This window comes from Tauraco erythrolophus, chromosome 4 (genome assembly GCF_009769465.1).
Source record: "Tauraco erythrolophus isolate bTauEry1 chromosome 4, bTauEry1.pri, whole genome shotgun sequence".
NCBI classification, from domain to species: Eukaryota; Metazoa; Chordata; class Aves; order Musophagiformes; family Musophagidae; genus Tauraco; species Tauraco erythrolophus.
The window spans coordinates 702,543-824,353 of record NC_141468.1 but is presented as its reverse complement, the minus strand read 5'-3'; the positions used below and the strand labels follow the sequence as shown (position 1 = coordinate 824,353).

At 49.4% G+C, this 121,811-nt stretch overlaps 1 protein-coding gene across 4 annotated transcripts; it reads left to right on the top strand.

The window, feature by feature from the left end:
* Window positions 1-3,916: 3,916 nt before the first annotated feature.
* PPP6R2 (protein phosphatase 6 regulatory subunit 2) lies at window positions 3,917-110,080 on the top strand. Of its 4 annotated transcripts, XM_086611159.1 has the most exons (25): window positions 3,917-3,985; window positions 36,300-36,432; window positions 51,053-51,298; window positions 56,998-57,184; window positions 58,239-58,376; window positions 66,938-67,003; window positions 69,257-69,369; window positions 74,276-74,389; window positions 76,486-76,612; window positions 77,673-77,825; window positions 78,567-78,773; window positions 79,404-79,468; window positions 82,758-82,873; window positions 83,714-83,799; window positions 84,113-84,193; window positions 86,250-86,347; window positions 90,255-90,312; window positions 91,773-91,900; window positions 92,976-93,151; window positions 94,594-94,756; window positions 95,142-95,230; window positions 96,723-96,930; window positions 100,181-100,204; window positions 108,266-108,421; window positions 109,517-110,080. In XM_086611159.1, the coding sequence occupies exons 3-25, from the start codon at window positions 51,072-51,074 to the stop codon at window positions 109,566-109,568; spliced, it is 2,832 nt and encodes a 943-aa protein (XP_086467285.1). In that variant the 5' UTR covers window positions 3,917-3,985; window positions 36,300-36,432; window positions 51,053-51,071; the 3' UTR covers window positions 109,569-110,080. The 4 variants fall into 4 exon arrangements, with proteins under 4 accessions (XP_086467285.1, XP_086467282.1, XP_086467284.1 ...); XM_086611156.1 differs by lacking the exon at window positions 100,181-100,204; XM_086611158.1 differs by lacking the exons at window positions 3,917-3,985; window positions 100,181-100,204 and adding an exon at window positions 4,280-4,299.
* Window positions 110,081-121,811: the final 11,731 nt, after the last annotated feature.

Sequence of the window (121,811 nt, the reverse complement as noted above, 5' to 3'; positions counted from 1 at the left end):
GCTCCTGGGCCATATTTGGGCAACGAAGGTTCTGCAGAAGGCGAGGACGCTGCAGATCCCATCCTCTCCAAAGCGCCGGCCTCGCCGGAGACGCTGCGCCGCGCGGGGCCGGCATGTGGGTTTTGCACGGCTCCTAAGCAACCCGAGTAAACAGAACATTTCGCAACCCGAACCGCAGCGGTTGCTACACTTTCATCTATAATTATCTTTTGCATCAGAGCTCTCAGGAGCGACCGGCCTACCAGATTTTGCAGGATATTTTGCATTCAGCTCCAGTTTGCCTGCCTTTTCTCCTGCGTTGCCGGTCAGGATAATATTCCCCAGACAAGAGGAGGAACATAAATACCCTGCGGACTAGAGGAACGTGCGGGATGCTGCAAGCCAAGAAATGTCAGCTCACCAGCCTCGCTCCTGGTTGCTGTTTATGTTCTGTGCACTTCAGAGCTTTGCTATTCGAACGAGGTCTTATAACTTGCCCCAAAAGGCAGCCAAAGATAACTCCTGGTGTTTGGAAAACGTAACAAACAACTTATATTTAGGAAAAGGGCCGATGACTGCAGCAGAACGAAGGAAGGCTTTTCCCTCCTCCCTTCGGTCTTTCTCAGAATTAGTGTCGAAACCGCAGCGTGGCGATGCTGGTCTGACCCGGTGTCTGCTCGAGGCACTAGATCACGCTCCATCTCTCGGCCGAGAACAGAGCCCAGCGTTCCTGAGCGTCGGCATCCTGTTTCTGGTCGTGCAGCCTCCAAGCAAAACGTGTGCCGAATCCTGCTCTAGGTGCGAATCTTCAGGAAGGCTCAGGCTCGTTCCTCCACTTCCAGAACTGGGGAGCTGTGCTCGGGGTCTGGAACCCAAAATGCTCATTGCACTGGGGGTCCGAAGACATAAATATCCATATTCCGCCCAGGTTTCTGACAAAAATGCTGGGTTTTATGCTTTTTCATAGAATCACAGAATCATGGAATGGTTTGGGTTGGAAGGGACCTCAAAGATCATCCAGTTCCAACCCCCCTGCCATGAGCAGGGACACCCTCCACTACACCAGGTTGCTCCAAGCCCCATCCAACCTGGCCTTGAACACTTCCAGGGATGGGGCAGCCACAGCTTCTCTGGGCAACCTGTGCCAGTGCCTCACCACCCTCAGAGGGAAGAATTTCTTTCTTAGATCCAATCTAAATCTCCCCTCTTCCAGTTTACAGCCATTGCTCCTTGTCCTGTCACTACATGCCCTTGTCCAAAGGCCCTCTCCAGCTTTCTTGTAGCCCCTTTAGGTACTGGAAGGTGCTGGAAGGTCTCCCCGGAGCCTTCTCTTCTCCAGGCTGAACAGCCCCAACTCTCTCAGCCTGTCTCCAGAGCAGAGGTGCTCCAGCCCTCGGATCATCTCTGTGGCCTCCTCTGGACCTGCTCCAACAGCTCCATGTCCTTCTTGTGTTGGGGCCCCCAGAGCTGGACGCAGTATTCCAGGTGGGGTCTCAGGAGAGCAGAGCAGAGGGGCACCAAGCTTCAAATTCAAAACTACCTTAGAGCAGGGTTCAGCCCTTCAAAGAAACTCACCAGCCCTCACTAGCCAGTAGCCCAGCAAGTCACACAACAAAACCCCATTTACTATGTCCCGGCTGCTTGATGTGTAAATCCAGTTATTTCAGTTGAAGAGTGGCAGCTTTTCCAGTCGAGGTGTGTTAATGACGCCGTTTTGGTTGATTTTGTACCGATGGGGAACACACTCTCAATGCCGAGAGGAAAAACGAGACCGTGTTCCCCAGCCTGGCAGTCCGAAGACTGAAGGTTTGCATCCAGGCTGGGGGTGCAATTACACACGGTAATTCCTGGGGTAATTCCCGAGAAAAGCGGGGCTCACCGCCCTGGGACCGGCCGCCATGGTGCTCCGAACCCGTGGCTTGAGGTCGAGGGAATGGAATGGCAGCGCCGGGCTGTCCTCGCCGGGAGCCGGGGCGGAATTCTCCCCGTGCCCCCCGAGCGCCTGTTGGGCCGCCGGAGATACTGTGAATTGAAGCAGAGCCGGGACGGTTGTACCTTGCTCCTTCTGTTTGTTCCGGGTGACTTTTGCAACGAGCAGTGGGGCAATGGCTTTTAACTGGAAGAGGGGAGATTTCGATGGGATCTAAGGAGGAAATTCTTCCCTCTGAGGGTGGTGAGGCACTGGCACAGGTTGCCCAGAGAAGCTGTGGCTGCCCCATCCCTGGCAGTGTTCCAGGCCAGGTTGGATGGGGCTTTGGGCAACCTGGTGTAGTGGAGGGTGTCCCTGCCCATGGCAGGGGGGTTGGAACTGGATGATCTTTGAGGTCCCTTCCAACCCAAACCGTTCCATGATTCCATGATTCTACGACATTGGACTGAATACGGACAGCATGAATTTCAATAAACAATTACCCTGGCAATGCTCAAATCATCGCTGTGTTTTAGTGCATTTCATGGAGCTGCAGGAGAAAAGAAGGAAGCTGTTCCAAGACTGGTACTCTGGAAATCAGCTGGGGGAGGCAGGGTCTATGGTCCCGGCCCTCCTGCGCGACGTGGGCAGATGGATACGCACCGGGCATGGCTGGAAGACTTGGGAATTAGCTTGGATAGCCATCGTCATGTCCCCAGAAGCCACAGGATGCCACAGAAAATTCTTTTCCAGCTCATTACCCTCTGAAAGACAAAACAGAGAAATGAATCTTCTGAGGCTGTACTGTTTTTTTTCCTCGTTAATGGCCAGCACAGTGTTAATTACCATACTGGGAACCGTACAAACTCTTGGAACCTTTTCCTTCAAGCCCTTACGGTGAAAAAGCAGGTCTAAGGTAGAAATGTTGCTCGTTTAGTCACGGGGGAAATTTCTGGTGGCATTCCTGTGGCAAAACCCCGACTCCTGTAGCGTAAACGGGACAGTATAAAACTTTTTTTTTTTCCCCATGCTGGCAAACCCCACATTTTTCCCTTTTTATCCTCTCCATCCATTGGACGTCTGTTCCAGCAGACGCTTCCGCGGCGGATCTGTCCACAGGTCCTGAAGCAGACAGAAACACGTTAAATTTTAACCGTGTGTGTACTGGTACGTGCAGGGTCAGAGCCTGAAGATGACGAGCGAAGAAGATAAGACGTGGCGGTAAATCTAATGGCAGGAATTCACTTTGGAATTGAGAGAAGAATTGGATCCGTTCCCGTTTAGATCAGGACTGTCGGCACTTAGGAAGCAGTTTATTCACGGAGGGAGACAAATCCGGGCAAGGCAACGACGAAATCCAGTTAACCCAGCAAGTAAGCATGACTAAGGCATCTCTTTCTCCCCGCTGCCGCTTTCTTCTATCCCATTTTCCGTCCCTTTTTCCATCTTTTTTTCACGCTCCCTCCCTTCTCCCCCACCCCCACCTCCCTGGACCCCTCCCCAGTCGCCCCAACATCCATCCCTCCGCCCCAGCCCCGTGACAGCGCCCATCTCCCACGTCTCCCCCTTCCTCCCGGGGCGTTATTCCCAGTGACTCCAGGGCCACCCACGCGGTGCTGGGTGGGAGGAAGGCTCCCCCCCCCCCCCCGCCCCCCCCGGCTAAGAGCCACCCGGGGGTCGCAGCTCGCCCACGGCGGCGCCTTGGGCCGGGGGCGAGGGGCGGGGCGAGGGGGAGTGGGCGGGGCAGCGCCTCGGCGCTGCCCCGCCCACTCCCCCTCGCCCCGCCCCTCGCCCCCGGCCCAAGGCGCCGCCCCCTGCGCGCGGTACCGCTCGCCCCGCCCCTTTCTTCCTCGCCCCGCCCCTCCCTCCCCGCCTCCCCCCCCCCCCTCCCCGCGCAGCGCTGGGCAGCAGCGGGGCCGCCGCCATTTTGGAGGCCGCCGGAGCGCTCGCAGCTCGCCGCCTCGCCGCCCGCTGTCAGCGCAGCCCCGGCCGCGGCGCCCCGCCTCGGACGCGGCCCATGCCCGCCGGCCTTCGTAGCCAGGCAGCTCGCCAGCGGCCTCGCCGGGGGGCTAGAGGGCAGGCCCGGACCCCCAGCAGGTGAGACCCGCGGGCGGGCCCGCCGCCCGCGCTGCCGAGCTGTCACCGCTTCCCCGCGCTCCCGTTGCCACCTGCCGCCGCGCCGGGACTCGGGACCCGCCGGGTCGCGGGCTGCGCCCCACCGCCGGCCGCTTCCGCCTTCCTGCGCCGGGGCCGGGGCGCTGGGCCCGGCGGGCCGCGGGGGCGGTGCGCGGCCTGCCGCCCCGCCGCCTTCGCCCGCCGCCGCCGCCTCCGCCTCGGCCTCCGCGACACCCCCTCCCCACCCCCGGGCCGCCGGGAGGAGTTTGTTACCGGGCCGCGTCCGGCTGCTCCCGGTTTGTTTTTCGCTGTCGTTGGGGTTTTAGTGATCCCGGAGCCGCGCGGGTCCGCTCGGAGCGCCGGGGTCCGCTTTTCGGGCCGTGCTGGGGTCCCGCCGGGTCGTTTCAAGCGAGATCTGCGTTAAATCGGACTTTGTGTGCGCGTCAGGGTTTGCTTTTTCAGATTTTTGGTGTTTTTTTGGGGGGGGGGAGGGGGGCTCAGCCCGGTGGGGATGGGGAAGGGGGACGCGGGGATCCCGGTGTTGGTGACTCGTGCCTGGCCGGTGGTTAATCGCTGAGGGTTTCAGGAGGGAGGTGGCGGCAAGGTCAGAGGCGGGGGTCGGGCTGCGGGGCCCCGCCGGCGTCGGGTGCGCGGTGTGTGAATGCAAACATCCCGGTGCCGGTGGTCTTGACGGGCAGGAACCGGGGTGGGAGTGGGAGCCACCGGCGGAGTCGTTACGACATGTCATCTCGCAGAAAGACGGCCTCTGGGCGAGCCGAGCGAGGGCTCCCTGCCTAATTCGAGGGCCTTGTTTTGCACTGGCTAAAAAAAGCCAAAACAACGAACTAGGAAGTGAAAAAGAGAAACTGAGGGAACTTGAAGGGACCTGAGGTGTTTTTCAGATCTCGGTCTCTCACTTAAAAAAATGACGTTTTACAAACTGAAGCTTGTTTTCGTAATGTACTTTATTTTCTCTCTCAGGAAATAAATCCAGGTTCTGATTCCAGTCCTGTGCAGAGCTACACACGTTTGAATCCGAGCATGTAATCCCTGGCCAGCAGGTTTTTGTTATAAAGCACCGTTTTAAGAACGATGAGAGAATAAACATTTATGATTTCTCTTATTGCTCTGACACTTAAAGGCAAACGGTCTGCCAGAATACTTTAGTGGTAAAAAAAAAAATCTGGTGGATGGTAGTATAGCAACTTCCATAGCAACCAGTGGTGATCTCATGGTAAGCAAAGTTAAATTTTGGAATGTGCAGTAGGAACATGCAGTGATCTGTACTGGTTGGAGCGATAGCACTAAACGTTTGCTCCGGAGAAGGTGACCGAGGACTGGATGTAGAACAAAACAGTGCTACAACAATAGAAATTGAAGGTTTGCTTTGTTTTTTGTGTCTTTGATATTTCGGGTGACTCCTGTACTTTGTATTACGTTGTGAATTTGGGGACCCAGGGCAACGTCCTGTCTAGAAATTGTGGAAAATCTGTGGCGCTGGAGCAGCTTTCTGGGAAGAGCTTGGCCTGTAGCAGAACGGTGTATCAGACAGGTGGTGCAGAAAACGGCGTTGAGGTTTTGGCAGGTTCCTGCAAACCTCAGACTGTTAGAGAGCGACTGATGGCGAGCGTTTGTGCTGGGGAGGGCAGGGAGCACCAGAGCATCCTCCTCCTCCTGACCCTGGTGTCCGATGAAGGCTTGGTTGTGTCATAGGAGGGACAGGTTGGATTTCTGAGTTCCTAGTTCAGAAATTTGAGACTGTCAAAAGTGAGTAACAGGGAGAAAACTATCTTTAAGAGTTTATGTTTTGGGATTTTTTTTCCTAGTAAGCCTGTATCCCCAGTCTGTGGGCTCAGGTTATTTTTAGAGAACTCTGGCTGCAGTTATTATGCGCATGGCCTGTTTTGGGGTGCTTCCCTGGGGGAAAGGCTGAAGCCCCTGCAGCCCCCCTGCTGCAGAGGGGTGCGCTGGAGCTGTTTGGGGCCAACAGCACCTCCCAACCGCAACTCACGATTTGCTGGTCGGACTGGGAGTCAACTGGAGTGAATTAAATTCCCACTTTTTAGGAATCATTAGTTCGACGTGTCCCCCTCTTTGGTAGGGATATATCCTGGGTGTAGCTGATGGAGTTTTTTCCGAGCTCTGGGGAAGGAGCGCTGCGTTTGTGTTCTCCCCTGGGGTTTACCAGCTATCAAAGGTGTCAAAGGGAAACCAAAACTGTTTTCTTCGCCGAGATGCAGCCGGGAACTAGTGGTACGGAAGGATTCCAGCACAGGCAGGTGTTATGTTTGAGGAGAGCTCAGGGCAGGGGGAGAGGATGAGCTTTCTTGCTCTGTGTGTCTGATGATAAGGTGTGCAGAGGTGCAGGTGGAAAAGCTGGAGGTGATACGTTGGGAAAATGACTTCACTACATCATCAAGGAGCGCGTTTTGGTAACGCGGTGGCTCGGAGTCTGGAGTGTTAGTGCCCGAAGGGCAATAGCTGGAGCCGTGTAATAGGCTCAGCCGTAAAAATGGGCAAACTGGAATGCCAAGAAATAGAAGAGTAGCTTGTTATAGTGAATGTTTCTGAAACAATAGTAGAATGACAGGAATAACTGGGAAACTCGGGTGTAAGCAGCCCCGGGAAAACAGATGAGGTCAGTGAGCGGGGAGCGAAGCGGGAGGTGAGTGGTTGACGGAACTTTTACAAACTTCATAGGGAGGAGTGTTTGTGGGAGGTCGTCGTGTTTTGCTGGGTGTAAAATTTTTGGAAACCTAATTGAGGAGAGCCGAGTTAACAGGCTGTGTTAATGACTGGTGTCAGCACTCCGTCGGAGCAGCCGTACGGAGCCACGGCTCGGAGCAGCAGCCTTTTGCTCGCAGCCCTGTTTGTAGGGTAACACGGTTCTGGTCTGAATTACGTTTGATGGGCTGGGGAGTCGGTTTGGCTGTTGGTTGCCCCCTTTTCACGGAAAATCTACAGATGTCAGTGGGTTTGTGTAAGGATCAGGGAAAGAATGTGGCCTCTGCGTGACCAATAGTAGCAACAAAGGAACCTGAGTGTCTTCTTTGATTCAATATTATTAGAAGCAAAAGTATGTTTTTTCTGCCCGCTGCTGTGTTTCCAGGGCTCTCGTTTCTTTAATTGCGCTTTTCTCTCTCCCTCTCCGTGTCTGTGTTCTTCCCACCGTCTTTCCCTCCCCGTGATGGGCTTCTCTGCTCCTTGTTTTGGCCTGCTAAAGCAGTCAGCAGCGCAATAACCAATATTGACATTATTATTACGTGCCTTGGCTATTTTTACCTGCGTGTTAGCTCTGCTGTGGGGTGAAACTCGGGCAAATAAATATTAGTTATCTCAGGAAATGAAGCTTTCGTGGCCAAGGTTAAAAATCTTGCACTAAAAAAGCTCGGATTCGTGTGGAATTTGAACGCCACACACGTGGCATACGTGGTGTTCGGATCAGGCCTGCGAACGGGGAGTTTGGCAGCGCCGGCTGAATTAACAGGGATGTTCTCTCCCGTTTTGCTTATTGGTGCCATGGAGTCCTCGACAGCTGGGGCAGTGCAAGTGGCTGCAGTGGGAGGGACCTCAAAGACCATCCAGTTCCACCCCCCCTGCCATGGGCAGGGACACCCTCCACCACTCCAGGTTGCCCAAAGCCCCATCCAACCTGGCCTTGAACACTGCCAGGGATGGGGCAGCCACAGCTTCTCTGGGCAACCTGTGCCAGTGCCTCACCACTCTCAGAGGGAAGAATTTCGTCCTTAGATCCAATCTAAATCTCCCCTCTTCCATTTTAAATCCATTGCCCCTTGTCAGTGGGGGGCCGAGGTTGCTTCGGACTGGGCACCGCATGGCCCTGAGCTTGGAAAGGAGGTTGTTGGCCAAACCAGGCTGAGCGAGCGGAGGAGAGCGTAACATCGGAAGGAAGGAGTTAAAATGTTCGCCTGAGCATGGAAGCTCTGCAGCTGTTGAGCTGGGACTGCTCTTCATTTTCCCCCCTTGGTTTCTACTTGTGTCTACCTGTTCTCTTGCTCTGTGCAGGGCCAGCGAGCTGCTGGGGCTGTGCCTGCAGCGTGGCACAGGGGCGCAGCCTGGCACAGGGGCAGCGGTGCCTCTGGGTGCCTCTGCGTTGCAAATTCCGAGTTTCTTACCGTTGTGTCGGTGTCGTGTGCTTGAGGACACAATCTTCTCTGGGCAGTGGGGGAACTGGAAGGCGTGAGGAATAACGTTGTGGTTGACTGGCAAAGTGTGAGGAGTTGCTCGAGCCAAACAGCAGAGCTCGGAACTATTTCCTTACCTGGGCAAAATAAGGAACTTTCACCAGCTTTTGTTTCGGCAGGTGGCATGGTAGGCAACCTGCATGGTTTGCAAAGAGAACTTCCCAAATATATTGGTGACTGGAATGCAAGGTTTGTGTTCGGTTGGCAAATGTCTCTGCTGGTCTTTCCAGAACGCCTGAGCTAGTTGTCTTTTTTTTTTTATATATATAATTTTATTTCAGTTCCGCAGTTTGCTGCTCTTCAGAGCATTGTGGCCTGCAGTGACGCTGATAACTGTCAAGTCACTTTGATTCTGACCTTGTTTGGCAGAATTAGGAGCAATAGCAGCAAAACAGAGACTGGCCCTGTTACTGGGAGAAAGACAAAAAAGCGCGAAGGCTGCAGTCGTGGAGATGGTCTGTCTTGCTGCCACCGACAAGAAGGAAGAAGGAAATAGAACAGGAGATATTTCAGTTTCGGTTTTGCCTTTGGTTCTTCTACAGTAGCCTTGATCGTGTTAGCTGGGAAAACGCAGGATGGGTATGCCTTGACATTTTGTGATGAGAGACTTTCTGCGTAGCAGTTCCTTCTCATTTCTCATAAACTTGCAAAACCTATGGATTGTTTCAGCTCCTTACTTTCATGTGCAGCGGGGTGGGATGAGAACAGTTGTGTTTCTTTAGCTGTTTACTTTCCTTTTTCTTCCTCTGGTATGCCATTTAGCATCATTCTTTTCTAATAACGTGGATTTTTTAATTTTTTTTTTTTTTAGAAGACTAATTGAGACTGTAAGCTAACAGGTTGAAAACTGTATCCCGTCTCCCCGAGCCAGAGGACGGAGGGCGCAGTTCCACAGCGACATCAGCGGGCCCGAGGCCAGGCTGCCATGTGTTGGCATTAATGTTTGTGCAAGCGCGTGGCGTGCCACCGCGGAGCGCCCAGCCGGCCCGGCGCTCGCCCTGCTCCGAGGAAGCAGTTTTCGGCTGGATCAGCTCCCTCAACCAGCTCGGTGTGCGGTTGCGTAAACAGTGCTGACATGAGGGAGGATGCAGGAACGTGTGACCCAGGAAGGAGAGGAGTAAAAAGAGCAAGTCTCTGGCCGGGGGGATTTAAATGGGGTGTGGTGCCATTTAACTCATACAGGTTGGCAGTGCAACGTGTTCCCAGTTTGTCCCGCCGCGTTGGTGCGGTCCCGTGCTTACAGGGAGCCAGGCTGACAAAAGACTGCTCCCCCCTTCCCCTGTTCATTTTCTGCTGGTTTATTTTACTCAATAACCACGGTAGGAACAGATGAGCACCGCTGCTGGGGTGTTTGCTGGGCAGTTTAAACGGGAAGGGGTTGGGAATGGTGGGGCTGCAGCAGCGTTAACCAACGCCGTGATTCCGTGCTAGCTTAAACCAAAGCCCAGGGAGTAGAACATCCAGGTCATCCTCAGAGCCCCAGAACCTCAGCTCCTGAGCCACAGCACCTAATTAATGGTCAGCAGATGCTCAGTCAGCAAAATTTAACAAATTAGTCTATTTAACAAATCAGAAAATACTAAACGATGGATTTCAACCTAGTTCTATTGCAAGTTATCCTTTTTTTTTTTAATATGGACGATTGGTTTTCTTAGTGCTCAGTTTTTTACTACTTCTGTGTTCTCCCAGTCCTTTACTATATTACTTTTTAACATTACGTTGTCCATGGTAATCCTAAATTTTCTTTTATCTTTTTTGCTTTCTTCCATGACTTTCTAAGCCTTTTTTTTCCCCCCCCTAAGATTGTGTTTCAGACTCTGCCTTCCCTTTCAAAGGGCTGGAGACCTCTCACCAAAGTTCACACCTACCTCTAGGATGTAAATGCCTACTTCTGAGGTAACCATTTAGGGTTCCTGTTTTAGTCAATGGAGAGAAACATGCTAATTTTCTTTTGATGCAGCAGTCTAAAATAGAGCTGAGTTTTGCTGTAGAAGCGCTCGCTCGTTTCTGTCCTGCTGCAAAGGGAGTCTGGGTGACTAATCCAGATTAGTCATCTGTAGTCTAAACATCTACACGTGAGGTGAGACAGATGCTGTTGCAGAAGACTGGACTCTGTAGGCAGAGGTTCTGGTGGGGACCTCCTCGTCTCGCCCATGGTGGACTGTGAGGCGAAGGAGGCACTGGATGTGTTTCGCAGCGTGCTATGCCCTTAGCTCTGCTTGATGAGTCTTCCTCTTCCAGAGCTGACTGGTAGTTCGAGGTTGAAAGCAGTGCCTATAGATGATTCCGAATCATATCGTTATCTATTGAAGACCAATGCAATAAAACAAACTTAATTTTTTTGTCGTATACATGACCAGCACCGTTGGTTTTCCAGATTGAGATGTACAGAGACTAGCCTGAGGAGTGGCCACGCGTTGGGATCGTCTGCCCAGCTTGGGTCATAACTAAGCAACAAGCTCCATGGTGCAGAAGACAGAATTTGTTCATGTTTCTTCAGTGCGTAGCGTGAAGGCGACCCTAGGTGGACAAGTTCATCATTGTTTTAGTACATGTCAATACTGAGTTTTTCCTTTGTGCTTTCTCTAAAGACTGTTTAATTATGACCGGTCCCAAGGACTGCTACGTGTGTCTGAGTTTTGTGAAGACTCGAGGGTGAAGTAGGAGAGTAGTTTACAAAAATACGAAGAGGCTTGAGGATGCCAAATTTTGCAGAAAGGCGCGTAATGTTTTAGGGATGCAGTGCCAGGAATAAATCCATACTGGATTTCATTGATGTTACACTGTACCCACTGTTTCCTCTTACGAAATAGGCAGCTGGTTTCATTACTTCTGTTTTTCCTGCTACTTCTGTCATCGTTGCTCCTAGCTAACTGTGCTCCTTATAAAATAACTGCTACAAGTAGTTAGTGTTAATATCCATAGTGCTTTCAGAGTGGCAGCTTTCATCCTTGGATGAATCTTCCTTTCCTTGCTGTGAAACAGCAACACTGGTAAAGAATGCTGTGTCTTGCAGAGAGAGACCTCACCACTTGGCTTCATTTTTCATGAGCAAAATCTTTTACTCAATCGGAGTGAACTTGTAAGTGCTGATTTTTGAAATGCCTGGAAGAAAATGCGGGAATGAAGTGGTGCAGTTCCCAAGAACAAAACTAATTTTTAATCTCAGAAGAGAACAGCAAGTAAAAATATTTGGTATATACTTGGGGTTTAGATATATGCTTGAGTTTTTCCAGGGAGCTGTGAAGGGAAGCTGAATCCCCTGGTAGTCACAGTCGATGTTTGCCGTGTCAGGGAAATATTGTTGCGTAATCGGAGTTTGTTGTTGGAGCTGGTGGACTGTGCCCCGGTCATGAGTATATTATTTTGGGAAAAGCAGGAACTTTACCAAGTCACTAACAACCAAACAGCAGAGTGTTTGGAGAAACAGGAGCATCTCAAAGGCCCTTGATGAAAAGAAAGTCTTCCGTTGCCCAACATGTTTAAGTTTTGATGGACGAGAGGCAATTCTCGCTGGAAGGAAACCGCTGCAGTTTGTGTGTGTTGGCCAGTTTGAACCCCGGCTGCCTGATGGGGAAGAGGTGTGGGAAGACCAGGCAGCGCTGATGGAAGGTCTGTGAAGTAATATGCCAAAATGACATGGAAAGGATAATTATTGGAATGGATGCTGTTCCTGAAAATGGCAAAATGTTGTGCTTGTTAGCGTTAGAGATGATTCTGAGGTATGTGATCACAGAAAATAGTAGGGCAGAAAAGATAAAAACGGCGTTGGGTAATCTGCTATATTATACAAACGCAAGGGGAAGTCCGATGGTATGTGTGGAATGCTAAATGTGCTTCTTGTTCACAGTTTTTGGCGTGTATGTAACTTGCCAAGCTTGATACCAGCACTATCGATGAGGGCAAGAGTTTGTGTGAGTGTTGTACCGGTCTGAAGAAGAGGGGAGAACTCTGGTTTGTGCGTAGTGCTGAACACCACCTTACTGCACTGGGAGCTGTACTGGTGGAACTCAGACGAGCCCCTCTTGCTGCATTTTTTCTCTGGTTCTTCAGCACATCATCATCCTGTAGCCCCATACTGGTTTTTCTGTACCTGGTTCCGAGAAAGCGGGTGGTACTTGCTTTCAGGGATGGAATGCCACAAGCTTCTTCTCTCTGATGTTTCTTAACTGAAACTGGGAGTGCTTCCCTTTCCCTTCCCACTTCTTTGCTCTGACTCGGGCTGTTACAGGCAACAGCAAAGCGAGATGTAGCTGAGGCTCCTGAGGTTGTGTTTGTGCTGAGTGGCTGAACGCGGCACAGGGAGATCTGTGGAGCTGGAAGGGGTCCCGTTACCTCCAGCACCTCCAGCTCGGTGCCTTCTCTTTTTTCGAAACGTGAGCTGGTGTCTCTGTACAGCATTGTGCTGCACACGTAGATGGACCAGCTTGCTAGACTGGGAGCGGCATCTCTTACTACGGTGCTTTATCGTGCTGTTCAGATAGAGAAGCAGCAAGAGCGTTGTTTAAAACGTTACTATGGCTTTTTCCAGCTGAGGAGAAAACCCACACCTTACCTCCAGAATTTCACAGAATCCCAGAATGTCAGGGATTGGAAGGGACCTCAAAGGATCATCTGGTCCAGTCCCCCTGCCTGAGCAGGACCACCTAGATCAGATCCCACCAGAACGCGTCCCCGCGGGTTTGGAACATCTCCAGAGAAGGAGACTCCACAACCTCCCTGGGCAGCCTGTTCCAGTGCTCTGTTCCCCTTACTGGGAAGAAGTTCTTCCTCATGTTTAAGCAGAACCTCCTATGTTCCAGCTTAGTAGAATTTGTAGAAACCAAAAGGAACTCTGATCTTTACAGAAGACTATCAATCCTTTCTGTTCTTCCTAGTGAAGTCAGGTTTTAAATTAACTGGAAGATGTTCCACTCAAGCCGAGTTGCTTGTGGGGCCCATTTTGGTGCTGGGTGCTCGCGGTGCTGGAGAGAACGTGCGTCCTTTGAACAACGGGGCAAACATTCCTGTTGCTTACAGTGTGCTTTGCTTGGAACTGGATTTCTGACTTGGGAATTGCTCTTCAAGTAGACTTTGAGAGTTATATAGAATCACAGAATGGTTTGGGCTGGAAGGGACCTCAAAGATCATCTAGTTCCAACCCCCCTGCCATGGGCAGGGACACCCTCCACTACACCAGGTTGCCCAAAGCCCCATCCAGCCTGGCCCCGTTAACGTCTTACGATGACTCTGTGTAACTGAGTGTTTAGTTGCAACACTGAGCAAGTGTGAATGCAGAGTTTTACGATAGTCAGAGAGGATCACCGAGGTGATACTCTATTCCTGTAGCTATCAAAATCTGCATTTTCTGAGGTATTTATAGAGATCAAGAATATTTACTGATGATCTTTTGTGCGAGGTTGATGCCACTTTATTTTTCCCAAAGTTTACACGATCCTTAGAATTCTTTATTAAACTTAGGAAAATAAATGCCATCCTTTTCAGTAATTTGAAGTCTTCACCTTTTCTGTTACAGATCCTGTGCTTTTGGTTATGCTTAAGGCCATTTAGTTACGATGGGAATGACGACTTGGAATTTGTGCTTAAAGCCGTAGTTTGACGTGCCCGGAAGCTGGCACTGCTGCTGCAAAGCTGTCCCCTTCTTGCTGCTCGTGCCCGTTCTTCGGCCCTTCTCTCCTCTCCCTCCGTGCACGAGTGTTTGTGCAGCTGTCCTGTGAACCAGTTTGGGGGAGTGATCCGGGTGAAACTTTTTTCTGCTAATACTGCGTGGAAAAGGAAAATAATTTTTATTTTTCAGCAGTACAGGTTTAAATACTTGGCAGACTGTAGCCTGGAATCATGAGCGTGTAGTTGTGGTTTGTGATTTGAAGGGCGACCTGAGCTTTCGAGTTTATTTATCAAGGTAAAGCCCATTGAACTCCAAAGGGTGGGCCCGAGATTTCCAAATTGTTTTCTTTCCAAGATGTTTCATGAGGAGTGAAGCTTAGCCTGTAAATGTAGTTTAAGTGGTGCCATGCAGGGAAAACAGGCTCGTGGTCCTTTGTCAGGTACAGGATTCTTCTTCTGAAGTGTCATAATATTTATTTTAGCTCCAGAACTGGGTAAACTTTTTGTGGCCTGTGTCTGTGTGATGCTCTGAAAGATGAAGGAGATGAAAACGCGTGTGTTTTTTCATGTCCTGGTTTAAGGCACCGGTGTGGTGGTTGTGACGGAGCGACGTCGTGCCTCGCTTCATCCAGCTTGGCTGGAAGAGCAGCGACGTCAGAATGTTCTGGTGAAAACTGCAGCGTGCAAAAAACGTAGATAGAGACACAGATGAAGCTTTGAACTTGTCTACAGGACCATTAAATGAGTGCAAGCAGGTATTTTTCTTGCTCGTTTCTTTATCGTACTGATAAAATAGGTGTATCTGAAACATACCACTCTTGATCTTCTCGTAAAGCGCCACAGGAGATGTTGGTCTGCAAATGTTGCTGCTTCTTTCTCTAACAGTCTGAGTGACGCGATGTTTCTCGTGTAACTTTGGCTTATTCTGTGCGTGCAGCAAAAAAAGAAAGTACGTGGGGTCTGGACATCAGTGTGGTCAATGTCTTTGACAAACTGGATTTCACGAAAAATGCTGTTTGTGTGCCCCAGTAAATATCAGCGTCTCACTTTTGAGATAATAATCTAATTAATAGTAATTATTCCTGAAGGGTTCAACTGTGATGATCCAGGAAAAATTGAATTTGTTGCTTAAACAACACGTAGTAAACAGTCTCAGTGGCATCCAAGTCTCGTTACCAATGTGAGCAGTGCAGACGCAGGGCTGGTGGAGCTTGAGTCCTGCAAGAGATGTAAATCCACACAGAAAAACCCCCCTGGTTTTGTTTTGCTTGTTTAACAGTGATAGTGTGGTAGCTTTTTAATATTCAAATCACGTTGCAAATCTTACACTTCCAGGTTGATCTTTAAAGCAAAGCACAGAAATCCCCCGGGGTTCCTCGTAGGTGCTGCCGCGGGGGGAGACGGGCTCTGGAGCTACGTAAGCAGAGAATATTTGACTATTAATCTTCTTAAATGACTAGTGATGGAGTGAAATACGGGTTAAAAACCGAGCTAACTGTGCCCTTACAGGTGATGGGAAGCTGGTAGGCTCTAGAGTTCTTTGGAGTGTGTTTAGCTCCATATGCTTTTGACTGACCTAGAAAAAAAGACCTTTTCTTTTTTTTTTTTTGGTGCAATTCTGTTCACAGTGCGGTTGGTATATTTTTCTGGCTGGCTTTTGCCTGCGTTTTTTGAAGCAGTGCAGCTTCTTCAGCGTCTGGGTGTGTTGAATTTAATTAAAAATGTAACATTTAAATAAAGAAGCTGTGCAAATTTTGTCCTTCGCACGGGGTAGGGCGTCAGAAGGCTGTTTAACGAGATACTAGATGAGGATAAGGTTGATCATAAAAACGAAGTACTTCTTGATATCATCTCTTTATTAGGGAACTTCAGAAGCCTAGAATAATTAGAAGTAGCTCTTAATTTTGTGTGCATATTTGTACAACAGACAGGCCCTCATCATTTTTTTTGCCTGCAGCAGTTTTTTATTAAAAGAAAAAAAAACAAAACCAACCCAACTCCTTACTGTGCTGGTACACCAGACCCTGTCCTGCAGCGCTTGGGATTCACCATTTGTGTCCAAGGAATGTAAACGTACATTTCTTTTCCATTTGTCAGTTAAATGGTAAGAAAAACTGAAGAAATTCTTATTGCTGGCTCAGAAGAGGAAAACAAACGTAGGCTCTTGGCTAACTGATGAAATACTATTTTGGGTAAGAATAAATTCTGTCTGAGAATTATGAGTGTATCAAAGTGTTTTCAGATCAACAGCTCAGGGTGAGGAATCTCTCGGGAAGCTGGAACACGTCTTCAGTGCTATGGTAACATTTGAGGATTAACAGAGTCCTCTGCTCAGGGTTTTTGTCTTTTTGCGGCGTGTTTGCTGTGGCCACGGGGTGCCCCGGGTGCCTCTTGCAGCAGAGGTGCCCTCAGAGGTCCTGCACCGTTCCTGAAGGGCGGGTTTGGGATGGAGGTTCTCCCCTCCTGTTCTCCCAGGCTGTTGGGGCGTAGAGTCACAAGGCAGGCCCTGAGCAACGTGGCAGAAGAACGCCGTGCCGGAACGCTGCAAAGGAAAGGTTGGGAGAAGGAGCTGCAGAGCTGGTACCGCGGCAAGAGGAGCAGTGCGAGGTGAGAGCTGGCTGGTGCTGCGGGTGGGTTTTGGCACCGCCGCGTACGGCACAGGTCTCCCCACGCTGGGAAGGGGAACTGTGGCTGAGCCAGTGCTGGGCTTGGTAGTACTGAAATATTAGAATTCAGATACTGAATCTTTCCTGAAAATGCCATTGATGAAGTCTCTCATGAGACCCCCCCGCCTCGCAGTGCTGTGTTCAGCTCTGGAGTCCCCAACACAAGAAGGACACGGGGCTGCTGGAGTGGGTCCAGAGGAGGCCATGGAGATGATCCAAGGGCTGGAGCACCTCTGCCATGGAGACAGACTGAGAGAGTTGGGGCTGTTCAGCCTGGAGAAGAGAAGGCTCCGGGGAGACCTTCCAGCACCTTCCAGTGCCTAATGGGGCTACAGGAAAGCTGGAGAGGGGCTTTGGACACGGGTGTGTAGTGACAGGACACGGGGCAATGGCTTTAAACTGGAAGAGGGGAGATTTCGATGGGATCTAAGGAAGAAATTCTTCCCTCTGAGGGTGGTGAGGCACTGGCACAGGTTGCCCAGAGAAGCTGTGGCTGCCCCATCCCTGGCAGTGTTCAAGGCCAGGCTGGATGGGGCTTTGGGCAACCTGGTGCAGTGGAGGGTGTCCCTGCCCATGGCAGAGGGGTTGGAACTGGATGATCTTTGAGGTCCCTCCCAACCCAAACCGTTCTATGATTAATAAAATTATGATAAACTAGGTCCGTTTGCTTTACTAAGACTGAAACATGGTGTAAGGTATGAGTTTTCACAGGTTTTAAGTGTTTAGGTTATCCGAGTACTGTGGCAATAGAGCCTACAGAGCTAGCTGAGTGCAATAGAGACGATTCATAATTTTGTTTGCGCGGCTGTAGGACAGAATAAAGACTGTAATTCATTTCTGTGTTTTGTGCTCTTGAGCCTTTGATGTGTACATGTGCAGTCAGAGTTTGGGAGAAATTGCTGAGATGGTGAGAGTGTAATGTCCAGTGGGATGCACGTGTAATGGGGCGTGTGCGGACAGTTGCTGGAACCATCCCTGCCTCTGAGGACTCCAGCCTGTCCTGCTTTGCCTTTTACCCAGAGTTTGTCAAAAGGAATCGGGCCAATGAGTGAGGGCTGGGAACAAAGAGAACAGTGGTGAATGAGAATGTATTTATGTAAAATTCTGATGTTCAATTAGTTGTTTTATTCACGTCCTGCAACTTCTAAAGGTGTCCTGAAACTGCAGTAATGACTCTATTTTTGTAGGTTTTGTAGAGAACCTTTCGTAGATAAAACCACAGAATGATTTGGGTTGGAAGGGACCTCAAAGACCATCCAGTTGCAGCCCCCCTGCCGTGGGCAGGGACACCCTCCACTACACCAGGTTGCCCAAAGCCCCATCCAGCCTGGCCTGGGACACTGCCAGGGATGGGGCAGCCACAGCTTCTCTGGGCAACCTGTGCCAGTGCCTCACCACCCTCAGAGGGAAGAATTTCTTCCTTAGATCCAATCTAAATCTCCCCTCTTCCAGTTTAAAGCCATTGCCCCTTAATTGATCATGCCTCTTGACTTTATTTGCACTGAACCTGTAGCTCGCTGTTTGGAGTGCGGATGGGCTCGGTTTGGGAGCAGAGGAGACTGGTCTGGTCTCCTTCAGGCTGCTGCATTTCGGACAGCTGCTCCGTTCACCTTAGTTTCTCAACTTACCGCAGCTGTCACTTGCAAAATTGCCTTCTCACACGTGAGGCCTGCTTCCGTTTGCTCTGTGAACTGTCATTTATCTCACGGACCCAAACCTTACTTTCTGTTTTTCTCATGGCTTTGTGCTTAGTCTTTCCTGGTAGTATTAAGCTACAGCTCCAGCACGGCACTAAGGTTGGAACAGATTTGCCTGAATGTTTGATCTTGGGAGATTAAGGCCCTGTATACCTGTAGAAGACAGATTTGTATCTTGATTGTGCTTTGGGCTTTATTGCTTGCAGCAGACTGTACTCCAAATAATGCCTGCCTGTGTTCCCTTGCTGGTGACAGCGTGTGGAGCACGGCCGGTAACGCGCCGCAGCGTCTGTTTCTGTAGTTGTCGTTGGGTTGGGGTGACACTCTGATGCCGGGGGAGGGACTGACGGAAAGCCTGCCAAGACTTGGCTTTCAAAGGGTGTCTGCAAGTAGGTTTCTGACGAGAAAAACGTTCTTTCAGGTAGGAGAGGCTCCTCTGTAATGAGGCTGAATTTCTGTTACCGCCAAAGACAGACACGATACCGGTTTGCGTTTGGAGCCGTGCGTATTAATGAAGTCTGAGTCCTACCAAATTACAGATTAGGCAGGCTAGAAAGGAGCTGAAGGTTGGTGAAGAGGCGTTCTGTATTTCCTGCCGTTGACTTTCAATTTGTGATTTGGCCTTCTCGTGCCTCCGTGGACAGCTGTTCGCAGAAGTATAGCTGGTAGGAGGGAGGTACGTGGCTGCCTGAAAGGGATTTATCTGTTCTCTGTATAGTGGTGGGATTCCACAGCTCCAGTGCTTATTAGATGTAGCCAGAAATCCCCAGTTGTGCTTTAATTTGTCTGGAGAACTGCAGACCTCTGAGGTGTAATTTCATAATAATCTGAAAACAGTCTCTGTTCTTGAGCTGCAGTATTTGTTTATTTACCTGCAAGCTTTGCCTTTGCTCCGGTGCAGTTTTTCACTTTTCTTCATGCGTTGTGTGAATGCAAGAGGAATCAGTAGAGATCTTTGATTTCATCTTTGAGTCATCAGATGAATGAGGACATTTTTTATCAGTGTTGTTTTGTCTTGGAAACAAGCACTGAGAGTGTATTCCGTGAGAGTCTAAAGCAAGATCCTAAAGAGGTTGCGAGTGAGCTCTGGAAATAATTGAGTGGCTCATGATTCTCTTCTCCTGCCAGACTGAAATGTAGATTCTGAGCATTTTTTTTTTTGAAGCCAAAGAAGAGTAGTCTGCTCTACGTCATCGATTACCAGTAGTGTGGGTGTGCTTCCCCAAAACAAGAAGGACATGGAGCTGCTGGAATGGATTCAGAAGAGGCCATGGAGATGATCCAAAGACTGGAGCACCTCTGCTCTGGAGACAGGCTGAGAGAGTTGGGGCTGTTCAGCCTGGAGAAGAGAAGGCTCTGGGGAGACCTTCCAGCACCTTCCAGTGCCTGAAGGGGCTACAGGAAAGCTGGAGAGGGGCTTTGGACAAGGGTGTGTAATGACAGGACACGGGGCAATGGCTTTAAGCTGGAAGAGGGGAGATTTCCATGAGATCTAAGGAAGAAATTCTTCCCTCTGAGGGTGGTGAGGCACTGGCACAGGTTGCCCAGAGAAGTTGTAGATGCCCCATCCCTGGCAGTGTTCAAGGCCAGGTTGGATGGGGCTTTGAGCAACCTGGTGTAGTGGAGGGTGTCCCTGCCCATGGCAGGGGCTTGGAACTGGGTGATCTTTGAGGTCCCTTCCAACCCAAACCATTCCCTTATGATTCTACTTCCACAGCCAGGCGTGGAGCCGGACCCAAGCTGTGCCAGAATGCGGCTTTTACTGTTCTGTGCCATCTCGGCTTCTGTCTGTGCTGAGTGGTGGGAGAAGGTCAAGTGACAGTGATGGGGTCATGGAGCGGGAAGATGAGGGCAGGGCAGTGGTGGGAGCGGAGGTATCGGTCATGATCCAGCACAGCAGCATTTGGAGGCAGTGACCTCGTCCGAGGACCCGCGATGGCAGTGGGGTCCGAAGGGATGTCAGCCTGGGGTGCGAGTGTGCGGAGAAGCAGCACAGCATCAGTGCTTCGGTACCGAAAGGCTGGAGGTGGTGTCACACAGACTACTGTGCCACAGGTGGTCCCTGCATTGCAAGCAGCTGTCTCTTGGCAGGTCACAGCACTTAAATCCTGCAGAAACCAAAATGGTGTGTGCAACAGCAGAAGAGAAGTGACTGAGTGCTGTTAGTGCGCAGAGCCGCAGCAGCAGGAGAGGACACGAGGCATTCAAAGGCGTTCAGGAGATGCTGACATCTGACTCATGCTCTGTGGCTCAGAACATCTTCAAGGTTTCCATCAGTCTGACCAGGCTAAAGTCCCTTCAAATGCAACAGCTGGTGATTGACAGGAACTGGAGGAAGAATTATTTCAGAGAGAGAATTCTTTGGAGCGTATTCTTCAGTTGTGTTGAACGGATTCACCAACAACTCTTCCCTTGTTTCTGCTCTGAAATGCATAGTACTGCTCTGGTCGCCTCCACTGCCGTTGTGAAGTGCTTGCATCTTCAAAAGCTTGATTCTCCCCTTTTTGAATGACGTGTGCTTACCTGTCCCTGCACAAATAACAGCAGACCTTCTGGAAGGATGAAATGAAGCACATCTGGGACGTGCTGTGTGACACACAATTGTGAGGAGCGCTTAACAGACCTGTGCTGCCATACAGATGGACCTCAACAGACTGGAGATGTGGGCCAGTAGCAGTCTCATGGAGTTCAGCTGCTGGAATGCAGCTCTGCGGAGAATGGCCTTGGGGTCTTGGTGGGCTCAAGGCTGTCAGGAGCCAGCAACATTCCCCTGCTGCAAAAGTGACCGGCCTTCTGGGCTGCAGCGTGCAGAGTGTTGCCAGCGGGTCAAGGGAGGTGACCCTCCCCATCAGCCCAGCACTGGTGGGGCCACATCTGGAGTTCTGAGTCCAGTGTTGGGCTCTGCAGGATGAGAGAGATGTGGACGTTGTGGAGAGTCCAGCAAAGAGCCAGGAGATTGATGATGAAGATTGGAGCATTTGCCGGAGGGGCTGGGACAGCTGGGGCTGCTCATCCTGAAGAAGAGGTGGCTCAGGGAGATCTCATCAGTGTGTATAAATCCCTCATGAGGGGCATAAAGACGATGGAGCCAGGCTCTCCTCAGCTGTCCCCAGTGACAGGACAGGAGGCAGTGGGCACAAACTGAAATATGGGAAACTGAAAGAAAACAGATTTTTACTGTGGGAGTGGCTGAACACAGGCAGAGGCTGCCCAGAGACGTGGTGGAGTCTCCATCCTTGGAGATGTTCAAAACCTGCCTGGATGTGGTCCTGGGCAGCCAGTTCCAGCTGACCCTGCTTCAAAAAGCAGCAGGTTGGACTGGGTGGTCTCCAGAGATGCCCTTCTGTCTCCCCCATTCTGTGACTGCTGCTGTTACAGGAAGCTGCTGGGTGATGCCCTCGTTGGGGAAAAGCTGCTGAACTGCCAAGGGTGCTGCGCAGAGCTGTCCTTCACCTGCATGGAGCTGCCGTGGCTTCACTTCAGGAGTCTCTCCAACATTCCGTGCAGGATCGTCGCGTGCCCTGCGGCTGCTGGCGGGCTGTAGTCCTCAACAGGAGCAGCCCATCAACTTCGTGTGCGTTGTTACGTTTGGGCACAGGAGTCCGAGAGGCATCTGGAAGCACGGGCGGTGTGTCCGCTGTCGCAGTGTGAGCCCTGGCACCCGCGGAGGACGGTCCGTGGACTGGCCGGCGCGGCTGTCGCCAGCCCAGGGTTACGCAAGCGTTGGGGTGAAAGTGTCCAGTTCCGTGGGACACCCCGCAGCCCGTCACACGGCCCCGTTGCTCTCTACTTGTGTCTCCTTGTACAAAACCAGTCTGAATCGTTCTGTGGTGCGTCCCCGGCGGGTGCGTGCCGGTTCCGGAGATCGCAGCCAGTATGGCGGAGTGTGCTCGATGGTAGTTCTGCTTTTGGTTTCCTGACTTCCACAGAGGTGGCTTTGGCTGTACTGTTGTTTGCCAATTAACTTTGTATCAGTTTCGGATTTGGATGACATTTAATGGGCTGATTCGTGATAGTCCACATGCTTGCTGATTTTCTTTTAAGCTCCCTCAGGTGGGAAGTACTCTTCCCAGAAAAGGAGGAATTGGGGTTTTTATCTGAATGTGCCCTGACCTGGCTGTCAGAGGGAAAGTGAAGAAAATGAGAATGCTGAAAGTCAGAATAAGCAGGATGGACCCTTCACCCAGAAGCATCTTCTAATCAATGTGCTGTTTGTCTGGGTTGGTGGTGGACACTTTTATAATCACAGAATCATGGAATGATTTGGGTTGGAAGGGACCTCAAAGATCATCCAGTTCCAACCCCCCTGCCATGGGCAGGGACACCCTCCACTACACCCGATTGCCCAAAGCCCCATCCAACCTGGCCTTGAACACTTCCAGGGATGGGGCAGCCACAGCTTCTCTGGGCAACCTGTGCCAGTGCCTCACCACCCTCAGAGGGAAGAATTTCTTCCTTAGATCTCATGGAAATCTCCCCTCTTCCAGTTCAAAGCCATTGCCCCGTGTCCTGTCACTCCACACCCTTGTCCAAAGCCCCTCTCCAGCTTTCCTGTAGCCCCTTCAGGCACTGGAAGGTGCTGGAAGGTCTCCCCGGAGCCTTCTCTTCTCCAGGCTGAACAGCCCCAACTCTCCCAGTTGTCTCCATAGCAGAGGTGCTCCAGCCCTCGGATCATCTCCGTGGCCTCCTCTGGACCCGCTCCAACAGCTCCACGTCCTTCTTGTGTTGGGGACCCCAGAGCTGAAGGCAGCACTGCAGGGGGGTCTCCTGAGAGCAGAGCAGAGGGGCAGAATCCCCCCCCTCAACCTGCTGCCCACGCTGCTCTGGGTGCAGCCCAGGACACGGTTGGCTTTTGCACCTAGAAATAGCAGGTGTGGTGTCTGGCCTCTGTGCCAGCCCTGTGGTGTGGGGTGCTGGAGGAGCTTTGTGGTGCTGGGCAAGGTCTGGGTTTGCCACCTCTCTCCGTCTTGCCACGGCCGCGCACAGTGTGGCGCTGGGGCAGCTCTGCCTCTCCGGGCGCTGCTGGTGCGGAAGCGTGCCCGGTGGCATACGTGCTTTGAAAGGATTCTCGGAGATGTTAGAAACGTTCCTAGGTAGAATTTGCTTCCAGCAGGAGAACATGGCATAAAATACTGCTGGAAGCAAGCGGGAAAGAGCCTCAAAGGCAGCTGTGAACGCTCAAGGAAAAGTGGAATGTCTATACAAGCCGGGGGAGCACAGCGAAGCTTCACCTTCCCCCCGTCCTCTCCCCAGTAACCTGCCAAATCCGTTTGGGTGCCACGGAGACTTTCTGGTCAGCGGAGAGTGTTTCCTCTTCAGAGCTGCGACGTGGTGTGCGGGTGATGTTTATGCAGTGATCTTCCTAAATTGAGAAAGACTTTTTTAAATAAATGCCAACAAAGGAACGGGGTGAAGCAAAAACGAGGCCGAGCATCTTTTTTTGGTTGGTAAATTTGCTTGTTGCTGCTTCCTTCTGGCAAGTCAGGCTTCCGTGGAAGGCTGCCCAGGAGGTCTGTTGCCTTTTTGTTGGTGCAAAACATGTTACTGTCGGAGCTCGCCAGGCACATTTCTTCTGGCTAGCTAGCCAGCAACTCTCTTAATAGGTACCAAACAACTTAGTGGTGCTGCTTATTTTTTTTCCTCCCCCCAGTCCTCCCAGCTTCCCATGGGCCCGGGGCCTCGGAGCGTGCTGCTTGTCAGCAGTGGGCTGCCAAAGCTGCCTTGGAGGATTTGGAGCCAGACACTTTTTCCATTTACCCTGCAAAGTCGTTCCTCTGGTAGTACAAAAGGAAATGTTCCCGGAGCTCTTGTTACGTAAGTGGAATTTCAGAGAGAAGGCATGAAAATAGTCACCAGTATCACTGGGAAGCACCTTTTTTTTTTAAAAAAAAAATCCTTAAGTTGGTGTTACGCGGTAGCGCGCATCGGGAGCCTTATTTCAGAAAGAGCATTGCTGTCGCGACGTGCGTGGCTGATGTACCTGGAAAGTAAAACTTCTGCAAAGAGCGTGTTTCAGTTGGGTTGGTTTTCTTTTTTTTTTTTCTGTTTGGAAATAGGTTTCTGTGCATATTCTTGATGGGATTTTTGTGATTTTGGTACCGTGCATGTATCTTACCTGGGATCATCAGTTCAGGTGGCATCCCAAAATGCTTGTACGGAAGTAAAGAAGGCATTCTTGCATCTTTCTGTTCAGTTCTTAGAAATAAAACGAAGCAAGAACAGGGATGATATTCTAGAAGTGTGTAAACAGTGTGAGATTATTTCTTTCTATCTTTCTTTCTTTATTTTTGACTCTAGGGAGTTTTTGGCTTTCTTTCAAAGGAATGCTGTTCACGACAGTTCGTTGGAGTAGTAGCTGGGAGCACCTTTCAAGGCAGTGCTCATCAGTTCACGGGGTGTCCGGTGCCGGTTTGGCCACTAAATCAGTATGTGCTGTGCCCTGTAAACGCACTTCTGGGGGAAACGAAGAGTTTTGAGAATCGACAGCATGTTCTGAGTTCCCATGAGTAGCTGTGGTGCGAGTGCACTGAACCGTTGTAAGGTCTGTAAGACTTGACACTGTCCCACACGACATCCTTGTCTCTGAACTGGAGAGACATGGATCTGACGGATGGACCACTTGGTGGATAAGGAATTGGCTGGATGGTCGCACTCAAAGAGTTGCGGTCAACGACTCAACGTCCAAGTGGAGGCCAGTGACGAGTGGTGTTCCTCAGGGGTCAGTACTGGGGCCAGTGCTATTTAACATCTTTGTTGGTGACATGGACAGTGGGATCGAGTGCACCCTCAGCAAGTTTGCAGATGACACCAAATTGTGTGGTGCTGTGGACATGCTGGAGGGAAGGAATGCCATCCAGAGGGACCTGGACAGGCTGGAGAGGTGGGCCTGTGAGAACCTCATGAAGTTCAACAAGGCCAAGTGCAAGGTCCTGCACGTGGATTGGGGCAATCCCAAGCACAAGCACAGGCTGGGCGGAGAATGGATGGAGAGCAGCCCTGAGGAAAAGGACTTGGGGGTGCTGGTGGATGAGAAGCTCAACATGAGCCGGCACCATGCGCTGGCAGCCCAGAAAGCCAACCGTGTCCTGGGCTGCATCCAGAGCAACGTGGGCAGCAGGTCAGGGAGGGGATTCTGCCCCTCTGCTCTGCTCTTGAGAGACCCCACCTCAAGTTGGAAGGGAAGGTCCCTTCCCACCCAAATGATTCTGTGAACGTAGAGAAACGACGTGACTGTAGTGTGGTGTCCATGTGTTTGGTGAGACTTAGCGTGGTTTCATAGCAGCGTGCGCCCTTCTGGCACGAGGTTTTGTTGGGAACAGTTGGAGAGGGCCTGGGCACTAAACTGGTCCAAACAGCCCCCAGCCCACCCTGCTCACTGCCTCCTGGGGTTTTCCTGCCCGCTGGGCACCCGAGGCTCTCATCCAAGGGAAGGGATGTGGCGGAGCGAGTTGGGAGATTGGCTCGAGCCGCTGTGGAGCGGTGATCCGCAGGCGCTCCTTCCAGTGGGGCCAATAACTGCTGTGGGATTAAATTATTTCCTTTTATTTTTTTTTTTTTTTTCAAATTATGGGAAAGGTGAAAATGGAGGTGAGGAGACCCTGACCGCTAGTACGGAAGCTTCCATACTTCCCAGTTTTATTGGAGTTACTTCTAGACTGCCTGCTGTGCCGAGTTCTTGTAACTGTGTGTCTTCGTTGAAATGGATTCTTTTTTGTTCCTTGAGTCAGCAGCGCGATAAGTTTTAGGTAGTGTTTTTATACGTTTGTGTGTCTTCTACAAGTGGATGTTGTCAGCCTTGAGCTCCGTGTGATTTTTATATTTTTTCTAGCAAGGAGTTTTGTGTGGTGTGCTGCCAGCTTTTGTTCTGCCCTCACGCCCCCTCCCCAAACCTGTGCCAGGAGTGTTTGCCATGGTGTACCTGAGGAGTTGAATCCCAGAATGGTTTGGGTTGGAAGGGACCTCAAAGATCATCCAATCCCAACCCCCTGCCATGTAACCTCCATTACACCAGGTTGCTCAAAGCCCCATCCAGCCTGGCTTTGAACACTTCCAGGGATGGGGCAGCCACAGCTTCTCTGGGCAACCTGTGCCAGTGCCTCACCACCCTCAGAGGGAAGAATTTCTTCCTTAGATCCCATGGAAATCTCCCCTCTTCCAGTTTAAAGCCATTGCCCCGTGTCCTGTCACTCCACGCCCGTGTCCAAAGGCCCTCTCCAGCTTTGCTGTAGCTCCTTCAGGTACTGGAGAACTAGACCAGGCTTTTAGCATTGCAGAATAGGAACAAGTGTTAGGTTTTAATTCATTGTAGATTTTGTATAGTAAAGCTAAAAACTTAAATCTAAATTTTATTTTTTGATAGCATGAGTCTCATCTACTTGTTTTTCCGCAGCAGCTGGAATGCTGTGTGTGTACGTGGCACAGGGCTCGTGACTGTCCTTCACCCTGGATTGAGGTTTGTTGTCGTTTTACCTGGAGTGTCTGTGGTCTCTCTGAGAAGCAGCACCGTGGGGCACGGGGGAAGGAGGCTGGATGCCCTTACAGCCCCTGCCACCGAGGGGTGCCCAGCATGGAGCTTGGCACTGCTTGAACCAACGTTGGTTTCGGTTATGTTGCTGAAATGTGGTTACAGCTCATCTGTTGTTTGATTTCTTGTGAGTTTAAATCGACTTCTGGTCAGAACAGAATAGTGGTCACACTCAGGGTTTTCTAGAACGAGAGCTTGAATGACCACGGGTGATGCTCAAGAGTGTCTTGTGCCTTTTGTGATGTGACCTGGCTCCAGGATGATGGCTTTCTGCCTCCTTTCTCCATCATTCCTGGGAGGAAGGCTTTCAGATGTGTCTGCAGACTTCGTCATGGGTGACTTGAGATGCTATAGTGTGTGCTGGGTTTTGGAGGGTGTATACTTAACTCTGCTGGAAAGTTGGGCCCTTTTTAGGCAACTGAAGTTGTGCAGTCAAAAAATCTTGATAACCCAAATCACCATATTTCTCGGGAAGATCTTGGTGATAAAGATACTGAAAATATAAATTCTTGTGAGGTAACAGCGTGGTGTTATGTATTAAATTGGCAACTTTCCTCAGCTGCTTTAGTTACTGAGTGGCTTGACAGATTCCTAAAATGGATTATGGCTGACTTAAAGCATCAGCTTGGGAGTGTGAAAGAGCAGTACGCTGCCCTGGCAGGAGGAGGAGAACTGGTTGAAATGCCACTGTCCGCTGCGCTGCCACTCCCTGGGCTTCAGTGTGCCACCTCCGTTACTATTGATGCCAGGTGAGAAACAGCAGGATTTGGGTTTGGGGCCTTCCAGACCACTGCAGGTGATTTATGGTAGACTCCAGTGTCTTTCCAGCCAGCACATTTCCCAATAAACCACTGTCCTTGATTTCCTTCCCTGCTGCAGCTCGGGTGCCTTTTGGCAGTTCACTGCCATAAATAACTGCACTGGAGAACTTCCAGCTCGTGTTTGGTTATCTGGTTACGCCAGACCTCGCGGATGGGGCCTGCTATGGTCTGTATCGTCTGACTCAAACACCAGGGTGGCTCCACAGGCATCCTGCTCTGTACTGGGCTGGTTTGGAAGGATTTCGTGCGAGCCCTGTCACCGTGACGTGCTGGTTTGGTGGATGGGTCGGCTCCTGTTGAAAGACGTTCGCAGCGTTTGGCCAAAGGTTTAAAATAGTAACTGGTTTCGGTTACTTCTATAATTACCGGTATCATTTCATGTATCTTATGATTTGCATATCATTTTGCAAATGTCCAGATGGAGAGGAAAATAAATTTGCAGTTGCTCTCAACCCGAATTTACGCAGGATGTGCTTGGAACTGGTGTTTGCTGCCCGGAGTGCGTGTGTGAAGTCTGAGAAGTGCCTTGCAGAGGCTGGGAAGAGGAACCAGCGTTGGGGTGGAGGAGCAGGTTGTCTGCTCGTGCAGTTAGGGTGGAAAACGAGCTCCAGGGAGAGTGGAAAAGGGCAAATATTTTATAACCTCTTGAAATGAGTCTATTCCCACACTGATTAATCACAGGAATTCTTCTGTTCCCAGAAAAGTGCAATAGCATGGCAGTGCTAAGCTAGCAGCGAGCTGGTTGCTGGCTCCTCAAACGGTGTTTCACAGCCTTTGAGTGACGGAATGGCTGTGGTGAAACAGCCAGGATCGGGCTCCAGACAGAACTGTCGCTGCAGGAATACTGAAAATTACCCCAAGGGGTTGGTAAAACCCAAGATGACTGTTCTGCTCTCTGTGGAAGTATTAAAACCCATCTGGATCTTTGCATGAGTCTGCATTATTGTTGGGGGGAAATGGGAAGACACCGGGTGCTCCTCGGCTCTCCGGTGAGTTCGCAGCCCGCGGAATGGCAGGAGGATGCCCCTGGCCTTGTTCCAGCTCTTTCCAAAACTGCCATCGTTTACTTGGGGTTCAGCAAGGACAATATGCAGCCTTCAGTGAGACAGGAACCTTCCTTTCAGAGCACACATCCTTTAAAAAGGATGGTAGAGCAGGTTGGGTTTGTCTGCAAGTAAAATTCTGTTTCTTGGGTGGTGGTTTTTTGTGGTTTTGTTTTTTTTTTTTTTTTTTTAACTTCAGCAATTTCTATAAAGTTTCAAGTGCTCTGAAAATGTTCAGGGAGCCAAATTCTCTTCTGAAAATGACATGAAGTGGCAGTGGAAGTTGGAGGAGGATTCCTGAAAACTTTGTTTACAGCATAATTTCTGGAAAAAATAGCACCATACGTAATGTTCGATTTATACTAATAAATGCCAGAAGTACCCATTGGCCGTACAGCTGTGTAAGCTGTTGGATTTATTTACTGTTACAACCAGTAACTATGGGAATATTTATCTTCCCATATTATGGTTGAGTCTCAGAAGAGTTGAGGGATGGATTTTTTGGGTTTTTTTTGTCTTTTTTATCAGGAAATGAGGAAGCAGAAAAGGCGATGTTTGGTTTAAGTGATCTCGAGACTGCACGTAGGTCAGTAGCAGGGTGCAGGATTTTGTGGAGTAAAATTAGTCTGGAATATCTGGAGTAATAATCTGGGTCATTTGATGCTTGTGTTAACTTTGCAGTTCTAGCTGAGGATTGGTGTGCCACCCCTGCTCAGCAGGATGCTGCCAGGGAGTCTTCTGCTCAGTGCCTATGAAGCGATTTCCAAGTGGGATCTCGGTACCAGGTCTTTGTCAGGCTGCCTGGTGCCCGTGGGGCAGCGCAGATGCCAGAGCTGACAGCAACGTGTTGAAGACCTAAGGACAAACTATTCTCTTTTGTGGAGGGTGGACTCTTGACAGCTCTCTAGAAGACATGAAAAGCATGCTGATTTTTCACCCATCTTTTGCAAATAATAAATAAGGGGTTGTTTTTTGTTACTCTCCTTGACAGTTTTCCAGCTTTTGCACCCTTTTATGCCTTCATTCCTGGGGGCGTTACCTTAACAGAAGTAGGTTTGGGAAAGAGTTGAGGATCTTCCAGTACCTCAAGGGGGCCTACAAGAAAGACGGGGAGAGGCTGTTCAGGAGGGCCAGTTGTGATAGGACAAGGGGTGATGGTTTTAAAATAGAGGGAGGTAGATTCAGGTTGGATATTAGGAAAAAATTTTTTACCATGAGAGTCGTAGAACACTGGAACAGGTTGCCCAGAGAGGTGGTGGATGCTCCATCCCTGGAGACGTTCAAGGCCCGGTTGGATGAGGCCCTGAGCAACCTGATCTAGTTGGAGATATCCCTGTTCCTTGCAGGGGGGTTGGACTAGATGACCTTTGAAGGTCCCTTCCAGCCCTAATGATTCTATGATTCTATGATTCTATGATCTCAAAAGAGCCCAAGTCCCAAGATAAAATCCCGTGAAGGGGCAAGGCTCTGTGTGTTGCCCCGGGAGGAGAGGGTGGCTGCTTCCCACTGGGCTTTTGTTTCCTTTGGCTTGTGGTTGTTTTTTGGTGACCACTGTCAAAACAGGTGGAAAGTGGCTGAATGGATTCCGAGATATGCGTAAGTGGAGATAAAATGGACTAGTGAATTGTTTGTGGCTGTTGCGTTTCTTCTGTGAGCTACCTGTTTAGCTCTTTAATTGCAGTGGAGCTACCCTGTAGAAATGCTTTTTTTTTTTTTTCTTAGTTTGGGAAACTAAAATTCTAACTTGACTAACAAAGTCTTGAGGGACATAATAGCTTAAGTAAAAGGTTGAATTTAGTTAATCTTGCTTGATATTTCTGATCAACCATAAGAAAGTAACTAAGGCAGTGGGGAGACTTTAAATTTCTTTAAAAATAGCTGCTTTTTATATAGTATTATGAAAATGTGCATGTCATAGAATCATGGAATGGTTTGGGTTGGAAGGGACCTTCAAGATCATCCAGTTCCAACCCCCCTGCCATGGGCAGGGACACCCTCCACTACACCAGGTTGCTCAAAGCCCCATCCAGCCTGGCCTTGAACACTTCCAGGGATGTTCAAGTTTGGGCATCCAAAGTGCCCCCTCCATGGAGCTCACATTGCCGGCTCCTGTTGAGCTTCTCATCAATGAACACCTCTAAGTCCTTCTCCTCAGGGCTGTTCTCCATCCGTTCTCTGCCAAGAGTGTGTCCTTTTTTCATCCTCCTGCATCCTGCTCTTGGCTGCTGTGAGGTGCTGGTGGTACACCTGGGGAGGGCAGGAGGCTTGGTTTTCTCTTGCCATGCCCAACCTGTTAGAACAGCTGGCCAGAGGTGCTCCTTTGCTTTCACCTCACCTTTTTAAGAGTTAAATATACCTTTTGATTATTTTTACCTAGGAGTACTCATTCTCCTCAATGTTTCCCTCTTCATTTGCCTTTTCCAGATGAACAATCCTCCTCCACTAGTGGTGAATTGAAATTGTGCGTACGGATTCCCTGCAGGAAGCCGCATGCCAGCCGGCGGTGCCTTGGCACAGTACAATTGCTTCTCCCTGCCTCCCCCACGGGAGCAGGTACCAAAGCAGGAGGAGCCCAAGGAGACGTCTCTGCTTACTGACGACTTCCTTACGTGTGCTCCCTTTTCAATGCCTTGGGTTTTTTAAGGAGAGGAGCACTGGGAGCAGCACCCGAGCTCTCCCGGTGCCCACACTGGGCTGGGTTCGGGCTCACAGGGTGGGCGCGAGTGGCCCTTCTGCAGCAGATGTGGTGGGGGCTGTCTCTGGGTGTGGGCGCAGCCCTCAGGAGCCCAGGGACACTTGCTGGGCTGGAATTGCCCAACTCTGCTGGCCCCAGGTCAGCTCCTGGCAGAGGGGCTGGGCTGCGGGTGCCCAGTGCCAGTCCTTCCTGTGTAGTGCCTACACAGTCACTGGTTTTCCATTGTTATATGTGTCGTCTTGGCATATGCTCCCCAAAATAAGAGGGGTACATACAATAGGTTGTGCAGATCCTTCAGCAAGTCTTTTTTTTTCGGGTGGAAATTTCCTGAAGAGGACTCAGGAGGTAGTTCAGAAGTCGGGATATTTTTAACTTCTTTTTTTTCCTTGACTTGCTAAAGCGTAAATGCTCTTTCAAAGGCGTTGTAGAGGTTTATATAGTGGATTTTAGACTGCTTGTTAATGAGCTTGTCTTAGTTATCTGAGTGGATTCCATAAAAAGGCCGTGGAATATCTCCCAAAACCCTGCTGTCTTAGGGGAGACAGGCTCTGCTTGCAGGGTGTTGGAAGGGAAGCTCGTGGAAAAGCTGTAACACGCGTTAGTTTCGTGGTGACTTAGAAGTAAACTACGTACAAACTGGTCTTTCTCTCTTGATCAACACTTTAATTTCCATCTTTGAGTTAATGTATTTGGAAGCACGCCTCGCTGTGTGAGAGGCACATTTCTATTTTTAGTTATTTCGGACATTGGGAAGCAAATGCTGGGTGATGAAAGGCGCCGTAAATCAGCGGTCTCGCGAATTCCTTCAGATTTTGCTCACTCTAAACGTCGGGCGAGTTACTTGGGCGCGTCGCCAACGTTCTGTCGTAAAGCGAAAGTGGTTCCGTTTTTTTCCACCTCGTTGGTTCTAACGACTCTTTGGAAGGTCTGGCTGGTGTGTGGCTGCTTTGAAGCTGGACATCATCGAACGATGATCAACCGTGTCCTGGGCTGCACCCAAAGCAGCGTGGGCAGCAGGTCGAGGGGGGGATTCTGCCCCTCTCTGGGGAGACCCCACCTGGAATACTGCGTTCAGCTCTGGGGTCCGCAACACAAGAAGGACATGGAGCTGCTGGAGTGGGTCCAGAGGAGGCCACGGAGATGATCCGAGGGCTGGAGCACCTCTGCCATGGAGACAGGCTGAGAGAGTTGGGGCTGTTCAGCCTGGAGAAGAGAAGGCTCTGGGGAGACCTTCCAGCACCTTCCAGTACCTGAAGGGGCTACAAGAAAACTGGAGAGGGGCTTTGGACACAGGTGTGTAGTGACAGGACACGGGGCAATGGCTTTGAACTGGAAGAGGGGAGATTTTGATGAGATCTAAGGAAGAAATTCTTCCCTCTGAGGGTGATGAGGCACTGGCACAGATTGCCCAGAGAAGCTGTGGCTGCCCCATCCCTGGCAGTGTTCAAGGCCAGGCTGGATGGGGCTTTGGGCAACCTGGTGTAGTGGAAGGTGTCCCTGCCTATGGCAGGGGCTTGGAACTGGGTGATCTTGAAGGTCCCTTGAAACCCAAACCATTCCATGATTCTGTGATGCAGACCCGTAGATTTAGCAGCCTCTCGTTCTTTGCCTGCATGAAGGAGTGCTCTGCTTTTCCAGGGATACGTGATTAGAAGACAGGTAACGATGACAAAGTGATGACACCACAAGGTGACACAAAGCCCTCGGAGGCTCTTTGGAGCGGTGCTGTGCACCGGGACCTGAAAGTGGGCTCTGTGCCATGCCGAGGAGCACAAGACAACTTTTCCCAACCCCGGACCCCACCATGAGCCCCTCTCCCGCGACCAACAGGTGCCGAGCAGCTGCCGTGTTCCGTACATTGTGAGGAGTTACTTTGTCCTTTCAGAGTGGTTTTATCTGCGTCTTGGAGCTCTGTTTAAACCACATATCTGTAGAATTTTACCAAACTCTTCACTTTTCTGGCATGGCAGTGAATTCTGTTGGTTGCCATTGAAAATAATCAGTTTTGTACCGATTGTTTTCAGGCGTGTTGCCTTACCGGTGAGTACGTGCACTGCCAACTCAATCTGGGATGCGTATGCCGGAGGTCTGAAGAATAGGAGCAGGACTAGCACAGAAGCATCTGCAAACGTTTGATTTCCAAAGAATCGAGACTATGCTGTTGGAATAAGGAAGGTAGTCAGCTCAAATGTCACCCGATTCAAATTTGTATCTCTCCAAACTGGAAATCCGTATCTTACTGTTGGATTGCAGTGGCACTGACCCTCGTTTAGGAGTTTCTGTGAAGTGCTGGGGTTTTCCTGAAGATGAGAGCTCCTGTGACACCAGCTGAGATTTGGGGTGGTTCTGCTTTTCTGAAGCCACACATGCTTAATTGTTTCCGTGTGGAACCTAGAAATGCTTCTGTCTCCATACAGGTGCTTCTAAGAAGGGTTTGCTGATAGCTGTCCAGCTGGTCTGCACTGCAGGCGATCACAGCGTGCTCAGAAGTGTGTTTTGAAATGTGTAGGGGAAGTTCGATGGTGTTTTCTCTAAAATCTGAGTACGGGGAGTATATTTGATCTGCTGGGCTTACTCTCTCTACTCTATTTCAGGAGATCCCTGGAGGTACTAGATGTTGTTTTGAGGTGGATGATTTCTCCTGTTAGAGACACTTTGGTTTTGACAGCATAGAAACCCATGCGCCGTTTGGCTTCTGTATGGTTGTGCTAAGCCAGATTTTTGAACACGTGTGTATGTGGCTGGTTAACATGCAGGGAGTTTAGCAAAACATTTCAAATCACTAGGAGAGAAGGCAGAAAATATAAACTCCTGTTTAATTTAACTGCTTTATTGTGCTTTGTTTCAAATCGGTTGTCAGATAAAGCACATTTTGTCAGGTAAAGCGTGTTTTGTCAGGTAAAATAAAGTACGTTTCTCAGAAGAGAATATGACTGAAGTCTCAGCAGCGTGTGTTCAGAATGAGGAAAGTAATGAACCACGTCATCTAGAGCTGCGCTTCGACTCTGTTGGAATACAGCAGATCCAGGTGTCCATCCAGTCTCGTTTGGAAGCTCATTCAGTAACTATTTCAGTTAAAAAATAATTGAAGAAATTGAAGAAAAATGGAGGTGACTATGGCATAAAGACTGAAGATGTAACTGAGACTGATGTCAGCCACTTGAGATGTTAGAGATTAAGTTCTGCTCTGCCCTGGTGAGGCCATATCTGGAATATTGTGTCCAGTTCTGGGCCCCTCAGTTCAAGAAGGACAAGGAACTGCTGGAGAGAGTCCAGTGCAGGGCCACGACGATGATGAAGGGAGTGGAGCATCTCCCTGATGAGGAAAGGCCGAGGGAGCTGTACTGGGCTATACTGGTCTCTTTAGCTTGGAGAAGAGGAGACTGAGGGGGGACCTCATTCATGTTTATAAATATGTAAAGGGTGACTGTCATGAGGATGGAGCCAGGCTCTTCTCAGTGGCCTCCAATGATAGGACAAGGGGAAATGGATCTAAGCTGGAACATAGAAGGTTCTGCTTAAACATGAGGAAGAACTTCTTCCCAGTAAGGGGAACAGAGCACTGGAACAGGCTGCCCAGAGAGGTTGTGGAGTCTCCTTCTCTGGAGATGTTCCAAACCCGCCTGGACACGTTCTGGTGTGATCTGATCTAGATGGTCCTGCTCAGGCAGGGGGATTGGACTGGATGATGCTTTGAGGTCCCTTCCAGTCCCTGACATTCTGGGATTCTTAGTTAAGTGTCAGAGTGGTGCAGATGTTTTGAATTTCCGTACTAAGGTACCTCCTAGATTGTAACCAACGCTCTGCCAAACTCAAGGTCATTGTTCAGAGCTTTGCTGCCCGCCCTTTGCTTTTCAGTTAATCCACCACATGTCCACAACTACCGATTCATTTCCAGAGTGGAGTTGGACTTTTAAGAGGATGTGTAGAATCAGAGCACGTAGCTTTTTCCTCAGACTCTCTCCAAGTGTTCTTGCTGTGTTCTGGTTACACCTGAAGTGCGTGGTGATTTCTCTGGGAGACAGTTTGGTCTGGTTTTGGAGCAGCACTGTAATTGTCGGGCCTCAGGTTACAATTTTAAATCTATGCTGCACTGTTTTACCTTCAGTTTATCATTTATAATGTTTAAAAAACTTTGTAGGACAAACGCTGGGAAAAAGGCTTTGAATTTACAGACCTTAAAATAACATTCGCTGCCCGTTCGAATGAATTACTTCAGTTTTGGGTGAATGTTCTACCTCCAGCTAAGTAATTGCTGGTAAGAAGATGAGAAAACACATGGTTCTTCCTGCTGGTGCTGTCTGTTGGGCTGTTGTGCTTTCCCTGGATTCTGATGCTGAGGTTTGCGAGGCCGTTTAGATACGCACATGGAGTGTCTGCCCTAATAACGCGAGCGAACTCTTTTATTGGGATGGGGTGGGAATGTGATTGTTCGGCGTAGGGACTGATGGCTGTTGTTTGCCGTTGGGTCCTAACCCCACGGGACAAAAGCAGTACCTGGATTTGGAGGGGGCTTGGTTAACCCCCAGCTCCGTCAGCCGGGGGGGAGCCCAGCGCTAAGCCCGGCTCAGTCCCCGTGTCCGTGTCCCTTCCGCGGATCTCGTCTGGAGGCGGGTGCCTGATGCCGTCGGACGGTGACGGGGGCCCCAGGCCGGACGTGGAATACGTGTATTGTTGCTGCAATTATTCTTGGAACAAGTGAAAATGACCCTTGGGTTTCCTTGACAACCTATAACTTTCTTTTGAAGTGATGTCGAGAAAACAAACGTGTTCTTGAATGAGATACAAGTCTCGGAGCCGAGTCCGGGGCTGTTAACCCCTCCGTGGTCACGGCGTGGTGGGAAGGTTGGTGGCTGCCCAGCGCTGCGGGAGGGGTGGGTGGCTGAGGGGAGCGTGTCTGACACGGCGGTGGTGATGGTCATCCGCGGTCTTGCTCGAGTTTTTCTTTGGACTGAGAAGTTTTTTTAGAGGGGGAGAGAAATAATCTTTGGCCCTTAGTTACCTTTGGTTAATAATAACTTTTAAAAATGTTTTGCAGGATAGGAAGCTTGAGAAAGAACTCACACTGGATGAAGATAATTTTCTGAAGCTGGGTATATTCCAGGAACTGTAACCCAAATGTTTCTCTGTCCGTGGAGAAGGTTTCACGTTTGAAGTAACTTCTACTGAAGGTATGCACATCTGCCTTTCCTTTTAAGCTCAGTGATGACAACACGCTCTGTAATGCTCTGTTACGTGTTCTGGTGGCTGCCAGTGAGGTTGTTCTTGGTATTTAATACCTGGAATCATTTGAGAGGGGACTGCAGTGTCACCTGGATGGTGCTGCTGGGTTTCAGAGCTGGTTGATACGGCTGAGGAGCTCAGTTCCTCTGCTGCTGCTGAGTCTGCGGTCTCGGCATGGTGTGTTGATCAGGTTACTCCCTAAAACCGGGCTTAACTGGTAAGTGCTTCTCAAAACTTAGAGCTCTAATTTAATGTGCATAATTGATGGGAAGAAGATGGAACTTCCTTTTTTCTTTCTGCTGGCTCTCTATACTTCTGGGAACTGCCCAAGAAGTAACAACATGGAAGTGACACGCAGCACGTTTTGTCCTTGGGGTAGTGAAAGGGAATAGCTGTGATTACTGACTAGTTTTCCTAAGGTGAGAAGCTGGAAGCATCCAACAGAGTTACCAAGCAGGCAGTTCAAAGCAAACGAGGAATTACCCTCTCGTGCAGCAAGTAATTGCATTGGGGATTCACTGCCTTAGGATTATTTGGAGCTGGACTGGCTGCCCCTGGGAGTGCTGCGATCCTTCCCGGCACTGGCAGCGGAGCCGGCTGACTCCGTCGTTTTCCTATCAGTAATTCAGTTGGGAAAAGCTCTCTTAATGCCACAAAGGCAAGAGGTTGTGTGTAAAGCAGTGACTCCGAGAGGGAATAGGTTATGAATTAAAGATGTTCTTGAAGATCCTGAAAGAATGCAGGAGACACGAAGTTTTGTTGCAGAAAAGTGCAGGTTTTTGGTGAGCTGTAAACAGAGATGCTGCTGCTGCTGGAGCTGCTCATAGTTACGGTGCGTGTCAGACCTGATGGCTTGAAACTGGTGAAAACGGTTCTGGCAGCTGTCGAGGAACTGGAGCACGTGGATGGTACCCAGGCTAGGCCAGTGAAATAGATAGAAATAGAAAAATAGTTGTTGGAAAGAACAGCATAGCCCAGTCTGACAGATTCCAGTCCTCGTTGAGGTCCAGCTGGCTCGGGATGCTCCGATACCTGCTCCTGCTGATGATGTCCTCGGGGGCTGTCGAGAACAGTGGAAATGCAGGGTAGGCACTCCCATTTGCTGGCAGTCCCCAAGGTCCGTGACTGTTTGGAAACAGCAGTGTCTGTGAAACGTTTGAGAGCCCTTTATAAACCTGGTTTTCATGAAGTGATAGAGCCAGCTGAGCTTCTGAGCTCCGTTGAGCTTTTGGCCTCCGTAACCATCCATGGCTGTAAGTTCCACAGAGTTTCTTCTGCCCGTGCAGAACATAATTAGTGTTTCATTCTGCCTGTTTTCGGCTGGATAACTGCTGGATAACTTTGTGAGGTGTCCCCATTCTAAACACTTGTCTTTTCACCTCCTCGGTACCATTCGTGCCCGTCTGTGTGTTGTTTTTCTGAGCCGCAGCCATGTATCAAGTCAAGTTTGATGCACCTTCGCCAGGAGCTGCGCTGCGTCTCGTCCTGCTCAGTCTCACCCAGGAGCAGCTCCTCGGAGCAGCTGTGCTCGTTGGAGCTCCGTGTCTCTTCTGAGCGAGGCGAACCAGCCCAGCCCTCGAGATGCAAACCCACGATAGTCAAGCGGTGTCATGCCTTCTGCTTGCTTGCCTGTTCTTTCTTGTAATAACTTTTGCCATTACTTTTGCCTCTTTGGCTGCTGCTCCGTATCGAGGTCCTTGAACAGTGGCTCCAAGATCACATCCAAATGGCTATAACAAACAGGATCTGTTCTGATTTATATGTTGAAATGCCATATTTCTTCAGAAGGATTGCCGTGCATCACGGAGGACGGCTGCTGGGCTGCTTTGTCCTGGCAGTGGCACTCAGGTCGGGTGAAGCCCTACAAAAGGAGGGGAGGTGGCTCCTTCCTGGGATCATCTGAGCACACTTGAGGGAAGAGGTTCCCAGACTGTGCGATGGGATATGTCTCAGATGAGCCAAGGGCAGATGGACAGCCTGGCTTCAGAGCTGACGGAGAATGAGAGACTTCCTGAGGATCCGGAGTTGACTGCGGATGTTGACTGGTCCCAGAAAGCTCCTGGGTTAGACTTGAACCAAAGATTTGCCAGTCAGGACGTAGTGGACAGGTGCAAATTGCTTGTCCCCTGCTTGTCCTCTTGACCAAAGGACAGATTCACCCAAAGTGATGCAGTTGCTGCTCAAACACCTGTCGGTGATGTTTATAAACCCTGCAGGTGTTTCTTTTCCCAGTGCACCCACACCTTCTGTCTGAAGGTGCTGGGTGGCCCCATACCGGATCAGCGATGTTAACTCACTCGCTGTCGTCGTTCAGTGGTGGCTTTTCTCCCATGATTAGTCCTTGGCTTTTGTCAGCACTGAGTTACATCTGCTGTTTCGTCATCTGGCTGCTTATCAACGTGAGATCACTCGGCAGCTATTTCTGACATCTTGGGTAGGTTTAAGCTAAATAACTCTTCTACCACTAGTAAACGTTGCTACCTTGCTGTTCATCTTTCCTCTGAGATCACGAGTAAATACATCGAGCAGCACTGTGTCTTTTGGGACCCTCCTTGCTGTGTTTTTCTGGGGGGTTTTATTTGCTTTTGATTTGTTTCTTGTATTTTAACCAGCTGCTGATTCACAAAAGTGAGCTTTTCTTTGGAGCTATTTGGAGAAGCCCATGCAAAATACTTCTGTGGGAGCTCGGGTGAACTATCGATCGTACTGTCCTTGTCCGTCTGTCCGGTTTTGTTGTGAGTTTGTTGAGTTGTGTAACAGTTTGCTTAAAAAGCTAGTGTTAGACTTCGGGTTCACCAGGTTAAATGAAGTCGTACTTCGTTCCCTGCAATTAGGTGTTGGCAGCAGTGCTTTAAAGCTGTAGGGCTCTTGGGTGAATCCCACCACGTCCTGGTGATCCGTCACCATCGGACTTGGGTGAATCCCACCACATCCTGGTGATCCGTCACCATCTGACTTGGGTGAATCCCACCACGTCCTGGTGATCCGTCACCATCTGACTTGGGTGAATCCCACCATGTCCTGGTGATCCGTCACCATCTGACTTGGGTGAATCCCACCACGTCCTGGTGATCCGTCACCATCGGACTTGGGTGAATCCCACCACGTCCTGGTGATCCGTCACCATCTGACTTGCAAGTGTGTTCTAAAACTTTCTCAGATACCGCAATGCGAGAGAGTTACCTAGATTTTTCTTTTACTCTGTTTGGCAAAGCTTAAAATTATTTCTGCTTATAGAGGAAATGAAAGAAATTTTGTATAAAAACTTAGCAAAAAAAAATAATATTCATAAAATAACCTTAAAATGCATATCAGGAATCCCTGCCTGTCAAAACTAGAGAGAGAGACTGATTTAAATGGGACTGAGGAAGATTCTTCAGCTGTGATGTAGCTGCTGGTTATGTTTGTCCTTTGTATTTTTATAACAGAAAGGGTGTTACAGGAAAGTCAGAAGTATTCAAAAATACTTTCTTTTTTGGAAACAAGTAGGATAATATACTTCTCAGCATTTCCATGTGTTTCTGCTTAGTAACTACATGGAAAATGTTAAATGTTTTGTTGTATCAGGAATGGGCTTAAATGGACTTAAATAAAAAAAATAAAAATGGTAAATAGAATCATAGAATTGCCTCTTGTTTTCACAGACTCCTCCTGACACTTTCTAGAAAAGACAGAGGCCTTTCTACCACGCTGTGGTGCTAAATGGGGGCTCCAGAAGGACACCCCCGCCTCCCCCCGCCAGAACCGGGGAATAAAATCCGGCTGCAGTGAGAATCGCTGATAAGCGGAAGGATGAGCAGAAGTGGGGGAAAAGGGTGAAGCAGTCATTAGAATCATAGAATCATGGAATGGTTTGGGTTGGAAGGGACCTTAAAGGTCATCCAGTTCCAACCCCCCTGCCATGGGCAGGGACACCCTCCACTACACCAGGCTGCCCAAAGCCCCATCCAGCCTGGCCTGGAACACTGCCAGGGATGGGGCAGCCACAGCTTCTCTGGGCAACCTGTGCCAGTGCCTCCCCACCCTCAGAGGGAAGAATTTCTTCCTTAGATCCCATCGAAATCTCCCCTCTTTCAGTTTAAAGCCATTGCACCTTGTCCTTAGCGGACTCACAGAGCAGAAAGATTTTTGACGTTCTCCTTACATAAGGAGTAAGATGAAAAGCAGCGATTACTTTAATAGTAAGAGGAAATACTGTTGGTTTTTTTTTAAATTTATGCTTTTAATCATCTATCCCAAGACCAGTGTGCAGCCAGGGCTTGCTTTGGGTGGCGTTCTGCTTCTTGATGGAAGCCTCTGCCTAGCTTCTAAATATTTCAAAATCCCTGCAGTGTCTTGTTGGCAAATAGCAGGTGTTTGAGTGACAGTTTAATTCTACGTGTATCAAATTTAGAAATGCTCTCCGTAAAGCAGTTTATCCCCAAAAATGGCAGCGTGTAGTTCTAGGAAGAAAACTCTCTTCCTTAAATCATGATGATTTCTCCTTCGATTAGATGCTCCGGTTCAGTAATAACACGAGCAGCTCCGAGGGGCTTTGCGACGTCCGCTGGAGAAAGCAGAAGATGTTTCTAGTTTGCTGTAGCCGTAGACGACCTGAGCGGAAGTTCTGAGACCCGAGGAGTGGCAGACACCAGGAGAAAAATGCTTTTTGCAGATATGTTTGGGCCTCATCTGGATTAAAACCTGGATGTGCCAGCGCTTTAGTGCAGTACAAGTTTCAGACACGTGCAGTTAATTTTGAGAATAAAATGGCAAAGTTGTGATATTTGAACTTGTTTGGAAAAACGTGGGAAGTATTTCCTCTTCCTGTTCCTGTGCAGGACTGCAGGACCAACAAACCCTGCCTCCTCGGGCGTGTGTGTAGCGTGTTTCTGGCCCACGAAGCCTGGGGAGGGTGAAGGGTGTTCCGGTGCCTCGAGCGCGCTGGGCACAGCAAACGGTGCCGGAGGAGCCGTGCTTCCCCGGCTCGCGCGGATGGGCTGAGGCTAACGAGGAATTCCCAAAAAGTTGCAGCGGTTAATCCACTTCCCGTTTGAAAATATCAAACAGGGAACACCTTGTGCCACCTCTGTTCAGTTTTTCTCTTTTCTCCATCTACTTTTTTCTCTTTTTTCGTGCTGCGTAGAGCGAGGATGTTCCCTCCTCCCCGTGTGTCTGGAAAGCACCTGCTGTAAAAGCTGTTCATTATCATAAATGAATAAAATCAGTCTTCTATACAAAATGTTCTGAACCTGACGTGTTTCTTGCTGTGAATTCCAATAGGAAATTTATCTTTTTTTATTTTTTCCCCCCGATGACGTGGTTTGTCACAGCTTCCTGCTGGTGGCAGCCCTTGGTGGAAGGGCTTGTTCCTCCGAGGTGATAGAGCACACCCAGTTTTCAACAAGTCATATTTTGGCAGGTCCAAGCGAGAACAGCAAAGCTTAACAAACCAGAGGATGAAGTTGTGGCTTTTATTTGGACACCAGAGGTGACTGTCCCAGGACAGCAGAGCACATGAGAAGCTGTAAAACCATTTCTCCCTACGGATTATTTTGCCATCCGTAGCTCATCCCTGCCCAGCCCGGGCCCGCGGACCCCTGCTCTTGCTCCGTAGCTCTCGTTCAATAACAGTTTTCTACTCTTTGTGGTACGACACTGTTACAGATGCAGAGGGCAGGGAAAGGAAAGTGCTACTGATGTGTAAAGATTGAAAATACACCGATTATTTTGGGTGTAAATCAAAATGTTTTTAATTAAGGCAGCTGTTTGGTAAACTTGTTGCCCAGATAAAATTACCCGCAGCTGGGTATCAACGGTGCTGCTGGGGGTGAAAATAAGCAACTTGGATCTTTTCTTTTTCGTCTGTAAAAAACCGGAATCAAAAGCTAAGTGTGAACAAGAGGGATTCTTTGATGTAATTTGGAGGCGGTTGGGAAGCGTTAACGGTCAGTACCAGTAATTGCTTCGCAGCTCGTTAAAGCACTTGGGAAAATGAAGATCTCGAGCCCCTTACGAACTGGTATGACCAGCATGACTGAGCTGGTTTGGAGGCAGAGCTGCTCTGTGGCCTTCTGTCAGCTCCTTCCGCATTGCTCCGACCCGTACTCCCGTGGAGCTGTCTAATCCCTGCAGATGGAGCCGTCCTGGGAACACCCAGCCGCGCTCCCGAGCCTGCGGAGCAGCGCGGGCTCCCGCTGCAGCAGGGGGATCTCCAGTGTCTGCTTTTGCTGGATGTAAGCAGCGTGTGCTGCTTCTTGCTGCCTTTTCCTCTGCTGAAGAAAACTTGCAGACTGGACACGCGTCATTATAGCAGTTAATAATGGGTACGTTTAGTTTTTTAAATTTTTTTTTCCAAATATAAGTGGTAGAAACAGCTTTAGAAGAAAAATAGCTCTTGAGGAGCAAGAACGTGAACCTTCCCCCTAACGTGTTTATCCTCCTGTTCTCGCGTTGTGATTTAGCTCTTTTTTCACTCGTCGTTTAAGGAAGGAAAGTGAAACTTGAGGAGCTGCGTCACGGGGATTGTTTGGAATATCCGCGTGGCCGTCAGCAGCCGCCTGGGATCTCCAGCGAACTCTGCCTCGGCGACAAATAAATGCAGGCGGGTGGGGGGGATAACAGCCTCGGGAAGGAATACCCAGGTATGGAAAGCTTATTTCCAGATGTTGGCAGCTGTTAATCTCCACGACATCCTTGTGCAGCTCAGGACTCCCCCAGTTTTACAAAATTGGAAACTTAGAGATGGGGACAGTAAGCGAACGGTGGTAGGAATGAGCTTTTCGTGGTATGAGGACGGGTGGGAGAAGGACAGCTGAGCAGTTGAATGGGGAGTAAGATGAGAAAATACAAATTGATTTTGAAGGGTAACTACTCAGTTGTGGTCCAGAAAGCACTTATGTCTCTGTTCTCTGCCTCGAGTTTGTCAAAGGAACTTATCCATCATCTTTAACAAAAAGTTAATCGTTTTTTTTTACCGAATTGTCCTTTTTCTTTGCACCTTTTTGTTGTTAGATAAGTTTTATAAAGATACTGAGTATTTCAGTGTAGAGATCAGATTAAACCAAAGACTGACACTTAACTCTAACATCTTATGTGTAGAAAAAAACTATATTACAACTTTCCGATGTGCTAAAAATTATCTTGCAGAGCAGCTTTCTTCTAATTTATCTCCTGCATACAGCTTGGAGTTTTTAACTTAAGCAGGGCCTTAACTTGGACCATCCTCGTGTCCTTTTTAGACAATTTTAACTTAAAGCCGTGATTTTAACGTACGCAATGGAACCACTGTAGGCAGATAAAATTATTTGTGTGGTGCACTCTTGCCTTGTGATGAACGTTGTCTTCGTACTGTAGCTTTACTCCTTTCTGCTTTTCATAGATGATTAGTTTTTCAGAACCGACGGATGCTGCGTGAACAGTTTGTGTTCCATTCCATGTCTGGGAGAGATGGTACGGAGCAAGTGAGCACGAGGCAGTTGTATTTTGTAACTCAGCGTGGGTGGGACGAGCAGTGATCCTCGGTGAATTCAAACCAGCCAGCTTGAAAAGTACTTTTCCCAACAGCTTGAAACTTTGATATGGTTTAAGGTCGGAGAACACTCTTGGTTGCAAGCCCAAGTGGGTTTGAAAAGATTAGGCATAATTATAGGATTATGTAGGATAATTATTCAGGTGTGACTTGAGATTATCTGTGAAGAAATGGCAACGGAAGGTCGAGGCAGTTCAGAAAAAGCTCACTTTTCCCTTCTGTTCCAGCGTTCAGGTCCTGTTCTGGGAGGGGGCTGTCCTCGCTGAAGACTGACCTGGCCCGTTGCTTCCTGTGTTGACGAGGCATCTCTGTGCTATTTTGAGGCAGCGCTGTGCTTTTTCTGGGAAGGTACAAGAAATAAAGAAGTTACTGTAGTTCAAGAAAATCGTAAAAGCCTCTTCATTTACGGGAGGGGAGACTGTCATCAGCCAGAGGCTGGTGTTGGAAGCTGAGGCTTGGGCTCTGTTTGGCTGCTTGCCTCCCGAGTTGAGAAACGCTTCCTTGTCCTTCTCAGCCCTGCGACGAGGGTAGGAGAGAACGGGAACGCGTGTGGTGTGCCTGGCAACCCGAGCGGAGTAAGTGGATGCAAAGTCGTGGTGGTTGCAAAGTAATGTAAGCAACCACTTGGCCAAAGGGTAGTTGGGGAAATCTGACAGTGCTTGGAGATGCTCTCAGCACTGAAGACATGTTCTTAAAGCAGTATCAAAGGTGGAATCAAAAGTCCACCCCAAACTTTTATATAATGACAGCTCAGTGGGGGGAAAAATAGGCGTTCTTCATTTGACAGGCTTTTTCCTCGTACTTAACTTCGGAATCGAAAGCTCTTTCAAAAGGAAACGATGGTGCTGCTGATGTCAGAATAGGTATTTCATCATCTAGACCTAAGGAAGAGCAGTTTGTTCCTACTAAAGATACTTTAAAAACACTCTACACTGAGTATGTCCTCATCCTGTTAGCACTGTAGGTTAGGCTGCTGCTTCTGACACTCCTGCGTTTGGCCTTGTTGCTTATTGTTGTATCCCTGATATAACAGGAGATATGGAGAGACGTGGATTTGACAGATGGACCACACAGTGGATAAGGAATTGGCTGGATGGTCGCACTCAGAGTTGCGTTCAACAGTTCGATGTCCAAGTGGAGGCCAGTGATGAGTGGTGTTCCTCTGCTATGGAGACAGGCTGGGAGAGTTGGGGCTGTTCAGCCTGGAGAAGAGAAGGCTCCGGGGAGACCTTCCAGCACCTTCCAGTGCCTAAAGGGGCTACAGGAAAGCTGGAGAGGGGCTTTGGACAAGGGCGTGGAGTGACAGGACGCAGGGCAATGGCTTTAAACTGAAAGAGGGGAGATTTCCATGAGATCTAAGGAAGAAATTCTTCCCTCTGAGGGTGGGGAGGCACTGGCACAGGTTGCCCAGAGAAGCTGTGACTGCCCCATCCCTGGAAATGTTCAAGGCCAGGTTGGATGGGGCTTTGGGCAACCTGGTGTAGTGGAGGGTGTCCCTGCCCATGGCAGGGGGGTTGGTATGGGATGGTCTTTGAGCTCCCTTCCAACCCAAACCGTTCTATGATTCATAAGGACACCTTATCAGCATGTCTCCTGTAGATTAGACAGCTTTTCCTATAGATATATAAAAAGTTTTGCAAAACTGTAGAATTGGCAGATTGATGATGGGTTCAGATTTGAAAAGTGAGATTTACGTGCGCATTCCACATATATGTATGGAATATCTATGTATTTAGGTTAACCGTGCACCCAAACATCCATTTGAGACCTTTTATGCCAACTTTTCACTCGGAGAGTTTAAAACTAAGCGTAGTTGGTTAAAAATACCTGAAGAACAGTTTGTAAGGAACACACTCCGCAGCCACACAGCGTTACTGTCACAGCAGTGTCACGTAGGTTGGAAATTCAGATGTCTGTTCCGAACGCAGAAATTCCGTTTCGTGAGGGCGTTTTCAGCCGCCGAGTGGACGGATGCAGCGGCTCTCGCTGGTCGCCGTGGATGCTGAAATTTAACCTTTTTAATTTATTTCAATACACTGTGGAGTTAAACGGCTCAAGTTAGAAACTGCTTTTCTCTCTGCCTCTTTTTATGGCGTTTTTGGGGGGCAGAAAGTAGTTCCCAAAAGATTGGGATCAACCTAAAGTAGCTAATCTGGCAGTTTGGGAGGTTGTAAAGAAATGGCAGTGGGTGGGCCATGGGGGAGGTCTGGGTCACCATTTGTTTCAGATGCTTTCCCCCAGTTCCCCCTCGGTCACTGGGCTGGGGCTGCCGCGAACAAAGCCCATAGCCTTGGTGTTCATGGGGGGCTTTACAAGAAACGTGGTGCGGTGGGTTTGACTGGGAGTGGTTGACCCCTGATGTTTAACAGGAACTTTGTAATTAGAAAGTGGTGCTTGATCTGGATGAGGCTTTGGGCAACCTGGTGTAGTGGAGGGTGTCCCAGCCCTCGGCAGGGGGGTTGGAACTGGATGATCTTGAAGGTCCCTTCCAACCCAAACCATTCTATGATCTCATTTCTGTTTCTACTGGGATCAGGGTCGTGTGCTTCCCTGTAATGTGTATGTGAGTTCTGCCTCAAAATGCTGGAAGTCTGAAGCCAAGGAGGACCTGGCATGCAGGAGGACTGCGGGAAGGAGTCCCACCTGAAAGGAGGTTGTAGCGAGGTTGGTGTTGGTCTCTTCTCTCAAGTACTAAGCGATAGGACGAGAGGAAATGGCCTCAAGTTGCACCAAGAGAGATTTAGGTTGGATATTAGGGAAAATTTCTTTAGTGAAAGAGTGATCAAACATTGGAGCAGGTTCCTGAGGGAAGTTGTGGAGTCACCGTGCCTGGAAGTGTTCGAAAAACGTGTAGATGTAGCAGTTCAGGACATGGTCTAGTGGGCGTGGTGGTGTTGGGTTGACGGTTGGACTTGATCTCAGAGGTTCTTTCTAACCTTGATGATTCTGTGGTTCTAAGACAAAGCCGTAAGGGGGCTGTGCTTTGGGTGGGTTAAACATTCCCATTGCAGTCCAGTATTGCAACACAAACACGTTCTAATCGGGCTTCATCTCAGCAGCCGTGCTGTATCCCGAAGGGCAAACTTGCAGATTCTCTTGGTTCTTCTAAATCTCTGAGATGAAGACATTGAAAGAAAGAAGTATGTTGACATGGAAAAAAGCTCTCTGAAATAGAGACAATAGAGACCAGTTATCTGTGACAAATTTGAAGTGCCCAGTGGAGCTCCACAGAGCGTGTTGTCAAATATCCTGGGTAACAGAGCTGTTCCAAGAACAAAATAGCCTCGATTTTGTAAGGTAATCCTCTTTTGTTTAGAGATCCGTAGGCACATGCACAGGTGAGGAATCCTTGAACTGAGGTAGGGCAGAAAACACATGTCAATGACTTAATTGGTAAAAACAAATAAATAAACCAGTGGGTTTTTTTAAAGTGTTTCATTTAGTAGTTCCTATAAGCTCTTCAAGCTCTTCTCAATATGTCCAAGGCCAGGTTGGATGGGGCTTTGAGCAACCTGGTGTAGTGGAGGGTGTCCCTGCCCGTGGCAGGGGGTTGGAACTGGATGGTCTTTGAGGTCCCTTCCAACCCAAACCATTCTGTGGTTCTGTGATTTAGTTGGAGGTTCAGTGTGAAAGTTACACTGCAAGGGACCCAGATATTTACCTGGGTAGTTAAAAAATTTGGGTCTTTACATGGTCTTGTAAACGGCCCAGCAGCGGTATCCGGAAAGCAGTGCCCACCTTCTGCAGTGCACCTTCCTGGAGGGAAAAAGTGGTGGTTTCTGTGTGGTTTTTTTTTTTAAAAGGGTAATGTCAGTTTTCTGTCTTGGATGTAGTTATGCAAGCGGTGGAACTGGCAAAAGATCAGGCGTGGTAACATTTTTGGATGCTGGAGAAAGCAAAATGAATGGTTGGAGCAAGTGTTCCTGCTGCTGCGGAAACAGCGATGTGGGTTAGGTTAAAAACAGCACTCTGATCTGTCCTGTAAAATCACACGCTTGTGTGGGAATAATCTGGGAATGTGGCACATCGACATCGCTCCTCCAGTTCGCATCACGTCGTGAAAATGTGGTTTAGCTTAATGATGTTATTCCACAGAGCTTTTCTCTTGTCTGGGCTGTGCTCGTCGCCTTTGTCAGTGGGGAGTGACAGTTTTGTCAGATTTTCTGTAACATTAACAAGTGTCTATTTCTTGAAACCATCTTTGATCCCCGTAGCCCCCAACACGATGCCATCTCTTCGTGGTCTCCTGTTGCTCCTGACCTTCTGTGTAGTGTGCAGACCCGGGAGTTGACCGGCTCTTCCCGCACAGGATTCCTTCCTCCAGAACCTCTTTTTTTCCCTCTTGTGAAGCTCCTGTACGTGTAGCAGAGCCATGAGGTTTGAGCAAGGATGAGACTTGAGAAAGCTGGGGAGGGACTTCTTGCAAGGGTACATGGTGACAGGACACGGGGCAATGGCTTTAAACTGAAAGAGGGGAGATTTCCATGGGATCTAAGGAAGAAATTCTTCCCTCTGAGGGTGGTGAGGCACTGGCACAGGTTGCCCAGAGAAGCTGTGGCTGCCCCATCCCTGGCAGTGTTCCAGGCCAGGTTGGATGGGGCTTTGGGCAACCTGGTGTAGTGGAGGGTGTCCCTGCCCATGGCAGGGGGGTTGGAACTGGATGATCTTTGAGGTCCCTTCCAACCCAGACCATTCCATGAGACAGTGTGTGGGGAAGAATTTAGTCTGAGACACTAAACGGGAGCCAGAAATGAGAGGCTGTACTGGGATTCTCAGCCAGCGAAATGACTTGGCTGCTTTTTGAAGTGCAACCCTCTACTGGTGAAGAACCGATGTTATCTTGTGCTCTCTGAAGATACTGAAAGTGTTACTGGGGAAGAATTAAGATTACTCCTTATTTGCTCCCAGTAGAGAACGGTAAAAGACACAACAATGAAAAATGAAATGAAAATCAGTCATTTAACTTGTGCCAAACTCATCTGAGCTCTTTTTTTGGCAGCTGATACTCTAAATAAAAGAAATTCAGTAAATCTGGTTTCTTTGTGGAGATCATTAAGGTATTTGGTACGATAGCCGGGGCGGGATTGTGAAAAGTTATGGCTTGTTGAGGAATCGTGATGAACCAGCCAGATCCTGAGCAGAGATGGTCAAGGGCAGGATGGTAAGAGAAAACTTTAGGCAAGAGGAAGACCATGGGAAGAGTTTCTCAGGGGTAGCCTGAACACCGTCTTATTTTTATATAGTTAATGATTGTTCTATAGGGCGAAGTGTACTGGGGAAGCTCACTGGAAAAAGCTAATTAATAGAGCTCACAGAGAGAAAAATGGGAGTACAAAAAAAGGAAAGAAAGCGGTAGGGGTAGGAGTAGGATGGGAGTGAGTAAGACGAAGTGCAGCGCTCCGTATTTAGCAAAAACTGCTTTGAGGGGAATGTTCTCACTGACACACATGGCCATGGTGGAACCTCGTCTGAAATGCAGCGTGTGGTTCCGCTCACCCCGGCGGCTCCCGCGGCGTGCGGCGGGTCCCGAGGGGGCGAGCTGAGCCGTTGCGGGCACAAAGGGGTCCCCGAGCGCCGCCGGGGAGACACGGAGGGGGCAAAACGTGGGGCAGGGGCAGGGTTTGATGGCTGTTTGTGCAAGGTGATGTACTGGGAACAGGCTCCGGCTCGGTCCTGAATAAGAGTTTGTCGTTGTTGGTTACGTGCAGTACCTCAGTTTTGCCACTTTGGTAAAGAACTACATCGATTTAATTTTTTTATTTGCTTGGGATGATGTAAAACGTCCGTGCGAAACTTCCTGTGGAGGAAGGTGATGGTGAGGAGGGTTCTTCCCAACAAGTATTTATGAGGATTTGGGATCCAGGGCGTGTAGGAAAAGGAGGGCATCCCTTCAGTTTCTATTGCTGGCTTCGATTTATAGTATCCTTTTGCCATTTCTGTTACTGGTAAACGTGTGTAAATCCCAATCCGAGGTGGCGGGAAGATCTGCAGACCCTGAGTGAGAGGTGGGTGTGCAGAGGTCAGGTGTGGTCTGGTGTAGAACGCTCAAGAACAGAACTAGAGCATTATTTTCCAGGCCAGGTTTTAGCTGCCCAGCCAGGCACCCTCTAAGTAATAGAACCACTAAGCTGTGTTTTTTCCCCCAGTTCAGAATTTTGGAGCTGGTAACAGTGCAGTCCAGTGAACTGCTTTCTGTGTTCCTGACAACGTGTGCCCGGCTTCCCCTGGAGACATTAATGGTCCCACTGGCACCCGGCTCCGGAGCTGCACATCTTACACACACACACACAGACACACTTTTTATATGTGTAAAACCAAAATACACTCTTCTGCCCCTCGAAAGACCACTGAGTCTTACACTTCTGTCATGTCTGGGACATTAACAGCATCCTCTGGTGTACCATGAGGCCTGTATTCTTTACCAGTTCAGCCCCAGGTTTGCTGCTGCTACCACTTGCAGTGTCCAGTAGTTGAGGGTTTTTTGTTTCTCTCCAGTTCTGGTCTTGTCTTACCCCTTGCTGGTGCGGGACGTTGGAGGCCTGCCTTCCACGTGCATAAATCATTGATTGTTGCCGTTTTGGCTGATGAGCGTGACTCTGAAATACAAATAATACAAAAAAAACCCAAACCCTTTAATGCAAACTGCTTACAGAGCAGCAGCTGCTTTCTGGCTGTGACCAGCCTGGACTTTAATCCAGCAAATTATTTCTCTGTATGGACAGAATCTTTGATTTTTAGTTCAAGCTACTGGCAGTTAAAGTTAATTCATGCATGTGTTGTGGCCGTCGTTGGTGTTCTACAGCTGTAATTGCTTTGAGCAACCTGGTGTAGTGGAGGGTGTCCCTGCCCATGGCAGGGGGCTTGGAACTGGATGATCTTTGAGGTCCCTTCCAACCCAAACCGTTGTGTGATTTTATACTCCAAGTCGTGTTGGGTTGTTAATTTTGTTCACAGAATTGAACTGATTTTTGACAAGCTGGCTGGCAGCTGCATGAAGACATTCTGCTCAGAATTAATGGCGAAAGTGGAAGATTAACTCGCATTCTTTTGCTTTACAGCTAGTTGTGTCCCATCAACATGTTCTGGAAGTTCGATTTGAACACAACATCACACGTGGACAAGCTGCTGGATAAAGAAGATGTGACACTTCACGAGCTGATGGATGAAGATGACATCTTACAGGAGTGCAAGGCTCAGAACCGCAAGCTGCTGGACTTCCTCTGCCAGCAGCACTGCATGGAGGAGCTGGTCAACCTCATCACACATGAGCCTCCCCTGGATATGGACGAGAAGGTCCGCTTCAAGTAGGTGCTTCTTTTCTGTCCTATGCGAAGAAAACTGAATGAGAGACCTCGGTGGTGGAAACTCTCTGCTCCGAGGTGGATGTGACCTCTCCAGGGTTGGCAGAAAGGCTTTCGAGCGCTGCGAAATAATTCACAGCGTTTTGTTGCTTGGAGTCGATTTTCAGAAGCTTGTTTCTTTATTTGTAATGGTTTATCATTGAGTTTGTCTAAAAAAAAAAAAAAAAATAAAGCTCTTGCTCTCTGTTCAGAACTTTTCAAGCAAAATAATCAGTATCTCAAAAGTGCCTTGAGTTTGTTTTTATCAAAATTGCCAGCAAAGAGCGTTCTGTTCTCAGGTACAAATTTCTGAACTTGATTGGTTTTCACTAGTTGAGCCCACAAAAGAGCGAGGTGCCCCGTGAATAAAAGCTGTAATTTCGTTGTGCTGCATGTGCAGAACCTGCTGGTGTCGTGTCGGGGCCGGCAGGGAGAGAGCCTGCCTCTGCCAAGAGCCTCCTGCTTCCCATGGACCCTTCAGATGTGGCTGGTTCTCAGAGCAAGTTGTGCTCATACAGTTTTTTACTAAATGTATACTTGGAAATATTTACATTTTGGATTTAGGAAGTTTATGTACAAATAGAGGGCTGCTCTGTGTGTCAATACATAAATCAACCCCGGGGAATTTGTGCAGGTGCTCTTAACCCTTTGCAGCAGCCTTTGCACTTTTTGAATTCCTGCATCCCGTGGGGTGTTGCGCAGGTGGGGTTGCACGGGAGAGCGGCGCGGCGGGTACCGCAGCCCATCACCCGGCACCCGGCACCCGTGCTGTGTGCGCAGCGAGCCCGAGGCAAAGCCGGCCCCAGCACGGCTGATGTGCAGCAGAGGGTTAACGAGCGGAGCAGACCTTGGGCAGTGCTGCTTGGTCCTTTGCTGGGATGTGGGTGTATTTTGCTGGAGGAGAGGATGAGGGATTCCAGTTGTCCGTGTCCCTGTCCGTGCCCGTTGCCAGTCCTGTTCTCGTGCAGATTTCAGGAGTCGGTTTAGGTCTCTGATCCTGTGTCCTGAAGGGTGGAAGTGGAAACCTTTTCCTGGTGTAACCAAACAGACTAAGAGTGAGGAACGGTGGGGTCAAACAAAAATTTCTCAAGATATTTTTCCCTTTTTCATTTTTCCCTTTGGACAAGGGTGTGGAGTGACAGGACACGGGGCAATGGCTTTGAACTGGAAGAGGGGAGATTTCCATGAGATCTAAGGAAGAAATTCTTCCCTCTGAGGGTGGTGAGGCACTGGCACAGGTTGCCCAGAGAAGCTGTGGCTGCCCCATCCCTGGAAGTGTTCAAGGCCAGGTTGGATGAGGCTTTGAGCAACCTGGTGTAGTGGAGGGTGTCCCTGCCCATGGCAGGGGGGTTGGAACTGGATGATCTTGAAGGTCCCTTCCAACCCATTCCATGATTCTAAGCAAAATCCTTAGTGCAAACCAAAATGAAGAGGGACACTCAGTATGAGAGTGTTGCTCCCAGGCATCCCTGAATTTCACGTGCAGGATATATGCCTTTTCATCAGCTTTTGAAGGCAGCATGTGGTTCGAGCAGCTCAAGGCCAAGTTGCCTGGTGAGGAGGCACAAAGGTAGACAGCGGTGGGAAGAGGTCAACCTCCAGTGTTGCCATCCTCTGTGCTGCCAAGATAGAAGAAAGCCTGGTGGTGGGAAGGCCTTAAGTTAACAGTCTCGTTCACCGATCTCTTCGTCAGATAATGGCATTATATCCTCCTCTTCTTCTTCTACGAGTGGTCCATAAGGCTCAAAAAGCCAGTATAGCAGTGGGAAGTGTGGTTATAGACCCTAGAGAGGTAAGTGAGCCTTTGGTGGCCATGAGAACTTGCCAGGACAAACAGAGCTGGTCTTTATGAAGTATTTTTTCAGAAATGCTTCCAGTACTGTGTGAGGACCAGGCAGAGCATGGTGAGGCACTGGAGAGGGGAAAGCTGCTTAGAAACTGAGGAAGCTTTTGGAATAAATAAAAGCTGAGCAGGAAGAATGGACTCTGCCTAAATCCAAATGGAATCCAATTTTTGGCTCTTAAGAAAAGGTTATGAAAGTTTTTAAAGTGGAACAGGGGAGAAACTTGATAGGTTTGGAAGGATGCGCTGCTTAGAATGATGCGTGCTGTGGAAAGGGGATCATCAGAATGCTTTGGTCTTGGAACACCAGGAGGATGTTCCTGGGAAGGGAACTGCAAAGGGAACACTCGACAGCAAATCCCCGTCCAAGTGTAGCGTGCAAAAGTGAGCAGCCAGATAAAGACCTGTAGCAGCCAAAGAAGTGTGCAAACTGTCCGAACTGTCGTGTCTACTTCTGGTGGGCTTGTCGACATGCCGGGGTGGCTCGTAAGCCTGTTGAGACCACGCAGTAATGAGGGTGCAGCTTGTAGGAAAGGCAGAGTAGGCTCCGCTCGTGGCAGAGCGGGCTGTAGGGGACAGGGGGCTGAGTGTCGAGTGAGACCAGTTACCTACAGCACGGAACCATCACGGGTTGGGATGCTGCGCCGAAATCCAGCGGGCGAAGTGTTAGATCCGCGAAACTCGGAGTCTGCGAAGGCTGCAGGAGCAGAACGCGCCGTAACGGTGAGAGGTTTCGTTGATCCTCCCCCCCTGTTGGCAGGGTGTCCATCACTCCATCCTGTCCATCAGGGAGGCACGGCGCGTGAGTTTTTAGGAATCGTGAAGGTTTTTTGCGTGGAGCAGTGAAAAAGGAGAAATAACTCTTTATATACCCTCGGGGGCTCTACGAAATGTAACTGTTGTAAAATCACTTTGTAATAGTCACCGTAATGTGCTCAGGTTTAACATCCTCCTAGGAGGGAAAAAGACATAAACCAGCGTTATCATCGGCCTGGGGTTTGTTCTTCTAACTTCTGGGAATGGAACTACATAAATAGGAGGAGGCTCGTTAGGAAGCAAGTGGTACTGGGAAAGGGTGAAAAGCTCACACCTGGCCTGGAAGCATTTTAGTGGTTCAGGATAAATGCAGAGCTTCTGTTACAAAGATTTAAAAAAAATCCTAATGTAGAAAACTGGCTTTGTTAAAAACAAATAATCCATTACAGGTAAAAGTACACCCTCACAAAAGGGAAGTCGTGTCCAGATACGGAAAAAGGATGTTGTGGCTACTGAATTGGTGAGCATGAACGAAGGGATTTTGGGAAGCAGTTTGCTAAAAGCAGAACCACGGATACTCTAAACCCATCAAAACACGGAAACCTCTCTGAGAATGTGTAGGGTGGACGGATGATCGAGTGTAAAAAGGAAGATGGGACCGTAGCAGAAGATCTAATTAAACTGTCTGTGTTGGTGCTCGTTTCAGAAGCTTCTCAGGAGATTCCCAAGCGGTCTTTACAAGGGAATAGTCTAAGGAACTGTCTCAAATTGAAGCATCTGTGGATCAGTAGAATAATTGTTAGGAGTGGCTGATGTTCACCGAAGTGATGTAAAGAATTTAAATTTAAAAGAATTCAAGTGTCAAATTGCTGCCCTGATCAACCGGTGGCATGGAAGTGGCAAACAGGACACCAGTTCTCAAGGAGGGTCGGTGAGGCAGTAAGTCTGGCTCTGCACGGTTCACAGTGAACCGTTGATGGTCTGGCGTCGGTTGATGGACATCTGCCTAAACGTGAGCCCTCCGCCATCGCCCGGTGCTGCCTTCGTCGAGGGAAGTCCGGCTGCGGTTCAGGAGCTGTGTTTGGTGGAGTCAGTGAAACACACGGGTTGGAGATGTGTCTAATGGGCCATAAGTACGCTCCTGAGAAGATAAGGTCCCTTGTCAAAGGCTGGTGACAACAAGCTGGTATGGGATAGCAAAGAAGAGTTCTGTCATCAATTGATAACTGTTTGGAGAGCAGAAATACAGAGGAGGGACAAGGGCAAGGACTTGGGCAATATAGGACACGGGGCAATGGCTTTAGACTGAAAGAGGGCAGATTTAGATTAGATCTGAGGAAGAAATTCTTCCCTCTGAGGGTGGGGAGGCACTGGCACAGGTTGCCCAGAGAAGCTGTGGCTGCCCCATCCCTGGCAGTGTTCAAGGCCAGGTTGGATGGGGCTTTGGGCAACCTGGTGTAGTGGAGGGTGTCCCTGCCCATGGCAGGGGGGTTGGAACTGGATGATCTTTGAGGTCCCTTCCAACCCAAACCGTTCCATGATTCTGTAACAAATCAGAAGTACTTCCAGAAGCGCGGATAAGAACTGGCACTCGGCGGGAAGTTCGGTGTTGGGAATTGCTGCTTTGTGCTCGGAAGGGCTGAGCTGCTCGAGCGCGCCCCGTCAGAGGCTTTGAGCAATTAGTGGGGTGAGAGAGAATCGTGGTTTGAAACGAAAGTGCAGCTGCCTTTGGCTCCGGGGTCGTCTGCATCACTGAAGCTGCGGCAGCTCCGTGGTAGGTAGAATTTGACAAACTGCTGCTTCTGCTCCAGTAACCTCTGTGTGATGGGCAACAGGTCTGTCCTGGCGAGTTCTCAGACACCTTTTCCATAGATGGGCAGTGGCTGGAACGTGAGATTAAGACACTGATCTAACAGTGAGATGCTGAAATGAAGTTTAAAGAGAATAAAAGATGGCTAGGGGAATTCCAGTGTCGCAGCGTGCGTGTGAGACAGCCGCCCATCCCCTGGGTAATTCCTGCATCGCGTGAGCAACGGAGAGGCTGGATCCAGGGGATGTTTGCAGAACGGTGCGGTGGAGCCCTGCGGGACAGCTGGCTTCTGAGGCAGGAGCTCAGCCTGAAGAAACTTGGTCACTTAGCAAAACTGAGTCCCCAAAAAGAGTTTTCTTATGTTGATTTTTAGATTATTGTTTTGTATCTGTGCACTTTGATATTTGAGACTTTGTCTAATTGTAAATGTATAGTTAATTAATTATAAACATGCTGTTACCTTTTCTGACCATAAATGTGACCTGTTTCTAAAAGCACCACCTGGAAGAGCAAGGAACAAGGTCAGGAAAAGAAAGGATTGAGTTAGCGGTCAAGCATAACTTCATATTCCGATTTGGATGAGCAGAATTATCTAAACCAGGCACTAGTGAAAATTATCTAAACCAGGCACTAGTGTTTTCTGAAGAACAACTGAATCGTACAGAAGGCTGTAGACACTACTGAAAATTGGAGCTCAAAATGTTGGCTGTGAATTGTTTGCTCCTGTCCATAGTGTATGTTCATTTGCCAGGAGGTCGGTGTTAGATCTAATGTTCTGTCTCTAAATTCTAGTCCTCTTGATTTAAAAAAAAAAAAAAAAAGTTCATATTTAATTCAGCTGCAGTAGTGGAAAAAATAATTTAAGGAAATATTGCGGAAACCTGCTAAAAATGCGTTCAGGTCAACCTTCAACTTTTGGGTTAATTTTAATGGCGCAAATGGATCCATATGAAAAGATTTTAAGTGTTTTGAAACTGGTTAAGCATCACTTTTGAAAATCAGAGCTAACTGCAGTCGGAAGGCAGCCGAGATACGTAATTCCGCGGTTAAAAATTGCCCACGAGGTGCTACAGGAACCAGCGCTTCCTTACAATGTGCCCCTAGTGGAGGTGACCCTCCTTTCTCCTGTGGTGGGCTTTCCCCCTGGCTCTGGGAATGGTGGTGCTCCTGCTCTTTGCTTTATAACTCCAATAAGAGGTGGCTCTCCTGAGAGTTTTCATTTCGCCTCCAGTTGCTCTGGTTCTGTCCCTCCAGGTACCCAAACACAGCCTGTGAACTGCTGACCTCGGATGTGCCGCAGATCAACGACAAGCTCGGAGGGGACGAAACTCTGCTCAACATCCTCTATGACTTCTTGGATCACGAGCCTCCTTTGAACCCTTTGCTTGCCAGTTTCTTCAGTAAGACTATTGGGAATCTCATCGCCAGAAAAACGGAACAGGTAGTGATTACATTAGTCCTGAGACGTGGGCACAGATTAATTCGCTCACGGCGTTCGTGATGTACGGCAGCATCGTTGCCACCCTCGTGATCTCACAGTTGTAGAACACTGGAACAGGTTGCCCAGAGAGGTGGTGGATGCTCCATCCCTGGAGATGTTCAAGGCCAGGTTGGACGAGGCCCTGAGCAACCTGATCTAGTTGGAGATATCCCTGTTCCTTGCAGGGGGGTTGGACTAGATGACCTTTGAAGGTCCCTTCCAGCCCTGACCATTCTATGATTCTATGATTCTTAGAGTTGAAAACAACTCCTTGTACTCTTGAAGATTGCAGTTGAAATGTGGGCTTCCAAAAGTCCTTCAGATCCCTCAGCTGAGGGGGTTGCTGGCTCCTGTAGACTCCTTGGCGCAGGTTTGGTGTCGCACCCGCAGTAGCCGGGATGTTCCTGTGCCCCACCTGAAGCGTTGTTTTTCACGGAGGGGCATGTCGGAGCATCCTTGGTCGCTGCCCAGCAGCATCTCGTTGCATGCACAACGCCTCAGTCTCCCTGTAAAAGGGGCGCTGGAAACATGAGCTGAACAGTGTTTCAGGAGTACATGTGTTCCAGTTCAAAATTGGGTTTTTTCAAACGAAGGCTGTCGGAGCGCCTTAGTGGAACGGAAGATTCTCCAGCTTCACCAGCTTCTTGATGCTCTTACTTCTGTGGGCTTGGGTTTCTTTGTGGCACAGAGGAGAGAAAAGATGGCTAGAGAGATATCATGTAGTATCGCCTTGAAACGAGGATGTTGCTCTCTCCTCTTGTTCTCTGGAGAATTTCTCAACCTGGCAGCTGTTTTGCATCGAGATTTTGTTGTTTTGGGCAACCTGGTGTGGTGGAGGATGTCCCTGCCCATGGCAGGGGGTTGGAACTGGGTGAGCTTTGAGATCCCTCCCAACCCAAACCCTTCTGTGATTCTCTGAGGTGGGTTGGTTGAGACAAGGCGAGGTGTAGGCAGCTCTGTGTGCCGTGTCTGGGCGTTGTACTAACAACTGATGTTGACGCTTTTTTCTTTTTAGGTGATTGCGTTTTTAAGGAAAAAAGACAAATTTATTAGCCTGGTGCTAAAGCATATAGATACATCAGCAATGATGGACCTCCTGCTGCGTCTGATCAGCTGCGTGGAGCCCGCGACCCTACGGCAGGAAGTGCTGAATGTGAGAATTTGCTGCTTTTTTTTCCTTTTCGAGACTGGGAACAAGGGGGTTTGGGTTTTTCTGTCTTTAAGAAATGGAATTCTTTTTGCTGTTTATTCTGAGAGCGGATCCATCCTTCTGAAAACTGTTTTTCTTAGTGCCGGAGTCTGCGCGTCGGCTATTTGGGTCCCTCAGGCTGTTTGTGGCCAGCGTGGCAGAGCAGGGCTGGTTCAGGCACGGGCAGTGCAGGATTTCCAGCTCGTCTTCCCCTGTAGCATCCGCGATGTGCTCCAGCTGGTTTTGCCGTAGAGCTTCGAGGAAGGACGTTTGTAATCTTTCCCAGTGTTCCGAATTCCGGAATGATCATTTGGGAGCTGCCTGGCGGAGAAGGACCTGGGGGTGTTGGTTGACTACTGGCTTGCTATGAGCCAGCAGTGTGCCCAGGTGGCCAAAAAGGCCAACGGGATACTGGCGTGTATCAAGAATAGTGTGACCAGCAGGAGCAGGGAAGTGATCCTGCCCCTGTACTCGGCACTGGTGAGGCCACACCTGGAATATTGTGCCCAGTTTTGGGCCCCTCGCTTTAAGAGAGATATTGAGCTCCTGGAGCGAGTCCAAAGAAGGGCAACTAAACTGGTCAAGGGGCTGGAAAATAAAACTTATGAGGAGCGGCTGAGGGAGTTGGGGCTGTTTAGCCTGGAGAAGAGGAGGCTGAGGGGAGACCTGATTACAGCCTATAAATACTTGAGAAGGGATGGTGGGGAGGTGGGGGAAGGGCTCTTTACATTAGTGATGGGTGATAGAACAAGAGGAAATGGGCATAAGCTTAGTCAGGGGAGATTCAGGTTGGATGTTAGGAAGTCTTTCTTCTCTGAAAGGGTTGTCAGCCACTGGAATAGGCTGCCCAGGGAGGTGGTTGAGTCCCCATCCCTGGATGTGTTTAAGAATAGGGTGGATGAGCTACTTAGCGATATGGTTTAATGGGGATTAGGGACGGTTGGACTGGATGATCTCTAAGGTCTTTTCCAACCTAGAAATCTATGAAATCTATTAAATCTATGAGATGGTAATTTGTGTAATTCCCTGCCGTGTTCGAGGGTGTGTGTGATTTCTGGAGCTGGTATCTCATCCCGCCTCCTTCCCCTTCCTCTTTAGTAGGCAGCTTTGTAAAACATCTCATTGAGACATTGGTTTGCTTCACAGGTAGGACACGTTTTTCTCCCTTCGTAGCCCGGTCTGGGTGAGGCCACCTCATCCCCCCTTTAGTGGGCAGATGTGCAGGATGGGAGGAAAAAAAACCCTACTTTAGCTCCCTTTCAGTAAACGAAAAGAGCAGTGTGCCGGTGGGAAAACTGTGCTTGAGTCGCTGAACCCCACACCGGGGTTTTGCTGCCGGAGTCTTCCGTGCCGGAGTGTTGGCCGCGCCGCGGCCGAGCGGGCGAACGTTCTGTGCCGAGGCCCGCGGTGTGAGCGGTGAGTGCCAACCGCTCCGCTCCTCCTGGCGCTCCCTGCGGTGCACACGCTGTTACAGGGAAGGGAAAAAATAAAATTACAGGCACAAGTCAATCCTTAGAGGCTTGTGTGGGCGATCACCCCTGAAAGGAAATCTTCGTTTTTTGGCAGGGAGGTCAGCGATTCGTTTGGTTGGACGTTAAATAGTAATCCCAGGAGAGGAGATGGGAGAAAAAAAGCTTTCAAGAAATGGATGGGCAAGAGATAATGATGATGGGGGATTCACTGGAAGGGGAAGCAGCTTTGCAGAAAAGGCCCAACCGCTGGCACAGGTTGCCCAGAGAAGCTGTGGCTGCCCCATCCCTGGAAGTGTCCAAGGCCAGGCTGGATGGGGCTTTGGGCAACCTGGTGTAGTGGAGGGTGTCCCTGCCCATGGCAGGGGGGTTGGAACTGGATGGCCTTTGAGGTCCCTTCCAACCCAAACCGTTCCATGATTCTATGATCCCAGGCCATGATGGCCCGAGGGCAGCGGAGGGGTGAGGGCCGGGATTGCTCCCCTCTGCTCAGCACTGGTGAGACCTGTCAAGTTGCTGGGTCCAGGCTGGGGCTCACCAGTGCAGGACAGACGTTGCAATAGTGTGGTGTAATATCGTTACCAAGATAAATGCGATTATTTTTTTCTTCTGACGTTAAAATGACATTTCAACTGAGTAGTATTTTCTCCTGGATGGATGGCTTCCATCCAGGAAACTTCCAAATATCCAGGCTTCGAATATCAACCGTCCATAAACAGGCAGGTCTGGATGGGATATATTTTAACCCCATCCTATCAGGTTAATTCCACCTGTTAAAAGTTTTCACACAGTCAAAAAAAAAAAAAAAAAAAGAAAACCACCTGAAGATACCAAGTGGCACTGGAGGTGCTTCTGAAGTTGGTTCCCCACCCCAGAAAGCCTCAAGGTAAGTATTGTCCCCAAGCATTTAGCAATGTAATGGCTTAAGGACTTGTCAGAAAACCAGAAAGTAGTAGCAATATTGGACTTTGGGGTTGAATGTTTAGAGAAGCTGCTTACCAACAATTTTGGCAATATGTTCAGAAACTGAAGTCTCCAGAAAAGTTCATTTGCAATCTTCGTTTTTGGTAAATATTAGAAATAAAAGTCATATTTCCTGGACTGCTGTAGCTTTTCATCACATCAGGAAAAAATAACCTGTCAGGTAGTAGCTTTTGGTCAATCGTTTGATGGCATTTGCCTGCCAGCGCCCAGTGCAGCTGGGCCGGCCGTGCCATGGGCACTGTAGGTTGGCATTGCCGCAGGAAGAGGCAGTCCTGCTTCCACCTTCGCGCTGCTTGTTCTGCCCATCCAGCTCCTCGGGAATCGTTGCCAGCTGAAGTGTTCCTGGGGTTGTAAGGTGACACGGATGAGGGAACAGATCCAACTGAAAACACCTCTGTCTTATTTGTGTTTTTGCCAGAATTATTTTCAGCCAGCTCAGTTCAGTTGGGTTTTTTTTTTTTTTGCTTGGATTTGTGCAATGATAAGGGAGGAGAAAGGAGCAGAAGATAAGTGGATGAGTATGAGCAGAAAGAAGGTGGCAGTGCCCTTTTGTACGTTCTTAAACTGTTTGCAGAACTACAGTTTGTGGTGTTTTCCCTGTTCTCTTCCTTGATGTGTAGTTGAGGACGTACAGTTAACATGAAAATATGGTCATTCTTTATCCATTTCCGTCTGTTCATGCATGACAGAGGATTGCTCTGTTCGTGTAGCTCGGATTTTGTTGTTTTGGAGAGCTGTGCCATCAGGAGAAGACCTTGCTAGCACATACTGTTCCTCCGTACTTCTGTCCTGAGTCGGACAGACAAGGAAACCTCCAGATTCAGCAGCCCATGGGTAGGTGCAGTGTCAGCGAAACAATCTGTTGTCTGTGTTCCATCGTCACAGCCCTGTCTCCTCCCTGTTTCTGGACTCTCACAGTTGAAAATATGAGAAGAGTCTTCATCAGAAACATCTAAGGAGGTTCTTCCAGCAGGCTTGGCTTTCAGGCACCTACGTTTTGATATCCTTGGACAAGCCTGACATCATGCAGATGGATGGCAGCATATTCTCTTTGATCGGTGTCACTTGATCCTGAAATGTCTCTGTGGATTTGTGAACGAGATAATAGTGACTTTAAATAATTTACTTCTTGTGCTACAAGAAAACTCGGATATTTTAGGATCAGGACAGATAAGCAGCATCAATCTGTCCTCTGTGCGTTATTAGCGTAAAATCTTACCTAGAAAAATGTGACGAGGCACGACCGCTGCGAAGACACCCCATGTCTGATTTTGCTGGCACGTGCTGGGAATTTATATGAAGCAGATGCAGTTATGGTGGATCTCTCTTCTGCACTTCCATCTTCTCATGCCTGCCTTGGTGACAGAACGTACTTATGGAGGAGAATCAGCCTGTCTTCCTGATTCGGGTCTGGAGGAGAGGACCTGCTATGGCTCAGCTGGAGCACAGTGAGTCACAGGGATCTCAGTCTTTGCATTGCAGAGTGGGTTACACCATTCCATGAACCTGACACGTGATCCCTTGTTGTTCTGAAGAGAAATCTATTCGTCCTGGCTGGAGCATCCTTGCTGTCAACCGATTCCTGGGCTATGTCAAAAGAAGCATGGCCAGCTTCTTTTTGGGGGATTCTTCCCCTCTATTCTACTCTCATGAGACACACCCCCCTGCTGTGCTGCATTCAGCTCTGGGGTCCCCAACACAAGAAGGACATGGAGCTGTTGGAGCGGGTCCAGAGGAGGCCATGGAGATGATCCGAGGGCTGGAGCACCTCTGCTCTGGAGACAGGCTGAGAGAGTTGGGGCTGTTCAGCCTGGAGAAGAGAAGGCTCCGGGGAGACCTTCCAGCACCTTCCAGTGCCTGAAGGGGCTACAGGAAAGCTGGAGAGGGGCTTTGGACAAGGGCGTGGAGTGACAGGACATGGGGCAATGGCTTTGAACTGGAAGAGGGGAGATTTCCATGAGATCTAAGGAAGAAAGTCTTCCCTCTGAGGGTGGGGAGGCACTGGCACAGGTTGCCCAGAGAAGCTGTGGCTGCCCCATCCCTGGAAATGTTCAAGGCCAGGTTGGATGGGGCTTTGGGCAACCTGGTGTAGTGGAGGGTGTCCCTGCCCATGGCAGGGGGTTGGAACTGGATGATCTTTGAGGTCCCTTCCAACCCAAACCATTCCATGATTTCATGACATGTGTGTTTTGATAATCCTATCCAAAAAGCAGAGTGGCTGTCCAAGGGCTGGATGAGCCTTGGCAGTCTCCCTGTGCACTGGGGGCTCTGAGCAGCTGCAGGCCGTGTGCTTGTTGAAACAGCCGCTCTGGCGGTGAGCAGGTTCTTCGTCCCCTGCCGAAGGGAGTCTCCAGCCACGCTCATCTGCTGCTGCCTCTTTCGTTGGTGAGTGTCAGGCTCTGATGTCTCCCTTAAGGAACCTGTTCCTCCTCACCCGTTACCACCGAGCCATCCTGCCTCTTCTGTACGTGCGCGTCTCCCAGCCCTGAAAGAGCTTTTCTCATGTTGGCAGCTTCCAGCCACTCCTTACGTGAGAGCCTCCATCCTCTGATGCCTTTGTGGCCTCTGGCTGTTCCTTCTTCCACGCAAAATTAGGGTCCAGAAAACCCTGACCATTGCCACAGTCTTTGCCGAAAAACCCTTCTGAAATTCTTTTCTTCCAGAATATAATATTCCATTCTCTTTTCACCTCCACCCGTAACTCCCATCACCTGGCAGCACAGTGCCTTGTTGCGATTGCATCTGCTGTGGGTGAGGACCACTGCTCCACCAAGGAGAAGCACTGCCCGCTGCCTGAACCTCGTTGGCCGTGCCTTATCTCAGGAGCTCCACGTGGGCTGAGGCCTCCCATGGCCCCAGCCGGTGGAGAGGACCGTGCCCTCCTGCCTGTCACTGCTGTGGTTGCACTGATCTTGCAGTCCCATGCACCTTCGAGCAGCACCTCCACACCCCCTTCCCTGCCCACTGCCTCCTTAACCGCCAAGTCCCGGTTTGCCCGGACCAGTTTGCCATGTCCCACTTGTTCCGTGGTGCCTGAGCCTACGTGCTGCAGGTGCTCCCCAGCAGCAGTTGGGCAGAAGCCCAACGCTCCCTCATCAGGAGGTGGCAAACAGGAGCCTGGTTTGTTTGCAGACAACAAACTGCTGCATCAGCCACCTCCTGCTCGCTGGCCCTGCGTCTCGTGGTCCTCCCTTTCCTGTGGAGTAATTCCAGTTGCCCATATGTGCAAGTTTTCAGTCCGTGAATTCCTCACAAGTGCATCATTCATCAGTGAGGGTGACCATGCTGCTGAGTTGCGCGTGGTCGGAAGAGTTTGTGACTCTCCAAAGGGAGATGCTGAGGGTAACACTGTTGTGCTTCTGCCCAGGTGGGTGAGTCCTCACGTGTCACAGCTTTTGTTTGAGGCGAGATTTCCATGAGATCTAAGGAAGAAATTCTTCCCTCTGAGGGTGGGGAGGCACTGGCACAGGTTGCCCAGAGAAGCTGTGGCTGCCCCATCCCTGGCAGTGTTCCAGGCCAGGTTGGATGGGGCTTTGGGCAACCTGGTGTAGTGGAGGGTGTCCCTGCCCATGGCAGGGGGGTTGGAACTGAGTGGTCTTTGAGGTCCCTTCCAACCCAAACCCTTCCATGATAATTACAGAATATTCCTTTTCTTGTGTGTGTCAAAGTCCATCTCTTCAACAAGAGCCTCAAGACAGATGAATTGATCTCTTCCAGGTTTACTAGATGCTTCTTAATTCACCAAAGATTGGAATTGCTCTTCTGCTCTTAACAGATTATTTCTGTTGGGTTTTTTTTTTTTGCTTTTGAATTTCATTTTCTGTGTCCCTCGGTTCCCAGGAGCACTAATTCCTTCGTTGAGATCAGTGCTCATGCTTCCCTCTCTTCAGCACCTCTCTCTTTGGCCATCCAGCTCCCCCAAAACCCGTTATTATGGCAGTCCAGGCCCTTACTGTTTGACTCCCAGTTTAATCAATCAGGCCCATGGCTCAGGCGACGCGGGGCCTGGGGAGGCGTTGATACAGGATAAAGCTGGAACCGCAGTGCAGGGCTGGGGTTTAACTTGCTGTGCTCCGCGAGGGAAAGAAAGTGTTAATGAGTAGTTTTCTTCTGGGCTCTGGAAGTTGCAAAGGTAGGTGGGACTTTGATAAGTAAAAATTCCTCTGCTGACACGGACTGGCAGGAAGGTTCTGGACAAAGCACGAAACAGGCCAGAACACCCACTGTAGCACCTCTGGGACTTACTGTTTGAAAAACGGAAACTTCCAGGAGGAGATGGATGGAAGCGTTTGGGGTTTTGGAACTGGAGCTGTGCACTGTGTTAACGCCGTGGGGATCCCCAGAGATTGCAGCCAAAACGTGGGCGCAGAGTCGTGGTGGGTGAGTGATGATGAGGAATGAAACGTGCCGATGTGACGGAGAGGAGAGGAGAGACGTGTGATTTTGTCGTTACGGAGACTTCCAGGAGAAATAACTGGATAGGTTTGAGCAGCTGGTGTTTAGAAGATACAAGTGAGGAGAATTCCACTAATCTTGATGAAGCCGTTGTGATAAGTCGCCCATTGACAGCTACTTGAGCTGTCATCGGAAGACTTGAGTGTTAGGATTCGAAGGAAGGGTTTCACTAGTCATATCCAGGCACAGGGAGAGGAGAGAAGATGCTTGTAGACTAGATGAGCCAAGAGGGAATGGACAGTGTCTTCGGTAGTGGAAAGGAGATGGCAAGGCTGGTGTATTACGACACAGCAGGGATCAACTCTACTGTGACGGCCTCAAGAACAAGGATCAGGAGCTTATTTTTGATGCTGGAAAACTAGAAACCAGTGGAAGAAACTGAAGAGAGAGGTTGGTAGAGAGATTGGTGAGAAAAAATGTCTTAAGATCTCAGTTTTTTGAACTTTTGGGTAAACTGAAGGTCAGGAAGAAGAAATTACAGAAACTAGATCTGAAAATATGGTCTTGAATGAAATATTTGGTTGCACAGCTGTGTGCTGGGAAGATTTTCGGGCAGCGTTAGTGTTTTTGCAGTAAGAAGGCACACCAGAAAGGAGACGGTCAAGACATTTCAGACGTAGTAGGAAAACAGCAGTGTTGTTCATGGGAAGAGTCACCAAAAAATGGTGATCTGGAATTTTTATTCTGTCAGACATACGTCATCCTCAGCATGGCGTTGGAGAGGAGAGGATGAGGACTGTAGGAGGGTTATCAGAGCAGAGCTGGTAGGGTCAATATAAGGATTACGGTTGAAGTCATGGGAATAGGTAACGTAAAAATGAGTGTTCGAGGGGAGAAGATCTGCGTAGAACCTTCTTACAAAGAAGTGGAAGGCAGGAGAGGGTTCATTCTCTCCATGACTCATCTGAAGAGTGATGGCAGATTGTATCATTGCAGAAACCTCCAAAGTCTCTTTCCTTTTGATTAATGTTGGGTCAGTCATTTCAAAAGCAACTGGGTACGTGTTATTTCGATGAGTTTCGTTGATGTTGGGCATCCGGCTGTTTGCCTGGGACGAAGACCGTAGAAATTTGAGTGAAAATGGTTGGGTGGGAATGAGAAGTTGAGCTCGCAGGTGAAGCTGGGAAGGGAGAAACTGGAAGGTACCATCGATGGGCTACTGGGTTTGCGTGTGGTCAGGAAAGGGAGATCAAGCGATGCTCGCACTGAGAAGAGGAGGTGGCCTGAAGTTGTCACAGAGCAAGGAGATGAGGTGCAGTAACAGCATCGCTGGGTCACCTCAAAGTCTGAGCAGCTCTTCAGTGTAAGCAGCAGTAGGACTGTAGGGATGGGAAGCGGTGGGAGAAGAAGGCGTTGGAAATTATGCTAACGCTGTGTTGGATAAGATCGTGTTTGTGCTCGATCTGTTCCGTGTTTTCCAAAGGTATTTGAGTGCTCAGTTCCCCGGGCAGGGTGTACCTCCTGATGCAAATTTTGGGTTATGAAAGGGAAGGAAAGGGCTTCCCCTTCTTGAAAAGCCTGTGGCATGCAAAGCTTCCTGAAGATCCTCTTGTTTTGAATTCTGTCATATCAAACGACGATTTATTTATTTTTTTTCCCCCCTTCCTTTCCCTCCAGTGGCTTAATGAAGCAAAGATTATTCAGAGGCTCGTGGAGCTGATCCATTCAAGCCAGGATGAGGACGTGAGTATGGCAAGACCCAGTTTTGTCTTTGTGGGTCCCGTAAGGCCCAGAAGAATCTCTGCTCGCTCCTACCCAGGGGACTTACGGAAGGAGATGATCCGTACGGGTGGACACCCTGTCCCCTGGTTGCCCAGCTCAGCACTGAAATGTTTTGTTGTATTTTTGATCTGGTTTTGGCTCCTTCACTACCAGTTCGTTGTGCTGCCGCACCAGTGGCGCTCGGCATCTGCCGGCAGCGATACCTGGCCTGGGCCCAAGGAGGGACCTGCTGCTGGAACAGGCTGTTGGAAAACTTCTCCCGCTGGTGGCTGTGCCGGAGCTCCCGGTGCTTTTTAGGCCATAACTCAGTGTTCAGTTGCAGAATCGGCAAGATGCAGTTCTCTAAGCCCGGGAAAAAGACTTGCCAAGGGTTAAATTCCGAGTGCTTCCTTTTTTTCCTTTTTTCTTTTTTTCTTTTTTTCTTTTTTCCTTTTTTCTTTTTTCCTTTTTTCTTTTTTCCTTTTTTTCTTTTTTCCTTTTTTCTTTTTTCTTTTTTTCCTTTTTCTTTTTTTCCTTTTTTCTTTTTTCCTTTTTTCTTTTTTCCTTTTTCCTTTCTTTTTTCCCGTTTTCCCTTTTTCCCGTTTTCCCTTTTTCTCATTTTCCCTTTTTCACATTTTCCCTTTTTCCCATTTTCCCTTTTTCCCTTTCTTTTTTTCCCATTTTCCCATTTTCCTTTTTTCTTTTTCTTTTTTTCTTTTTTCCTGTTTTCCCGTTTTCCTTTTTTCTTTTTTCCTTTTTCTTTTTTCCTTTTTCCTTTCTTTTTTCCTTTTTCCTTTCTTTTTTCCTTTTTCCTTTCTTTTTTCCCGTTTTCCCTTTTTCCCTTTTTTCTTTTTCCCTTTTTTCTTTTTCCCTTTTTTCTTTTTCCCTTTTCTTTTCCCTTTTTCCCTTTTTCCTTTTTCTTTTTCCTTTTTTCTTTTTCCCTTTTTTCTTTTTCCCTTTTTTCTTTTTCCCTTTTTTCTTTTTCCCTTTTTTCTTTTTCCCTTTTTTCTTTTTCCCTTTTTTCTTTTTCCCTTTTTTCTTTTTCCCTTTTTTCTTTTTCCCTTTTTTATTTTTCCCTTTTTTCTTTTTCCCTTTTTTCTTTTTCCCTTTTTTCTTTTTCCCTTTTTTCTTTTTCCCTTTTTTCTTTTTCCCTTTTTTCTTTTTCCCTTTTTTCTTTTTCCCTTTTTTCTTTTTCCCTTTTTTCTTTTTCCCTTTTTTCCTTTCTTTTTTCCTGTTTTTTCCGTTTTCCTTTTTTCCGTTTTCCTTTTTTCCGTTTTCCTTTTTTCCATTTTCCTTTTTTCCATTTTCCTTTTTTCCGTTTTTCTTTTTTATTTTTTCCTTTTTTCCTTTTTTTCCTTTTTTTCCTTTCTTTTTTTCAATAATCTTCCCAAAACCCCCGAGCCAGGAGCTGCAGGTCTGGGTTCCGTTTCCCACGCCGTTGTTTCCCGTTGGGCTCTGACTGCCGTCCCTGCTGCCGCGCCGGAGGGGCCCAGGGCAGCGCTGATCCCCGCCGACCGCTTTGGCTCGGATGGGGATGGGGACACTTGGGGATGGGTTCCCGTCGGTGCCAGCGGCAAAGTGAACTGGGTGGCACTGGATTCTCTTGGTGTTGATGCCAACAATGATGCCCTCATCTCATCACAGCAAAAATTGCCCCTTCTGAGGGAGAAAAGGGGAAGTAACGTGCTAATTTGTGTGCCTCCAGCAGTGCTACCCTACGGATAAACGGCAAATTACAGCGTGAGATCTTCCACATACAGTAGCTACAGAGAGTCTTTGATTGATAGCCAGAATGGGACGATTAATTTATCCAAATACTACTTTAGAGCCTTTTAATACACAGTAATTAAATTGGAAAGGGTTTTATCAAGCCCTTTCTTTTTCTTCATGCAGGAAACCTCCTGAGTAGTGAGAAGTACGAATGAAATACTTGTATTTGAAATTTGCAAGTTAACACTTGGTCAGGAAGATGAAAAAAGGATCCTCACTTTCTGAAATCTTTAAGTGCATTTAATTAAGTTCAGGAAGACCTCCTCTTTGATTTTAAAATCTGTTCATGCTTCTAATAATTTGCATCAGCGTTATATTTAACAGATGAATCATCTAGAGCCTGGTAGCACTTGTTCTGAAAAATTCTGATGCGTTTAGCTTCTTGCACTCCCAGCTAGGTGAAGTTTTCTCTGGCAGCCAAGTGGAGACGTTAGCACTGAATTTGCTCTATGTCCTCCTTCGCAGAGGCAATCAAACGCTTCCCAGACCCTGTGCGATATCATAAGATTGAGCAGAGACCAGAGCAATCAACTCCAGGATATGCCTGAGCCTGATCCCCTTCTCACAGCACTGGAATCGTAAGTACTTGTCAGAGCACTGTCGCTGAACTAACTGGTGTTACTGCTGTCGCTTAGCTTGCATCTCCAGAGAGCTACCAGTACATCGAGCCTCCGCCTGACTCTTGACATGTGTGCCAACCAGTTACTATTGCTCTCACGTTGTCGCATTGCTGAAGTGCCTCTGTTGGGATTTCTGGGATTTGTGGCTCTGCGGGAGGGCAGGACATGGGGCTTTGTGACCCCCGAGGCTCCCAGCCCAATTGGAGACGAGGCAACGCTGGCGTGCTAAAACGCTCGTGGTGAGCCCGGAGAAAGGTGAGCTGCCATGGCCGTGGTTGAGGGAAATCCCACAAAGACAGATCTGAAGAATCCCCGTGTGGACAGTGTTCCTGGGGGCCAAGGGTGACCTCGGGTGCAAGGGTTCCATCACGCATGGCCAGACAGCAGCTGCTGTTCCCCACCGGCGAACGTGTCGCACGGTATGGACAGATGGCGGATTGTGGAGCTGCTGCTCACCAGCGCCGGGCAGAAGGTGCCGCGGCAGCAGGAGGAGCTCTCTGGCACAGTAGCTCGTGTGTCGCCGTGGGCTTCGTTTGGTTCGGGGCATTGCCAGCCGCTGGCCAGCCCCGTACACGCCGAGCTCTGGCGTGCTGGTTTTGGCTCCGGAGTCAAACGCCGGTTGAAGGTTCTTTTTTAACTCGTGCGTTGCGTGTGCTTCCGCAGAGGTCGGGTGGTGCTGAGATGCTGCCTGGTACATCTCACCCAAGGCTGCCTGCCTGCCTGCTACCCCAGCTGAGTCATTCATCTCCCTGGTTTTACTCTCAAATATGGTCAAACCCTACGAGAATGCCTCCCTAGCCCTCATTCAAGAAGTTATTCCCTTTATTCGTGGCTGTACAGTGAAAGTTCAGATCTCCTCTCTCCGTGTACCGTGGATCCCGAAACACGCTGGGGATAGCGCCAGCCGCTTCTTTCCCCTGGAAGCCCTGTCACCCGTGGCCGTCAGGAGCTCTCGGCGTGTCTCAGAAACGTTGTGCAATGCTTTGATTAGAGATGACGTGTCACAACGCGGGCACATAATTGGTTTAATCGTTTTCTACCTTCTGATTGATAAACTTTGCAGACAATTTGTAAATAGAGATGTCGTCGTCTTTTATTAGCCTGGTGGTTTGGCTGGAAAAAGTAGAAGAGCTCTTTTGGTTCATAAATGTTTTGTACATGATCTTGTGTGACTTCCTTCAAGGCAGTCTGTCACCAGAATAATTGTGGGAAGGGGAATCTAGTGAATTCCATCATTTGGAAGCCATTGGGGTGTGTTGGGATGTTCTAAAGATGTAACCTAGTAATAAAACGGTACGAGTGCACAGCCGGCTACAGCGGCGTCGGTGGTAGTTCAGGTTTTTTAATCATAGAATCATAGAATGGTTAGGGCTGGAAGGGACCTTCAAAGGTCATCTAGTCCAACCCCCCTGCAAGGAACAGGGATATCTCCAACTAGATCAGGTTGCTCAGGGCCTCGTCCAACCTGGCCTTGAACGTCTCCAGGGATGGAGCATCCACCACCTCTCTGGGCAACCTGTTCCAGTGTTCTACGACTCTCAAATCTACTTTTAAATCACGTTTGAGAGGAGATGTCCTCTTGAAAAAAGGGTGTGAGGATGCTGGGGATCCCAGGTGGCAGTTCAGAACCTCCACTTGTATGTCCAGACAACTTGGAAGAATTTTTTTCATTTGAAGTTAGTGTTTGTTTGTTTTTTTTTTTTAAATCTAGAGCTAACTTCTGTGATATTATGGGGGAATATATTGATGAGGAACTTGCACTTTCAAAGAGTGTTTTTACTAGGAGTTGTTTCCCAAATAATGTTAAGTATGAGTTGTGTACCAGGAAATGCTGATTTTTCAAGTCTAGTCCGTTCCCTCAATGGTGTTTCTTTGCTCTTTGTAATGCAGTTTTGAATTGCTCCTGTTGGCATGTTCACTGCTTCCTATGTTTGCTGCGAACCTAAAAACGTTTACTGGAGATTCAACACGTGATTAAAACCCAAAAAGCCTGTTTTAGGCCTAAAGGTGCCATTTTAACAGAAAAGAGATGAAACAAGTGACTTGCAACGAATAGTGCAGCATCTATACCCAGCGCCTGATATTTCTCTGTTACCGTTCGTGCTGACCCCGAGCTTCCGTAATTTCGGGGGCACGGCTGTTGTTTTCTCCGGGTTTGAGCTGTCCAGGGGGAGCTGTTGGGACAGGAGCCGCTGCGTGTCGGTGGAAACAGGACACGAATCGTGGTGCTCATGAGCCCCGAAGAGCTGCGGTCTCCGCAGATGTGCGGAGCGTCTCCCGCGGGCTCGCCGTGTCGCCCTGGAACGCTGCGCCTGCAGGAGTAGGGTGGATCTGGCCTTTGGTCCCTCGCTCTGCCGGAATATTTTCTTCTCAAACAGCCCAACGTTGGATTTTCAGTGGCAATTGCGTCCCTGGTGGCGGAGCCTGCGACATCTCGTCGAGTCCGTATCAGTTTCGAGCCCTTTGAAGTCCGGAGATGAGCCTCCGGTGGTCGCTTTCCCGGGGAAGCCCAGGACCTCTGGCGAGGGTGCTGGTTCGGACTGGTGGGAGGTTGGTGTGCTGCGGTACTTTGCAGACTTTTCCCGTGATTTTAGACTTTCTTGGCAGTTTTAGACTTTGTCAGTTTTGGAGAGGGATGTGGAACCCTAGTGTGTGGGGGGCAGAAGATGGCTGCCCGTGGTCTGTTGTGAGAGCCCTCATGACATCCGTGGTAGAACTTAACCAAGTTTCCCCGATTATACAAAGCTGCAAGTTGAAGTTCAACTCATGCTTTACTCAGACGGTCTTCAGCTTCTTCCCATCGCCCTCTGCCCTGGCGTTCTAGCACTACATGGACCAGTTGGAGAGGGTCCAGAGGAGGGCCACGAAGATGATAAGAGGGCTGGAGCACCTTTCCTATGAGGACAGGCTGAAAGAGTTGGGGCTGTTCAGCCTGGAGAAGAGGAGGCTCCGGGGTGACCTTATAGCGGTCTTCCAGTACCTCAAGGGGGCCTACAGGAAAGATGGGGAGAGGCTCTTCAGGAGGGCCTGTTGTGATAGGACAAGGGGTAATGGGTTTAAAATAGAGGGAGGTAGATTCAGGTTGGATATTAGGAAAAAATTTTTTACCATGAGAGTTGTAGAACACTGGAACAGGTTGCCCAGAGAGGTGGTGGATGCTCCATCCCTGGAGACGTTCAAGGCCAGGTTGGACAAGGCCCTGAGCAACCTGATCTAGTTGGAGATATCCCTGTTCCTTGCAGGGGGGTTGGACTAGATGACCTTTGAAGGTCCCTTCCAGCCCTAACCATTCTATGATTCTACCTGGAACTTCCATGGTATAAATAAAACTGATTTTGCACTTTAGAATCATAGAATGGTTTACTTTCAAAAAGCCTTTCTAAAAGTCCTTACACTACTTCGCTGTTTAGAAGAAAAAATATTTGGAACAAAAGTGATTTTTTTTTTTGCACGACTCACCTTTCTGCTGAAGGTCACATCTCATTACTTTTCTTGGCCAGTTTTCCCAAGCGTTACTGGGGACCTTTTTTGATCTTTGGATAACTTTTTTTTCAATCTGTGAATCATGGATCAATGATGAGCTAGTGCAGCAGGACATGATCAGGGTTACGGAATAAATATCAAGTGTGGATTTTTACCGCTGGCTGTGTGCAATAAAAGTGAATTCAGTTAATCGTGGTAAACTGTTACTTCTTTTTCCTGACTCTGCCTCTTGTGCTTGTGCTGATGGAGTGTCTTTAGATGCTGCTTATTAAAATAATTCTCTCCCATGCATTATTCATGCATTTTTACATTTTTATCTCATATTTTATTTATACAAATGTAAATGAGATTTTTCAAATGTTAGAAAATAGTAAAATTTAGACCGTGAGCTTGAGTAATACTGTTTTTAGCTGGACATGTGACTTGGCAAGCCAAGAAAGGCACTTGCTGAGTACTGGATTTTGGAGAACTGTCATTAACATCCGCAGAATTAGGATGGGAAAGAATCTGAATGGAGAGGTGGGATCTGGCACCGCTGCTGTTGGGTCACTGTAGATGTGACAGCACCACCTGGACCTGGTTTGCTGGTGCCCGTCGCTCAGTGTGGCGATCGGAGAGAGGTGGGCTGTCACCTTTGTGCTAATGACTTGTCAGCTCTGAGGCCATGCCCAAGTGTCAGGATAATTTTTAGTGCTAGAAGGGGCCGGAGTCGTTATCCATTCCGACTCCAGCAGTCCTCAGCGCTTCACTGGGGATCCCTCTACCTGGCCCCAAATCCAGCAGTGTTTGTCAGGCACCTTGTCTGGGCTTCGGGGCTGAAAGAGATGGTGAATTGATGACAATATTTCGGGGAGATAATAGCTGAGGCTGCTGAAAATGTGCGTGTTATTTACAGTTTGCCTTTGGCTTCCGTTTCCAGTGGATCATCTTCTGCCAGTGGCCAACGATAGGGGCCAACTTCTGCTGTTGGTGGTGTCTGTCTTCTGTGATTCTGATGAATAATTATAGACTATCAGCTAATAGCCTCACGGTGGCTTTAATAAATTAATTTGACTGAGTTAACACTTGGGTTGTCTTCCAGTTTATAATTAAGAGGTATATCCTGTTGATGAAGGAGAACAACGATCTGGTTTGGAGTCTGGATGTCTATAATCTTGTCTTAGTGACGAGTAAGCAAGTTCAGGAACCTGGTGTAGAACCGTTCTTGTCGCATGAGACTTCAGAGGGGAAGGTCTGTATCCTCACTCGAGAAAAAAAAAAAAAAAGAAGAAAAATCACAGCCTTTTTTCCCAGAAGACTCAGGAGTGGGTATTTTGTGATTAAAGCAACTGCCAAATACGTCTGGTTCTTACTCTGCTGATGTGTGTGTGTCCATCAACAGGCAGGAATGTGTGGAGCAGCTCCTGAGGAATATGTTTGATGGAGAACAGACCGAAAACTGCATAGTGAATGGAACACAAGTTCTTCTAACGTTGCTGGAAACGAGGCGCTCTGGGTAAGTCAGCACTTGCTTCCCTAGCAAGAGCAATTTTAGGAACTCCAACCCAGTTTTACTTCGGCAAAAAAGGAAATTTTTTGGCCTGGTGTGAAGCGCTGTCTAGAAATGATTACAGGAGAAGATGGTTTGGGTTTTTTTGATGCAGTAGCTGTGATGGCAGTTGTACCAGTTAGCAACTGGGCCCTTCTGTGGGCTCTCCTGGTCCTCTTGCACAGGAGCAGCAGAGCCTTGGCTGTAATAGCAGAGACCCTGGAGCAGAACGTGTGTGTGCAGAGCGGGGAGGAAACGCTGCGACACGCGTGGGCCATGGGATGACGTGCGCAGGCGCGTGTGGCTCTGTGTTCCGAGTTCTGGGTTTGGAATGAGATCCCCCTTTTATTTCTTTGTATGGAGATGGAGGAGAGGCAAAAGAGTTCTGGGGAGGAAGGGAGACACAATATCTCCATTTTTAAAAAAGGAAAAAATAAGGAAGAGGGAAGGAGATAACGGGCGATTGGGAAGAGGTGCTGGAGAGGAGGACAGAAGATGGCACTGGGCAAACAAATCGCTAGGCAGAAAGTCACCTGCGGAGTGAAAACTGGGAAGTTGAGGTACTAATGCCCAGGATCTCTGAAGATTTGTGGGTTGGAGGCTTAAGGGTTCCTGCCTAGCCCATTCCTACCCTGCTGGAATTACATTTCATTAGAATCATAGAATGGTTTGGGTTGGAAGGGACCTTAAAGACCATCCAGTTCCAACCCCCTGCCATGGGCAGGGACACCCTCCACTACACCAGGTTGCCCAAAGCCCCATCCAACCTGGCCTGGAACACTGCCAGGGATGGGGCAGCCACAGCTTCTCTGGGCAACCTGTGCCAGTGCCTCACCACCCTCAGAGTGAAAAATTTCTTTCTTAGATCTAACCTAAATCTCCCCTCTTCCAGTTTAAATCCATTGCCCCATGTGCTGTCACTACACGCCCTTGTCCAAAGCCCCTCTCCAGCTTTCCTGTAGCCCCTTTAGGCACTGGAAGGTGCTGGAAGGTCTCCCCGGAGCCTTCTCTTCTCCAGGCTGAACAGCCCCAACTCTCCCAGCCTGTCTCCAGAGCAGAGGTGCTCCAGCCCTCGGATCATCTCCGTGGCCTCCTCTGGACTCGCTCCAGAGGAACGGAAGAAAGTGTTTATTACTGAAGAAAGTGTTTGTTTTGTTCCAGTGTGAGACTCTGCTGCTGAAACGGGCTCGTAAGAGTTGTTGTGATTTACTGCTTGCCAATAAAGAAGTACAATGATGAGCACAGCCACACGCCTGCTCAAGGTTTTCATCAGCTAATGTATTTCTGTACATCTTCTCCAACGCTTGTGGAAGGTTTACAGTTTTTAACAAATGTTTCTAGTTAACTCATGCTGATGTGGTTTACTTTGGGAAGTTTTAAAAACCAGGACGCACTTCAGCAATGTCTTCGTCAGCTCTGCAGACAGCGTGTTCTCTCTTCCCACTCATCTCGTTCGGTTTTGGTTATGTGAATATCATCTTGTAAATGATGTATTAATATAATGTAGTTATGTAAACACGTTCAGTAGCTGGAAATTATAATTATTTTTCATATCAGTAGTTATTTTTCAAGAGAAAATGACCAACACGGACAGTGTGACCAGAGAATCACAGGATCATGGAATGGTTCGGGTTGGAAGGGACCTCAGAGATCATCCAGTTCCAACCCCCCTGCCATGGGCAGGGACACCCTCCACTACACCAGGTTGCCCAAAGCCCCATCCAACCTGGCCTTGAACACTGCCAGGGATGGGGCAGCCACAGCTTCTCTTGGCAACCTGTGCCAGTACCTCACCACCCTCAGTGTAAAAAATTTTTTTCCTTGTATCCAGTCTAAATCTCCCCTCTTTCAGTTTAAAGCCATTGCCCCGTGTCCTTTACTACACTCCCTTGTTCAAAGCCCCTCTCCAGCTTTCTTGGGGCCCCTTTAGGTACTGGAAGGTGCTGGAAGGTCTCCCCAGAGCCTTCTCTTCTCCAGGCTGAACAGCCCCAACTCTCCCAGCCTGTCAGAGAGCATTTTAAGATTTTGTTGAATCTTAACAGTTGTGCTTTTCTTCTTTGCAGAGTGGAAGGACTGATGGACTCGTACACTCAGGGATTCGAAAGGTCTTACACTGTCAATAGCAGCATCTTACATGGCATTGAGCCACGGCTGAAGGATTTCCACCAGCTGCTGCTCAGCCCTCCCAAGGTAACGCCCTGAGCCCTTCTCAGGAGCAGATGGCTCCCGACCTGCTTTCAGGATTTCCCTTTCCTCACTCACAGGCTTCCCGGGTATTTTCCGAAAGCACCGTGTGCTGGGACAGGCAAAGGTCTTTTGAAGAAAAATCAAAACATGTAGTTCAGGTGCTGAGGGAGTTGGCAGCAGGAATGTTGGAAGCCATTGTATTCAAGTAAAAGCAAGAAGTAGAGATACGTTGGGACTGGTGGCTTGTGTGGAGATGGTGAGCGGGTGAAGAGAAAGGAGCTTCTAGTTGCGGGTATTTTGATTTTAATGTTCAGTTTTGGAAGTGCACGTCTCACAGTGGTCACATGACACTGTCCTCTGCGTGGGAAGATCATAGAATCATGGAATCATAGAATGGTTTGGGTTGGAAGGGACCTCAAAGATCATCCAGTTCCAAACCCCCTGCCATGGGCAGGGACACCCTCCACCACACCAGGTTGCCCAAAGCCCCATCCAACCTGGCCTTGAACACTGCCAGGGATGGGGCAGCCACAGCTTCTCTGGGCAACCTGTGCCAGTGCCTCCCCACCCTCAGAGGGAAGAATTTCTTCCTTAGATCCAATCTAAATCTCCCCTCATTCGGTTCAAATCCATTGCTCCTTGTCCTGTCACTCCACACCCTTGTCCAAAGCCCCTCTCCAGCTTTCCTGTAGCCCCTTCAGGCACTGGAAGGTGCTGGAAGGTCTCCCCGGAGCCTTCTCTCCTCCAGGCTGAACAGCCCCAACTCTCCCAGCCTGTCTCCGTAGCAGAGGTGCTCCAGCCCTTGGAGCATCTCCGTGGCCTCCTCTGGACCCGCTCCAGCAGCTCCATGTCCTTCTTGTGTTGGGGCCCCCAGAGCTGAAGGCAGCACTGCAGGGGGGTCTCGGGAGAGCAGAGCAGAGGGGCAGAATCCCCCCCCTCGAGGATGGTTTATGTTTACCCGCAGAGAACGTGACGTGAACTGGTTGTGTTCCGTCGACTCACGGTGCGTACCCCCCGAGGACGTGCGGGTCTGTGAGGGGCTCGTTCTCTGTTTCCCTGCTAGAAAACAGCCATCCTGACTACCATCGGCGTCTTGGAGGAGCCGTTGGGGAACGCTCGTCTTCATGGATCTCGTCTGATAGCTGCTCTGCTTCACACCAACACTCCCAGTATCAATCAGGAACTATGCAGACTCAGTACCATGAATCTATTACTTGTGAGTAATGGAGCATGACACTGTGGATGGGGAGAGGGGGAAGAACGTTAAACTGGGAACGTTTTCACTTTCCCTTTCACCTGTTCAGCGCAAGGTACTGGCTCATGTGTGCCAGTGTCTGTTTTCCTTATCTGCTGAAAGTGGGACCACCCATCCTCAGAATGGCTTTTGTCAGACAAATCCAGTTGCTCGGTGTTCTGAACTGGACCTCATGCTTCAGATTTCTTGTTCCAGCAGTTCGGCGGTGCGTGTGCCGCGTAGGCTGGCTGCTGGGAGAGCGTGGCTGGGCTGTGTGTGTCAGCTCTCGGGATGCTGCCAGCTGATCCTGTCATCTAGCAGGGAACAGGGACGTGTCCTGGAAACGGCCAGTATAGCCAGGACACTCAGAACATCACTTTTACACTTAGAAATTATTTAGTTAATATTTTTCTTACGATTAATTCAGCCACATTAGATACAAAAGGTATCTAATTAATTAGATATCTATTAATTAGATACCTTTTTTGGTTTTCAGTGTGTCTGTGCTGTGAGCCGTAGCTGTGTACGAGGGTATTTCCAGTGTGCCCAGTTGGCAGGAAAATACACATTATAGCTGAGTGAACGGAGCACGTTAAGTGGATACTGTGGCTTATAAGCCCACTTGGTTTAGTGGAATTGCTGATTAAATAATTAGTTTCTAATATCATTTAATTGTTGAAGGTGTATCTAGAGTGAATTCTTTGGCTTCTCATTTTGTTCCAGGACTTATTTTTTAAATACACGTGGAATAACTTTTTGCATTTCCAAGTGGAATTGTCCATAGCAGCTATTCTCTCGCACTCTGCGCAAGAGGGCAGAGCTACTGCTAACGAGCTAGAAAGCAAAGAAGAGGTGCTGAATGGAAACGTGGCCACCACAGAGAACTTGGAGACTCCAGAGAGCAGTGCTGAGAATATCATGGTTACTCATGTAAGTGTGGTCGTGGCACCTGGGAATTTTAGCCGGATGGATTCCGTTGCACCGGCGTTAACACGAGCGCGGTGGGACGAGCGGCTCTCCGGCGTGGAGCTTACTGAAGTGTCCAGATACAACTTGGTTCTGGATGGAAGTGTGTTTGCTGTTGTACGTTTGGTTTTAGCGTCCAGTTACAAAATAAACACACCACCCATCTCCTTTAATGGGCTCGTGCATCCATTTTTATTTATTTTTTTTTTAGTGAAGATACATATAAACTTTGGACAAAAAATAATAGGAGCTACAACTGGCTAACTGCCTTTTAGCTTCTGCCTTGTGGCCCTAATGATGGAAACTTTTTCTTGTGTTTGTAAAATGACAACAAATGTTCTTCACTGCTGCTCACGCGAAGCCCACGAGCAGCCTGAAGGTGTTTATGGGATTGCTGTTTTCCCCGGATCCTCTGAGGAAAAAAAAATTGAGAAAGAAGGAACTTGAGCTCTTGGGAAAGATAAGTGCTGAACTTTAAGTTCTTGTCCAGTAGGAGTGAAAGAACGAACAAAAGTTACTACAGTTCATCCCAGACTTCCTTTGGCAAACTTCTGAGATGCTCTTCCTACCTCTGTTTTCTTTTTTCCCTTCTAGCTGTTCCAGAAGTGCTGCCTAGTGCAAAGGATACTGGATGCCTGGGAAGCCAATGACAAAATCCAGTAAGGGATCTCGGGTCAGAAAGCCCTTGTTCTGGGGCTGCAGCTTGAGAGCGTTGCCTAGACAGATGCTGTCAATAATTTGGATAATTTACAATTTAATGGTGTCTAAAGCGAGTCAGATTTCCATCGTGGTGTTAATTAGGATGATTTACATGGTAAAAAGCCAATTCACCAAACAGGCATATAATTTGAAAGGGTGATTTGTATTTTTAATGTTTGTGACACCTCAACTCAAACACACAATGTGCTGCTTTCTTGCTTTCTCAGGAAATTACGAACTATATTAACTTTTTTTTTTTAAATGCATAATTATGTTCTCCCTAGAGTGTGGAAACTGAGGTGGGCAAGTGTTTTTGCCCCACATTTAATATTCTAACTTTATAAACCACCTAGATTTCATGCTGATCACAATGATGATAAGAACTTAATACTTTAAAAAACCTAAAACATGTTAAAGTGAGAATATTATCTGGGCTTCTGTTTCTGTGTCCATGTAAATGTTTTGGTCCTCCCTCACTATTTTAAGCTCCATACAGTTCCACAGTGCTCTGTAGTCCCACTGTCATTACAGTAGGGTCACTGTCAGGCCAGAATTGGTTTTGTGGGGTGTTTTTTTTTGTTTGTTTGATTTGGTTGGGGGTTTTTTTTGCTTTTCCCTCTTGCAACCCCTGGGGCTGTTGATAACAGATTTTGCTGATGGGTTCGTTGCACAACTATCATTGTGCAGTTTGGTAGGTAACAGAAATAGCTGTGGTTGCTGCTTAAGAGTTTTCCTAATGAAATCAGATAGGAGCTAGAGCTCATACATATTTCATGCCAAACGATTCCAGTCACCACACTGGAAGGAATTTTAATGGCAAGACAAAAATGCTGAGTTACCGAGGGGTATCTCAGCTGGGGTGCTTTAAGGAGTTTGAGTTTATATGAAGATTATTGTCTGCATCCAGTGAGGAGCTGGAGTGAAGCACTGGGAGCCCCAGGGTCAGAGATTCCAAACTCAGAGCTTGGGAAGTATTTCTTAAAAATCATCAGCAAGAATGGGGGTAATATATTTTCCTGTTGGGTCATGGAATTTATCCATGAGTTCTTTTAGTTACTCCATGTATTCTTGATGAAGGACTTTGTAATACTAGCATTTAATTTCTAGGTAACCTGCACAATTCTTTAGCTGCAGTCCATTTGATCTGCCTAGGTAATTACATTTGATCTGCCTAGTTAATTAGAATTTAAAATACAGTAAGTCTGGTCATCAGTGTAACGTCGGTTTACCGTAGCACATCCTTGTTTGCCTTCCTGCTCAGGTAAACCAGTAACCACCAGTTGTGGCACGGTTGATAAAAAGCATTCGAAAGTGTTGAAATGAAGGTTAATTTTGCTGTTTGCTGATGGATCCCAGCAGAGTGTTAAGGACTGCTCAACTCAGAAAAAAAGCATCGTGCTGGCCCTCCCAGAGCACGCAGCCCAAGAGCACGGGTGCAGCATGTGTCGCCGTGCGCTTCCAGTTTTTGGGAAGGCTGAGGCGTGCATGTTTGCTGAAAAACATACATTTTTAGAGAGTGCAAAAGGCTGTAGCGTAGCATTGGGAACCCATTTCCAGGTGTTCCTTGTATTTGAATAGCTCTAAACCCTGAGTTTGGGGTTAGAGTGCTGCCCTTACCATAGGGCGGATGTACAGGTATAGTTTGCGTTGGGTTTTTATTCTGGTTTTTGCTATAGGAACATGGGGAGGGATGAGGCAGGTTTGCTTTCCAAACCATCTCCGTGCCTGCACATGCAGCTCCAACATTAGGGGCAAGTCTGAGATAATTTCAGTATAAACTTATCCTTTTTAGAGCTTCAGGAGGTGATGATTACGCTTTTCAAGAGGCGTGGGGGTCATAAAAAAAGCTGTAAAATGTAGCTGTAACTGTGTGTGATCAGGAGAGCTGCCACTGATGGCTTTGCAGGAAAGGGTAGAGGAGATTTCATGTGGGCACTGCATACCAGCTCAAAATTAACTCTCATTTATTTAATTTCTTCCCCTCTCCCAAGAAATCCTTTATTGCACGTTGCTCCGTTAGCATCTCAGAAAAAAACTTTGTTTTACAGCTGGCGACTTAGTGGCACGAGGTGGGAACTTCTTGTCATCCTCTTCATGAGGGTTTTATTTTTGCCTGGTTTGGTTCTGACCCACCAGTTTTATTTGTGGTGGCTGAAGTCAGCCTGGCGTGCTCCCTGTGCTGCATCAAGAAATAACAATTTCTGGATTTGACTTCAGGATTTGGGATGGTTTTTAGTAATGTAGCAGTGAATCATGGCATTGTGTGTAAGAGTTTTGTCCAGGCTTCTTTTCAGCACCTGCCAGTTTAAAGGCAGAAATGCTGTTTTGAAACGTGGTACTGTGAAATTTCTTACTGGGAATGTGCTGCAAGGGTTTACGTTTTCCTTCCCAAATCTCATCAGTCCTTCTCTGGGTACTGTGAAAAGCAGAATTATTTCAGGCTTTTCATCCCCTGATTTTCAGATTGCTTCTTTGCTATCCAGTGAAGGGGAACCAACGAAGATTCAAAGAAAAGTGACTTAGAAGCTGCTTGGACTTAGTGTTAGGGGCTTAGATTATTTTTTTTGTAAGGAGGAAATCTAATGCTGGTAGATTAGTGTCTTTTGTTCTCTTGAATTCATCTGCTTCATACTTTAATTGCAAACAAAACTCTAAAGCTTTTTCAGTAGTAGTGATGTAAATTCTTACTGCTGTGAGTTTTCTTTAGTGGAAATTATAGCCAGAGTTAGTTCTGCACTGGTCTTTCAATGCACTTGAGCAGCTTACTCTTCATAACTGGCTAAAATTGTACCCAGTGCATTCAGAGGGCATGAGAGATCTCTTACAGAATCCCAGAACGGTTTGGGTTGGGAGGGACCTCAAAGATCATCCAGTTCCAACCCCCCTGCCATGGGCAGGGACACCCTCCACTACACCAGGTTGCCCAAAGCCCCATCCAACCTGGCCTTGAACACTGCCAGGGATGGGGCAGCCACAGCTTCTCTGGGCAACCTGTGCCAGTGCCTCAGCACCCTCAGAGGGAAGAATTTCTTCCTTAGATCTCATGCCCTGGCTGCGTGAGCAGGGAGCATTCCTGCTCATCCTTTGCTCTGCCTTCTGCACTAACCCTGCGTGCAGGGACGTGTACGGACATCAGACCGTTGCACCAGTGGGGGGCCCGTGGCATGTCTGGGTTGTGACAGCAGCTGTGACTGTGCCCGGGGGTCCCTGGTGCCTGGTTATGTTGCTACTGGCTGTTTCTCTTTTCAGGGCAGAAGGTGGCATGAGGCGAGGCAATATGGGCCACCTCACCCGGATAGCCAACGCCGTGGTGCAGAACATGGAGAAGGGCCCCATGCAGGCTCAGATCAGTGAGTTCATTAAAGGTACACGCTCCTCTCCTTGGTAACACACCACTGAGCAGGGCCTGCCCACGCCAGGGCTCGCTCTTGGCACGCTCTGTCCCCACCCCGGGGGACGGGTGGCAATGGATGAGAGGCTGGGGGGGGGGGGACACACGGCTGGACAGCTGCCCTGGCTTGACTGCAGGGGCATTCCGTGCCATGCACTCAGCAGTAGCAACTGGGGGGCACAGTCTTCCCGAGGTAGCTCCTGCTCGGAGACTGGCTGACCAGCAGTCTGATGGTGGGAGGTGTTGAGTTGAGTGCCTTTGCATCACTTGGTTTGTTTGGGGTTTTTTTCTCTTTTCTTCACTTATTAAACTTTTCTTCGTCTGAGCCCGTGAGTTTTTCTCACTTTTGGTATTCCAGTTCTCTCCTCTCTCCTGCTGTGTAGGGTGGAGTGAGCGAGCAGCTGGCTGGGTGCTTAGTTGCTGGCTGGCATCAACCCACCACGATCACCGTGAAAGAAAAGGAAGGAAAGAGTAGAACTCCAGTCACACGTGTGCTGGTTTTCAGAAAGTCGTAGAAGTTTTGTGTCTTGAGCCAACCATAACTCCACAAGCCATGTAAAGTTGTTAAGCCTGGTAACGTCTTTCTGGTTGGCCTGATGGAAGATGCTCCTTTCCCTGCAGAATTTAGCATTTTTAGGAAACGACAAGTAAAATGTGATTCACTTCGCAGAGCACTTACAGACCCGTGCATGGCTAGCTCACGTGCAGTGTAGGTGTCTGCTCAAACACTTCCAGGTAGCCAGTGAGGCTAAGTGACTGGCTTCCATCCTTCTCCTCAGTCGTGGCAATCTTTACGCTGACCTTTTTGTTACAGAGCTGCCTGAAGATTGCAGAGGGAGATGGGAGAGTTTTGTGGAAGAGACGCTGACAGAAACAAACAGGAGGAATACAGTGGATTTGGTGAGAGCAGTGATGTTGTGGTTTCTTTAACTAAAAATAAGAAGAGTTTGCTGGTTCTTTTTCTTCTTTTGCCTGTTTTTGTGAAGCAGGCTTGCATGGGCAATAGCATTTGTAGAGAACATGCTCCATAATAGTTCTTCAAGCAGCAGCAGCTCTGATGCATGTTGGTAAACTGCAGCCCACATTTCCGAGTTATTCGTTGGAACGCTTCCTGCCTGCTGGGCAGTTTGCTCTTTGGTTGTATGTGTGGAGTGAAAGTATTTGAGCTTTCTTAGCTTTACTCCTGCTTTTTTTGTTTCCCTACGTTTTCCAGGTGAGCACTCACCATCTGCACTCTTCCAGTGAGGATGAAGACATTGAGAGTGCTTTTCCCAATGAGCTTTCTCTCCAGCAGGTGAGTTGACAACACGCTCTTCACTATTCCTGGGAAGCTTGCTCCTCTGATTCACCCTTAATCCATCCTAGTACAGAGCAACTTCCTAAATTCTCCTCAGTGTGTTCAGCTCATTTTGTGTTTTCCCAGTGTAGTTACTTACGTGGTCCAAACTCCAGCTGGGAATAAATTTGGCTCAGACTGCATGCCAGTCCCGATGCATGATGCATCTCACGTTCCTGTGAGACACTGCCTGTTTCTTCCTCTTTCCCTGGTTGTCCCCACACTACTATGGGGTTGGGTGGTCCTGATGGTGTAGACCACCTGCGCCGAGTTGCTGTAGTTCCCAGCCAACAAGGTGATGTGCATCACTTACCAGCAGTAGAACTGGAGCTGATAGAGGGGTTGTGCTTCCTCGTGGGCTGTGCAGACCTCTACTACAAACTAAAGAGCCGTACTAAAATGTTAGCAGTGAAAAGTATTAGCAGTAAGAGCAGTAAAAACCCTTGACTTAAGAAGAAATGAAGGTAATTAAAGTTCACTTGCATTTAGCAAAGATCTCAAGATCCTCAGAATCTGAGGTGCTCTGCTAAAGGTCCATCAAACATATGGAAACTGCTTTTCAGGGTGAAGCATTTAGACCAGTTTTTCCAACCTTTTTTGGTGCTGAAAACATAAAGAGCGTTAGCAGAACATACGAGTTGCAACCTGTTTCTTAGGAAGCTGCTGGTGGGGAGTAAAGAGACAATCTCAATCTGAAATCCATTAACAGTAAAAATGAGCTGAAAACAGTTTACAGTTATTATTTTGTCCAAATACTCTGGCTGTCTACTCTGGCATTACAAATATCTTATATTTTTCTCAGCTGATACTTAGAAAGTGCATTAAAAAAGGAAAAATGCATTGCCTTTGTAAAAGAAAAAAATCTTTTGTCTTTTACTGTGACAAGTATCAAAAGAAATATTGACAGGAGCCTGCAGAACTCCTCAGGCAGGAACATGGGTACTTCGTGTCACCTCCGGTGGAGTCACGACAAAGTGCAGCTGCAGAGATGCATGTTTGAAGCACTTGGCTGCAGCTGGAGTGGGCTGCCTCCCAGTGTTCAGAATTGTCCTCCAAACAGGAGAAATGAGCTGGAAAACCCCATGAAATGCAATGCTTAAGAGCAAGTATGAGGTTCTGTTTGGAGGCAGAAGCGATCCTTTTCGTAAACAGAGAATGAGGCATGAGCGGGTGGGCAAGAATGTGACCACAAGCGTATCTGGGCAATTATCCTGGGCTGCAAGCTGAAAAATAGAAGACCCAATCTGCTGTGGGAAGCCAAACATATGATAGGTGGGAGTGTTGTCTCAGAGACATCTGGAGTAATTCTTCCATCCTCCTTGGTGAATGTCCAGTTGGAGGCAGTGAGCTTCAGAAGTGATTTAGAATCATAGAATCACGGAATGGTTTGGGTTGGAAGGGACCTCAGAGATCATCCAGTTCCAACCCCCCTGCCATGGGCAGGGACACCCTCCACTACACCAGGTTGCCCAAAGCCCCATCCAACCTGGCCTTGAACACTGCCAGGGATGGGGCAGCCACAGCTTCTCTGGGCAACCTGTGCCAGTGCCTCCCCACCCTCAATGTAAAGAATTTATTTCTTATATCTAACCTAAATCTGCCCTCTTTCAGTTTAAATCATTTCATAGAATCATAGAATGGTTTGGGTTGGAAGGGGCCTCAAAGATCATCCAGTCCCTACCCCCCTGCCATTTCATAGTGCATCAGGGGAAGACAAACAAATGAAAAAACCCCAATGCAACATTCAGATAGAATAATGAAGCCAACAAATGATTTCCTTGGAAAATTTCATAACTCTCTTCGGAAGAAGTTAAGCGCAGGTCAGAGAAGCATCTGTGCAGGACCTGCAGAAGTCTGTTTGATCCTGCTTTGAGAAAGGGGGTTGAAGTAGGTGATTTCTCCAAGTTCATCAGATTTCTATGATTTTAATGCTTTTTGGAGTACGTGTTTCAGCCACCTGAACTGGATATCCTTGGACACCTTAATGAGGCTCTTTTTGGGTTCTGTTGCTCAGGCCTTCTCCGAGTACCAGATCCAGCAGATGACAGCCAACTTCGTGGATCAGTTTGGCTTTAACGATGAGGAGTTTGCAGACCAGGATGACAATATCAAGTAAGTTTATGAAACTTCAGGAGGCTCCTATGACGGATAAATTTAATGGCGCAGAAAGCGAAGCGAGGCAATTAAGCAGATATTCTCCAGTGGCTTTAAGTCCTTACTGAAACTGGGAGTAGAAGAACAGTGTTCTGATGGAGTCCATGGGAAAATGTAGCCATTTTCTCCCTTAGGAAGGAGGAAACACAGATAAGGCAGGAGCCAAAGGCGGCAGATACAGGTGGGTTTAATGTGACGCGACTTCCCGAATTCGGCGTTGGGAAGTGGTGCTGCTTTCACGGAGCAGCTGCTGTAGTCTGGTTAAAGCTGCAGCTCATCGTCTCGCCTGGAAAACTGTAGCCAAGGAAATTACTGGGACTGGAATTATCCCGCTTGTCCGTAATGGTTCAGAAATGGTGACTATTTAGTGTGTGCTTATTGATGGAAAAGTGCTCCGGGAGGATGCCCAGTGGCTTTGCTGCTCGTCAGTTTTGCCCATTCACTTTCCTCCCATGGCAATGCTGGTCTCAGTCAAAGCAATTATCTGTCGTGTGGAGGTGATGGGGAGAGAACGTGGCAGTACCCGTGCACGTGCCATCCTGGGCTGGTACCCGCAGTACCTGTGCACGTGCCATCCCAGGCTGGTACCTGCAGTACCCATGTATGTGCCATCCCAGGCTGGTACCTGCAGTACCCGTGCACGTGCCATCCTGGGCTGGTACCCCCAGTACCCGTGCACATGCCATCCCGGGTCTGGTACCCGCAGTACCCGTGCATGTGCTATCCCAGCCTGGTACCCGCAGTACCCGTGCACGTGCCATCCCAGGCTGGTACCCGCAGTACCCATGCACGTGCCATCCCGGGCTGGTACCTGCAGTACCCGTGCACGTGCCATCCCGGGGCTGGTACCTGCAGTACCCATGCATGTGCCATCCCAGGGCTGGTACCCGCAGTACCCGTGCACGTGCCATCCCGGGCTGGTACCCACAGTACCCATGCACGTGCCATCCCAGGGCTGGTACCCGCAATACCCGTGCACATGCCATCCTGGGCTGGTACCCACAGTACCCGTGCACGTGCCATCCTGGGCTGGTACCCGCAGTACCCGTGCAAGTGCCATCCCGGGCTGATACCTGTAGTACCCGTGCACGTGCCATCCCAGGGCTGGTACCCACAGCCAGCGGGTCTGGGGGCTGCTCTGCGGAGAACTGCAGGCTCCTGCTGTCCCGCAGTCCTGGCACAAACAGGGAGCTTTTAGCCCGGAGAGCTCTGGGCATGCCACATCGCTCCCACCCGTTGGCTGCTCCAGCTCTGATTTATTGAGGAATCTGTTGCTGGTTCTACTCAGACCATCTTTTCAGCCGCGGTTTGGCTCCGTGGAATGTCTTAACAGAAATGGCAAATGTGGAAATAGTTGGGCTGCTTCCGAGTTGTTTCAAACATGGATTTAAGTGGAGAGTCATAAGATCCCTGGGGCCGTAGGAACTCCGTGAAGGTGTTTGCCAAATCGTTGGGAGCTGTATCCTAACACAGGGAAAGATTTTGGAGTCCAGCTTTCCTGTCTTTTTTTTTTCCTGAGCATTGTAGATGTCCAGAAGTTTAATAAGGCCAAAAAGTTCTGGACTAGAATGAGAGTTGAAGTGAACACGGATTACTTAGTTCTACGCATTTTTTAAAAACAAAATACACTTTTCACTTGTTACCAGCAAATATCGAACTCGTGTGTGTGTGTGTGCGTGGAGAGGAAGAGTTAACTCACGCGAGGAGCTGCTCCAGGTCGCTAATGTCCCTTTTAAAAGTGAAAGTAAAACTGAACCTGTAACTGGGACGCCCCACCTTCTCTGTTTTTGCGATCAGAAAGGGAGAAAATCTTGCAGATAATTGCAGATATCTTGCAGATAACGAATTTGAATATTTTAAGAAGAATTAATCATGTTTCAGCGTCCTGGTGCTTCGCATGGCAGAATTTTTAATTAACTGAACAGTCTTTAAAAGAAAACACCAGCGTCCAGCCGTGGAGACACGGTGACAAAAGACTGCGTGGGCTGGAGTTTCTTGCCCTGGAGCACCCTCTGCTGTCCTCAGCACAGACTCTCCCGGGTCCGAATCAGAAAATGGGTTATTGAAGGATTTTTGCAGCGCTCGTGCCGTAGGAACGTGGCAGGGTTGTTGAGCCACTCGTACACTAAGATTCCCTGAAGCTGCTGTGATTCTGTTAAACCAGGTGGATGTTTCCGGATACGTCCCCACCGTGCAGGATTCAGTCCCGTCTCTGGGGCTTGTCTCATGCTGAGGAAGCCAGTGGAATTCTGGGCTGAACATGGGACTGGAACCCCAGATCAGGCAGCTCCTTCTCTTTTTAATTAATTTGGTTTTTTTTCTATAAGATTTGGTTCCATTGGAGAGAACCAGGGAATCATAGAATCACAGAGCGGTTTGGGTTGGAAGGGACCTCAGAGATCATCCAGTTCCAACCCCCCTGCCATGGGCAGGTGTTGCTCACCAGCCCAGGCCGCAGCTCCAAGGATGTCATTGCATCTCCCACAGCCAGGAGGAAATGGCCTGCCTTTTGTAGGCAGAGCCTAAACCTTAATTAGGTGATTACCAATACAAGCCAGCTGGGTGATATATCCATGGGCAGGGACACCCTCCACTACACCAGGTTGCCCAAAGCCCCATCCAACCTGGCCTGGAACACTGCCAGGGATGGGGCAGCCACAGCTTCTCTGGGCAACCTGTGCCAGTGCCTCACCACCCTCAGAGTGAAAAATTTCTTATATCCAATCTAAATCTCCCCTCTTTCAGTTTAAATCCATTGCCCCGTGTCCTGTCACTCCACCCCCTTGTCCAAAGCCCCTCTCCTGCTTTCCTGTAGCCCCTTTAGGTACTGGAAGGCTGCAATAAGATCACCCCAGAGCCTTCTCTTCTCCAGACTGAACAGCCCCAACTCTCTCAGCCTGTCTCCATAGCAGGCGTGCTCCAACCTTTGGATCATCTTCATGGCCTCCTCTGGACCCGCTCCAGCAGCTCCATGTCCTTCTGACATTGGGGACCCCAGAGCTGAACGCAGTATTCCAGGAGGGGTCTCAGGAGAGCAGAGCAGAGGGGCAGAATCCCCTCCCTCGCCCTGCTGCCCACGCTGCTCTGGGTGCAGCCCAGGGCACGGGTGGCTCTCTGGGCTGCCAGCGCACGGTGCCGGCTCATGTTGAGCTTCTCACCCACCAGCACTGCCAAGTCCTTTTCCTCAGGGCTGCTCTCGATCCATTCTCCGCCCAGCCTGTGCTTGTGCTTGGGATTGCCCCGACCCATGTGCAGGACCTTGCACTTGGCCTTGTTGAACCTCACGAGGTTCACATGGGTCCACTTCTTGAGCCTGTCCAGGTCCCTCTGGATGCCATCCCTTCCCTCCAGCGTGTCCACAACACCACACAACTTGGTGTCATCTGCAAACTTGCTGAGGGTGCACTCGATCCCACTGTCCATGTCGCCAACAAAGATGTTAAATAGCACTGGCCCCAGTACTGACCGCTGAGGAACACCACTCATCACTGGCCACCACATGGACATTGAACTGTTGACCACAACTCTTTGAGTGTGACCATCCAGCCAATTCCTTATCCACCGAGGGGTCCATCCATCAGATCCACGTCTCTCCAGTTTAGAGACAAGGATGTCGTGTGGGACAGTATCAAATGCTTTGGATAAGTCAAGGTAGATGATGTCAGTTGCTCTTCCCCATCCATCTTTCGCCTCAGGGAGAGGAGACCATTGCACATGAGGCAGACGTGACTGTTCGCGTGCAGGAGGCGTTGCTGGTTGTGCAAAGCATCTCCGTGGCTCGCTGCCCTCCGGTGTCGTGTCGGGGCTGCAGAGGGGCTTTGTCACTCCGTGCCGTCGCTGACGCCGCTTTCCCTTCTTTTTGCAGCGCTCCCTTCGACAGGATCGCAGAGATCAACTTCAATATAGACGCAGATGACGACAGTGTAAGTGGGTATTTTGGGATGTTTATCCATGTTTATTGTTTATCGGGCGGATTCTGGCAAGTGGGGTCGTGCTTGGATTGGCTGTTGTCGTTTTGAAAGGAAAACGACTTGGTATGTTATTTTGGTAAACAAAAACTGGTAACTGGGCTCGTAGCTGAGTCCAGTTAAGGAACTGGGGTACGACATGCACCCTTGGAGAATCTCCCTGCGTTTCCTTGCACTGTTGAGAAGCCTCCGCAGTAGTACGTACTCTCTCCGTTGGGGGAATCTGTCTCTCTCTGCCCCCCACCTCCCGTGTGAATCTGTTGTCCTATTTTCACTCTGATAATCGTTCCATACACAGACTGGGAAAAAAATGCAAGTAGAGGACTGGGCTTCGTGTGGGTGTAAACATTGCCACGCTGCCTCTTGCCTTTTCTCTTTTATTGGCCTAAATCCATGCTCAGTGCAGGAGCTGGGCAGTGGCTAAAAGAGGTGGTGCCAGGCTCATGTCACTGGAGCTTGTTTTTGCCAATACTAAGACTTGGATTTCTTTAGTCTTAAAATATTTTTTTTAAACTTAAACAGTACTGCAGAGAGTTTTTCTTCTCTCTTCTGGCTGCTCTAGGCGGTGCTCTGTAGATACAGAAAATTTGTTTTCTTCTTGAATGTGTCCACTAAGGCTGCAGCCACCAGGAGCTGTTTATCTGCTCCTCTTAACTTGGTTTTTTCCTGAGCAGGCAGTTGCTGTGTGTGATGGAATTCAAGCGCAGCTGTGGTTTCGGGCTGTGCACCATCTGGAAGGCACCACTTGGTGCATCTTGGAACTGCTCAGACGGGCAGACCCCGGGTGTGTTGGTGCACACACCTGCTCCACCGCCCTGAAACCTGGCACTGCCAGGGTGGCGGGTTGTGTGCTGTGGAGGGGGGTGTGCACGTGAGTTAAGTGTTGTGCTGTTTGCTGAGAAGCTCCCTGCAGTTCTGTCGAGAACGATGCAGCCCTCGAAAGAAATTGCACTGTGGATCCAGGCGGGACAGTTTGCCTGCATGGCATCCCTTTATTCCCCCCAGTTCCAGGCTGGTCAGTTTGCAAATGTATTCCTAAGGTTGTTTTTTCCAGCCCTCTTCTACAGTGACTTTGTGTCCCTGCTGCTGTGAGGGATGCAGAGAGATTCCTGTAACAGTGAGGCAGCGTGCAGGAGTTCCTGCTGTTCCGGAAGCGGTGTAGGTCGAGGATACTGTTGTGTTTTTTTCTTGATCTGTCACGGGCTCGCTGCTTTGGAGCCTGTTCTGCTGTTCCTGCTCTTCCACAGCTGAACGTTGCCTGTGCACAGCTTGGAATGTGCAGTGGAATAAAGACAGGCACCTTCATGGTGTTGGCTGTGAACACATGCAGCTCTGTGAGCCTCCTCATCATTGAAGTTCTTGTTTCTGCCTCCAAAGAATGGGTGGAATTTGATTTCTTTTTAATATTGTTTTAGCCCAACGCTTCCCTCTTTGAAGCCTGCTGCAATGAGCGGATCCAGCAGTTTGATGATAACGAGGAGGAAGAAGATATCTGGGAAGAGAAGGAGATAACCTATGCAACCCAAGTTAAATCAAGAACACGGTAAGGTGGAGAGAAAAGATCGATTATTCCTTCCCCCTCCAATGCCATGGAACCGTGTATTTCAGTTAAACACTTAATTGGTTTATTATTTTTTGTTTTATTATAATTTATTATTAATTGTTTTATTATAATTTATTATTTATGTGCTGCGAGGCCCTTTTCTGACATAAACCAGAATACTTTCCATGGCACACTTCTGCAAAAAGAGGTGGTGGTTTGTCTTGAATGTGGAACCACGATTCAGTTTGAGGGAACGCAGGAATGATGGAAGCACCTGATTACTGAGCCTGTTGTCAAAGATGTTGCAAAACCCCCACCCTGAGTTTGACGTACCTAGAACCTCGTCCCTTCCTCATACTTGGAGAGCAGGAGGTTGAAAGAATTGTAAGACAGAGCAGTAGACAGAATATTCTTTTTCAAAACGTTAAAAAAAGAAAAGTCATGTTTTGCGTGAGAACGAGTGAGCTCCCATGGTGCATCGCTGGCGTTGCAAATCACTTACAATTCCTCATCCCTTTGGTACAGTCAGTTATTAAATAAAGTTACTTCTATAATTCTGAGAAAATGATCAAATGAGACAGGAAAATGGCCAGGACCTTCACTTCTATTTGTGTAGCACAGATGAACCGATGGTCTTGCTCGTGCCCAGAGTTGTTGCCGCACTGCTGCTGCCCTCCTTTGCGACTCTCGTGTCTGCTCGTAGCGATCTCCAGCCCCGAATGTGTCACTGCAGCACAGTTCCCAGTACAGCTCTGCACATGCATTTTGACAAGTAAAGCCCTGGGGGGCTCGAGTGGGAATACCTGGAGCGGTGCCCGCTGCTGCCAGCCTGAGCTTGGCATTTTTGGGGAAAACAAGCCCTGTAAAAGGCGCTCAGCATCGCTCGGCCGGCTCGCGAGTTGTGCTTTCTCCCTGGGGCAGGGAGGAAGCAGGTGAGGGATGAACTGGCTGCTGTAAGGGGTTTTTTGGCTGCTAGAGGGTTTTTTTTTGGCTGCTGTAAGGGTTTTTTTGGCTGCCGTAAGGGTTTTTCTGCCTGCTGTAAGGGGTTTTTCTGATTCTGAGTTCTGCAATGTAGATTCGGAGCATCTCAGACCTCAGAGAGTTCGTCAAAAAGTGATCTTGAGAATGGAGATCACGATGGCAGTGTGGACTCTGAAGAAGAGGAGGAAGCAGAACAGCAGCCGCCGCCTTCCTCAGCAAACAACAGCAAGAGTAATATTTCTGAGCAGAAAGACTCCGACTCCTCTGAAGGTAAAGAGTTTAAAACGGCGTCATCCCGTTTGAAATGAGGTCTGTCACATCTCTGCAGAAGAGCAGGGAGCACGTTGCCAGGTTTCTGTGGCTGTTCTCTCGTTCCACCTGTGCAGACGAGAAGTGAGAATTTCAGTCTTCGTTTTTTGCCTCCGAAACATTAGTGAGGTTGAACCCTGCTCAGCTTCTTCGGAACAGCAGTGTGATGCTTCACGTGCACCGAGACAACCACACAGCACAAGAGCACTGCTGGCTCTTTTAGTGCAAATTCTAATGAGCAAAACGTCAGTGGAGGGTTATGGCATTGACTCCTTACGTTGTAATGTAAAGGGTTTTGTGCAGACCCGTGCCAAGCATTGCCACGCTCCATGTAGCTGCCTTTTCTGCCTAATTGCCTTTCTAGTTTTGATTTGCATGTTGTAAACCCATTCTTACAGTGCCTGGAGGGAGGCTGCAGAGGGACAACGTTTTCCCAGATCACGATGCAAATAATACTGTGTAAGTCCATGAGACACACAGCGTTGTCAGCAGAACAAATTCGGTCAAGCGAAATAAAGGGGTGAAAATGTTACCCCAAACATTAATTCCTCATGCAGTGGAAGCATTTTCAGTTCTAAAACATTTCTCTTTCCGAGTGATGTCTTCATACTGTAACTGTGAGCATCATGCGTGGTCATCCCAGTAATCATCTCTGCACCCGTTTGGTGGTGTCACGTGTTTTCAGTTCTTCTTAGGAAGAACCAGTATAAACCACACAAGTGGCAGCCTGGCGATGGAGTGTGTCGGTTCACTGACCCTTCTAGAGACTTTGGCTCAAATGTGGGGTCAGTTCTTGAGTGAGCGTAGCCCTGGTGGATCTCCCCACCAGTCGGTGGGCACAGCAGACCTCTGCAATCCTTTCTTGAGAAAAGGTGATGGAAAATGCTTTTTAGAAATCTGTGATTTGTAGGAATAAAAGTATGTTCTAATGAATAAGGAGTAGGCTGGGACTGTAAAAACAAATTGCATTCTCAGTGTTGCTCAAGATCACTTCTGTGATCTTAAACGTTTTCATCTGTATATCAATTCCTTACTGGTGATTCCCAAAATTAAAGAGTTAGTGATGGACATGGTTGGAAGACCGTGCCGCTGAGCTTCTGACCGGGAACTGAGGTGCTTGGAGCTCAGCTGAAGGTCACCAGCTCAAGGAACGAAGACGTTCGTCATGTCATTTTCCTTAACTGGTGCCCCTTTCTTGTGCATAACATTAATATTTATCACAAGAGGGATTTTCAAGCTGCTTGTCTATAACCTGTGAGACAGGCAGCTTCCTGTAGGTTTCAGAAGAGTGCCATTGGATGGTCTTCCTTTTTTTGTCTCTGGGAGCACTTTGGAATATTTTTGAGATGGCCAAAGATTGTGAAAGCTCCCAGGAACTCCCGTCTGTTGTTGCGTGCCCGCAGGGTCTGGCTGGACAGCTGTGTTCGAGCCCGTGAATGCCAAGCCCCCCGTGCCCTGCGTTGCCATGGACGTCGGGTCGAGCGTTTGGGATTCGGCAGCCCCGGAGAGCACCACGCCGGAGGAGAAAGGGTGGGCGAAGTTTACAGACTTCCAGCCTTTCTGTTGGTAAGAGGCACGCGTTCTTTCATTTTCTTCATGACTTTTGAATGAAATAACATTTGAAATAGGGTTTCATGGAGCACACTGACTGTAATCTTTTCGTTTTCCCTTCCCCTTGCTACCCCTTTTATTTTGAAATATTGTCCGAGTATTCCGGATCAGGGCTTCCTACTTCCCGTTGCCTTCCGGTGCTTCTAACTGGTGTTAGCATTCATGTCTTGTGATTCAGGAATAATTTATGTATCGTCACTGCTGCTACTCTAGGAGTATAAAATGAGTAAATAAGTAAGTTTTTTGGAAGTTAAAAGCCCTAACGATTTCGTCCGTTGGGGATATTTGGAAGCACAACCGAGATTTACTTCATTCTCAAGACTTTTTCCCCCTACTTCAGCTCAGAATCAGGTCCACGATGCAGTTCTCCAGTCGACACAGAAAGCAGTGATTCGGATGGAAACGTGAAGCAGAGTCAGGACAAGAACTGTAAGTGAGAACGTTACAGGACAAAACAGATGCATTATTCAGGCTGTTGGAAGTTCTGCGGAGCATGCCGAGTCTAGTAGGGAGAAGTTTCCTCCAGGGCCATCTGCCCTGTCTGACCTGAAGGCTCTCCTTCGTACAGAGATCAATCTGTTAAAATAGTAACTCAGAAATCACAGAATCATGGAATGGTTTGGGTTGGAAGGGACCTCAAAGACCATCCAGTTCTGACCCCCCTGCCATGGGCAGGGACACCCTCCACTACACCAGGTTGCCCAAAGCCCCATCCAACCTGGCCTTGAACACTACCAGGGATGGGGCAGCCACAGCTTCTCTGGGCAACCTGTGCCAGTGCCTCACCACCCTGAGAGTGGTGAAAATCCCGAGTGTTTGTTGGAATAATATTATTCAGCAAGAAGAGAATGAAATTGAAGTTAGTGAGAGTCGCTGTCACAGAGACACTTCATTTGTAAACTGCTCCAAAGCCCTACATTAACTGCATGATTGATTTATAAAATGACTTGCCAAAAATTAAAAGGACAGGGTAGGTGACATGCTTGGTGATCGTGCTGAGCCAGTTGGCCAGCTTCAGTCTGATTTCTTTCCCTCCTCCTTTCTGAGCGAGGAAAAATAAAATTTAACAAAAGACTTTGGTGGAGCTGAATTAAACCTCTGTCTGCAGCAGCCACTGGGAGGTGGATGTTGACGGGCGGGATAGCACCGTGCCTTTTCCTGCCACGTGCGTTTTCCGGTGTGCTCTCCCAGCGGAGCTGGGGATGCAGGTCAGCAGAGCTCAGAGTGGCTGGGGTGGCTTTAGGTGTGCGCCCCAGCAGCGACCAGTCTGTGTGAGCATAGATTTCATAGATTTCTAGGTTGGAAAAGACCTTAGAGATCATCCAGTCCAACCGTCCCTAATCCCCATTAAACCATATCCCTGAGTAGATCATCCACCCTTTTCTTAAACACATCCAGGGATGGGGACTCAACCATCCAGGCACTGGCTTTGGGAAGCAGAACGCTCTCTGAAGCTGCAGGGCTTCGTGGCCTCTTCCGTGAGGGGTTTTCCTTGCCAGGTGTGCGTGTGGGATCGAAACCAATGGATGCTTCAGGAAGGGCAGCTGCCTAAATTGTGCCGCAGCGAGTTGTTGGAGCCGAGATGGGTTAGCAGGGACCCAGGGGACAGCCTCAGCCCGCTGCTCAGAGCTGTCACCGTTCAGCGAGCGAGGAAAACAGTCTCCTCTGCTGGTGGTGTTAACCCCAGGCGTGGTTTAGCAGTGGAGAACACTGATTTGTGGGGCTGTGTGGGTTTTTTTTTTTCCCTTACTTGCAAAAATAATATCACGTGCCGTGGGATCCGCACGGAAAATATTGTCTCAGAATTTGCAGTCGTTGTAAGCGCTCCGTTTTACACCGCCGTGCTTACTCGGGGTCGTACCTGGGGAGCTGGCGCTGGGGTCTCGTTCATTTTGCAATGTGCTTTACTTCCTCCTCCCAGTCAGCACTGCCTCTCCCTGCGTTTGGAACGTCTGCGTCACGAGGAAAGCGCCGCTGGTGGCCTCGGACAGCAGCTCCTCCGGAGGCTCCGACAGCGACGAGGAGGAGGATAAAGCTGATACCGTCACAGAAACCATCAGCACGGGCTCGGGCCAGGAGACCATCAAGCTGACCATGGATGCCAAAAACGAGAAGGCTGTTTTCACCAGGTGCGAAAGGGATCTCCTGGGGCGGGGGTCCTGCTCTGCGCTGGTGTTAGCCCCTCGTGTCACTGGGCTTCACGAATTCCATGGCCCTTCTGGACACCGTGGTTCCAGACGTCCCGTGTGAGGGTGTCTTACAGCTTTCTCGTCACAGGGGTTTTGTTTTTAAGAAAATATTTAGAACAGGTTTGTTTTAAGAAAGGTTTGTGGCTGGGTTTAGCCACTGAGCCATGTCACAGGAGCACTGTCCGTCTGTCTGCCTGTCTGTCTGCACAGGAGATCCGGGCCCGGGCTCCTGGCAGGTCCGGTCGCACGGAAGAGTGGAGCAAAGCCCCACGTGATGGCAGGTGCCAGGTCTGACGTGGAGTCAGTGTGCGGTCTGCAGGGGGAAGGTTTAAATGTCGTTTTCCCCTTGTTGCCAAAGTAGTACGTTACAGACAATAAGTAATGAAAAATGCCAGAAAAGGATAAAATAGACCCTGAGATTTGTTAGCTTTTGGGCAGCAGTTTGGTTGGAGGTGCAGGTGCTCAAACATAGCCGACTCTGATCACTTGAGTCTGAAAAGCATCATCTGATGCATCTGATCATCTGATGCTTTTCCAAACAATAAGCATCTAGTTCACTTTGGTGCTTCCAGAAATATTACCCAATTTTAAGATATTTGGAGTTTTTCCTCCTGTTCATTACAGGCATGTAGGGTAGGATTTAACTAGTTGGAGCCCCTGTATTTTACACATCTGGCTCAGGAACAGGTATTTACTTTTCGTAATGTTGTGGTTATTTGGCTTTTTTGGGTAGTCAACGTGAGCTGCTCGGCACGTGTGCCGACCCCAGCAAATAGCTACTCGGAGCTAAAAAAGCAGTGGCTCGGAAAACAAGCGGGATTACAGAACCAGGTGAAATTCCAGGAGGAAGTTAACCAAAGGCACGTTTGGCTAGGCAGCTCCCAATTGGGTTTTGAATCATAGAATCATGGAATCGTCTGGTTGGAAGGGACCCTCAAGATCATCGAGTCCAACCATTCACCCTGCACTGTCAGGGTCCCTAAACCATGTTCCTCAACACCAAATCCACCCGGTTTTTAAACCCCTCCAGGGATGGGGACTCCACCACCTCCCTGGGCAGCCTGTTCCAACACTTCACAACCCTCTCTGGAAAGAAATTTTTCCTGATATCCAACCTAAATGTCCCCTGGCGCAACTTGAGGCCGTTCCCTCTCGTCCCTGCGATGGGTTTTCATTTTCCATGTTCACCTCAGACGGCCGTTACTCCGTGCCCGGGAGGAGCGCGGTGCCGGCGGTGGCTTTGCTCACAGCCATTGCCTCTGAAGAGCCGTTTTGATGAGTTGGGTCAGTTTGCACTGGGGTGGCACGGCCGAGCAGACGGGCTTCACCAAAAGGCTGCCCAGGGAGGTGGTTGAGTCCCCATCCCTGGATGTGTTTAAGAAAAGGGTGGATGATCTACTTAGGGATATGGTTTAATGGGGATTAGGGACGGTTGGACTCGATGATCTCTGAGGTCTTTTCCAACCTAGAAATCTATGAAATCTATGAAAAATGAAAGCCAAGGAAAGCAGGAATACTGCCTGCTGTGCTGAAGGCAGCAGCGTCTCCTTTTCCAGTTTTCATTGCACTGGAATTATGTCTAGTTAAATCCATCGGCATGTGTAGCTAAAACAAACTCTGTGCTCCAGATGTTTTTCCTCTCTGAGTGCAGAGTTTGGTGAGCAGAGTGGTATCACACACGTGTCTCTCTTGATTCACAGTAGCAGTGTACATCTTCTTTGGCATGTTCTTGGATCTTCCATGTATTTCCTAGCAGGTGGGGAAATGGTTTTTTTTCTGATTTGGCTGGTTAGGTGCTGTGGGCTGTGCTGCTGTTTCAGGCAGTGTCATTCTGAATGTGTTTTTTCTCTCTAAATCAGTGTGTGTGTCTCAAGCACTTTCACTAAGGACAAGGCTTCCAAACCCAAACCTGCTTGGTTTCGCGTGACGGCAGTTCTACAGAGCTAGTTCCATTTTGGGAAAGAAAGTAAATCCTTGGATAACCACAGTCTCCACTTTAAAGGTGTCTGTAGCTGTCCACAACTATAACCGTAGCCAAAAACGAAAATAGAAGCTGTGGGAAGACAGAAACCTGTTACGTAGATGATTTCAGCTGCCCCAGATCTGTTCAGTGGTTTCTCCCAGTGTACGAGTTGCCTTGTTGACCAGTGACAATCATGGAAGCTTCCTGCTATCCTCAGCTCTCCCAAACCAGTCGGCCTTTTCTTGCAACAGATGCAGTTAAGCTCCAATGGCCAGTGGTGAATATGGTCGTTTCTTACCATATTCCGTAATGATTCCAAGGAAATGAGCTATACTAAAAGTTGGAGAGTTTTTCAGGTTGAATATGTGGTTCTCGATGACTTTCTAAAGTGCTTCCCTAGAAGTGCTAAACTTCAGCCACGCTGCGTTCCTGTTTCTGCAGAAATGGGTCTTCCCTCTCCTTGTTCCCCTCCCTGCAGTACTGAAATCTGCAGTGGAGATCCTTCATACTCCTTGGAGCTGCCCAAGGACTCTGGGGATTCTGCCATCATGGTCATGGAAGGTCCAGATGTTACAGCACCTGCCTCCAGCCCTCCGTGGTCATCATCTGAACTGCTGACTGCTCTGCCTGCCCGTACTGCCTCAGAATTCCAACTCCAAAATCGAAAGTTCCAAAATCAATTGGAAAGTTAATCACTCGTCCCTGTGAGGCTTAGCAGAACGTCCCTCATGGCACTTGTGCTTAAAGTAGCTGTATTAGTAGTTTAAAAATCATACTCAAAGAAGGTGTTTCAGTTGTATTTAAGCAACTTTTCTACTTTAAATGTATTTAGCTAACTTCCTTTTCCATGTCTGATTCTATGTGGTGGCTTCTTGTGAAAAGATGAGTAGTTTTGCAGAAGTTCTCAGACTGAAGAGCTCCCAGTATTGCCACATCTTGCTCTTTGGTAACTTCAGAATGTGTGTGTTAGGCTTGAGAAAGGTGCTTTTGACGGTGAACAGAATCTCCTGCTTTTTTGTGTATTGATCTAAATTTTACGGGGAAAATGATTCAGTGATGATATTCTTTGAAGTAGCTTTTGAAACGTTCCTGCAGGAACACGGCGTGAGGGTACGGTTGCAAAGTTAACCCTTTTGTCTGTTTTTTCAGCAATCTTTACTGTTTTCTTTTTCTTCCTTTCTTTGCTTCCTTTCTGTTTCTGCCTCTCTTGCTGTGGGTATTGCTCAGAGTATTTAGACCTGCAGTCAGAGGGTACGTATGATGGTCGCCACCTCAGGGTTCCAAACATCCACCTGACAAGTAGTTTCTCCCGGTAATTACTCCATGCCGGGCTGGAAAAAAAAGAGCTGTTGGACCGTTGGACTGGAAAAGCTCATCTTTTCACAATCAGTTAAAACAGATCCTGGAAATTACATTTCAAAAACCCGAATTTGAGGTTGAATGAATGGTCCTTTGCGAAAGTTGGCACGCGGTCAACGCCGTCAGTCCCAAACCACTCAAAAGCAAATATGGTCTTCGGTGTCGTGTCCTTGAGCTTCTGCCATTCCACCTGTTTGTGAGCTCTTTCTGCAAATAGGACTTTTTTTTTACATTTTAAAAGGAAAGTTCCTGCTGTGGTCGAGATGGGACTCCAGGAAAGCCTCGCTGACCGCAGTTCGCTCCCGCGCACGCTGCGAGAGTCACTGCCTGTTGGGTGGAGTAGTGGTCAACTCTCCTGAGACTTTCTCACAACAGCACTAACAAATATTTTACTTACATGCTGTAATATTCCATAAAATAATGGTTGGTGTGTTTCTGAAATGCGTTTGTTTTTTTTTTTTTTTACAAAATAGTTGTGGTTTTCCTCCCGAAATTTGCTTTCTGTTTTGAATCATAAGTTTTTACTAATTATTTTCTAGAATTCACCCATTTCAGTTCATTTTCCCGGTCACTGTGCAAGCTGGCAAGGCTTTGCTGTGATTTCTGGGTGAGATCAGAGACAAAAAGAGAAATTCCCAGCGGTGAGCACGCCTCATAGCTGTTTTGTTTGCAGAGGAGCACGTTGCAGCAGACACGTAGAGCTCCAGGGCTGGAAGGAGCAGCAGGTCGAGGCGCCGCAGCTCGGCGCGTGCCTGCAGTCCCCAGGGACAAAAGGCTTTCAGAGTTACAAACCGTGGTGTTCTCAAATAGCTGCAAGGACAACACGTGCTTATTTAACTTGCCATTTGAATAATTAAAAATGGCATTTTAACAAACTTTGGGAAGTTTTCTGCCTCTTTCACGAGCAGGCGAGTAGGTGTTGCGTTTCTCTCGCAGCCCGTGCTCTCAGGCTGTGCTTTCTGCCAGAAGAACGTGGTGATGCCCGAGCTGCTAACGAGTGATGCCAGAGGCGTTGCCCGTGCCAGCGGCTGAGCGTTCCCAAAGCTGCTCGGAGCTGCGGAGGTCTCGGAAATCTCTGCCAGGCTTTGCTGAAGTTGTAGAAGCAGCGGATAAATGAGCCAGGAGAAACATTAGGGCAGCTCCACGCTGCTTGGGTTGATCCACCTGTGGGTGAATAGATGGAGCAGTCCTGCAGAACAGGCAGTGGTGAGGCTTGCACCTAACGGGGAGAGCAGAACGACGGGCGCAGGAGTGTGTGCGATGTGAGCGGTGCTTTTTGTGGGAAATGACTCGCCTTCCCGTGTCCGTTTGCTTCATTTTTAATTGTGTGCTAACCCCAGCTTCTGCGTTTCTGCTCGATGGCTTTCAAAGGCCAGCTGAAGGGTTTCGCTGCTGGGTCGTTCAAACAAAGTTTCTAAGCAGCTACTTGGAAGAGGAGCTGTACCTAAATAACACAAAAATCCAGCTTGCGCTGTGTGCGGCGATAGGGGACTTGGGCTGTCTCTAACTTTCAGTTTCTCTTTCAGTTTATTAACTTTACTTGAAATACTTTTTTTCCTTTTAATTTTTTTTTTTTTTAAATGGTTGAATGTGTTTACTGTCCCCTTCTCCCCAGCGCCTCCTCGCCCGACTAGCTTGGATAAGCAACTGGAACAGAGAGCGTAGAGGGGAGGCTGGAGCCCCCCTGAGCACCAGTGCTGCCCATTAGAAACCAGTTATTTCTTCTGTGCCTGTGCGATACCAACTCTCCAGATGTGTAGGTGCTGCAGCAGTTTCCTTAGAACCGAGCCGAAAACGAGACAGCACTCACAATTCCTGCATTTTGCAGAAACTTCGGCCATTTCTGCGCTACAGTTTCTGTAAAAGTCTCCTCTTGTTTCTGATCATACACGGTTCTGGGATGAAAGCCCTTAACTTTCATCCTAACAGCAGTGACAACCCTAAATTGCTGAAACAGCTCAGAAATAGCAGCTGGCAGTGGCTCCTCCCATCACCCTGGGCATGGGGACAGGAGGGGGCCGGGTCCCCGCGCCGTGCCGGGGTCACCGTGCCGGGGTCCCCGCGCCGTGCCGGGTGCTGGCGCAGGGCGGCAGCGTTGGCCGTCGCCGCGCAAGGAGCGTCGGCGCAGTGAGAAAAATCATCCTCCAGTTCCCCGAGCTGAGCGGAGGGACGTTGTCACAGTGGATGTTTTGAGCTCTCCCGTTTTGGGATATGTTTGTCTTTCCGTCTCGCCTGCCGCTCGGAACCGCCGTTGCACGTGACGGGCATGAGGCATCAGCACGAGGAGCCGTCGTCCCACGTGTGCCTGGCTTTGCTGCCTGGCTCCAAGGAGTGGCTGGGATGCTTTGAATGGCTGGAGGGGAGCGGGGCATGCCGTGGGGAACGGGGCATGGAGCGTGGCACCACCGCTTTCGTCAAATTCAGCTGTGTTTGCGCAGAAAGAAACATCAAAGTGACTCATCCGAGGTCCCGCTTCACCAGAGATAAATCAGCGGAGACGGGATCTCCTAAGCTGAGATAAACATTGGCCTTTTTCATGGGAGGTTGCACGTGGATTTGGAAGCCAGACCTCCCGCGTTGTGGGACTTGGTCTAATTCAGAGCCAACAAATAATTCCCGGTGCGTTGAGAAGCCAGCGTGTGGCGTGGCTGCCCGTGTCTCTGTGTCTGGCTGTGGGTTGGTGCAGAGCCCGTTTTTGGGGACTTGCTTGTGGGCTCAGCATGAGGCTGGTGTTGGGCTGCGCTTCTTGTCCACGTCTTGCTGCTTTGTTTATTGCACCACTGTTTTTCCCAGCGCATCTTCACGGTGTTTTGTTGTCCGTGATACTCATTGTTCACCAAAGAGACTAGAGGATATCTAAAGTGTCCCAGGAGCCACAGTAGTGAGCTGCGGAGGTGGGTAGAATGGAACTCTGAGGCTGTTTCATTCAGTACCAAATCCTTCTTTCCCAAAACACCTAAAGCTCTTCCGTCCTTCGGGACTGCAGCCTGAATGCTTTGTAAGAGCCTTTGGCAACGCGACGTAGATCGGTGTTGCGCTTAGCGTCGGGAGGAGCTGCGCTGGGTGCTGTGGCCTGGGGGTTTCCATCTGGCACTACAGTTCTGAGTCAGCTTGGCCAGTTTGAGCCACCAGCGAAGCTGCTGGAGCTGAATTTGCCATGTGGGATGCGAGGGGCTCGCAGTAAACACGTCGGGGAGGGAGTCGGATGTGTTTCGCAGCCGAAACGGGTGCTAAAGAGAAGTTTGCACAGTGGAACTGGGCAAGAGAGGTGTTCATGAAAACTGCAGTGCCGGAGTGTTTTCTCTATAAGGCTGGTGGGAATCTACAGGAAGGACTGAGTTGTTACCAAAAGCGACGCGAGCTCCTGACGTTGTCATCTTCAGAAATAGAACAGCACAGCGCTTCTTTTAGCTGGGTATCAGTTTTGGTACAGAATGGGCTTATGACAACTTTGGTAATTACGAAGCGTGAACCTTGAGTCCTGTTTTTCTGAGAAGAAATGGCACTTCAGGGAAAACAGTTGTATTGTCACCTTGAGGAAGCTTTGCATTTGCAGGATTTGGGCGTTAGAGCAAAAAGAATGAACCACCATTCCGTAGCACCACAGATCTGGAACGAGGATGTGTGGTGTTTCTCATTTTCATGTATTGTATTACGTGCAGTAAAAGTTGAGAACCCCCTTCTGCCTTCATGGCAGGTTTTCCTCAAAGTTGTCGCTGTAGTTGGAACTCATCACTTGAGAGCTGCAAGTTCACAGTAGCACGTGAGAAGCAGATCTCTGCCGAGCGTTCACATGGGGGCGGGATGAGCAAACCCTGCACCCTGTGCGGGCTCGTCCCCGCTGGGCTTCCAGCAGGAGGTGAGACCTTCCCCAGGGGCAGCTGGAAGGAGAAGGTGAAACCTTCCCCAGGGGCAGCTGGAAGGAGATGGTGAGACCTTCCCCAGAGGCAGCTGGAAGGAGATGGTGAGACCTTCCCCAGAGGCAGCTGGAAGGAGAAGGTGAGACCTTCCCCAGAGGCAGCTGGAAGGAGATGGTGAGACCTTCCCCAGGGGCAGCTGGAAGGAGATGGTGAGACCTTCCCCAGAGGCAGCTGGAAGGAGATGGTGAGACCTTCCCCAGGGGCAGCTGGAAGGAGATGGTGAGACCTTCCCCAGGGGCAGCTGGAAGGAGATGGTGAGACCTTCCCCAGAGGCAGCTGGAAGGAGATGGTGAGACCTTCCCCAGGGGCAGCTGGAAGGAGATGGTGAGACCTTCCCCAGCGGCAGCTGGAAGGAGAAGGTGAGACCTTCCCCAGGGGCAGCTGGAAGGAGAAGGTGAGACCTTCCCCAGGGGCAGCTGGAAGCCCTCCTGGTCTCATACACGTCAGTTAACGTAAAACATCAGCTTCTGAGTTAGCAGTATTTTAAATACTTCTCACCTTGAAATTATTGCTGTGACTGATGACACAGTTATCATGAGTGAAATCCGAGCGCCTGGCAGTCCGTGCCACGCGGAGAAGGTGTCACTGTACCTGCCTCGAGGAACTTGCCCTAAAAGACAAACCGTAGCTGATGCTCAAGGTGCGAAACGCGTCCGGTGACGGAGAGCGACTCACGTGTTTCCCTTTAATCATCTTTACCATCCCCTGCCCTGCTCCGGAGCAGTCCGTGAAAGGTGTCGTGGAGGGTGTTCCTCAGTTCACCACCCTCAAGTGACTATGGCCCAAACTCGCCAAATTCCACGTTGGGAAGTTGGCTCTGGCAGGAGGTGTTCCATGCCAGTGTCCGTAATGGCACACAGGTCTTTACCCCTCCGGAGATTCCGACTGATGAATTGTCTGCTGTCTTCGCAGGCGGTAGTAGTCCGCTGCTGCCACAAAGTTTCTTCTGTCTCTAGACCCCAAGATGATCTTCGTAAAAGTTCTGCAGAAGCCCTGTGTGCGATGGTCCAGTAGCGACTGTCCTGTTCAGGATGCTTGAGCTCAGCTGTGTCACACCTACGGTGAAGCAAACTTGATCAGCTCTGCTAGGGCTGGTACTCACCAAGTGTCCAGGTGAGAACACCAGCCAGGGCTGTCCCAAAGCCATCAGCCAGTGGTTAGCAGGAGACATCCCCAGCTTCCCTTATGCAAACTCTGTTCCAGCCTTCTAGAGGACAAGATCACCGGGCCCAGTAATGCTGTTCGTGTTTTCTGGTCTTCTTTTCTGGTAAGACTGAAGAGTTGGGACATTCAGCTTGTGCACTGGAGGTGGTGAGATATCTCAGGAGGCATTGCAGTGGTTGTAGAAAGAGAAGAGTCTCTGCTACAAGTGACCTGCGGAGTAGTATTTACAAACTTGGTGGCTAAGTTGCAGGATGTTGAACTTGGTGAACATAAAGGACCTTTGTCCTGGCTCTGGCGTTGGAAAGCCCCGTGGGCACGGCCGTAGGTGGCATTCACAAGTTGTTTGTGCTGAGTGCTTGGCCGTTGTGAAAAAAGGCACAGTTCTGGACAGACTTAGCTGGCTTTTGGGAAATTCGTACACGTGGCTTTGGATTAGAGCTTAAAAATTCCTGATTCTTTCTGGAGGCAGAAGTATGGGGGATCTCTCTGCAGAGCTTAACCGAGAAGAGTCTGCAGTAGAGACAGGCGTGTTGCTGAGAACTCTTCCTGCCTTAACCAGCCTCGGGTTAGTTCTTTGCCCGTGACATGCCCTCTGTCCCTGCCCGCAGCCCGGGCAGGGTTTGGAGCACGTAGCCAGGTGCTTTGGTGACACGGAGTGGGACCGCTCGGCTGATGGCTCTGGCAGCGGGGTTATCATGGAATCATGGAATGGTTTGGGTTGGAAGGGACCACAAAGACCATCCAGTTCCAACCCCCCTGCCATGGGCAGGGACACCCTCCACTACACCAGGTTGCCCAAAGCCCCATCCAACCTGGCCTTGAACACTGCCAGGGATGGGGCAATGCCAGACCGATGTTTGAGGACACACCTGGCTGCTCAAAATAGGGTGACCGGAGGGATACAAATATTTATAGGTGCTGGAGTTTATTCTAGGCTAGAATTAGATATTGTTCTGAACCCTCCTGCGTGGGTCACGGCATTCCGTGTTCCAGAGAAACTCCTTGTTTTGTTTTACCCGTTGGTTTGGCCCGTGAGTGTCCTTCTACAGAGGTCTGCGTGTCCAGCTTTGCTTCTCCATCAGCCTGTTGGAGAGAGATGGATTTCCGTGCCCACTTAGCGGTCGGACAACCTCGGGGCTTCATGACATCGGAATCCTCGTGTCATGGAAATGTCAGCGGCCGCCTTTAAGAAGTTTATCTTGGAGCAATTTAAGGCTCACGAGCTCCGGTTTCTTGTGTGGGAAGTCATTTTCCGATGACATTCCTGGCCACTTAGTTCCATTCTCCGCTGTCTCCTCTATCCCCTGCAGCTTCTCAGGTATATTTTTGTACTTGTGGTATTTCTTTTGAAGAGCGTGTCAGCCCGTTAGGGAGAGAAACGTTTTGATCTCGTTATTCCTCATTTTTACTGCGTTTTTTTCAAGAGCACCCAGAAAAGTAGCTACAGAAATAGAACCCTGATCTCAAAATCTCCGTCACGTGTCTTAATTAGCAGACTGTGATTATATGTGTGCATTAAAAACTCCCCCGGCAGCTGGGGACAGGGTTCCAGCTCAGTCATCTGCTGAGCTTTCCTCCCGTTTCGGTAGGCTTGCTCTCTGGAAGAAGGAGAAGGAACCGTTCTTGGAACTGGGACGGGGTTAAAAGCGGGAAGATGATCCTTCACATGCAAACTTGTCCTCTGCCTCAGAAGGCGAAAAATAGAGATGTTCACAGAAGTTGCTTCTCCAGTTAGAAATATGGATCTTTTTAATAGAAACGTGGAAGATTTGGAGGTTTTGTGCCAGCAGGTTTTTTTCCTCTTCAGGATTTGAGCTTCTGTTTCGTTGTAAGGAGACACCGTTGGGAATGTTGTCCCCCAGGCACGGAACTCTGTCATCTGATGAGTTACTGAAAGCAAATTAATTGAACCACCTTTGGCTTCTGAAGATACCTCTCAGGAACATCCAGTCAACTTTTTTTTTTTTTTTTCTTCCTTCGGGTTTTAGGTTCCATACTTAAATTTAAGTCTCTTCTAGGTGCCCGCGGAAGTAGCAGGTGCCACTTGGGAAAGGTGTGTGGAGCAGAACAGCACAGGTGCCCGTGTTAGATCAGAAACACACTTTCATAGATTTCATAGATTTCTAGGTTGGAAAAGACCTCAGAGATCATCCAGTCCAACCGTCCCTAATCCCCATTAAACCATATCCCTGAGTAGTTCTTTGCTGAAAGCAGCAGTTCAAGGAGCAGTTTGGAATCCTGCGGCGGTGGGTGACGGAGGGCAGTTCCAGGAGAGGTGGACTTTCTTTCCCTCAGAAGGCTGGACCAGAGGATCTTCTGAGGTTCCTTTGAGCCGGGGCTGTTCGGTGGTCCCGTGTCCGGGTACTGGCAGCCTCCCATTACGCCGAGGCAAGCGGTTGGCTTTTGGCTCCCAGTGGTGAACTTGACTTTCTGGACCCTCTAAGCTGGCAGAGTCTTGGCCCGTTGTGCTTCACGTTTGCATCCTTCCATCGTTGGTTTTCCGTGTTTGTCCGTAGGAGAGCACGGCAGCGGAGGTCGTTGCGGAGGGCGGTAGAACGTCTGGTTTGCAGGCGATGGGGGTCGGTGGGGAGCTCTTAGGCTGGATTTGGCTGCAGGAGATGGGAACACCGTTCTTGAGGAGCTGGTGGTTTTGTGCGTGCTTGGTGTCTCGTTAATTTTTAGGAAATACAGCCTCCAGGATGCGTACGCTGCTTTGTAATTCCAGTTTATATTCAGGTCACATTTCTTTATGGGATTTTTGTGACCTGTGCTGGGAGAGGAGGAATTTTTTTTTTTTTTTTTGTCCTCTGTTGGAATTGAAGTCCCATTAATCGATGTTTTAACGTGAGCTGAAATTCTCCCCACACAGTGACGCAGACTGCATGGTTATTGATAAGCTGGCCATCGCCGACATCGCAACGACAAAAGCGTCCAAACCCCTCAACAACGTGGCCCAGCACTCGGAGGAGCACCAGAACCCCGCCGCCGTCGTCACGGCTGTCACGGAAACAGCCACAAAAGACAGGTGAGATGGTCAAAGTCTGCTTTACCAGCCTGGGGCAGACAACTGGGTTTTACCCAGAACTGGGATGCAGTTGTTCTGCCACTAGTGCACGGTCAAAGCTAACACGAGTAGTACATCTGGAGTAGCTTGGAGGGCTGCAGGTCGTGTAGAGCTAGTGCTGCCATACGTTCCACGAATCTTTCAGTTCCCAGAGGTGCTGTCAGATCGTCTGTTTTATTAAAATAACGGGCTTCCCATTCCTTACTCGTGCGTAACAGATGGATAGGACAGGTTTGAATGTTCAGGTGAACGTTTGTTTTGGGGGGGAATGTGTTTTGATAACTGAAACTGGAAGTCATCTCAAGAAGAAATTACGTTAGTAATTTTTTGTGAATGTGACAGTTAAGGACTTCTTAAATATGGAAACCAGTCCCTCTCCATCTCCAGTGCTGTCACCTCTGAGCTTTGCTCTGGCACCTGGTTTTGGTCGGAGAGATGTGTATCAATAACGAGGTGCTTCTGCTCCTCTTGAGCTAAGGCAGCCTCTCTTGGCGGCCCGATTCCCCTGGGGCAAGCTTGCCTTCAGGTCTATCTCAGATGATGGTGCTTGGCTGAAGCCGTACGTCTGAGCTGTCCTACAGGAATTTCTTCTGTTGGGTGCTTTTGGTGAGAGAAGAAGTTCTAGCCAACGCTGTGAGCTTCACGCAGCCCATCCACCCAACCCTGCTCCAGTAAAACCTGTCCTGGCTCTCTCACCTGCCGACAAGGTGCCCAGTCCCATGGGACCCCGTCCCACGATCACCATTCACGTCCTTGTCCTGGGACGAGGCAGGTCCCGTGTTCCAAACTTCCGGTTCAATAAATGAATCAATGTTGTGTAATCAGGTGTCAAAGCTGACTTCTCCGTTTCTGTTTTGATTTCTAAGTGTAGTATTTTGTAAAGGGTTTGGAGGAGGTTCTCGCTAGGGAGCTACTCATGTTTTAGCAGGTAGAAGAAACAAAAATAGAGGAAGGATGGCCGAGGTGCTACTGAAGAGGCAAGCTTCCAGCCAGGATGGAAGTAAGCTTTAGGAGTAGTTACGTTTCTCTAATACCACTCTTTGGATTTCTCTCCAGGAAAGAAGAAGTCTTGCCCTGTGCTGAAGCCACGTTAAATGGCCCTGCTTGATGAAACGGATGCAATGGGACGTGTGTGATCCAGGCCAGGCTGCTACCTGGTGATGCAATTTGTCAATTTATTATTATTTTTTTTTCATTTTAATTTTATTTTTTAATAAATGCTGCATTGATGAGAGAGCTGGCATTCAGGACCAGACACGCAGTTTCGACACCAACAATCTGTTCTGAAAGACACTCGCATTGTCTAAATGTAGCATTGATCAGTTAGTCATCACAGGAATGATGGGGCTCTTCCCAAGCAAGCCTTCTGCCTAACTTTAGTTCCTTGTCCCCTTCCCTCTCCCCCTTGTTTTTGTTTGTATTTGGGGTTCAGTCCTACTTTCTTAGTGTTATTGCACACAGTATTCAGCTTCTCTTCGGAAAGGTAGCAGGTCTGACGCTGGGACTTGGACCGCGCACAAGAGTCCCGCAGTCGTGTGACCAAAGTTCCTGATGGAGCTGTCCTTGGGCAGCATTTGCACCGCTTTTGTATAGCAATAAAGCCTTATCAGAAACATTTCATAGGAGGAAAAGATGCAAACACTTTAAATGGGATGAAGCAGGGAGGGATTTTCTTTCACGTTTCTCTGGGGTGGGAGGGAAGTCGTCGACGTCGCCCCACGCCGGAGGCCGAGTGGCTCACTCGCCGCGACGCTGACCTGTCTGGAGAAGTGGGAAGTCTCTGTGTTGGGGTCTCCCCTGGAGGCGTGACGGTTGGCGGCAGGATCTTGGGTCGGTTAGCGGTTGGCCTCTTCTGCCCGAGCCATCCAAACCCAGCTTCCCGGCTGTTGTCCTCCGTTGGCTGGAGAGGACACAAGGAAGGCGGCGTGTTGTGTGCCAGCCGAGAGGACTCCGCTCCGCTGGACTGCTGCCGCGCGGGAAGGAGAGCAGATACGGCACAAACAGGCTGTCAGGTGTTGGCTGGCGTTTCGGAGACTATTGTATTTTCGAATTGTTATGGAAATCCTTTTCTGTTTTGTTTTGTTCTGTTTTTAACGTTTTTAATGGATGCAGGAACAGCAACACTTTGCACTTTGTACCTAGCGACAACATTGGAGAGTGAAACGGCCCCAGCACAGGACTCCTGCTGCTCCCCCCCAGGTCGTTGGTCATGGAGAAGTTCTGGGGTGGGGGGGACACGTACCGCTGCCTCGGGATAGTAGAGTAAAACAGGATGGAGAAACGGACCGCGCTTCAGGCTGCCTGGGAGCAGGGTCCGTGGAAGGTGCGTACTTGACCCTGGAACACGGGATCTTCTGCCTAGGCTGAAGGACCTGCTCCTGTAGAGACTGTTCCAGTTTCAGACCCGGGTCTGCCCCCGAGCGCTGCGGGCCTCTGCCTTGAGCTTGTTCCCAGAGACAACTCGTGCACGTAGGTCGTGTGGGTGTAGGTGTCGGGCCACCGGCAGAAGCTGGCTCGGGTGGGTGACAGCAGGTGGCCACAACCGGCGCTCCGGTGCTTGTCCTCTGCCGCGCGGGTGCGGAGCCGGGCGTGCTGTGTGTGAGCTGTGTGCTGAAACCCGCCCGTCGTGTCACACGCCGCTTGTTTTGTCAGTCCGAGACCTACGCCGGAACATCCTTCACTTCGGAATAAAAGCATGGAGCTCGACGTGCAGGTAGCCAGACAGCTTATTTGCAGATTTGTTCCCACTTGTGCGTAACGAGGGGCTTTACCCTGTGGGTGTGAAGAAGCACCTCGCACAGATCTGTCGTTACGAGCATCCTAAGCCAGACTTCAGTTTGTTTTTAACTGTGACGTGTGTGTAGGGCGTAGGGAATTTTCCTAACTGTACGGAGCGGTGGTGTGGGGCGGGGGAGTGAGACGAACAAACGTTTCCACCATTAGGGTCAGTCCATTCTGCTGGACCAGTATCCAACGGAGACATACCCCGCAGCACGAGGTCACCCTCGCGTGCCCAAAGATAACACGTTTTCCTTTTTGCCCGTAGGGGAAGTTGCGGATTCGCTTTGCTGGAATTCCAGCGGCGGAGGTGGCGGTGCGGGAAGCAGGATGAGGTTGCTGTGCGCGTCGTGGAAGTTGCGTGCTGGGGTTGTGGGCTGCTCGTGTGCTGCTGACGTAGCTGCGATTCCGCGGTAAGCAGGTGCTTTCATGGCACAGTACTGTTGTTCTGGAAGTCTTCTCACTCACTTTTTGTGATTTAAAATAAATAATTTAAAGTTACATTGCGCTGGGAGGCAAAAAAAATATCTCGCTTTCTGCTTTGGTTACCCTGCTTGCTCTTGGGAGATCAGTCCCACTGTTGGCCGGGATTATCAGAAATGAGTAGTGGGTTTGAGTTCCTAATTGGAGACACGTTAAAGTCTTAATTTTCAGAGGATTGGTGCTAGAGGTTTTCTGAAAATCAGGTTCTTTTCGGGCATTCTTTAAACACCCCAAATCAATACTATGGAAACTGAAAAATCATTCATCTGATAGGGCATCAGTGCAGCTTATTCCAGCAGCTGCTTGAAGACCACGATGGGGCTTCAGTCCCGTCACGTCCCAGGCGATGGCAATAGTTCTCCTCCAGTCTGTTCTCCATCCCGCTTCTCGACCGTGGTTCTCGCAGGTTCCGCCGTGCTGCAATCCTGACCAAGTCCATTTAGGATTGAGAGATGAAGGGGAAGTGCCCGTAGCGGGCACAGTTTGATCGTCCTTCTGGCTCCGTACGCTTCCAGCCACCTTGTGAACGAGAGGAATGGTCTTTGCGTTGGGTTACGTCACAGACAGGGGTCACCTTACGTCACCTCGAGCCGTGCTGGCCGATGTCGCAGGAATCCTGAACCCCTTGGTGGAGCTGGTGGTGGTGGTGGAGCCCGGGTGTGGGAGCAGTACCCTCTGCCTGGAAAGTGGTTCGGGACAGCTGGCAGCAGTGGCATCCTGAGATGTTTCGGAGAGATGCGCCAGGACGCGCCGGTCCGTGCCTTTCGTTCTGAACTCGTCGCTCGTTAGCTTTCGGCTAATTGGAGTCTAAACTTAAATGAAAGCTTTAATAATATATCAGTAAGCAGGTGTAAAACCACAGTTTAGTTACGGGGGGCTCGTTACCCGAGTTCGTTAATTTGATGGCTTGTGTCCAGCTGCTGCTGGGATAAGGCATTTTACCGGTAGTTCAATAATAGATCTGCAGGAACGCACAAGCCTTCTGGCTTCCGTGGCAGCGAGTGATTCCTCCACCTTTGGGGTTGAAGCTCCGAGTTACACCTCGTCGCTCCCACCCCGGCCAACGAGCTGACTTAGGAAAAGTTCCGTGTCCTTGGTGTGTTGGAGTTTGCAGCTCAGAACAGGTCCAGAGCCACGTGCTGGTTTCCTTGCCTGGCTCAAATAATTCCATAGGTAAATTGTGCGTGTAAATTCCTGTCTCTAAGTCTGAGCTTCCCATCTCTCTGGAGTCCCAGTGGATATGTAGAGCTTGGAGGGTCCCAGTCTGCTGCCCAGAGCCCCGTGGCAGCTGCTGCTCTGGCTTCAGGGGGCTGTACGGCGTCGCGTGCGGTGACTCGGCTGAGCCCTTTGCCAGGTGAGGCCGTGCCACGCGCGGTGCCAGCGCCGTGTCTCCGTGGCGGTTGTTCACGATGACATCTCGGGGCACGCTGGCGGCTGGAGAACGGTGCCACCACCTCAGCCGGTCGCCGTGTGCGCTAGGGAAGGACTTTTGCCCAAGGTTGGGAGCGGGATCTGTTGTCTACTGAAAAGGAATTTGCTTAACCCAGCTGTGCCCTTTGAAGCCCCCTTGGCTCACTCATACTTGATCAGAAGGCAACGACGACTCCCCAGAAGTTAGTTCAGCACTGTCCTTCCTCGTCTGCGTGCGGTATTTTGAATCCGTCCATATCAGTAGGGTATATATAATTTTAGCTTTGAATCTGTATACTGGTGAGTGTGTATATAGATATATATTTGCAATATGTATTATTCCGTGTATATTTATACACACACAGTGGGATGTTGTGAGAAACCTGGTGAAGCAGAGACTCGGAGCACAGCGAGCCTGACTTTTACATCTGTGTGCAGCTGCGTGGATCAATAGCAAGTCATCAACAAAACGCTTGCTGCACAAGACCGAAACCAGCAGGGCACACCTTACTGGGGGGAATGGTTCTGCCAGAACACTCTAGTTCAACCGTTCTACCCTGCTGGGCATTGATGCGGTGGATTGTCCGGGGATCCCGCTGTTCTGGGGTCCCTGCTGCCGCCAAGCCTTGCCCACACTGGGAGAGGAGGGGCCTTTTCTGCACAATTAGCAGTTAAAAAGTGGTCAGTTCAGCCCATGCTAAATAATTCTTGAATCATAGCATGTTTGTCTCTGGACTGGGGGGAAAAAAGGTGCTCCTTTGGGTGGCACAGCCCTCCAGGAGTCCCGCCACGGCGGATGGCCGTTGTCAGTCCCCCGTTCCGTGCCTGGGTATGAAACGGGGAGGGGGAGCGCAGTCGTAGGGCCTGGAGTCAGAAAAGCCCGTGCTGCAGAAGGATGGAGCGTGGCTGGTTTGGGGCCCTGGAGGTGGGATCTGATGGCTCCAGTGGTTTGGGTCATTTATTCCTGTTGCTCACTGCAGATCTTCAGTGCTGAGTGCAGGACGGCAGCGCTGCGGGCAGGCGGGTCGTGATGTACCCTCCTCAAACCAGCGGAGATCCGCAGTTGGGTTCTTGGGTTTGGATTCTCTTGGCTGTCCCAAAGAGGTGAGGTCCTCTCTCCAATTGCATCCACCAACCTTGAATTACAGTTAGGTGAGATAATCCTTGGAAGGAAAGTGATCAAGGAACACCATCGTAGTTTATTCAGCAGTTTCATCAGTCTTCTAACAAAGTTTTCTCACACACAAATGTAATTTATTGCGTCTTCTCTTGAGTTGTAACAGTTATGGAAGACAAAATCCAAGTTATTCATCTGGATAGCATGTCCTCAGCAAAGCCTGATAGAAATTTCGTGAGCGTCTGAAGGCTTTGCTGCCCTTATTGATTTGTAGACAGCTGGCAGGCAGGATGGAAATCCAGTGGGCGCACAATTAAAAAAAAAAAGAAAAAAAAAAAAAAAAAAAACACAACCAAACCCCACAGCGTGTCCCTCAGCATCTATTCAGAAAGGCTCAGGCATCCCAGTTTGCCCACAGAAAGGTTCTAGGTTTGGTGCAGGGTGCTCGGTGGATGAAAGCAACGGGGCATTCCCAATATATATCCGATGGAAAAATCTCCAGATGGCTTTATTGTTGTCCAGTGGCATCTCCAAACCATTTTTCTCAAAATCAGCCAGTGAGCTGTAATTGGAATCGTTATCAGTGGCGTAACTTAGAGCAGATCTTGGTGCCGGTACGTGGGTTTACACCACGCCGTCCGCTCCGCAGTATTCCGGTCTCGGCATCGCCCTTCCAGCCGTGGAGCGCCCGGATTCCCCTCCCGCCCCGTTAGAGCCGTGCCCGGAATACAGCCGGCGGCCCCGCAGCCCCGGCCGAGAGCTTTCTGGTTTCTCCCCCTTCTTGCCGGACACTCAGCCGCCTCCCGCAGTGGTTTTGTCGGCGTTTACTGGTGAGTTGGTTTTTTTCAGACTTCCCGCCGCGTTGTGCCGCGCGCCGCCGCGTCGCGGCGATGGCGGCGGTGAAGCTGGAAGAGCCTCGTTTCCTTCGGTTGTTCGGTTTACCGGGGGAGCAGCTGTGCCTGGCAGAGCCCCCCCGTTTCTGCCGGCGCTGGAGACCAGCGTGGTTCACTGGTGGTGGTGGTGGAAGGGCTGCCACAAAGTCGTGGGAGCACTCGGAGACCCCCCGTGCCGTTCCATGACCCTGAGGCTGCATCCGAGAGGAGAATCCTGCATCCTGGCGGCCAGGTTCATTATGCTTGATAAATAAGACCAGTTGATAGTTTTCTAGTCTAATTCTTGACTTTTTTGGTGCCGTGAGCAGCTCATCTTGCGATTTTCAGTCATTTCAAGAACAGTTTTTCGTTTCCTCTTGCTCTTCCCCGAGCGGTGATCTCACCCTGAGTCCTGCTCAGAAATTAGAGGCAGATTTGCGTTGTTACGAGGAGGTTTTTTGTCATTAGAAAGGAGAGACAACATGAATCCTGCTGTTCACCGTGGCGTGCTGATTTTCTTTTTGTTTGGTGGTGGTTTTTTCCTGCCCGGCATCGGTTCTCTCTGAAATCCCGTTCTGCCACGCGCGCTCTTGTCCCGAAAGCGTCTGCCTCTCCGGCCGTGGGCTCCCGCGAGGCGAGGGGGATGCGCCCACACGCCCTTTTGCCAGCTTTGAAATAAAACATTTTTAGATGCTTCTCCCTGAAGTGAAATTCAGTTTCTTAATCTCATCCCAGTCCCTTGACGCTAGGGGCGAGCGCTCGGTAGGGAAAGCACTGGAAGGGGCGCGAGGGGTTCCGGAGTGCGGCTCTTGGCCCGTGGCACAGGGGTTTTCCTCTGAGTTGGCCATCGCAGGCCATTGAAAACCAACGGAACAAACAGGTGAGAGATGCTCCCTTGTTCTGAGAAGATCTTATATTGCATGGGATGGGGGCTTTGCTTTAAAAAAAAAAATATATATATAAAAAAAAAAAAAATTAAAAAAAGTAGTTGGAGACCTAGGAAGGAAGTGAAGAAAGATGGAGAGTGGTACTGGGGCGCGTCCGTCCTCGTGACGCCGTGTCGTTTGGGGGCTTCCTGGCAGTTGGCTTGCCGTAGGGCACGCTGCGTGCCGTGCTGGGCACGGAACCCGCCGGCGCCTCGTCGCCGTGAGCCGGGTGCGCAAACGCCGCCGCCGGCGCTGCGGAGCACGTTTCACGTTGCCGCTGGCTTCCGCCTCCCGAGCGCCTCGGTGCTGCTGCTGCTGCTCTTCGTTCCCAGTCCTGTCCCAGCCCGCCTGCTTTCCCCCAGCAGGTGTAACGGGAGCTCCGTACACCCCCTTACACCCCCGCGGAGCGCGGCCGTGCGGAGCGCGGGCTTGGAAGGATTTGGGTTTCTTTTCAACGTGGCAACGTGGGAGGCCAGTTCAGCTAAACCCTTGGCTTTGGAAGCCGTCAAGTGGGGTGGCGTCGAGTGCAGCAGGATGGAGCTTTCAAAAAAATCCAAGGCTTTGGGGTTTGCTTGTGGCTGGTCCCTGTTTGACTCCATAGCTACTGGTCAGGTCTCTCTTCCTTTGCTGTTTGAAACAAAATCTGCGTTTGTAGCCCTTGGCAATCATGATGCATCCCTCCTCTTTCCCGGCCCGTCACGTGCGTGCGGGAGTGGGCACCAGCACAGGGCACGGTGCGTGCTCGGTGCAGCGCTGCTGGTGCTTGGCATGAGGGGAGAGCTCGGAGCTCAGGAAACGGGTGGTGTCACCTGGGTGGGATGGGCTGAGACCGGCTTTGCACAAGGGATCTGGTTTCCCTTTTCTCAATGAACGTGTCGTGTGGGCACGTTTGTCCGGTGGGCAGCAGGTCGCTGCGTTGTGCGCGTCTCCATCGGAGCGAGAAACGGTTTTTGAGCGGAGTCGTCCCAAACTGGAGAACAGCTCAGACCCACTGGTGGCTCTTTGGATCTTAGGAAGAGGCGGGTGGGATTAAACATCATTTCTTGGTAAGGGGGCACTGTGCTTGCTGAGTCAGCGCAGAGATGGGCACTGGCAGCTCTAAGCACGTGATTTCCGTTACGCCTCCATTTTAAAAGAGCTCGGGACGAAGTTCGAAGTAATAATTTTACCTTTGCCTGGCAACTTGCAAAAAAAGAAATCCTTCTGGTCCGGGGAACCGTGTGGTTTTCGTTTCATTCCGGACAGTGCCTTAGCGTGTTCCCAGAATGACGTGTCATTCGTTACTTCATGGGTCTCAGGTAGCGGAAGTGGACGACTTCGAGGTACTTAATGTATCAGACCGTTTTCAAAATTCGGTTCAAAGTTTAATATTGTTTGGAAAGTGGGTTTGATACAGTTCCTGCTGATTTTGTAACCAGCTAAAGTTTCCAACTTCGTAGGGAATGCTGCTTCGTTCGGGTGAAAAGGTGATTTTTCATACTGGTTTCCCTCCGTGGTAGCTGCTGACAACACGCCAGCTGGGAGGGAGCTTCTGGTGCACCTCAGAGGTGCTTCTGTGTACGTTTACACGGAATTTCTGACAAATTGGAATGCAGAAAACAAAGAATTTGGTTCCTGTATGTCAGCTTATCTCATCTAAAACTCGCTTACCTCGTTACTAGAAGGGCATTGTGGCGACCAGTCCGACCTCCCTGATGGTTTTTGTACAAAAATGAACTGTATTTCCTGGTGGCTGTCACCTGTCACTTTTCACGACGCAGCTGTAAAAATGTCGGTGAAATATGCCTGTACGTAAAATGTATTTTTGTATTCGATGCTGATCAAGAGAGAAGAATCCTGTTTTCTCTCCCCGAAGTTGGGGGGGCTTTTATAAAGGGCAGGTCCTACCCCATCAATTTTTTATTTTCTCAAATTGTTTGGACAGATGTAAAGTATTAAAAGTCTTTTACCGTGTAGTTTTGATGCTCGTAGCTAGTTTTTCAGAACTTTCTAGGAATTCGGGAAACGCTGTGGAGACTCTCCCACTGTTGGTGGGTTTTGAGTAAGTTTGTCTTCTGCAGTAAAGCACCCCAGTGCCAGGTGTCTCCTGGGCTAGATGGGTGGCGGAACTAAACTTGAAACCTAACGAACCAGAGGCACAGCACGTGTTAATTGAAAACTTCTCGCCGTGTACAGCGTGGAACGACTTCTCACTCATGGGTAAGCCCGTGGAAGTCCTTTGCCAAAATGCTGAACGTTGTGTCTGAAGCAACCAGAGGCACGTCGCCGGCGGCGAGGTCCTGCTCTTGCCCTGTCCTCGTTTTAAGCGCGTACAAGAGCGGATGTAGCCAGGTCTCTTGGGTGCTGCAGCCGTGTGGGCTTTGGTTTGGTGTTAAACACAGTTCTTGAAGGATCACCTGTGGTACCTACGTGCACTGGAGGCTGCGTGAAAGGAGGGTTGTGCTTCTCCTGGGGAGTCCTGAGCTGGCACCGTGGTCCTCACGTTGGGCGGTCCTTGGTGTTCGGCGGTCCTTGTGTTGGATGGTCCTCGTGTTGGGCAGTCCTTGTGTTGGGTGGTCATGAGGACCAACATGAGGTTGGGCGGTCCTCGTGTTGGGCAGTCCTTGCGTTTGGTGGTCCTCACGTTGGATGCTCCTTGCGTTCGGCAGTCCTCGTGTTGGGTGGTCCTTGAATTCAGCACTTCTTCTGTTCGGTGGTCCTCACGTTGGGTGCTCCTTGCGTTTGGTGATCCTCACATTGGGCAGTCCTTGCGTTTGGTGGTCCTCACGTTGGATGCTCCGTGTGTTCGGCAGTCCTCGTGTTGAGTGGTCCTTGCGTTGGGTGGTCCTTGAATTCAGCACTTCTGTTCGGTGGTCCTCACGTTGGGTGCTCCTTGTGTTTAGTGATCCTCACATTGGGCAGTCCTTGCGTTCGGTGGTCCTCACGTTGGGCACTCCTTGTGTTTGGTGGCCCTCACGTTGGGTGCTCCTTGTGTTTGGTGGCCCTCACGTTGGGCGCTCCTTGTGTTTGGTGGCCCTCACGTTGGGTGCTCCTTGTGTTTGGTGGCCCTCACGTTGGGCGCTCCTTGTGTTTGGTGGCCCTCACGTTGAGCGCTCCTTGTGTTTGGTGGCCCTCATGTTGGGCACTCCTTGTGTTTGGTGGTCCTCACGTTGGGCGCTCCTCACATTCAGTGGTCTTTGTGGTGCGGCAGCGACTTTGCACTGAAACAAAATTTTAACTCTTTTTCCTGCTCATCTCATCTTCAGACTAAGGCTTAGACAACCAAACCATGACTGACTTGCCAGGACAATCTGGAAAAAATGGGTTTATGGAGAAAATCACCTCTTCTCTTCTGACGCGAGGTCAGACGACAGCTGACTCTGTCTCACCACCTCTCCAGGTGTGTCTGCTCAAACCGTTGGAAGGGCCAGCAGGGAAAACAGCTTTTGTTCTCTGTGGCACCTTACGGAGCGGGGGCTGACCGTTTTTGGGGATCTGTCGGTTTTCCGAAACACGCCGGTGTCGGTCAGGACAACACAGGGCGCTGAACTTGCATTGATCACGTGTCATTTAAAGTTCTGCCTTCCGACTCTTTCCAAATCAATTAACAGAAAGAAAACCCTTAATTACCTCATGCTATAAATTGCTGTAAGTTTTGCCTGTAACATACGGATCCCATGAAGATGTGCGTGTTCCGTGGAAGCGTTGGAAGTTCAGTTCCTGCACATGATTTGAAATGGGAACATCACCGTTGTAAAGAAAATCGTCGTGGTCGCTTTCAAAGCATCGTTTTCTTTTTGCCTGAGACTTCGAACGGTCTTTTCTTTCTTTCCTAAAATAAATTGGCCAAAGCACGAGGTGGGAGAGTTCGAAGTACTGGGGGCTCCTTTGTTTCCTTTCAGAAACTTCTCTTCATGCGACGTGTGTCCTATTAATTTGTGATTAATTTCCATTTATTGCGTCGCTTCACTCCCGTTTCCCTTGTAAACCTCTGAGCGGCTCCGCTCCCTCCGTCAGTGTTTCTGCTGAAACCTTGCCAAGAAAAGGTGCCTGTGCTCCCTTGGATACTCACCAGCTCCTACCTGGGATGGAGCCTGGGCTTTGGGTTTGTCTTTTTTTTGTAACTTAGAATCATAGAATCATAGAATGGTTAGGGCTGGAAGGGACCTTCAAAGGTCATCTAGTCCAACCCCCCTGCAAGGAACAGGGATATCTCCAACTAGATCAGGTTGCTCAGGGCCTCGTCCAACCTGGCCTTGAACATCTCCAGGGATGGAGCAAACTTCAGTTTGCCTCATTTCTCACACTTTCGTACTTTACCTTTCATGGAACAAATCCACAAGACCTGCCTTCCCCTGGAATTATCAGAGGATCAGGGGCAGAATCTCGTCATCTTTCTTGCACCGAGATGTGGCGGCACCTACAGCTCTGCTCTGGTGGAAACTGGAACCTCCCGTGGGCTTTGGGGCTCGGGGTCGCCCGCTCTGGGTCGGGTTTGTCTCCCTGTTGGCAGCTCTGCCCCGTTCCCACCCTGGTCCCGTCCTCACTCGGGCAGAGAGCTCGCCCCGTGTGCGTTCCGACTGGCGACCGCGTGCCCTCGACGGAGCGAACGGTCTCCAGGGCAGAACAATGATCAGCAATAAAAATTCCGGGTACAGAAACACCAGTGCCTTTGGTTTGGTTCAGAAGGAGTAATTTCTTCTCATTCCAGCTTTGGAACCGAGTCGTGTTTCCCCTCCAGATCGCCAGGAAACAGGGAAGGAGAACGTGATGCGCAGAAGGATCCCGCGCTGTGACAATGATTTGCAAACACCCCGCTGTTGTTCTGAGTGCCTTACACGCATCCAGATCCCGACAAAAGGTATTTCTGTTCCTTGTGCTCTTCTTCCTCTTACACCTTCCTAACCTCATAGCCGCTTACGCCACTTCGCACGTCCCCGGCGCGCACCGCTGAGCTTCCCGGCGGCGGCCGCGGCGCTGCGCGGCGAGCTCCGGCTGAGTCCGGCGAGGTCTTCCTCCCTGGGGCTGGAGCGGGGACCCCATCCATCCCTTCCTTCCAACGGCTTTTCCGTGCAGTCAGGGTGTGGAGACGATCAGAGGACCGTTAGGAAAAGAGCCTGTGCCCCGGCAGCGCGCGGGGGATCGGCGCTGCCGGCGTTGCCGTGCCCCCTGCCCAGCGTGGCAGCGTTCCGCCGAAGAGAAGGAAAGGTGCCGCTGGGGAATCGTCGTCTCCAGGCGAAGGGTCCAGGGGTTGCCCTAAGGATGGGGCTGTGCAGGGAGAACGGGGACACCAGAAGTCAGGTGGTGGTGGCCAGCGCAGCAGAGAGTTGACGGTGGAGCGGTGAAGGCAAATGGGATGTAGAACCCACTGCCGACCCGGCGTGTTTTCCGGGCACCCGGTTAAACACGTACCTGGAACTTGTCCTCCAAGTGTTAGAGCAACTGCGCTTGAAAGCGCCGAAGAAACTGATTATACGTGATTCTGTGTTTGAATATGATGACTATTTAATATTAAATATTTTATTATTTAATGTGTAATTTAAATTAAAACCTCATTTGTCAATATGGGCATGTAAATATTTTCCCCTTATGAAATATAAATACTCCTCATCCAGATTTTGATTTTTGAACACAAAGTGATTTTTCTGCAGCGCGGTCGCTGGGAAATGCCCGAGAAGCTGCCGACGGCCTTTTCCCTTTTCCCTGCTCTAACGCTCCGCACCCGGAGCGGCAGCACCGCACCAGTAGGGCTGACAGTAACGGGAACATTAAACATCCTGTGCTCC

What these genes read in the sequence shown, in the direction of transcription:
- PPP6R2 (XM_086611159.1), top strand. Translation starts at nt 51,072, where the DNA reads ATGTTCTGGAAGTTCGATTTGAACACAACATCACACGTGGACAAGCTG. An exon ending in TACGGCAGGAAGTGCTGAAT is followed by an intron (nt 58,377 to 66,937) that starts GTGAGAATTTGC and finishes CTTTCCCTCCAG; the next exon opens with TGGCTTAATGAAGCAAAGAT. An exon ending in GAGAAGGCTGTTTTCACCAG is followed by an intron (nt 96,931 to 100,180) that starts GTGCGAAAGGGA and finishes GGTATTGCTCAG; the next exon opens with AGTATTTAGACCTGCAGTCA.